This window comes from Fringilla coelebs, assembly GCF_963513975.1.
Source record: "Fringilla coelebs genome assembly, chromosome: 1".
Taxonomy (NCBI): domain Eukaryota; kingdom Metazoa; phylum Chordata; class Aves; order Passeriformes; family Fringillidae; genus Fringilla; species Fringilla coelebs.
Window position 1 is genome coordinate 110,807,654 of NC_140028.1, and position 144,179 is coordinate 110,951,832.

General features: G+C 42.1%; 3 protein-coding genes across 7 annotated transcripts; 1 reads left to right on the top strand and 2 right to left on the bottom strand.

Moving 5' to 3' along the window:
* Positions 1-19,386: 19,386 nt before the first annotated feature.
* Positions 19,387-74,255, top strand: ZNRF2 (zinc and ring finger 2). The gene is given in 6 exon segments (XM_084203310.1): positions 19,387-19,810; positions 19,812-20,301; positions 50,468-50,563; positions 70,237-70,342; positions 71,063-71,140; positions 72,263-74,255. Coding segments are annotated over 5 exon segments (990 nt in total). The 5' UTR covers positions 19,387-19,570; the 3' UTR covers positions 71,121-71,140; positions 72,263-74,255.
* A 9,454-nt stretch (positions 74,256-83,709) lies between these two features.
* Positions 83,710-106,682, bottom strand: NOD1 (nucleotide binding oligomerization domain containing 1). 4 transcript variants are annotated; one of them, XR_014616760.1, is made up of 14 exons: positions 106,613-106,682; positions 104,616-104,954; positions 102,492-102,666; positions 99,473-101,282; positions 97,359-97,442; positions 96,263-96,346; positions 94,625-94,708; positions 92,920-93,003; positions 90,814-90,897; positions 90,097-90,345; positions 88,804-88,885; positions 88,607-88,632; positions 87,962-88,045; positions 86,542-86,557 (listed from the first exon to the last, which is right to left on the bottom strand). XR_014616760.1 is itself a non-coding variant. In XM_084221871.1 (12 exons), exons 2-12 carry the CDS (start codon positions 104,829-104,831, stop codon positions 86,485-86,487), a joined length of 2,862 nt encoding a protein of 953 aa, XP_084077997.1. In that variant the 5' UTR covers positions 104,832-104,954; positions 106,613-106,682; the 3' UTR covers positions 83,710-86,484. The 4 variants fall into 4 exon arrangements, 1 of the variants encoding a protein (XP_084077997.1); XR_014616758.1 differs by lacking the exons at positions 88,607-88,632; positions 88,804-88,885 and adding an exon at positions 83,710-84,774 and having other exon boundaries at positions 86,293-86,557; positions 90,097-90,180; XR_014616759.1 differs by lacking the exon at positions 88,804-88,885 and having other exon boundaries at positions 86,539-86,557; positions 88,607-88,627; positions 90,097-90,180.
* Positions 106,683-112,110: 5,428 nt separating this feature from the next.
* On the bottom strand, positions 112,111-121,868 carry GGCT (gamma-glutamylcyclotransferase). 2 transcript variants are annotated; one of them, XM_084209119.1, is made up of 5 exons: positions 120,938-121,868; positions 117,672-117,817; positions 116,631-116,672; positions 115,475-115,610; positions 112,111-113,580 (listed from the first exon to the last, which is right to left on the bottom strand). In XM_084209119.1, the coding sequence occupies exons 1-5, from the start codon at positions 121,058-121,060 to the stop codon at positions 113,431-113,433; spliced, it is 597 nt and encodes a 198-aa protein (XP_084065245.1). In that variant the 5' UTR covers positions 121,061-121,868; the 3' UTR covers positions 112,111-113,430. The 2 variants fall into 2 exon arrangements, with proteins under 2 accessions (XP_084065245.1, XP_084065246.1); XM_084209120.1 differs by lacking the exon at positions 116,631-116,672.
* Between the last annotated feature and the right edge of the window lie 22,311 nt (positions 121,869-144,179).

Below are 144,179 nucleotides of genomic sequence, written 5' to 3' on the forward strand. Positions count from 1 at the left end.
AAGCCAAGATGCAGTTGAGGCTGGGCTTGGAATTGCTGCAAGGAGAAGGACGAAGAAAGGAGAGATGCCAAGAAGGAAGTAGAGCAGAAAGAGAGAAAGGAAGATGCGAAGGAAGGGGAGAGAAATCACTCCTACTGAGTTTTGCTGAATCAAATACTAAAAGAGGGAAGGGATAATAAACAATCCATTACCCTCTGCAGCAAAAGGTGAGGCTTTGCCTTTGTTCATTCTGTGAAGCTCTCATTCAGACAAACAGGAGCTGTGCTATGCACAGAAGGCAATATGCTTGTCCATACTTATACCATAGCCCATTCTCCTTGTCCAGGGCTGGAGTTTGATTTCTTCCACAGGATGAACAGGGTACCCCCACCTTGGTCAGAGACAGCTCAAGTGAAACAGCCTGTTAACCACCAATTTTAGATTAGCAAGAGTAGCCCACTGCCTAGAACCAGTAGCTTATACCAATACTACAAACTGCACTAAGCTTCTGGAAGGGTTTTGCCATGACTAAAAATAATGATCATTCTAGATTAAACAGATACAGAGTGCTACTATTCATCGCTCAGTCTGTAAAAAAATTCAAACTATTTTAAAAGGCTAATTGCTGTGCAGCAGAAACACATGGCATAGAGATGAACTGCCTGCAAAAAACAGTCATTGAAATCTGCCAGCCAATGCTAACTATACTTTTAGGGGCTAACAAAAAGATGCCAGAGGACAAGATGAGAAACAAGGTGAAAGTAAAAGGTAAACTTATGATTTTGCATTCTGGGGACCAGTAACTATTATCACTACCTGTGATACCAATAACTACTATCACTACCTGTGCGTCAAACAGGGACTGAATGTGATTTTCAGAAACCCCTTTACATTTTTTAAAAAGGAGCTCTATGAACTTTCTCTTTTCTTCTTTTTCCTATGCTGTTTCTGTACTGAATATTCACACTTCTTTTCTTAGAAAGACAGTTGATTTGTCCCAAAGTGTCTGCATTTAAAATGTAAGTGTATTACTCCTGATATTCACTATTCCCATGCTTTTCTTTCTCAAAATTTAAAACAACAACAATGCAATACTAAGAGGAAATTTCCCTAGGAAAACAAGGGATCTTTTCTATTTTAGATCCTTGGTAGCTCCATTTTCAGACCTGATCAGTTTGTCTCCTTTCAGTCTCAGAATTGCTTTTCTAGCCTTCAGCAAGTGCAATGCACAAGTAAAAGTCTGACAAACTTGATTTATGTTAGGAAATAATTTTTCTGTTGTCATAGAAACCACAGCAAGATGATCCAGGCATGAGTAAAAAGTAACAATGAAAAGCGGGTTGCTGGTTTCACCAATGAATTTCCCTTCATTGCTGATGTCCCATCAGTAATTTCCTTGCCCTCTAAGGCAAAAAGGGCAAAAAGATGGTATCCAGAAGATTGGCTGAGAGGAAGAATTTGCCTAGAGGGAGGTTTCATTGTCCTGAGACAGGCATGTCTCAGCCCAGAAGAGGGTGTGCAGCCAGCCCAACTTCTCCTGCAAGGCTGCAGCAGGAGAATTTTCGTTCCAATAGGGAACAAAGCCAGACTAGAAATCCCTCAAGCCTGTTATAAAGACGTCCATGCCATGGTGGAAAGAAGCAGAATAATCTCCTTCTCTTATGCCATGGGTTTGCTTCTATCAGCAGGAAGGAATCATATCCACATTTTAGTGTTTGCACAGCTCTTGGCACCGTGCTATGCATAAACAATTTCTGCTTCAATAAGAGGAAGCATTCACCTGCACTGCAACAAATACAAGGGAGTAAAAGCATCAATGAATGCTGAGGATCATGACATGTTCATGTAGAACCTCTGCACCCAGCCCAGCAATGCCTGCCCACGAGCTCTGTGGCACAGCACAGGCAACTGCACCCTGCCCAATGGAAATGATCACTCATTGCCATTTTCGCACGATGAGAGCGCAGGAATGTACGCTGTGTACTACAACACCTACCCTCCACTCAGGCTCCAGCATCAGGCATGTTAGGGGTGTTTATCCCCAAGATTTACAAGGGCAATGAGCATTGCTAGTACTTGCCACTACAGCTGTCAGACTGATTTGACATTATTTCCCAAGGGAAATCTGTTTCTGCATCTGCTACTGTTGGTTCCGTTTACAACAGGCTTTCAGCTAAAGAGCTGTTGCTGCGGATCCCTGGCCTCACAAAAAGGCAGAAGGACAAAAGTATTACTGCAAAAAAATCAGAAAGCCTGTGACATTTTGTGCAGCCTTTGAGTTCCTTTAAGTAGAAAAGCCAGAGGATTTCAGTCCAGAACGCTCCACTGCTGAAATTATTACTGGGAACAGTCCAAAAAGAGGAGGACATGGATAGATGGTAACTTTCTTTGCCTCTCATACTGAATAGTTGCAGTATGTCAATAATTAGAAAAGAGTTTCATGAACCAATATTGCCTCTTTTTCAGCTGGTACACTGTCCAGACAGCATTGTTTCCCCCTTATTATTTGTCATTTGAAAATATCTGCCAGACAATCTCTTGAGGACCTTTCTGAGATGAAGCGTACTGGCATTAATTTTGCAAGTGTAAGAAACAGAGGCAGATCTATCATTGGTTCTGATTCCTGATAAAGTGGAAGCAGCTTTTAGTACTGGGTGTGCCATAGATTATGAAAAGAGAATTCTGAATTGATATTTTTCAATGTTCTCTGTAAAATGCATTCTTGTAGGCTTTCCATGCAGCATTTTTCTTTTTAATAAAGAAAAAAATACAGACTGCAAGGGGCAGCAAGACAGATGAAATAAATGTGCCTGATCGTATAAGTGGATATTAGTGGACATTTTTGACAGGGCTCACTGAACCTTAGTTATAAGAATCTGAAAGAAGGCCTCATTTGCTCCTGGTCATTTGCTCATTGTAAACGACCACTTGCAATGTGGTCATTTGCTTCTTTTCTCAAGAGACACAAAAGTGCATGGAGGATGGAAAATAAAAAATAATTCAGTTATTGTCATGATTATTGTTGCCAGATTATAAGAAATCTGCCACTTCTCCCGTATGTGCACATGTACACGTCTCTTTTTATGTTCACTGCCTGTCCACAGCTTGTCTCACACATGCATCTCGTTATGTCTCATTATCACATTTCATTCCCATGCTCTTTACAGTGCAAAACAAGGTGTGTACTTGGTTATGAAAATGCTAGAGGGGGTTGAGGGCAGTTTTGCATGGGAGATGCTGTATTACCGTGTCAATCACTGCTCCTTCTCTTTCCTAGGCTTTGCAGATGAATTCTGGATGAGCCTCAGCTGGGGTGCTTCTGGCACTGGGGGAGCTGAGATTCAGAGAGCAGGTTCTCAGCCCAGGTTCCTTGGCATGTGACTCACACACTGCTATCAAACTTGCACTGAGGGGCATGAAGGTCTCCTCCCACCATGCTGAACACCCAGTCTAGAGCTCAGCATCATTGATGGGTTGCTGGGGGAAGATGGTCCTTCCCAGTTGAACTCTTTCACTCTAGGCCCACATATAATCCTTTTTTTTTTTTTTTTTCCCCAGAGGGAGGGCTGCTGCCTATTAATCAGCCTAGCTACCAAAAGGGGAGTAGGGGAGGGAGAGCACAGGTTTTGCTGCAGCATTATGCTATCCACTGGTGCTGGCTGGATAAGCCTTTCCTACCTGTCATCCAGGCTCCTGCTGCAGTTTGTCTCCTGTGCATGTGAGTACTGATGAACCTTCTGCTGCTGCTGATCTGCTTCTCCTTTCTCTTGTGATGTGAGCTGCGTGTTTGACCTGTGTTCAGCAGGGGATGCCATCACACAAGAGGACCCAAAGTCTCAAGGAGGAAGCTTTCTTTTCTTGGAGGCAGCAGGGCATGCAGAGGGACCATAGTGGGAAAGGATGTGGCACCTTCCCTAAGGGAGGGGAGTAGGAATGGTTGGAGGCAGAACTGCAAAACAAAACCCATTCAACCGGAATAGCAAAGGCTGCTGAGCAACGGCGGCTGCTGTGACCTGAGCTGGGGGCATCGTGCTCAGCTGCATCGCCCACACTCCCCAGAAAATAGTGATCCCTGGAAATGAGTGCTGAAGTCACCTGTGTGCTCAGAAGGCACAGCCGGGACTGCTGCATCCTGGGGCGACTGTAGATCCCCCGCATTCATCAGCTGTTGGTAGAGACTCTTACGGAGAGATGGGACAGGAGAATGGTTGTGGAGACATGGAAGAGGAGAATGCCTGCAGTAATAGAGGAGTAGCAGCAGGCAGGTTGGTGGGAGAGAAGGTGTTGCATTTGCTGGGCTACGGATATAAAACGCACAGCTGCCAAATCAAACCGTTCCCCTTGTTTGTTTCCTTTTTCCATTTTTTTTTTTTTTAATATTTTATTTAAGGAATAACCAGTGACAAAGACAGAGAAAGATAACAGTATGCCCTCCTTTATATTCCAGACCGTCTCCCCGCTGTTTGGCACCGTGCCCATCTCCAGCAGGCACTTTCAGATGCAGATTTCTCCCTGAATAGGTGTGGCGGGGCTCTTTGTCCCCATCTCCCCACCTTCATTAGCAGCCCCGCTGCTCTTGGGGGCCTGCCTCAGCTATCAGAGGCACCAGGGCCGGCCAGGGAGCGGAGCAGAAAAGGCTCCCTTCACACTGATTCATTACCATACAAATGGAGGAACACCCCAGCTATGCAGAGGGCGGTATCTTTCTAAAACATGCGTAAGTAGCGCACAAAACAATGATTACACAGCGCTTGTGCTCCAGTTAAAATTCACCCTGGGTAGGCTGGATAAGGCGCATCCCTATAGGATAAAACGGATTCGCTCTGGATCTGCAAATGGCTCATAGATGTCTCTGGAGATAGGGGCGCTGCCTGGGGCAGGGGGGACGTATCTGGGTGGTAACCTACCAGCAGGGCAGCGAGCCGTGACAAGAAGACAGATGAGGAGATGAGCCCCGGTGTGTCTGTTGTCCTGGTTCAGGCTAAATGTTGAAAGATGAGACATCTGTGTGCGTGCGGCTCAGAGGCCGCTCATCCCACATCAGTGGTGTTTGGAGGTTTGTGTCAAAAAGACTCTCAGTTATCAAAATTTGCTTTGGGTAGGAGAGGGAAATGCTGGGTAACTCGTGTGTTCAAGAACTGAAAGCCAAGCCTGGTTTTAAAGTGTTTTTGGTGAAATATAATCTGACCTCGTGCTTAGTGAAAATAGTATATAAGAAACACTGTGAAAAGTCTATTTTATATGAATATATTAATTCTATTCATTAATATGTGAATGGTAACACCGTATAGAAAAAAGGTATTGCCTGGTGAGAACACACTCCTGGATGAGCATGAGATGGGATGTCACAGGTTCAAGACAAGGAATTGTAAGGAAGAAAGAGATTGATTTCCTCAGGCCATTTGGGATATGTTCCCTCTCTGCTGGAAATGACACACCTCTTCCATCAAGACTGCTAATCTCTAAATTTTCTGAAGTTACTTAAACTCACAATTGAAGTTACTGTTACAACTTACAACTGAAGTTACAACTGAAGTTACTTAAATTTACAACTTCAGAAGTTGTAAATATCAGGGTCATGTTTGGGAGGAAATAAAAAGTGAAAACAGATCTGACAGCAAAGAGAGGTCAGGCCACAAATGGGGTGAATTAAAGAGTTGCCCATAGTCCAGAAACCAGAGAGAGCTCCTTGCCTGGGCTGTTTAAATCCAGCATTTCTGGACAGGGGCTCTCAGGAGGAAGAAGATAACACATTGAGGCAAAGCCTGTAACCCTCCAACTGCTCTTAGGGGTCTGCAGAAAACAGATCAGAGTGGGAAGAGCCACGTGTGCCTTTGGGGTCAAACCCCTCACACAGCTAAAGGACCATCACAGCCAGATGTTGGTGAGTTTGTCTTGCCAGGTGAAATGGTGTCAGTCTCTCTGTGAACATCTTGCCAGTACTGAGGTCAAAACCACTCCAGAGGGTGGTTGGATACTGGGACAGACTCCCCAGGGCAGTGGTCATGTCCCCAGGCCTGCCAGAGATCAAGGAGTGTTTGGACAACGCTCTCAGGGACATGGTGGGATTGCTGGGGTGTCCTGTGCAGGGACAGGAGTTGGACTTGGTGATCCTTGTGGGTCCCTTCCAACTCTGCAGATTCTGTGATTCTGTGATCCCTGAGGGTTCACTCAGGGCCCCAGCTGGATGCTATGCCCAAATGTGACAACAAATACACGCCGGCTCATCCAAGTGTTTCCTCTGCGCTGCACTAGGCTGGGTTAGAACCCAAAATCCCTCTGCTGTCAACAGTCACAGCGGCAATACAGGGAGAACCATTTTGCAAGAAAATAATTTAAAATAAGGGTTTTCCAGTCATGGCCTGAGATTCATTGGAAACAAATGACAGAACAGCTTGGGTTAGTATAAAGCTGAGAGAACTGTGGGATACACCCACAGCAGCTCTGACACCAAACACAAATGATACCCAAAGTGCTTGTGCAGTTCCTCCACCTCTGTTTTCCTGCCCTCCTCTTTCACTGGAAGGCACTGGGATGGAGATGGGTGATGGCATGAGAATGCAGCCCTGCAGTGTGGCTGCACAGGCTCTGGCTGGGGCTGCTGCTCACTTGAATTAGAGTGCAGACAGATCCTGAGGGGCTAGAGCTGAACAATGTGGCCTGGGAAAACCTGGTTCATCAATTCCAGCCCTTTTCCTGCCACTATCAAAAGATTTTCTGGACGCATTTTATAATGTCTGCCTACACCAACAGCCACACAGCATGCTGGATTTGTAACCATATAATTACACCTTCCAAAATAATGTATTCTTGCCCTCTAAAGACCTGAACAGGGAGGTAATAAGCACTTTTTTTAGCAAGTACTCTGAAAGGCCTTCAAAAGCACAGTCTGCTGTGGGGAAGAAGAGGAACGAATCACCCTTTCTATAAGCTCTTTGATTTATGGAGGGGAAAAAAACCCTTAAAATCCACCATGTTTCTTTGAAAACCAGCATAAGGCAATACTGTCTACAGAAATCTGCTTTATATCCTTTCAGGTTCTCACTTTTCAGGCATATTTGCTGGTATGTGAAACACATATAAGCCTCTCAGTAACAGCTATGCTTTCAGATCTTTATTAACCAACAGAACTGGGAGACTGGCATATCCCCAGTCTGGAAGAGGAGGATAGGGAAGAGATCTGAGCTCTGTGAAAAACTAAATTTGGAATCTAATTCAGGATTTCTTGCAAATGCTGATCAATTGACCTGCACCTTGGATGTGAGCCATGGCTGCAGTCTCATTAAGAGATTCCAGATTAATCATATGCCTGTCAAAGAGGCATCTTAGTGAGATTTTTCTGCGAAGACTATTGATGTCATTCCAGTTATGTTTAATTCTGGTAAATACAAGGGCAGGTTTTTTAGCATTTGTGTTGCAGAAAGAGGTGAAGAAGTATGTCAGGCTAGTTTAACCACAATTTCAGCACCAGTCTGGTTAAATCTGTTTCTAAATCAATCTAGCTCTGCTGCCTCTGTGACCAAACCACACACAGAAAAGCCTTAAAAACTGAAGTGATAAACCACCAAGGAACAGCAGTTTTTAATGAAAACAACAGGGATGATAATTAAACTTCCACCAGTGGTCTGAATTGGCAGTCAGCTCAGTTAGTGAGCTAATAAAGAGACAGACCAAATTCTTTATTGCCTGCCTGTGGGACAGGTCAGCCTTGACAATGTTTCACCCTACCTCTCTAAAATGGGGTGAAGGACTATTCAGGCAACAGGCAAAGCTGTTTCCATTTGGCATCCTCCTCCTTTCTCATGAGTTTTCACCTACTGTTTATTAAGGAGCTGTTTTATATAGACCTCCCCACTCCATTTGCCTCTGGACTCCCAGCTAATTCTTGTCTTATTAATTCTGTTTTGATGCCCACAAGACTTTTTAATAAGGATTAATTTCTAATCTGAGAAAGCCCTAATACGTACCATACAGCAATATTAGCAAAAACCAGTAGGTTCTGTCCCATTTGATTTCTAGGATTTTGTGGTTAATTGTGCAGTATTGACAGTAAATACATTTGGTTTATGTCAGCTGCTGATCAGAAAAATAAATTATGTATTTTCCCCTAGTACAGGTCTTACCTATAAATCACGAGGTGAATTCAAAAGTGGCTTCTCAGGCTGCTACAATTTCTACATGACAATGTATTTCTCTGACTAATTTCTTCAGACATATCCTGCTGTGTATGAACTTAGAAGGTATTTTTGCAGAAATATTGATTGCATGTTCTGTGCTCCATGGCTCTCCTTAGCAGGTGAGCATTAATGACATGGGTTTTTTGTGACAGGCATAACTTGGATACCATGAGTTCCCTAAAAGTTCTGTGTTTCCAAAGCTCTTCTTATCATAAGGATATACAACAAAATGTATTGACCTTGTGTGCTTATTAACATGCTTTTACTTGCTGTTTGAGCTTCTTGCAATTTGTAATGTGTTTTATCCTGACGAAATGATAAAGAGGTAGGGAGTAGAAAGGGAGGAACAGAATCAGCTAGAGACTAGACTGACTTATAAGTTGCCCAAATAATTAAGCCAGATAGTTGAAAAACAAGGACAAGTTTTCTTCTGACCTATGCTGCTTCTCTTCAAGCATTGTACCCTCTTTCCTTCTGATCCTTTTCCTCTGGGAAAATATACTGTCTTTCCAGTTTTCTTCCACTGGGAAGATATCCTTCATGCAAATAATTTTTGATTTAACAACATATTTTTAATAATTTTTAGCGTCCTTATCCTTTAGCTCATCCTTATTCAGTTTGACTTTTTCTCTTCCCTTTGTAAAATGCCCTTCAGAATAATGGAATTGCATTAACATTTCTCCTTCAGCCTCCACTGCAAACAGGGACCTGAGCTGAAGCCCTGGTTTGAACACTATTAGTAGAGGCACATCAGTTCAGGTGGGTTACAGCTGTTGAAACCTGCTCTGTAATACTGTCAGACAGAGCAAACTATCAGATCATCAAATATGATTTTAAATGAAGTCTGAAGTCTAAAAGGACTCTGGAAAGAACCATTTTCAGATAAATGCAAGGAGAATTACTCCAATTATCATGAAGGAGCTAAAAAATGCTCCTGAGCTCCCTCAGTTCTAGGGGTTTTACTGTATTTTCTAAAGCATTCTTTTTCTCTGCTGTCTCTGTCTAACACACCACACTGCATGAGCGCCACAGTGCATTTACATTTTTCTTTGTTCCTGAGGACTGCCAGCTTGAATTAGAAGCTGTTCATAGCCAAATTCCAAAGAACTGGGATATTAACTTGTGTGTGGCAATGGATTAAAGCAGGGCTGTCCCAGCCCTTCTCCCAGCCTTGCAGGGGAGGGTGTTGATGGGTCACACAGCTGCTCCTGAGCTGCCACTGCTCCTGACTGACATATTTTTTGCTTTCCCCTAACACGTCAAGCTGTCTGTATCCTTCTGTCAGCTCCAGGCAAGGATGGCAGCCTCTGAGATAAGGGCAGCACGATGAGGCCAGGTTGGTACTCGTGTCAGCCACCCCAGCTTGATCTGCTGCTGCATGGGTCTGCACACTGCCAAAACTCTGTCATTCCTGTCTTCTGGGCAGCTACTGCTTGTAAAACCAGCATACTACTTCACAAAAGTTATTTTTTCACCCCAGACTGGGGACTTGTGGAAGTCCTGAGTCACTGGGAGGCCCCGTGGAGGCTCTGTGACCTGGGTTGTGGGTGTAGCCCCACCCAGGTCACCCTGTTTGTAGGAACAGGAGAGTTCCCTTCACTGAAGCCCACTCCTAAGCAGAAGGCAAAGGACCGAGTAGGGGATTTAATGTTAAACTAAATTATTACAATTCAACCTAACTCGCTGCCTCCCCCCAAATATTTGAAATTCAAACAGATCGTGCTCTGCACAAAGCAAGCTCTTAGTTGGGAATGGATCTGTTATTGCCTAGTACCACACTGAAAAAACACGGATTTCCACACACTCTGAATGTTCCAAAGGTTTAGGAACTCATGTCAGCTGATTATGTTTGTACTGGCTGCTCAATCACTGCACCAAATATGCTCTGCAAACTAGACACCTTTAAAATGATAGTGGCACCTTCTTGAATGAATTGCTGCCACCAGATTTCATGGGTTTCCTTTGGGTTTTCTCGGGAGCAAAAAGGGAAAGGATGAATATGAACATGACATGATGACAGTAATGTTGAAGTGATTTAATTCAAGGTTATTAATATACATTTGGAATTTTTCCCCATGTTTTTAAATTTTCACAGGGACATTTACTGCATTCCTTTTTTGGCATTTCTTTCAGTCCTTCATTCTCTTTCCTCTTTCTCTTTCCTCTTTCCATTGTCCCCTTCCTCTCCTTTTCCTTTACCTCTTCCTGTTCCTGTTATTTTTCCTTCTTTTTCTTTTCTACTTTAGTCTATTATACATTTTTGACTTTACTATTCTATTACTATTATTTCAAGAAAATTCTAGACATGGGATACAGTTTTGCATGCTTTTGCTCCTAATAATAATTATGGGTCAATTTTCACACCCTATAAATTTGGATGGATAAATTTGGTGGAATTCTACTGATATTAAGGGAATTTTAACTGACATTGGACTCTAACCTGACATTTTAATGATTGATTTGCATGGTCTCAGCTGCAAGACAATTTGTCTTAAGCCCCCATTAAATCAGAAAATGACTGTTTCTGACTGAATATGCCAATCATTCTGGCTTATCTAGTGAGAGATGCCACATGCTTTCTCCTGCTTTAGCCTTATTTTTTGACAGCTACTTACACTATTTACTGTCTAATTGGGTCTGCCAATCCTCCGTGCACATCCCAATCTGTCCAGCCCAGACACAAAAGTCTGAAAACATTTCTAAAATCTGCATACTGTTGTTGATTACAAGATGCAGCCTAGATGTGTCAACATGCTTACTTCTGTATCATTATTTCCCAGAAAAAATTAAAAATTGCAAAAACTGACAGAAGAAATGATGTCTGAGCACCTGGGCTGATTCTGATGATAAGGGGAGGAAGGGTACTTTGTACAGGACAAAAGCCACATTTTCTTCTGAGGCTTTCACACTAGCCGGGCAGTAAGGGCTAAATCCTGCCAGTTGTTGCTTGCTGTGCTGTGAAGGAGGAGGAGGAAAGAGCTGCTCCCCAGGCAGTGCCAGGAGGTGCAGCTTGCTGGTGAGCCTCAGTGTGTGCCTGTCTGAAGGACCAGGATGCCCTCACTCACAGCAACCCCTGCTAGGGCAGGCCCTGCTTTGCCTCCACGCAGAGAAACAAGAACTCCCCTGTGCGGGGTCCCACTGTGAAATCCTGCTCATCAACACCAGGATTCTCTCCATGAAGGATGCATCTGCCAACCTCACAGCTGTGCCTTGCCAAACAGCACACCAGCATTTGGACTACAGTTTCTCTGTGGGGCTGCCAGAGCTCTGACATCCGCCAGGACCTGATCCAAAGCTCATGGGATTTAATGGGGAAAAAAAAGTCCATTGATCTTGGTGGCTTTGGATCTGTCCTTTTGCTCGTCTCCTTTGATGATTTATACAACACTGACATGCATATTTCACTTCTGAAGCACACAGAGCACATGGTTTTAATCTCACCATTTCCCTGGTGACAGGGAAGGAGCTGTGTTGGCAGCTAAGGCACTGAAAAACATTCATTATTCTGTGCATTATTATTACCTTTTACTTCCCCACGGAAGGTAGAAATCACAATAAAAAAATCACAAACATTTTGTTTTACAATCTTTGTTTGCCCTTAAAGGCACAGTCAGATATTGCAAAGTGCAAATTTTTGTGTATGCGTAAAAATGATGGGAACATTTTGTATTGAAATGGGAGGTAAGAGAACATCAAGAACTAAAAGCCACTGAAAAATTAAAAAAAAAAAAAAAGCCCCTCTTCCCTAGAAACAGCTTACAGAGGGAATCTTTCCAAAGTACCAGGAAATTCTCTTCTCAGGTTGGAAGAACATTGCAATCTTGTGAAGTCTTTGTTTACAGCATCAAGATTTCTGGGCCACTGGCAGCAGTTCTCTATCAGTTCTGCTGATCTGCACCAAGTCCTACGGTAGCAGTGGCTACAAAACAAACCTAAAGTAAGTCACAACTCAAGATTCCTCCTGACCTCAAGAGCAGTTTTCAGGAACAGCCAGAGCAGCAATGTTGTCTGTCAGACCCAGTATCCCATGCATTTCCCCAAGGGATCCCCCCTCAGCACCCAAGTTCATGGAGACAGAGCAGCTCCTGCCCACAGGACAGACCCACAAACAGCCAGGCATTTTCATAAAGCAGGAAGGATGCTTTGCTGTATTTTTAGATTTTTCATTCCTAACCCAACACCTTTTTCCTTTGTTTCCTCACTGGCTAGTGTAATTTTTTCAGCACTAGATGTCAGTGTGGACTTGCAATACCAGACTGCTGTGTAAGTTTTTTTTAACAACAGAGGAAAAATTGCTATCCAGAATGAATCCAAGCCTCTCCAGCCTTATTATATGCTTTCTACAAAACAGGTCTTTTTTTTGCTGTTTAAACTCCACATGGAAAGTGTAGAACTGCTTTCTGTCCTTGACTGGGATTAATATTGCTGTAAGAAGACCGTATCTAAATTGTGATCACATCATGACTGAGTTAAAGAGGAGTTACCATAAGTCCAGAGGAAAAGCTTTGTTTAGAAAATAATAAAGAAAAAGAAATGGTTCTGAATTATCTCGATAATTTGTGACCCTGCTAAGAAAGCATTGCACAGGTGGTCCATGGGGATGGTTAATCCTGCAACTAAGAGTACTCATCTCAACAAGAACCTACTAACAAGACTGAGTCTTTGCTTTCCTACTGCCTCGAAAGATACGGCATCATCTGGAAGTGTTTTGCTACACCAGGCAGCTGCAAGGACTCTTCTAACTTGCACTTGATTTACTATTTGCCTGGCATTTTCTGAATGTTGAACTGAAACCAGCTTGGGGCAGAACAACCAGCCAGGAAGTGTATGTTGGCTTTCTGAAGTGATGAAATGACTGGTTTCTACCACTCTTCGGAAAACATTTTGCTTCTTTAAGAAATTTAAGCCCCTCATTCCCTATGTTGTTATGGGAAGGCTGAGGAAGGTGGATGAACCCTGTCTCCCCTCATTTTGCAAGCAGCAATCTAGAACAAGACACAGCTCCTCTTGCTCCTGGAGAAGTACAAACTGGGGAAAGGCAAAGCAGAGAGAGGAGGAAGTGGGTTCACAATTCTGATTTCTCATCTCTTACGTTCATGGGTTTTGGCTTCTGTCGAGTGGATGAGAGCCAACACGGCAGATGGAGCCTTTTACACCACCCTCCTGCTTGGTTTCCAGCAGGCGTGATGCGCAGAAGCCGGGGCAGAAAACGTTTCTGGCAGAGAGCACAGAGCTCTCTGACATCCTCCTGAGCCGGTACCGCTGTAGCTGTGATCTAGGCCTTCAGAAAAATCCACTCACATGCCTTTGTGTTCTTCACCAAGCATCAACTAATATTGTACTTTATGGTTGTTACTGTCCCTTTGACTCCTGCTGCACAAAGTCACTGTGGCACATGTGACTGCCCAAGCAGCTGTGCTTAACATTCCTATGTGTTTTTGTTTCTCATTATTAGGCTTATCAGTAGCAGACTGCAAGTAGTAGGCTGTAGAATACTAATTAATAATTAATATAAAATATTAGCAAATACTGTGCAAAAAATAAGGAGACATTTTTTCTTCTGGGCTCTGAGAAGTTAAGGTAATATTTGGTAGATAACAGAGAACCTGAGAGAATACAGATTGTACTTGGCAAATCTAATATCACGTGGCTTTACCACCTGCTCTCATTCCTGCATTTTTCGCTGTTATTTTTCTGTAGCACTGTTTTCCATGTACTCACCTCTTTCTACAGATGTCTGGCATTTAAAGAATTAGAATCAATAATGCAAGATGTATCCTGTAAAAGAGCCTTGCCTGGAATCAGCTTCTGAAGACTGATTTACCTGTGTAATTCTCACTGTGTCATGACTTGAAGTGTCTTCCTTATTATTAACTATCATGAACTGCTCTAGATGAAGCTCTCTGTTAAGCCAGCTGCCTCTTTAGGTGCAGAAGGATTTTGTGGTCCCACCCTGCACTGAAAAACAAATTAGTGTAATTCAGGGATATACCTCGAAAGACTACCATTATTTCCCCCTGCCCAAGTAAAGGGAGTTCAAGGTGATCAACCGTCCTCCCCCAACTCCCAAATCCACACTCAGCTGGCACTGCGGGGTACTGACACAAGATCTGAGAACAAGAGAGAGTAAACATGCTTCCCATCAGTTAGTTTGTCCTCCTCCCCCTCTGGGAAGTCACAGAAACAGAAAAATGAGCTGGATGGCACCTTTATATGTCAGCTTTATGCCCCGGCCTGGCATGCCCACAGATGTGTGTGTCATGCCTCGCACAGATAAACACGCATCCACGTCACTTCGTTGATGAAATGGTGCAGATTCTTCCAGTGCAGAAATGGGCATAGCCTAAGCAGCTATTTGTCTTCTCTTGTTTCTTAAGCATGTAAAAATATGAGGATTGGGGGTGGGGCTGTAACTGCATGAAAAATCAGGAAACTACACAGAGAGGTGATTAATGCAAAGCTGATAACGACAAAAACCCCACCAACAAGTAAAACTAATACAGTTTATGGCAGAACCAGTAACAGTACTGGCCTGATCACGTAGCAGAAAGGTAAATTCATATGAATAGCATTTGGTATTGCCTCTGGTCACCTACACAGGTACTCGGTGGCTATGATAGTACAACTGTGAGTGTAGGACAGCATAGTAATGATTAGGGTGAATACCCTTTCTTATGAGGAATCTTGGACTGAAGTATATTTCCTAAAGTACTACTTTACAGCATGTGGTAATGAAGTGCACAGCACAAATTGCCATTTTGTCAAGTATATTATTTCCAAGTATTTCTTCCTGTACAAAATGGTCAATCAATAAGTCCAGCCAAAATGTCAGTTTATTTTCAAGATTAAGTTATCTTCTTTGTGAACATCAGTTTTCTCTACAGGCAACTCTAGAATACAAAATACAGCATATTGTTTGCAGTGTGATAGAAATGTCAGAAAAGCATAAACTTCAAACAAAAGATAGATGGCTTTAAACAGAATTTTTATAAAGCAAAGGTGAACTTCCTTAGCCTTGTGAGCATCGCCACACATTTACAAAACAATTTTAGAAATCAAACCTTGAGTTTGACAAGCAGCTTGGTTTTTTTATTCCATAAAGATTGATCTCAACATGTTGCAGAATTGTTTTTCATGTGTCAGTGCAAGCATGCGCCCAAATCTTCATATGATTAACATCAATATGCGTAAAGTTATTTAATGCAAATAAAAATCTAAATCTGGATAATGGGGTCTCCTGCATCTATTAAAACACCAGACACCAGCTGGAGCATCACTGACACCAAAATCTGTCTAAAGGGATTCCTACAATAGCTTTATGTATTGTTTGTAGTCACACTGAGAGGGATTATATGGGACCCATTTCCCTCAGTGCACAGATGTGAACATAAAACAGCCTCATCTGCTGGATGGCCTGCTCTAGCTGCAGATGTAAGGCATGTACATTTTACATGTCTTATTTCAGGGGGATAAAACAGCTCTGTTTTGCCTTCCCTAAGAGCAACTGAACAAATCAGAAGTCTCAATTTTCAGTTATCTGTGCAGAAGTGGTGTGCAGAGTGATTTCTTTCAAACAGATGAAATACACAGTAATGTAAAAACTGCACTGACCTCTTCCAATCACAATGTGCAGTTCTAGCCTGGTACCTGCTCAGAAAATCAAGTGGGCTAAACCTTTTTAGAAGGTTTTAGAAGCCCACACTAGTTATTATGAAATTATGCTGTATGTTATGAGGGTATGCCATTACTTTTCAAATCTTTCTCCTTCAGAATAGAGTGTCTGGTTCTGAGCAGAATGAAACTCTGGCTGGCTTTATTAGTTCAGGGTCAGATGCTTCTGTCAGTAATGAAACCTTGCTTAAATCCTTGTTTCAGTGTCCTTTTAAAAGCCATCAAAGAAGGGGGCAGGAGGGGAGAGGGGAAATTATCTGTCTGCATAGCTCACTGTCAAGCAACATGCAGGCCCCTGTTCCATTTATCAGCACACATTTTCCAAAATGCGCAATATTATGAATTTTCACCTGATTTTGTATGCCTAGGGCACACCTGTCACCTGGTACGTTCAAGGAAACTGGTCAAGAATCAAGTTCATTATTTTCACGTGCTGATAGACAAAGTGGTGCAACCAGAACTGAACAGGAGGTATGCAGCTTATAACAAAGAACAGCGAGTATATTTGCCTGTCTAAACCAGTTTTTTCCCACTATCCTGGACAAGGAACAAATAGTGCTTATTTAAGTATGACTACGATTCCCTAGATATGTTTCTACAGGAACAAAAGCAGCATTCACCCATATAAGTTAATTTTTATATAACTATCTGCTTTTCCACTGAGTTCTTGAAATCTGTAGAAGTATGGTCAGCAGCAGGATATTCTACTTTCTCTCTGCAATGCTTCCTCTCATCACTAGTGACTTTCTTTTGTAACTTACAAGTTTTTATGCAAGCTACTTCTGGAGTGTAGTAATGAGCAAATGGGTGTAGGTTACAGTGCCAGATACTTGCCTCTACAAGACTAGACAGCTAACAGACATTTGTTAGAAGAAATGTTAGCTTGAAAGCTTAACTGTACTGTTGCTTATATAGCAAGTTTTCATATCTAGAAAAATTTCTATTAATTTTTCAGAGAGACCAGGAAGAATTGAGGGGAGAAAGCTGGCTCAGAGGCGTGGCATGCTTTTTTCCCTGAAGATGTAGGTGTTATTTGAGAGATGTGCCTTGTTTAGACTCACACTTGATAGTGAGAGAGCTGCAAATATGTCCTAGATGCAAAACAAAAACTGAAGCCTACCAAAAAAAAAAAAAAAAAAAAGAAAATCACATTACACAGGGAGCAGTCATGCTCTCTGAGAAGGGAACACAGGCTGTCCTGTTGTTGTGATTTCTTTTCTGTGAAATATCCTATACTGTTAAATGTAACTTTCTGACTGTAAGACTGAGTAACTGGATGTCTTCTTTTGTAGGGCTTTTTTTCCACCACAGGCTTCATAATTTAATCCTAAATTGAATAAAATGTTATTCAGAGTCAAATATGATCTGTATTTAATATCTGTTCAATTCTTAAATCCACTGTAAAAAAAATACAGAAAGTGCTGTGATAGGGTGTAGCAAAGTACTATTTTCAAAGTGCTGTTTATTCTAGCAGCTGAACAGCTCTACTAACACTCAGTAGTGGAAATTTTAAAAACTCCATAAAACTCTGAGCATGCTCCCTGTAACCCTGCTCCAATAGGGCTCAACATGCCACAGGCATTCTGTGAGCAGCAGAAATTATGAGTCATGTTTGCAACATCCTTTGCCCAAGCAGATTCCTGGAATCTAGCAGGATAGAAATTCCTACAGTAGCTTTCCTTTCTGTGGGAACATTAGAATCTCTGTCTTCTACATAACCATTTATTTTCTGTACTGTTAATGTCTTTGAGAGATTTGGCTGAAGCTGGACAAAGATTTAAAAGTAACCAGTGGTGGCAGAGCAGACAGCATATCCACACTGATTTTCTTTCTGCAGGGAATTGAACTAGAAAGTGCTCATGATTGATCTACTTTGGAGTATCTAACACTGCCAGCAGAGACTGCAGCTTATAATTCACAAGTGGGGATGACATAGCTTGGGACGGCAGATTATCGACCCCAGCTGTCTGCCCAACACCCAGCACACAAAAGACTCTTCATGAGACAGCTGTGGAATCACTGCCTCTCGCTGAAATGGGCAAACAGTTTACACCAGCATTCTCTAAATGGGGTTCAGAGTATTCACAGAGCGTCTCAGCTATCCAGAAAAGTGGTGTTGGAAGGATGAGTTAGGGCTAGTACCCTCCTGTGCCACCCCCAGCGATGGAACCTCTTCTCGCAGACCCAGCTGTGAGCTGCAGTGATGCCAGAATGTGATGCCACATGCAGTTGTAAGAGTCATGGCAAAAGGAGGTGGAACAGGAGGCCTTTCCCATCTGAGAAGGGGCATCAAAGATGCCACAAGTGTAAATGTAATGCTTCATAATGCTCCGTATTTTAATTAAGGTTTGGATCAGTTTTATGGTATTAATTATAACATAGCTTGGATACTGTGCCACTGTGACATAGGAAGGAATGTAGATGGAATCCCTACTGAGACATTATGATGGAGATGCATCATGGTGACACAGTCTATTTTAGAGCAGACAAAAATCCATAAAACAAGCAGTTTTCCTCAGATGACCGACTGTAGGAATCATGTTTATATCAATTCAATGTATGTGACACAGTATCAAACAAGGCACAAAACAGTTTTATGTCTCTGAATGTTTTGTTATGATCAAACTGAGCCTGCTATCCACACGGGTATTATTCACTGGGATACAATTTACAGCTTAGTTAATCCTCGTGTAAAAAAACGTGACTTTGAGTGAGAGACTGAGGTATACAGGATTTTCCTGTATCACCTGTGAACCAAAGATATCAGAGATTTTCGTCCTTCTAGTCCTGCTTCCCGATGTATCCATACATCACCTGGTACACGCAGGTTTTCGGATAACAGAGAGTCGCAGCCAACCGTCAGGGTCGGAAGTCGCCGACCCGGGAGAGCTCCCAAGGGGAGCAAGCGGCCCTTTCCCCCGCTGTCCCGCCGAGCCGCGGCCCAGCCGGGCGGCCGGGAGCCGCCCCAGGCGCCGAGGTCGGGCATCCGGGCGTTTGCCGGACCCGCAGCGGCGGAGAACCGAGCGGCGGCGCGGCAGGAGGGCACAGGAGGGCACCGCCGCTCCTCTCCTTCACCTGCCGGGGCTCGGACGGAGCGCGGACACGGGGGCCGCCGCCGGCCGTCCCCAGACACGGCCGCTCGCCTTCCGCCAGCGGCGGTCTGGCTCTGCTCTGCTGCCTGCGGGCGAGGGCACAGCGAGCTCCCCTCGTGTGCGTGTGCGAGCGAGCGTCCCGCCGGCGGCCCCGTCGCGGCCGCTCTCCCTTCTGCCGAGGCGAGCGCGGCCGGAGGCCACGCGGGCCTCACCTGGCGCTGTCCCGCACCTTGCGGGAGGAGCGGCGCGGGAGGCGGGGCGAGCCGGCGGGCCCGGCCCGTTGCGCCGCCGCCGCCGCCGCTGGGGGCCGGTCTCCCGCTGGGCGCGGGGGGGGAGCCGAGGCGGCGGCCCCCGCCCGCCGTAACCGCTCCCCATCCCGCCCGCTGGTGCCGCCCCCAGCATGGCGACACGGTAGAGGAGCGGCTGCGCCGGGGCGACCGCCCCCTCCCGCCTCCTCGGCACGGGCACGGCGCGCCGCGGGTGAGCGAGCGGCCTCGGCGGCGCTGCTGCCGCCGGTGCCCCGCACAGGGCTCAGCGGCGGCGGACGAGGAGGAGGATGGCGGTGGCGGTCGCGGCGGCGGCGGGCACAGCAGCAGCGGCGGCGGGGACGAGCGGCCGCGCGGCGGGAGCCAGCACCGTCCCGAGCAGCTCATGGTGGCGCCCCAGACCCGCCAGCAGCGGCCGCGCCGGGGCCGCCAGCTGAGCCGGATCCCGGCGGGCGGCTCTCCCCTCTCCACACCGACCCACCAAGCGACCCGTCCCTCTCCCCCGACGCTCCCTCACCCCCCTCCCCGGCGCGACCCGCGCCTCGGATCGCCCCCGCCGGGGCCGGACTGCCACCACCCCCGGGCGCCGCGGGGAAGGCGGCGGCGAAGGGCACCGGGCAGCGCCAGGCGGCGGCCGGACCATGGGCGCGAAGCAGAGCAGCCCCACCGCCGCCAATGGCCGCACCCGGGCGTACTCGGGCGGGGATCTGCCTTCCTCGAGCAGCAGCAGCAGCGGCGGCGCTAACGGGACCGGCGGGCGCTCGGCAGGCGGCGGCGGGCGCTACGCGCACCTGGCGGCGGCGCCTCACGCCGCTCCCGGCGGCGCGGCGGCCGCGGCGGCCGGAGGAGCGGCGGCGGCGGGGAGTGCTGCGGGGTCGGCACCCCGGAGCAGGTCCTTAGGGGGGGCCACGACCTCCGGGGCCCGGGCGGCGCAGTCCGCCTTCAACATCCCCCACAGCAGCGGCCCCTACGGCTCGCAGGACTCCGTCAGCAGCACCCCGGAGGAGGGCGGCCGGGAGCGGCCCGCGGGAGGCGGCGGCGGCGGCGGCTCCTCCGGCGGGCCCCGGCTGGTGATCGGCTCGCTGCCCGCGCACCTCTCGCCGCACCTGTTCGGAGGTAAGGGGCACTGCCGGGGCGGGAGGGTTTGGCCGCCTGTCCCGGCGCTGCGGGGCCGGGGTTGCGGGCGGTGGGATGGGGTGTGCAGGGTCTTTCCCCGGCTCCGAGGTGGGACGGATAGTGAATCATCACTCCGCGGAGAACTGCGGCTCCTCCAGGCTGGCGGCCGGGATTGGAGACGGGGCTCTCGGGCCGGCGTCTCCTATTGTCCGTAAGGAGAGCTGTGAACGGGGAGGTTAAAAATGAAACGAGCCCGGCGGCGGGGAGGAAGCGGAGCCTCTCCGGCCGGCGACTTTAGACTCTAATAGCTGTAATCAGTGCCTGTGTAAATACTCTTGCCTACTACTTACATAATTAGAATTTAATTGGATCATGTGTCTCCGCCGTTTATTCTAAAATCGGACCAAACCCCTCTTTAGGCACTGATTAATTGCTTGTTCCTCTTTCTAAGTTCTCGGGTTCTGTGTTCAGAAAGTCGGTACAGAAAAACAGAAGTTAAAGTAAGTTTCTTTGTTAATGCACCCTCTAAGAGGTGAGCAGAGCCGGCTAGCTGTCCGTGCCGCTGGAGTACAGGCTTGCAGCACCGGCACCCTGTAGCCCTGAGGATGGACACATGTGCTCTTGAGGCAAGAGAAACACTCGGCTAGACTCTAAAATAACCAGGAAGCTGCGGCCCTTGGAGAAGCGCAGTAAACGTGGAGCACGCTGTAGTTTTTTTGTCTGTCTTGCGCTACCGAGATTAATTGGGCTGTATAGGACGAGCGTTTTACTGCCTGTATTTTTTACCTTGAAGTTGGAAATCATCTTGTTAGTTGCCAGCTGCGTTCAGAGTTGCTGGCTCCTTTAAGTACTGCTCGTTCTAAAGGCTGTTCATATAGGTCAAACAATGCACATATTTTATTGTTTAATGGAAGTATTCTTCAACTGACATTTTTAATACACATATATATACTTATGAAAATATGTACCTATATAAACTTAATACCCCAAAGCTTTTATTTTAGGAGGGAAACAAGAGGCTAATGTAAAATGTCTATGTTTCTTAATTCTTATTAATCCATTTGTGAATACTATTTGTAGGAGGTTGGCTTTCTCGTTTTCTGCGATTCACCCAGCTTTTAGCCAAAGCAGAGCTATGTGCAGCCTGACCCTCGCAGGGTACACGAGGTTTCTGTCACATGGCCTGCCGCTTCTGGCTTGGTGACCTCAAGTCAGCATAGCTGTTACTTCCTATATCTAAAACTGCCTTGTCCCAGCGGTTGAGCATTAACAGAAAGCTGTCAAACCCTATTATAATAAAATTATATTTTCCTCTAAGAAAGAAAACATAACTATTCTCATAGTACCAAGCTAGTGGACAGGAATGCTCTGTTGCAAGGATGTTCATTACACCACCAAAGTACTTTGAGGGGGAAGAAGGTGTATGTGTTTCTTGTAGTGATGAAAGGATGCTCTATCATGGAGTATTGTACAGCTCGTGCTAAGCACAAGGAAGTCATTAGAATGTGTAGCCAATTGTTGCTCAAAGGTGAAACTTTTTTTTCCCCCTCAGTGCTTAAAAACTGTACTGCAACTTGCCTTGGTGCCAGGAGGGGGTGGATTAAATGTAAACGAAGTGATGAGGATTAATAACCTAGGAAGCTGTATTCAGATGCAGAAAGGTCTCTTCAGAATAACTCTGAATTTGATCTTTCTTTTCTATGGCATGTAATAATTTTTTAATTGCTGTACTACACTGTGTTTTGTCCTTGGAGTGATGCAAAGCTTGTTGCTTTTACCAGTGCAGAAGTGCCAAGAGGGGTACACTGTCTTCATCTACTCACTAATAAATAAGGACTGCCGTATGTTAGGAGTATAACTGGCAAGTTTCAAGATACAGTAAGATTTTTAGTGAAGAAGCAAATGGATTCATGACTGTCTTGTGACCACATAAAGACAGTGTGTCTTAATGGGATGAATAACTGCTTAATCATAATACAGCAACACCTGTGAAGAAGGCCTCACTTGAAGCATTATTCTTTCTTTCAATTTAAATATTTTGTGATGTTGCTGATAAATTACTCCACATCCCACTCAGTGTTGCCATCTTTTTCTAGTTGCATGCTTTGTGTTTTCTTGATTCCTTGTAATAACTGCATGGCTGGAAGAAGTAGCCCAACTGGAGATTACACATTAATATCATCAATGTTCTGAAAAATAACTTGAAGCATTTTTTTTTTGTCCTGATGATAACTAGCTCAAGCATGTCTAGGTGTGGTATCTGGCATTTATCTTGTGTATCTTGAGCATGCTTGAAGTCCCCTCCCTTGTTTTGTAACTTGCAAATTAGCTGAATTATTTTTTTTTATCCTGAAAACTGATGAAATTAATTGTGAGGATTAGCATAGCAATTCTGTGAAAATTAAAATTAAAAAAGAAGAACAATAATGCCTTCTGTAAGTTGAACCGAATCTCCAGCTATTTATGTTTTTGGGTATACTGCTTGGCTTCGTCAGTCAGTGCCACGTTGGTGTTGCATTTGTTAAATTACTGTAATTAATTTGCCATTAGTGAATTACACTCTATTGTCACTTTTACTGAGCTGCTTTGCATGCTGAAGTAATGTATAAATATTAACCCTCTGATGTAACATGCTTAGATCTATACTAAGCTTGTTAATACACCATTTGAATGAGAATATAAAAGTTATGTTATGTTCAGTTACTGCCTATGTTCCTTTAGTAGGAGCTGTAGTACTAACAGCCTTCCCTGACTGTGAAGGTCTCACGTTCCCATCTGACCTCAGGCTAAGGCACTTTTATGAACAACACACAGTGGAGTAAATACTGCTGTGTAGCTCCGTCTCATCTCAGCAGGAGTTCAGTTCACTCAATAATCAGTGCCTTGGTCTCACAAAAATACATATATATATGTATGTGTGTTTAACTTTGTGCTGTGAGCATGCCTGAAGTAGGCTTAGGGCGTTAAGTAGAGTGAGACCCAAATTCCATAAGATCTTAGGGGCACTCCCAGAGAGGCCAAACCTGTGCGTGACATTCAAGAGCTTTCTTGCGACACAGTGCCAAGTTCCAGCTTCCTTTGAGGTGATAACACTTATCGGGAATTTTGACCAGTAGTTTCCCTGCTCTGTTCCTCAGTGAATGGGACTTCCCCTCTCCTCCAGCCCCAAAGTAAATATTCTTACCTTCTGTTACATGTAGAAGAGTTGGCCCTGAGGACCATGGGGCCAGATTCACTTTAGTTTTTCCACTGTGTTTTTAGAGGTTACATACTCGTCAGCACTGCAGCAAAGCTACCACTGTAGTTAGTTACAATGTAGCTTGTTTTTTCAGTGATGCAATTGGTTCAGCTAAAAATGGACTTTTGAGATGGCCTTTGCTTTGGATAACTGCTGATGTGTTACTTCCATCACTTAAAGTGTTGACAGCTCCTTAGAACCCTCTTCGTGTTTATGTTCCTGTTTCTGGGTGGTCATAACTGGGAGAATTCTTGGCAAAAACACCTAGTATAAGTATCCTTCTGGTGTTCAAATTTGGGAATGTTGTTGTGAGACAACAATGCCTTTAAACTGTTTTTTTCTTTTGTTCTGTTTTGTTTTGTCATTAAGAGTCTCTTAGGGAGTGATATGTAAAAATTCAGCTGAAGATAGCAGAAACTCAAACATATTGAGTTTTTAAAATTTTCACATCAGTTCTTCTTTCAAGATAATTGAGCAGAGACTACAAGTATTATATAGAACTTCAGTTTGTGTTGTATATGGCCACATACAATTTTATATGATGTTTTTACGGCTAGATTTTTAAATATATAGTGTTGTCAGATACAGCTGTTAACAGCCTTCATGCCTATGTCAAGATTGGGAGTAATGATTTGGAGATAAGGTTGCATCTGTTCAACTTTATTAGGAGAAGGATGTTTGCTACGTTCTTCTTAAGCCAAATAATGATCAAACTTCTTTTATTAAGTGCTTTACAGTACAGGATTTATCACCAGCTACTGAATGTAAATAACACAATATGGGTAGAACCTTGTAGGTATATTATAGTAGCATCTGTTTGTGATAATAGTTAGTACAAGTAATGAATGAATTCTTCATTCTATAAATGAAAGTTTATGAAAGCCTCAGGTTATAATCTGAATTCCTAGTTGGATTGTGGGAAGCAGAAAACAGTAGAAGAATGATGTGAATTCGCAGAAGAGTTTTTTAGATGTCTCTCAAACTGCCTAGAAGGCCACATCTTGTTTTGTTTCCCATCAGACCTGTTTAGTTATATGATACATTTGGATGTATTTTTGAGGCTCACCTGTCTTTTGGTCACTTCCTTGCCCTTCTCTTCCAGTATGACACAAGTGCTATTGCTTTGAGAAATGATGAAACTCTGAAACACTTCAGACTTAATGCTGCTCCCATTTTGCAAGCTAAAGGGGCACTCTGAGGTCTTTGCCCCCTGAATTGGGAGAAAGGTTGGGAAGTGTGCCTTGTAATGGGACTGTTGGGCTGGTGGGGGCAAGGAATAGCTATGTTCATCTGTATCATTGAGTTGACTTCAAAGTGAGAGAGATCAGTCACTTTTGCAGTCTCTGAAGAGATGGGGGATTTTGTAAATGCATTAGCATCCCCTTCACCAAAACACAGATTGAAAAATCCATTGTGCTGGGAGAGCAGTCCAAGGATAAGTCTATTGATAATGAGCTTTAGAAGGTCTGTTCTGACTGATGAGTTTGAGGAATTCAGTCCCTTTGCAGAGTCTCACTATTCCAGTGTTTAGTTGGGCTGCTCTGTTCCTGTGTACATTCAGTGGACAATATACAGCTCCTGATTTGGCAGCAAAGGTGTAAACCCTCCTGAGTCAGGGACAAGAAAAGATAGCAAAACGTCCAACACCACCAGCCACCTGCTCCAGCTCAGTCAAGAGAGTGCTTGTTGTCTCAAATGTTAAGTGTTTGGACAAAGTGAGCTAAAAGAAGAACTGTTTGAGTCTTCTGATGGCACTCATGAAGTCCCTGGGAGTCATCTTTCATTTCTTTCGTTGGAAGCAGGTCTCTGTGATGATGAGTAGCTTGGGGCAGTGAAGTAAAGGCTGAGATGAGTGATGGGGGATCTTTAAAGGGCACTTTTTTTTTTTAAGTGCCTTTTTTTTCCCCCTTTGCTCCCTTCTTTCTAGTTGGTCAACAAAAGGGTTTAGGAAAAGGTAAATAATAAAAAATGGCAGCACTGCATTTGTGGGAGAAATGTAAATAGTTAACCGTCTGCAGGAAAGGAAACAGCCTAATTGTAATGGCATATATAAATATTTCTTTTGGCTATCAAGGTAGTGATAATGCCTGATTGAACCTTTGCAGTGCCAGTTCAAACAAAGGCCTTTCTCTTATTTAATGTCTTCTGAATACCTATGCAAGCCTGATATTCTGACAGTGTCTCTCCTCATGTTCTGTCATATAATTATGGGCTAGTCTCCAACAACCTCCCAATTAATTTCTTTGTTTTATAAAGAAAGCCTTTTGTCACTGCTAGAAATTCAAAACTATTTTTAAAACATGTTGCCTATGCATCTGTTTGGGTAAGTTCTCCTCCCCTGTTCTTGTCAGCTGCTCATGGAAAACTTCATCATGCAAACGTTCTTGAATTGCTCTCTTTGCCTTGCAGGAAACTTTTAAGTTTTGAATAAAGTTGTGAAAAATTTTCAGTAGGTTTTCCTTGTTATTTGTATGCAACCAATTTTATATTAGTTTCAAGATTTTTCTGCAGTGTGTCTACTGCTCATTAATGGCTTAATTAGTTTCAGGAGAGGTGTATGGTCATTTCAACAGATTGTGTTCATTTACTGTGGTAATGGAGCATGTTGTTCTTGCAGATGTTTAACCTGTGAAAAGAAAATGAGAAATCCTTAAGTGCTCCGAGTTTCTATTCTGAACATCTTTAAAGACATGCATCTTTCCAATCAAAAGAAAACAATTTGTATAAAACCACAACTACCTGAGTAAAACCAGAAATGCATATCTTAAGCGTCTAGGAGGGTGGTTTTTGTTGTCTATTATCTGGATAGATATTTCCTAAACAAGTGCCTATGGTCCCAAGACCACCTTTCCTTTGTAAATGATCATCGTGACTTTCATGAGGATATCTCAGTGTGCATCCAGAGGATTTTGACCTCTGTTGTTTGGGAGGCTTCAAATCCCTGGTGCTTTCAAAAATGGGAAGGTAAGCCATAGAACGAATGAGGCTGGTTCTCCCTTTCACTCAGGACATGCTTCTATTTTCTGCATGGAAATTGAATAGTATTGACCTGGAGAGATCAGGAAGCTTGAAGGAAAATCTCATAGTGCTCGAGGTGTCTGACTGCCTGCCAAACAGAACACACGAGAGTGTTGTGTGGGATTTGGCTTGTTAGCACTATGTTGTCTTCAGGAACTGACCTAGCTGGGTGTTTTCTTGCTAGTCTGCTCTGTCTCAAAATCAGACCACCACAGCCTGTGCACAGTCCCCAAAGGGTGGGTGTGCTGCATACCATCGGGGATATTTTTAGTAGATTCTGTTTGCTGACTGACTTAGTGTGCTATAAATACAGAGTTCTCATCTGGCATGCACTTTGCGTGTCTTCTAGTAACTTATAATAAATTCACCTAAGAATAATGGCAAGGAGAAGCAAGCTGTTACGATTTGTTTGGTTTTCCATACAAAGTGTCATTTATATAAAGCAATTATTTAGTAACATTTTAACTGTAAATGGCTTTTAAAACTAGTGGTATTCAAAAACACTTCCTGGTTGGGTTCTCATAATTAGTCCTTACGTCAGATTGATTTATACTGCGTTTTCATTATGGTTTTAAAAGTTGAAGGTGGAGTTTTTAGGTATGGGAGGTTACTTGAGCATCTGGAATACTGTCAATACTAGTAAATTACAGTCTTTTTTATACCAATGCTAGCATATTCCATAAGGGCTATTCTCTGGTAAAAAAAATGAAGCTTAATTATGACTCTCCTGGAATTTCTTTCCCCTGAAGTAAAGGTGTATATACAATTTCTTGAGTTGAAATATAGTTAGGGCACTTATAGGACTCAATGCAGAAAGGGGAGGATCCCATGTCTTATTAAGATACAGATGCATTTGTCTTTGAGTGTTTAATTTGACACAAAATTGATGGGCTCTTCCTGAGTTGTACTGAGAATAACCTAAATGCAGTTGTTCTGTATTGCTAAAATAAAAACTGTCATAGCATGCACTAACAGATGTGAAGTTTTCCATATGCAGCAAAAGAAAAGTCTGCTCAGAGGCACTTTCTGCAGATTGCCTGAACATATAAGCAGTGTTTTGAGAATCTTAATTTTTTTTATAATGAAATCTGGACCAATCTGGTGATAGTCTTTCAGAAAACTTAAAACTAGATTGTCATGCTGTCAAGAATCTTAGATAGTCCCCTGAGAATTATGTTACTTTGAATCTTGATTTCCTGCAGCTATCAGAAGTTTTACTTATAGAATGAAGAGTATCACTCCTTTATTCTTCAGTGTGAATATGGATAAAAGTTCCAGTTTGGGAAGAAAGTCTTACTTCTCTTAAGAAAATGCTGTGGCCACTACCAAATAGATCAGAGCATCATCAATTAAGCAAATGTCAGAGAGACAATGGTGGACAATCTTCAGATAATGAAGAACAATGACAGTAGTAAAATGTGGTTCTCTGTGGTCATTTAACTGCTTTGCTCTCACTAGGAGGCAGTTCTCTTTCTTCTCAGTGTCTTTGCTACATCAGCAAGGATGACTGAAGTAGCCTAAGATGCCAGAATTGAGAATTTGCTGTCCATTTCCTTGTGTCTGTCCTTTGGGAAGAATGAGTTTGAAACCACACCCGTGTTCTGAATATTGGAAGGCATACTTTGCATGTGTATGAGTAGCTCAGGGCTCCTATAATATCTGAGATTGGGTAATGATGGTTCCTCTTCAGAGCTGATTGTGATGAAGTTTTCTAAAAGGTGGTATGGCTGAGTTCAGGCATGAAGTGCCCAAATACAGGGTTAGCTGGGGAACTTTCCTTCTGATTTTTCAGTGCTGTGATTTTTTTCAAACTCAGTTGTAGATTAGAGCTGGTTTAAGCGTTTGAGTTTTAGGGTTTTTTTCACTCTCTTAGCCATGTGGGTGTAGTTGTTAGAGGCAGTCAGATCAGTTTGGATAGATACTAGTTTTATTTTTATATTGCAAGTATTACTCAATGAATGGCAAGTAGATGGGTTGCCTGAGTACAAAGCAGAGCTAAGGTGACCTGTTTTTTTATCAATCCTCTAGCAATCTATTAACAAATTACAATTCCAAAATAATAAAGCATAATTGTAAAACTATTTATCTATTTTTAAAGTGCTGTGTGAAGAAATAAAATACCTGGTTTGCCCCTGCAGTAGTGCCATAAAGCTGTTGCTGACTGAAGAGAAATGATCTACTAAAACAGCACATGAATGAAAACAGCATGAAATTCACATATGGAAAAGGGCTGCATGGTATCAAACACCCTTTGAATATCTAATTCAGCTGTCCTAGCATTTGCATACTAGATATCTAATATTAAAATACCAGATGACAAGTGTAGAGGCATTGCCTTGCTCTTTGAGGACTGAAATACAGTTAAAATTAATTGAAGAGTAATGCATATTTGCTATAGCTTGGCTGTTGGATTAGTTTATATCCCAGTGTGCCCTATCTGTGAATTTGTGTGTTTTGTAAGTGATAACATTTTCAAAGACACATGATACTGAGCTTCTTCTAACCATGGATGTAAAAAAATGAAGTGTTGAAAATATTATTATTGAAATAAAATACAGTACTGAAATAGCTTCTGGTTTGGAGGAAATACAAATGCCATTGCTAGAATAATAAACCGTGTACCAAAATAAACTGGTTTTCATGCACTTGATAAGACTGAGATCCAGTGACAGCATAGAACTAGGGAGTGGAGGAAATGTTCCTTGGAAATGTGGGACTAGTTTTGCTGCAAACAAAGGGATAAGAAAGCTGATGCAAATAATGTGTTTTACAGTGTGCAAGGGCGGGAATGGATGACGTGTTCAGCCCAGGTTATTCCCTTTTGTCTCTGCTTGTGGCCTCTCCAGTTGTGTCTCTGCTTGGCCTCTCCAGCTGTAAAGCAGACAGTTGTGTTCAACTGATGAAGTCGGAGTAAATTCATTTGATGAAGTTCAAATGATGAGCACATTTGGAGCTGGAGGGCAAAAGTTCCTCCTATTGGGTTGGGCTGGTACATGTGACTTCTCTAGAGTCACAAGTGTGCAGACAACCAACCTTTTGCATATATTTAATGACTGTATGTTTTGATTTAAAGCTTTGTTTAGAAGAAATGTTTAAAAGCTTTGTAAGCTTTTAAACATTTCTTGTAATTTCTTGCCATTAAACCATTTAATGTGTTGGGGAAATCCATTAATTTGTGAAAAGTGAGCTGGAATTAATCTCTCTGAAGAGAGCTTGGACTGACAGCAATGTTGAGATGTTCCTATCCACACAGATTTATGTGGTCATGGAGTGGTTGTCAAAAGCATTCCAATTTTTAAATTCTGGCCATTGTTGATTCTCTTCTGGGATTGGCTAGCCAAGAAGCAAGTTGCAGGTAAAGGCTGCCATGTTACAACAAATATAAGGCAAGGCATACTTAGCATTGATAAAACTATTCAGAGTATAATTTTTGCCAGGAGTTAAAAGAAATAGCAGAAATTAATGTTTATTAATCTAAAAGCAAGGACCACAACAAAGGTCCTTGAAATCTTTTGCTCTGATGCTGAAACAAACAAGTTTAAAGGGCAAATATTTAACAGGTTTTTAAAATAATTATTTAGCCAGTGGTCAAAACTACAGCTTGACAATACCCTTGTATTTTCCAAAGTGCTGTAAAATACTGGTTATAAGATGCACCTCTAGAGACTCCTGTTTGTCATCATTGTTCTGTCATGGATTTGCACTATCTCTGGGCTTTTGCATAGCTGTCCCATGGCAGCCTAAAAGTTTGTTAGCTGTAGCATGCAAGCATTCTTGGAAATACGTTTAAAAATAAATGTTTGTATTCAACATGTTCCTGGCCCAGCACTATTCACAAAGATGCAGAATTAAAACAAGTGAAAAATGTAAGCACCCCAGGAAATGTTAACCCCAAAAGAAATCATCTGGCAAGGATGCCAAACTTGTAAGCAAGAGAGAAGGAAAAGTCTATACGGAATGGTGGTGTTCATTGCATTCTTACTTAGAGGGAGTTGGGATGCAGGGGTATGAGTACTGAGACAGTTGTTTTCTAATCTCTTACACTATGGTCCTGTGACACTAAAGCTCTGTGTCACTTATTGAGAACCTCTCCTTTTGTGTTCCTTTTCCCTGCCCTTTTGCTGTTTTCCGTGTGGATGAGTCATTTTACTTGCAACACCTTTATAAGCAACTGTAGTGCTATTAAAAAGAAAAATAAATATGCAGAAACACTGACTTAGCTGGATCTTAAAAATGCTCACATTTGAAAACATTAGTGTTTAAGTTGAGGAGTTGTTTCTTTGTTTTTCGTAAAAGACATAATTTACGGTATTATATATAATTTGGATTTTAACTTTGATATCCTAGTTTTATCTAGCAATTGTACATCAGTACTATTAATGGAGGAATAACACTGAAGAGAAACCTACTGAAATAGATAATTAGTTCTGTATCAAAGAGAAAAGGCCATTTTGATTAAATTATTTATTTTAGGGTATCTATTCATAGGTATTTTCTTGAATTCAAATTTTCTAGCTTGCATTTCCCCAAACTTGAAAATTGTGTTGTAAATTTTGCTTTTTGTTGGCAGTGTTTTGAAGCACATATGAGTTAAAACTGATTAAACTTGCTCCCTCAAAGAGCTAACCATGTAAATAGGCTGTACATCTAGCACAAGGCACTATAACCTGGAATTTAAATGTCAACATATTAAATTCTAATCCTATTGGTTTTCTGTTTACGCCGTAAGGATTTGTAAATTTACAAAATTACACACTTGTGATTTGATTTCAGACATGTGAAATTTCAGATGGAAATAGGAAAGGAAGAAAAGCCTCAAGATAGGACCTTATTTTTCTTTTATTTTCCCTCCTAGAGTTTCTCTCTGACATACTAATCCTCCTGCTCCTTCAGGCAATGATGATAAATGTACTAGGTACAATGTGTTTAAGCTATTGGTACAGCTAAAACACTTTGAGGACAGCTTTACTCCCGTCAGTGAGTCTTGCTCCTGCAGAACTTCTTGTTTGCTCACAAATCTACCTTGAAGCGCATAATCCCATTTGTCAGGAATTGTCATCTATAACTGACAAGGATTTCTTCCTCTGCTGAAGGGGAAGGAGCTCTTTCTGCAGTCTCAGTGTTCATGCTCTTAAATTGTTACATTTGTAGGCCTCTGCAGAAACTCATAAATTGTAAGTTGTAATGGTGCTTTCCTAACTTTGGAAGTCAGTGAATATTATGGCAATTGAACCCTCTGACTGGGGATTACAAATATCACCACAAGTACTTGTACACAGAGACCTAAGTATAGAAGAAAGATACTTTGCCAGCTGTTTCAGTCAGTTGTTGTAAGCAATACTTAAACATTGCTTTTTCCTTTCTCACAGTGTGTTTTGGAAAATAATTAATAATTTAAAAAATTTCATTATTATATTTAGGTTATGCATGCAATGACTTTTCTCCAATAACTTTGTGCAAAAGGGCTTGTAAATACAGATTTAGTTCTAATGAGTGATATGTGGGCTGAAGTCTCTCTGATGTTCATAGTACATGAGGAGACCTTGGGGTTCCTACCAGCACTGGAATATGGGATCAGCTGGGTTTCACCCATTCCAAGCAGATGATTTTATTCTTTCTTAATTTCTTGATGGAAAACCATCTAATTTCTCTTGTATTTTATTTGGACGACTGATTTTACCGTTGGAAAAATTCCTAATAAGCAAATTACTCTTACTGTTTTGCAACTGATTTCTCATTTTGAATGCAGAAATTTGCAATTGATGCAATTTTTTTTAACAGTTCTTTTCTCATTACAATCATGAAGGGCTCTTTTTTTCCTTTCTAATTGTACTTGACTCTTGCTAGCTATTAGCTACAATTTCAATGATTCATATAGCCTTTGAATGTAACTGAAAGGACATTTATTGCACTTAGTACCTCTCAATTTTTATTGCCTCTTACTTTGAATTAGGCTTGTAGAAAGCTCTAATTTGCTAGGTGTGTCTGACAAATAAGGACCAGGGCGATAATGAAGAAGACAACATTTAACAATAAAGTAACTGTCTTTAAAAACATAGGTTTGTTGTTTCTGTCAGTGGCTGCCTGCCTAGTGAGATTCAGGAGGACAGATTGATAAGAGAATTCATTGAAAACAGGCTTGTGTATAGAGTTATCTGGTGTTACTGTTTGTGTTAGCTAGTAAGCTTGAAGCTACTGCTTCTTGTATAAACAAGAAAGCCAGCAGCAATTATTCTTTAAAACTAAAAGCAGCTGTTTGGGCTGTAAAAAAACGTTTCCATAACACAGATGAAAGTACCATTGTGACTGTTTATACAAATTGGCACTCGTGCTGAATAAATAACAGAGAATTTTAGGGTTTTTCTTACACTTGCATGTACCTCATCATCCTGGTACACAAACTGAAGTTTTTATCTTTCTGCCTTTAAGCCATGAATCTCAGCCCAAGGCTGAGAGTAAAACCTTAAAGGGCATGATCCTGGCCTGGCTGCAGAAGACAGTCCTCATGCATTAATATGTTGGTGTCGTTCTTGTGGTATTTGGCAAACTGCACTTACTAGCAGGATTACCAAAAGACTGGTAATCAGGATAACTCGTCTGGGGTTGACAGCCGCTGTGGGGAGGCCGGCGAGAGGAGCAGGCATTGCCCCCGGCGGGTCCGTCCCCGGGCGGAGCGGAGCTCGTTCAGCACCCGCGCCCTGGACAGCTCAGGGCGCTCGGCCCGCGGCCGCTCCCGCCCGGGCTGCGGGCCGGGGGCTCCTCCTGCACAGCGGCACATGGCATCGCTGGAACCGCGCCTGCCCTCCGCCCCAGGCTCTCGGGCTGGCCACGCTATCCTGTTGAAAAGAGCAAGAGTTCCTGAGAGACCCTCATTTGCCCCAGTGCCCTGTGGTGCAGAAAGCACCTTTGACAGCCTCCAGGGTAGACCGGCTACAGAAGGCTCTTAGTAGTTCTTTCCAAGTTTGGCTCACAGGCCTGCAGTGACTTTTTTTTTTTTTTTAAATCAGACGTTTATCTACTTGTTCACTTTTAGGTTTCTTGTCACAGCTTTCCAAAACATTGCTAAACCAGCAGCTTCCTCCTTCTGAGTTTCGTCTCTGTTGTTTGTTTTTCACGTGGTTTAAGGACTTTCTGGACCTAGTTCTCATTTTCTGCTGAAAGTTTTGTTAGGCTTGTGGTTTCAACTGGACTTCCCTGCTTGGTTCCTCATAGTATGTGGAAGTAGAAAAGAAAAAGCAAAATATGGAGATCGTTTCTGTTCTCACACTGTTTAACGCTCTGTGACAGCCATGTTTTAAAAAGAGAGAATTAAAGTAGTTGAACTTAACCTGGAGAAACTTCTGATATGTTTTCAGTTAGTATTAGGAAGAAGCCTTGAGCAGTAGGAGGCTCACTGAAAGATTAACCTTTAGAAATAATATTAGTTTTTTCTTGACAAGAAGATAAAATCTACAAGGTGGTATTATGAAATATTTACTTTTGAAAAGGGATAGCTTTGTATTCAGTATTGCTGAGGTAACAAGACAAGATCTATCTTGTGTTTGGAAGAAAAGGAACAAAATGTGAATAATTAATTTCACTTAATGGCTTTCAAAGCCCAGATGGAAAACACGGTAATACTTTGATTTCTGTGTGAAAACAAGTTTTGTAAAAACTTTAGTGGCCTTTTTTCTTTCTTTTTTATGACCCTGCTGCAGAGAGCTGTGTGGTTTGAATATTTTTTTTAATATTGTTAAGCGCAGTTTATTTAAGACAGTATGTGCTTTTTTTTCCCCCTACTTGCTGTCATCTTTTTAGCAGTGTCTTGCAGGATTTGCCTTAGGGATAGAAATCTTTAATAAATATGAATTCCTTTTTATGCTGAAGACCTTTTGGGATAATACTGTATCATTAGAGGAGGTTCTATAAGAACATTGGCAGCTTTATTCGGTTTGCTACTAAACAAATAAAAAAAGGAACCCACATGCATTTCTTGTACTCCCTGCTGGAAGAGATAAGGCAAATTTCAGGAAGAAAAGAAAATAAACTGGTTTTGCTATTTCAGTTGTAGGAGTGTATTTTCTAAATGAAAAATGGTAATCCATCACTAAACAAAATTAATACTAGAGGTTTATTAGTGTCTTGGAAAAGATGTATTTCCAAATCACTTGTCTCTAAGTTATGGGTAACTTTGCTTTGTTTAGGTTGGGTTAGGGTTAGGTTGTTTAGGTTGGCCCCCTGCCATATATCTGGGAACTGTGGCAAGTTTTTGGGTGATTTCCAGAGCTGCATTCTACCTTTCAATGTTATTTTTTTTTCCCTCCTCTTAATCCTGCTTCATTTGAGACAGGATATATAACATGATTTTATTTATAAGTCCTGGGGTTTTACTGGTCACATTCTGGAATTAATTTCCCTGGTATTCTGATTTCTTAGGTTTGCTATAAGAACAGTTTTTTTCCCTGAATACTTACAGAAACATACAGAGATTGGACAGTGATTGAAATACTGTTTGTATTTTCTTGGTTGGGGATGGAACCCACCATGTACATTTACATTAAATAAATTTCAAACCTTTTTTAAGAGATTGGCCTGTGCAAGACAAAAGCTAGTAGTTTTATAAGGGTTTTTTTTTTCCTTGATTATTTTTCAGTCTCTTTCTGTAAAACTGTCTGTGAGAGAATAGGAGTTGATAATACAAGTTGTCATAACTGGCACTTTAGAAGATGTTCCTGTATCTTTTGAAAATTGCTTGTGTACAAGCCATTTGCCTATGAAAAATAAGGCAGCTTTGTAGCTGTCCATATTATTACACTTGAGATGAGGATTTTTGTCTAAATTGGTTTTAAAGACTCTTATTTGTGTACTCGTGTTCTTGCCAGAATACTAATAGATTAGAATACTGTATTATTCTTTTAATATCTGGAACTGATTCCAGAAGCTGTTTTATTTTGTGGGAAGCACTTCCCTCAACTTCATGACAAACCAGACCAGGCCAAGAACAATAAGGTACTGCAGGAGTTATAATCCTACCAGTGTTGTAGGTTAGTAACACAGTGAATCGACACACATTTGATTTTGTTTTTCTGAGCCTAGATCACCTGTTTCCCCTTGAAGCTGTCACTGTATGGCTCTAGAGTAACTAGGTGACAGTGTAACAAGATCAGTCTGTCTCAAGATTTTGTGCAACCCATATGAATTTTATTGCAGGTGGACACCTGGTAAATGAATTTTTATTTTTCTTCTGGAAGTTGTTGTGTAGATGTTCAGTGCTGTGAACAGCCTTCCTTAATTAAGATTTTAATTTGCAATGTTGTTTTGAATATCTCTGATATCAATAAATATTGTCCTATTTACACAATACCAAAGTAGGACAATTTTCTTGGTTTTGACTTCTACCCAAAAATGTATTCTCACATATAAAAGAATTCTATTTTCATATATATGACATAACCCTTCCAACTGCATCTATTTTTTCCTCTTAGGCCAGCTTCTGGACAATTCTGATGCAGTTTTAACTAAGCACCAGTTTTACACCAGGAGCAGAATTTCAGTCTCTCCTACTATGTTCTGGGCAAAGTACCTGACAGAGAGTGTATCAGTCTTCTGTTCACAGAACAAGTTCAGCATTCACTCATTTTGCAACGTGGAGCTGGAGAAACTCCCTGAAGGATTAGAGAGATGTTGGTTTTCTGTGGCATACCCTGCAGAGATATCTTCCAGACCAGAAACTGCTGTTGTAGGTTGCAGGATTAACAGAATAAATTGTACAATGTCTGCACAGTTCTGGAAAGAAGAGACATGAGTTTAATGTTTAAATGGCATTTGCACTGCCCAAAGCCAGGAATCGTATTGAGTATTACTTCATTTCAAGGGAAAAATCCAATAAAAATAGGTTTCCCTTAGTGGCACATCTCTTGATTTACTGATCTCTGATTTGATACAACTGCTGTAAAAGACAGGTATGGCAAGACCTCCTCTAGAGAGAGGAGTATGCTTTTGTGGTGACTGGCAGGAATGCCAGCTTCCCTTAGGAGCTTTTATTAAGTGTTCCCAAAAATGGTAGTTAAAGGCAAGTTTTAAAAAAAGTTACTTGATAAACCCACAAAGCCTGGAGATAGAGGCTGTCCTTTACATGCCTATGACTTACTTCTCAGAAGTCTTAAATACAGATAGAATTTGCTATGGAAGAATTGGAACAAGTCTGTCTTTTCACCAGAGCTCGTGACTTACACCTGGCTTAATCTCACTGTTCTGTGTGTGGCTGTACTGTGAAATTTATCACGGCTGCTCTTACACTCACTGTGTGCAGTGGGTTTCCTTGCCTTCTGAGGGCTTCTTCCAAAATGAAAGGAGTGGATTTAAACTTGTGTCCATGTGGGAAACAGCTATTTTGACCTCTTCTAAAATCTAGACTAAGAAAGCCTTTTAGAAAACTGGTAAGAGTTTAAGTCTGAGAGATTTATACTTCAAGACTATCATGGAGATTTTATTTCATAAGACATTAAAAGTACATTTCCTGTCTACTGAAACAGAAGTATTTTTGAGGTACTAATGCTCCTCTTAGATAAAGGAGAAAATTTAATTTGAAAAAGAAAAGTGCCTATAAATTATGTTAAGTGTTAGAATTAACAATTTGATAACTCAGTGCCTGAACACTTAACAGTGTGAAATCTTTCTTACTTGGGCAATGGTTTGGTTAAGTAAAAGTGCCTTTTGAGAACTATTGTTTCCTTCACAGACTATTTTGGAAAGTTACAAATTTCAGCCTAGAATGAAAGGCTTCTAAGGGAAAACAGATACAAATCTGTGTCTCTAATTAGTTTGACCTTGGGTTGGTAGTTGTCCTAAGTAGTCTACCTCAGGGCTTTAGATGTGCAATGGGTGAGAGGCACTAAAACATAATTTGAGAGGCTCTCTGAAGAGAATGAAATTCCAGGTGTTGGGTTATTTGATGTGTATTGTGGAAGGTTTTTTTTCTATAAGTAAGTTGCTTCCTAGTAAAGTATGTGTACAGAACATATTTTGGGCACATCTTTCATTAGCTTGTCTCTTGTAGCATGGTTTGTTTTTTTTTAACTGTTTGTTTGGATTTATGTCATGGAAGATTTTCTTAATCTCCAAGTTGGCTAATACAGCAGAAAAGGAAGGTGAAGGGGTGAACATATAAATAAGTTAGGAGTGCAGGCTCAAACTCAGGCATTTTTTATGTTGTCATCAAGAACTGTTCTAAAGAGCTTTTTAATTCTTTCAAATAATTAATTTTTTTTCAATGAGCATTTCATTATTTATGTTTAAACTACGCAGTCACTGGATTTAGGGACTTGTGGTAGAGCCTTGCTAACTCATTAGGTAAGATGCTGGTTAAGAAGGCAGTGGTACATAGAAAGGCAGAGCAAATTTATATCACTGATTTACTTTTTCTGTGATCCTTGTCTCAATGTCATTGTGGGCAAATAGGCATTTTTATATAAGGTGACAGCTGGAGACTTAGGAGACTTGTTTGACTTTCTGTGTAAGGTAGGGCTAGTTTCTTACTGCCTTTCTCAAGTATAAAATAGAGACATTGCTCCCTTTGTAACCATTACTTGTTCTTGTCTATTTTATGAGTGTAAGCTCTTTGGAGGAGGGACTAATATATATATGTGAACAAACATTTTTACCACTTGGCATGCTGTGATTCTGATCTCATATGGACACTCCTGAAACAAGAATACTCACTGTGATTGCTCCTTAATCACTTGTAAGAAAAAACAAAGCCAACAAAACAAAAAGCACAATCCTCAACAACCTTTCTTTTTAAAGTATAATTCATTAGCATGTTGCAGTTGAGTTTTCAAACTCAAGACAGTGTCTGTTTTTCTTTAATGAGTATTGCCTATGTATATCAAAGGACAGGTGATGATTTTCTTTGAACAGTGAAGAAAAAACCCATACCTCTTAAGTAGGTGTAGGTTCTTTTACCTTCAGTAGCCTTATGGATCAGTAAAGCAATGAAAACATGTAACACCCTAAGTGAAAGGTGTAATTAGAGAAGTAAAAACATTTGAGTTACTATGTCATTTTTTCTAACGGCTGAGAAGTCAAACTATCATTCAATCTATTTTTTTCTAACTGCAAATCCCTGTTAAAAATTTATTTAGATTCTATGCTCTCTGTGTGTGTATGCATGCATATGTGCATCTTATAAGCATTATCTGGTTAATGTAAACAAGATGTTTCTCTTCTACATGCAGATGTTTAAAATGGGTAACTAACCAACTTTCTCAACAGTTTGACTGATAGACCAATGCAGCAGGTGTAAACAGCAGAAAAAAATAGGAAATGCTCAGTAGCATTTCTTACCAGGCATATTTAAAATGCGAGTGATACAGAAAATGTGAGCTGTTTGTTCAAATGGTGTTTTCTTAACTGTGAAGAAGCAAGAATTACATTTTCTGCCTCAGTTACTGTGGTAGCAGTGATGTAACATATCATTTGAAAGTTTGGTTGGTTTGGGCTTTATGGATGTTCTTAAAGATTTTGTAGAATATGTTATGTGCGCTGTGTACTCTCATAGTAGAGGTGAAATACTAAATATAGACAATTCTCTCATTGAGATATTTAAAGCATGCAACTCAATGGCTTTTCTTCACTTTTTATTGGCAATAAATATTTGGGGGGTTATACCTTTTTGACTTCAGTTCTGTCTTTTTCTAAACTAATAATGCATCTTCTTTACTGTTCCTCTTACTAGGCATTTTGGATGCTTCTTCACAATGGTGCATTCTCAAATGCTCTTAAAAGGTTCTGTCTTAGACATGGGAACTTTTGCAAAACTAGTGGTTGCAAGCACACTTTCTCAAAATTTGTATGCTGCTTATGTTAAACACTTAAATTATGTTAATACTGAGGAATTAAATTATCTCATTCCAGTGTACACTTTTAAAATTAGCCTGTTTTGTAACCAACCCTTGAACATCTCTATATTTTGTAATATTCTCTTTACTTACCTTAAATGTCTGTCTTCTCATGATCCAACACCCTAGTCTGGCCAATAGTCCATACATTAAGGTAAATATTCTCCAAGTTGGAAGAATAAATGGGTCAATGTTGAATGAACTTCTCTTTGCTGAATTTTCCATTTAAAAACAAAAGGCTGCTTTATGATAAGCAGGGAATGTCCATGCTTTTAGATAAAAAGTTAATCCTTAAAGAAAATTCCTTTGTTTTGACAATGAATGGTATTTTTAAGCCAGACTTTTCTAATAAGTTCTGTTTTTATTCATAAGGCATACTCTTACTCTGGAAAAAAATCAAGCCAAACGAACAAAAACCACAAAAAACCATCCCCAAAACTCCAAACAACCTTCTCCCAACAAATTCAAATACCTGACCAAGCAGCCCTCCTTACTCAACTCTCGCCAGTTTCAAGTGAATGAAAGTAAATAAACGCATTGGTTAGATATTTCCCTGTTGAATTGATAAATGATGTCATCTATGGAGGACTGCTGTTGTGGAGAGCTAAAGGGGGAAAATACAGAGTATAATGACACAGGAAAATCTGCTGTTGTGCTTAAGAAATAAAAATTATTGTTGTGTGATGAAAAAATAGATGAAAAGCACAAGAAAACAAGTATGCTTTGAAACCTTTGTTCCTGGTTTTCTTGAAACTGTAATAGGTAAAATTTTCCTGTTCTACTGAGTAATAAATGTAATAATAAGTACTTTTGGTATATAATTTAATGCTGCTGTCAAAAAATGAATCATTATTCTGTTTAGATTAATATATAAACTCCTGGGAACATTCCACATAATAATTTAACATTTTACTTACATATATTCTTCCCAGATGTAATTTTTTTATTTTGTACTCTGACTTTTTTGTCATTGATTGGTTTTCCCCTTTTTTTTTTGTTTTTGTCACTGCTACCTCTATTTCTGCAGGAACAAGTAGGTTATTGGTAAGTATTTCGACTAAATCAGACTTTACAAAGTTTTGCCTTAGTGAGGACCTCTTTTTTTTTTACCCTCACTTACTTTGGTAAAAACTTTGTAGACAACAGACTAATTGTCTGTAAATGCTGTGCTTTCTCAGGTTTCCATTATCGCCTTGTTTGTGTAGTAGAATAATAGTTCTCAGATTCTCCGAGAGACTTTGTCTTCTGCATGCTTTCAAGCAGCATCATTATCTGTGCTGTCTTCCAAGATGCTGCCTTCTCCTGGGGCTTGCTCCTTTGTTCCTGTCTGCTGCGTTTCAAGTGCAGTGTTTACTTTGTCTCTCCCATTTCTTTTTTTCATAAGACCTCATATGCATTTTGGCCAGTTTGCTCAGAAGACTTCTCTACGTCCAACAAGATGCTCTGTTTCACGTGTTCAGTTTAGTCATCCTTGTCAACCATTATTCAGCCATTTTCACATCATACCTCTTCCCTTGTAGCTATCATTAAATATATTCTCAGCATGGTATAGCCACCCTCTTCTCTCTTGTTATCGTGCTTCATGTAATTTTGATCAGATTTGTTGTGCTGTACAGTACAAGTTTTGAAGATATTTGCACCTGTGCATTTTGAAAAACTAGGGCTTGATTCTTCTGATCTTGGAGCAGCTCTTCCTATACTCCCTTTTCAATTATGTGATTTCTAATGGAAAATTTTCTTTAACTCTGGTGTGTTTTTGAATGTAGTGACTTTATTGACAGTGTGAAGTAGGGCAGGGGAGTGTAGACAAACTGGTTCCCTGCACTTTAAAATTTGTAGTTGTCTTTCCAAATTACTCGGTTGCCCAAGAAGTGCCTTCTGACAACAGAACACAGTTGTCCTGTCTGTCTTCCTCCACTTGTATTGTGAAATTATGAGTGGAAAGACATACACCTTTTCTCAAACACCTTTTTCGGGTGTTTGAGAAAAATGTTGCTCCAGGCAGTAAGAGAAAATTGAGAGAGAAGCAAAATTCAAGAAGAAAGCAAAAACCAAACGTATAGGTTCAGGAGAGACTGGGAATGAGAGAGAATTCTTCCTCTTTGAACTGAGGTTGGTGAGTTAAGAAGAAAAAAGCAATGGGAATATGAGGTATCTCTGAAGTAAGAGTTTTTAGGCATTTCATTTGCTTCAGACTTCCAAGCTGGCCTGCAGTGGGTTGTTTGTCATCATAACTGAGCTAGATGAACATTGGCAGGACGATCTTGCCTGCTGAGTGTAAATAAAATACATTTGTGCCCTGAACCATTGACTGTACTTTCTGGCTACTTGCTTTTTGAAGAAGGTAGTCAGTTGGGCTCAAAAATGTGTCCGCCTGGCTGAGCTTCATATTCAGACAAGAGCTCAGCTCCACAAGGTTTCACCTGAGTGGCAAGTGGCCCCACTTGTGTAGAGAAGCCTCTGAAATGGTGATAGGGTTACTTTCTTCCCATACTCCTTATGCTACCCTGCTGGTGAGGCTAGAGGAGGACCTTGCTCTTGTCTCTGCTTGCCAAAGATCTGATGATGGAGAGAGAAGAAGAATGCCTTTCCTTTCTTGTCCTTGAGTCAGATTTTAGAAGGGAGTCATCGCACCTACATGAAAAAGAGAAGTGTGTTTCCTTGGGTTCTCTCCCCTTCCCCCTCCCTTGGGAAAATACAATGGAAGTGAAAGATATTCTTCTGGGCAAAGTCTCATTGTTAAGGGGAGTTTTTGGTTGCTAGTAGAAAATGTGCTTCTCAAGCGTTGTAAGCCACAAGCTAAAATCTTCTGGGTTTAGTGTGTGGGTGGAGCCTTTTTTAATATGAAAACCAAAGCTTGCTCCCAACCAAAGTTTATATTCACACTTGTCAGTCTTCACCTACTTCAGATCCATTGAGAAACTTGTGGTGGATCTGTGATGGGAAGGGTATGATGTGTTTCAAATGCAGGTAATGAAGTAGTAAGTTAAAGAGTGAATGAATGGCTTACGAGTCACTTGAAGAACTGTTCTTGTTTATGTGCTTGTCAGTTTGAAAGGGCAGGTACTCCAGGACTTTGGATGACAGAGACTTGAGCAATCTCTCCTTTAGCTTGACTACAGATCCCTATGGATGATGGGGCTGGGGGGATAACACTCACCCCTCAAAACAGGTTGAGCTAAAAAGGTCTTTCCTTTCTTTCTCCCTTCGTTGGGTGCTTCCATCGATCTGAAATGTCACTCTTTAAAGGCTGTTCCTCTAATAACAGCTGTTCTTATTGTTCTGTTTAAAGTTAATATCAAACTGTCCACAGGTCTTTCCTGCCTGTAATTTCATCTTCTGGTTTGCAAGATATATTAAAATAGGGCTTTTTTTCTCTCTTAATGGTTGTGTTCATTCAGTTTCTAAAGCTGTGCAGCTGTCAATTATAATCATCATCACATGATACTTTTACATTGATATTAGACACCTGAATTGTGTAGTTGATAAAGGCTTTGTTCATGAGTCAGAAAATGTCTTATTCAATTTATCTTCTTCATTCTGTACTGCATTATTTTTCAGTGATTGCTACTGAAGATCTAACTTTCCCACTTACCAAGATGAAGGGAGCTGAAGAAGTTTGTAATAAGAATTTGTCTTTCATAACTTTTTGCTTTGGAGATGAAGTATTATCCAAACATATGTTTTCTTATTATTCTGTGGACTCCTAAACTAAAATAGTTCAGATTTGTTTTTATTCCCTACTTTATATATCCCCCTTTCCCACTGAGTTCTGTGGGACATTTAAATCAGAAACAGAAGAGAAAATCCCTAGTTTTCCTCAAGGAATTCACAGATTTGTTTACTTCAGTGTTATGGCACAAAAGTGGGGAAGAAAACCCCGCTAGATTATGAAGCTGAAATCAGTAAGTGCTTATTTGTTCTTACTGTGGCTCACTTTTCTAGAAAAGACAGGGCTTAGAATGTTTGTACTGTTTTCCTTATTTCTGTTTGATTTCATATTCTCTCCCAAAGTGAGGGGAGTATTTCTTTGTTTCTTTTCATCTCCAGAAACCTTTCCAGGTAGTGCTGTGTTCTTCTGGCTTAGACAATTGACAATAGAAGGAAGGATAAAAGGTAGAGAACTAGATGTGATTTTTCACTGAGACATTTCCTTCCTTAACAAAAAACTTAAGTCCATAAAATGGCAAACTTTCTCTGAGTAGCCATTTCTATTGCCAGCTACAGCAGCTAGAAATTTTTCTATACAAGGTTCCCTGGGAATTGGTAATGTTCTTTTTTCTTTTGCTTTCTAACTTAAAGACTTTTAAAAGTGTTAGTTCTTTGTTCTTGAATTTAGTGTGAAATAATTTTCATATTCTCTTTGATGGCTAGAGTAAACTTGCCAGGCAAGATCTTAGCTGTGTTAAAAGCAATATGCTTTAGTGTACAAAGCTTCGTGGTTTTGAGCTTACAGAAATACTCATTCTCTTTTTCCATTTCAGCTGTCTGAGGAGAAGAGAGAATTCTGTTACCATATAACTCCAATAGACTACGTGGCCTTTACTGGACAGCTTCTTTTTTGAAGCTGAACTATTTCCATTTATTTTTCTGCTGTTAAAATTCTGTCTTCTACACAGTTGAACAGAAAAGGAAGAAGTGGAATAAGCAGAGGCATTATGCTTTGACTTCAAAATATTTATGCTATTTTGATGTATATTCTTATAAACCAACTTTAAAAATTTGGTATAGGTGAAAAAGTAGGTGGCTGCTGAAATAGTTGGGGAAAAAAGATCCTACATCTGCTTTAGGAAAGCAAGTCAAATCAAATATCACAGTGGTCTGCTTTGGGTTTGTTTTCAGTCAACTTCTTTTTTGGAGGCTGGGCACTTGAAAAAACTAGATAAAATGCTAAACTTATAAGCACTGTGGAGGGCAAAATTTGCATTCATAATTTTTTAATAAGTTTAAAACATGCCAATAATGGATTAAAAAAGACAGATAAGAGTTAATAAATGTGAGCAGAAATATAGCACTAAAAATGGACCTGGCTAGCAACAGTTCTGCTGAAGATTTAGGGGTTGTTGGGAGACATGAGAGGAATAAGCCAATCACCTGTTGGTTTGTTTAAAATGTACCTACCTATTTATACACCCATAAAAGAGATCTCACTGTGTATAGACAGATCTATATATACTAACACCTAGTGTAATGGAACAATGTAATAGGTAAGTATTAATTTCTGCTTAGAACTTATGAAGTCTTAGCCTGAAATCTCTGCCCAGTTCTTGGCAGTGCACCATGGTAATATTGGAGAGAAGCCAGAGGACAAGAGGAGCAATAAAAGGTTTAGGCATCAGGGCCTGTGAGGAAACATTAGAGTAACCTGTTTGTTTTCAGACTAGGGGAAAAAGATAAAGCGTGCACACTTCCCAGTGTCTGTGTGTGTTTTATACTGAGCAGAGTTACTGACTCTTCTCCATGTCTACTGGACACATAAGAAGTAACCAACTCTTTTTTTGTGTTGTATTGTTTCCTTTTTAGCATCATTATGCAGGCTTTCTTTGTGTGATAGTGATTTTGCATACCACCCTCATACCATCAAATTTACTGGATGCTGTGTTTCCAGATTGTCTGTACTTCTTTTTTGAAGTACCAAATAACATGTGTGAATATGTAAGTAACATTTGTCAGGCTTCTTATTCTCAAGTACACCTTAGAAAAAGTGTGTGGATGCCAGGGTTTCTCTTACGACTTCTTTAACTGCAAAACAAGGTAGATTTATCCATCTTATTTGAAAACACAAGGATACAAAGACTTAAAATAGTAATATGCTGCATACTTTAAAAGAGCAGCTGCTTCCATTCTACTTTTTCTTTGGCAGTGTTCCAGTTGATGTTTTCTGCTGAGAAGTTCCTCTGATCAGCCTCATTCAGTCTTTTGTGTTGGTGCAGGTTTTCTTTGTGCTTACTTCTTTCTACAACTGTTTAATATTGTCTGAAAGGATCATCCAGTCTCCTGTGCAAGTCTAATATGTTTCTTTATGTGCAATTCTGTGACACTCTGCACTGTGTTGTCTGGAAGCTCTTAATAGTTTCTGTTTTTTTTTTTTTTTATTTGAACCACAAAGTAGATATTCCAGAATAAGTGCCAGCATGATTTCGTAAAAATCTAAGCGATCGGGAGTTTGTTTTTTGTTGGATGTTTATGTTTGCTCTGCTGGGCACTGATGTGCAAACATAAGCAGCCTGATGTTTGCAAAGCAAGGCAAACACAGTAAGGCATCACTAAGAGCTTGAAATTGGTGCTGATAGAATGAGTGGCCACCCATCAACCTGTCCCTGTGGGTAGTTCCCAAGTCTGCCAGAGAGGAAAAGTGTGAGTTTGGTAGATGGATGTGAGAGAAGATGGGATTTCTTGGCTAACTGGAGGTTCACTTGCAAAAGATGGCAAAGCTTGAACAAAGTGATACATTCAAGAGAGACTGAGACAGAATTCACCGCTGCTGTAAGTCCTGATACTTAGGCAGGTTTAGTTATTTCAGATTTTCTCTGTCACCTTGGGATTTTCTAATAGCTCCACTGCAACTTTCCGTTCTGTCTCCGTTTCTTGTAATTGTAATTTTTTTCCAGGATTTTGGTTTTGTTTTAAGTAAAGTGTTACTTTCAGTATTGCACTCAGGGTTATGAAACTAGATGGTGGGAGCTTGTAAGAATTTGGCTCCCTGCTCTCCTAAGGATGCAGTTGCAAAAGTCAGCTAGAGGTGTGTGCTTGCTTGGTTCTGGTGCTCAAGTTCTTTAGTGCTCTACTTCAGTATGTAGGGAATGGGGGGAGAGGTGGTCCTTCAGTTGATTTAGGGTGTGTCACAGCCTGAGTTCTCTGCTATGGGAGAAGGAAGGAATTTGCAGTGATGTGCTGACAGTGACAACGCTAATACAAAGGTGATAGTTGTCATCTGGGAGAAAAATAAGTGATGCTGTGAAATCAACGCCTTCCTAAGAGCTGGATTTTTACTTAGAACTGTAAATTATCTGTTGTGCTCCCTTTGTAAAGAGAGTGAGAAAGTAGTTGATTGAGTTTCATAGGTTTTTGGAAGACACTTCATGTGATGCTAGCTCATCTGATAACTTTCCACTTTTTTGTCCGAATGTCTGTGAATTATCTACAAAACCCAGTAAAACAACTCATGCAGAGAGCAAATTATTTCTGACCTGTTGCTAATTGTTAAAGTCATGTGAAATTTTCTTTAAGTTATTGGAATTGTTCCTTGAGAAGATGGTAAAAACAAACATAGGCTATAAATGTTGTTAGCCTGCTGGGCAGGGGTACAATGGAGTCTTTGTTCTTTCCCAGTACTTAATTGTAAACTGGGTCATGAAACTATTGCCTTCTGATTTGAGGAAAGGTAGGAAAATATGAACTTTTTAAAGGACCTTCAACTGGCTTGTGGACAGTGTATATTGTTTGCTTATTTATATTTTTCAAATACAATTAGAATAAAGTAAATGTTTTGTCTATAGTCAAAATAATTGTTCTTTAAGGTTATTAAAAGGAGTTGGAGATGGTAATTTCCTTCACACAAAACTTAGACTATGCATCTCTTGGAGAAGATGGCTAAATCCGGGAGCTGGATTGCAGTGGAACATTGTGAAGGAATGAGAAATCGGATTTTACTTGTGTTTAAAGAATGTTTCAGCAAGTGTTGTGAGCCCAAGGCTCTTTTTCTACTATTATGCTAGTCTCTGGCATACAGCTGACTGTGGTCACTGGAAAACCATATTTTCCACAAACACACCTTTTACTTTGGTCAGCTGAGTTGTTCCTTAAATCTTAGTTAAATGTGATGTCCTCTGTTCTTTGGGCTCTTCAGTTCTGCACGCTGAGTAGAGCTACAGCAGTCAGGTATCCCAGACTTGCTGTGTCAGGAGGATGTTTGTAGTTGTTTACACATTGCCTTCACATCCCCCTGACACAGGACAAGCCACAACAAAATGTATTGTTAAAATACTTACTGTATTGCTTTATACTGCTAATCTGTGCTTTAGAACACAGATAATTTACTTGGTTTAAGGGCAGGTGCATGGTGGTAAAAGCATATTCATCTGAATACTCTAGGGGGATAACCTGAAATATTTTTCACTGCTATCTTGAAGCATGGTTTAAAGTAAAAGCAGTATTATTATTAAATTATCATTATTATTCACTCAAGCTCTCCCCAGCAGTTTATTTGGATCAAAATATTTCCTCCAAGAATTCCTGGGATACGTACCTTCTTAACACTGTTAACTTTAACAATAGTTCTAAGGACCTGTTGGTGTTGTCCCTGCTCCCTGTCACTCCCAATTACATGTGCTCATGACTCTAGGGAATAAGCTATAAGAATTCTGTCCAGAAAGCCCAGAGAACTTGTTAATAACTGTCTCGGTGCTTAACTATCCATGAACATAAAAGTTAACTTGCTGTAATGCAAACACCCCCTTCTGTCAGAGCAGGACTCGGTCTGAAGCATGTAAGGAAGTTAGAGGCTTTTTCACATCAAACTATGTTGTCAATTATGCCTTACAGAAGCTTGTAAATGAGAATAATGCATGGGTCTTAAGTCTAGTCAAAACCTAGCAATCAGCAGCAGTAGGGTGACAAAGATTGAGAGAAAATTTACCCTGGGTCAGTTTTTAAAGAAACTTGTAACAGAACAGTAATGGGTGGTGGGTTTGGGTGTTTGGAGACGGAGTTACTAATTTTGATTTTAGTCATGTTGAGGTGTAGCCTGCTGTCCTGGTTTAGGGCAAATTTGGGAGAAAACCTCTAAAGGGGTTCTTCTAGAAACGAGATTCAAGCAGCCTCTCCCCCAACTAGTTTGGGAAAACATTTCCTTGGAGAAAAGTGAATTAAAAAACTGTTTATTTAACAGGCAAAGTGTTCACCAGCACAAAAAATGAACAATACTAAGCAACAAAACCTTTTGCTGCTCTGAAGAGATTGATAAATTCAGGAAGTCCTCTTTGTGGGCTGTAGCTCAGCTCACTCTGTCTGTTGTCTGTCTCTCTGGCATTGTCCTGGGCCTGGTGGGCCACAGGTGTGAGTGAGCTCCTGGTGCTTTTCTGGGTCCAGAGCAGGTTTGAACAGTTCCAAGAAAAAGAAAAAAAACAGTCCAGGGAACTTCACTGCCTCAGCTAACCAAAAACTAACTAAAAGCAAAGGGGAGCTCTCTGTCGCTGTCTGTTCTGCAGACAACACAGTCCGGGTCAGGAGGCGGGGGAGCAAGTGCAGTTTCTGAAAACAAACTCTACCTTCTTCTCTCCACACCCTTTCACTCCCACAATAAGTCTTAAAGGTGCAAACTTATTTCTGGACTAAACAGACAAATGGGGATACAAGTCAGCATCATAAAGTCACCCCAGGACACCTGTGTGAAGGAGGCTACACAGTGGCTGAAAGGTCACTGATAAAGCTTTCAACAAGTAAATGAATGCTTTCAGCTAGCTTTTTCCAAAAGACGTGTTTGGCTGTGCTATGCTTATTGTTCTGTTGTTTGTAAAAATGTGGGTTGGGGGAGGAGGAATAAAATCAAGAAGAGAAGAGCAGTGTTCAAACTGAAGTGTAAGATTGACACAAAGAAGAAATAGATATGACTAAAATTGAAAATTGGAAGAAGCAGAACTGTACTTTATCTCAGGAAGTGGTTTCTAGCACATGTTCAGTCGCTGCCCTGAGTTCCTTATGGTTGTTACTAGCCGTCCTCTTTGACTTGCTTCCTCTGAGCTGCCCATAAAAATACATAACTTTCTTGATAAGGAAAGTGCAGTACTTGTATCAAGTGCTAATGCTTCAGGTTAGTCGCTAGTTCTACATCTGGATAATAATTAACAGTAACAATGAAAATTCTCAGGCATCAGTTATTTGAAAGTGCAGCATCAAGTTGCTTGTCATCCTTGACTGACTTGCTTTATTATGGACTCCCAAGGTTAGAAGTACAAAAGCAAGAGGCAACAAACTAAAACATGTGGGAGCAGGCCCAGATGGGAATGCTGGTGGAAGGTGCAGTGACCTTTTATACAGGCCTGCATCATTACTCTTCACAGTATCTGAGAAGATGCTGTGCCTTTGTGCTGAGAGTGGGTGTAGATTGGATATTTTTGCTGAATGTTGTCCTATTGGACAATCTGCCTGTAGGTGTACTCCTTAACAACTACTATGCAAGATCCCTGCTGGTGGTTTTTTTGTCTCTCATTTGTGTGTTAATTATTCAGCAGATCAAAATCAATCAGTCTCTTCTTTGGATTGTAAAAGTTGTCGAGCTGATCTTGTCCTTTAACTGGAAGATTGCTGTCTTTGGCAATGACATAAATTAAGGTATTAAGCACTTTTGTCATAGACTGTGATGCAGTTGCATCACAATCCAGACTGTCTTAATTATTCTTTGCCCCATGTTGCCTTAGGCAGCGACCTCAAAAGCTAAACAAGGTCATGTTTGGCTAGGATGAGAGCAGTCAAACAAATTCAGTGCTACAGGAAGTATTAGTGATTCAGTAGGTGAGGCAACACCCCTGAGTTAATATTTTCCCAGGGTCCCAGACTGGTAAAAGATGCTGCAGCTTGTATGACAAGATGTAAAACCAAGATCCTTGGTTAAAGTTTCAGTACAATTCCCAGTAAAAATGAACATGTTAATTCAGGAATCCTGCACAAGTTCAAATTTTAATGGCTCTGTCCTCTACACATTTGTGATTTCTGTTTTAGTAGAGTCATATGATCCTCTTGCTCCTGCCCTAAACTGTTCTTAAGTTGTTGAGAAAGTTTGTGTTCCAGAGGTGCTGTCAATGTTTACAATTTTCAACATAATGATTTCCAGAAACAATTTTGAGGTCCATTTTGAGATCTTTTTAAATCAAGGGAATCTTATTTATGTAAGAAATGTCAGGTCAAAACTGAAAAGCCTCCAGGATTTCTTCTTTCTTTATTTTTATATGTGCAGAATAGCTTTTTGGCTTGAATATATATATTTGCTACATGGTCGAGTACGCTCACACTTACGTATTTTTATTTTCCATAGGATTCAAGTGCCCTGTATGTTCAAAATTTGTATCTTCTGACGAAATGGATTTACATCTTGTGATGTGTTTGACAAAACCAAGGATAACCTACAATGGTAAGAAAGAAGTAAGCTGATAATTATTTATTCATTTTAAACATTGGTGTGATAACAGTCCTTTACTTAATATGATATTCTGGTAACTAGTTTGGTGGACTCATAAATTATGTGGGTTTTTTGCTGTAGTTTGTGTTCTAATTAATTCCTAAGAACTTGGTCTTTATATACTCCATGCCAATATAATTTGCCATGTGTCCTGCAAATATAAAATTATTCTTATTTGAATGTGTTTATTCCATTTTTTGACCACTGGTCAGTGTGTGTTTATTGTCCAGTTGAGATATGTGTAGCTTACACATCCTTTCATCTAATGACATCAAGTAGTGAGGTGGGTTGATGGAGTCTCCTAGGGACTTTATTAAGGACTGTTACTTGACATGCTGTGCATTTGCACAATATTCAAGAAAATAACATTTTCTGGGAGGAACTAAAGAACTTCTCCTTTTTCACTTGATTCCATATATGATACTTCATAAAGACTGGTTATATGTTTTCGTTATTTTAATCAAACTGGCCAATATTAAATGAATCACCTGTAGTAGCACTCGGTTTTTTTCCCTACTACTAAGCTCTCCTTCTAGGCAAGCTTTAATGCAAGGCAAACAGGATTTTTGCCACTGAGATCAAACCTTTCTATCACTGGGCTTAGGCTGACACTGAGTTCTATGGCGAGCACAAAAAAAGGCTTGAGGAAACAAGGAATTAGAAAGTCTTACTGAAATTTTAGTGCCTGCTTTGGCAGAAAATCTTACAGTGCATCTTCAATGAGATTATTGTTCATCAGTCTTCAGATGTCAGAATAGAATGCAGTTAGAAAGAAATTGTAGAGAGGAGAGGGAGCTGGGCTTTTTTTGCAGGTGAACAGCAAGAAGCTGAAAGTTGGTGCTCACAAGTTACATCAGGGAAAGATCTGATTCATTGTTAAGTACAAATGTCACATAATGGGGAGGGGTGGTCAAGGCGCTTGAAGAGGTTGTACAACCTCCATCCTTGAGCAATTTAGTCTAACTTGGTCATGCTTTAAGTGAGGGGCTGGACCAGAAGACCACCAGAGGTCCCTTTCAACATAGGTTATTTACGTAGTGTCATGGGCTCTTTGACCCTCCAGCTACCTTGCTGTTAGGGTATTCTGCACTGGACCATTTTATTGAAACAAGTCTTTAAGAATGGCTGGGCCCATCTCATTTTTTGGATACCATAATGCTATCCAATACTACTGGCCTTTAGCTGCAAAAATAATTTGAAATCATATGCTTAGAGTTGTGAAATCCATTTGAAAGCACAGTACTTAGGAAAATAAATATTTCTTTTTTCTTCCTGGTGTTACCACACATATATTTGAGAAGGTTGACTTCATCTAACAAAGAGGGCTTTTTTTCCTCTTTATTTTTCCTTCTTAAATTCAGGTCTGAGCGTTTTCCAAGATAAGGTGTGTACTGAGGGATGTTGGACATTGGAGAGAAGAGAAGCACACTAGTCACCCCAGTCAGGGCAGGAAAATGCACTTGGGATCAGTTAGGGTGGAGCAGGAGGAGGCAGACTGGCAGAGAACAAGCTCTGGCACTAATCCATCTGATGGGGTGTGCACAAATTTGACTGACTGAAATCCTTTTCCCCTGCTGCTTCCTACATGTACATATGAGTGCACTCAGCTAACTTTTGTTTGAAGATATGGTAATTATATAATGTAACCTCTCAGTATCATTTATGATGTTTGTTTGAATCACAATGGTGCCATATTGAGACTCCTTTTTCCATCTTGCATTGTTTCAGCTTACACACTGCTGGTTGCAGCTCCTTTGGGCCATCTTGTTACCTTTGCACAGTTTTTTAGGTCAGCAGATGAGCAGAAGTAAAACCTGTGAGTAGCAGCTGAAGCCACTCTGGATAATCTGCAGCATGACAGAAGCAGTTGTGGGCAACGCAATAGGAGTTAACAGCAGCTTGTCATCTCTTGGCTTAGGAGTGTGTCTGCTGTACAGTGAGCCTCAGAAACTGATTCTAGGAAATGGTTATGTAAGTGTGAAATAAGGAAACTATCAAATTAGGTAGGCTGGTTTGAGAGAGATACTTAGAAGTATGGTCTCATTCTCATAAACACTTCAGAGAAGTGTGCATGGATCCTTGTGGCTCCAGTTGGTTAGCTCCTGGAGTCACAGACTGAAGCTGAAATTATAGCCTGTAGCTGGCTATTCGAATTACTGCAGCATGAAGAAATTGAGGATATGGCTTCTGAGTTGTGCGGTGCTCAGTTGTTACTTTGTGTTTTTGTTGTAGTCCCTTTAATGAAGCTAATGAAAAAAATTAACTAGCAGATTGGTAACTTAATGCTGCCGTGATTTCAGGCCCAGACCTGCATATGAATGTCTATATGCAGGCATTTTTTTCTCATCTGTTTTGCTATTTGTCATCATGAGATCAGTGATGAATTGGCCTTTTTCCCATAGGCCAAGGGCATCTCAAGTTTTGTTTGAGAGAAAAAAAGATGCTGCTGTCAACTTTTGATGCCTGCTTCCAAAATGGAAGGCATCTCTTTATGCTTTACTTTCTCATTGTTATCTTGGCCTCATGCCATATATACTAGAATAGAGCCAACCAGGCATCATTGCTTGTGTTGGTCACTGATATTTGCCAGTCCTGTTATCACTAGAAGGTAAAATATCTTTTTTCTTTTCTTCCTTTTTTTCTCCTCACCTTCCTTTATCTCTCAGTTTTGTGTTGCAAGGAGTTGAAGGAAGCCTTAGACTTTGCAGGTGCAGAAGTATTTAGAGATTGAGCAGTTGGACTGAACTGTGCTTATGTCTAGTTCTGTTCTAGATGTCTTTCCTCATGGTACTGTAAATGTATTAGTTATTTCTAAGAAACACCAGGGAGAAAATTGTATGTATTTTGTCATTCTGAGAAGACAAACCTTTCTTTTTAAATATGAGTCTGAGGCATACAGTCTCCCACAGAAAAATGTTACAAGACTGCTTAGCTGTGATTTGAAGTTTAAATAAATTAATGAGTCCTCCCAGCCAATCTCTAATTGCTTTCTGAGCTACCTTTGTGCATTGCATTTGGCAGTTGAAAGGGTCAGTGAACTGCAAACTCGGGCAGCTGTCTGATTTACATGTGTTTTCTGAAAGAGTGGTCACAAAATTGTCTCAGTTCTGTGCTGGAAGTTGTGCTGATTTTCATATAAATATATCAGTACATTTTAGTTGCCTTATTCTTTCAAAATCATGTGACTTGTCTGCAACAGAGATCTCATTGCTGACTGAATTAGTAATTCTAAAAGAGCTCTTTCTTTTTTTCTGTGGAACTTTGTTCCAGATTCCTTAAACTACTTGCAGTGTTCACACATGAACCAATATCTAGGCATTTTTATAGAAAAGCTGGTTAAATGAATGGTATTGTGCAGAAAACATCATGGTGTTTGGTGATGTTGTCTTTAAAAACCTTTCCTAGCAGTTAGCAGATGCTGTTTCTTGCTGAGTTGTTGAGGAGCCAGAGTAGGTCCCATGCACTGGTTAGCCACAGGTTGCCAAAAGCCAGTTTTTGAAGAAAGTGGGTTACTAGCTAGTTGACAAGGGTTTTTTTTTAAAAAAAAAAAAAGAAAGACTGCTAAAATATTGTGTAGCCATACCTAATCCTTTGAGCTTCTCCAGAGTGTTAAATGAGGCCCCTTACACTGTCTTGTTCAAATTTGTCATGGTGACAAGCAGGGAGCCCACTTAGGGAGTGCTCTGTGAAAGGTGTTGCTTAAATTGTAGCCCTGTGTTTTGGTCAGGTACAGCATTTATGTAAATTTCCTCAGTGCTTTGGAAGCAACTTACGTTAAACTCCTTGCTGATGATTACAGGTGCCTGGTAAAATTTAGATTTTTTTTAATATAATTATTGTGTTGTTGCAATATTGGTACAGCTTTTTTCACTGGAAGATGTTTTATAAAAAATTGAGGAGATACAAGAGAGACCCGTGACTTTACATGCTTTGCAACAAACATACCCAATACCTTCTGATGAAATCCTGTACTTGATTCTGAAATAATTCCGGTTTTCATTTTTAAATTCTTTTGTTTGTTTCTCAGCACACTTTGTAAGACTCCATTACTTTTATTATTGTTCGAGGGCCCCTCAGAGAGCAGGGATAGCAGCCTGGCACCTGGCCAGATGGGGCAGCCAGTGACCCTGGAGGGCTGGGGAGAGCCAGTCAGCTCACTAGACTGGTTGGCTGGCCTGGCAAGCCGGCCTGTCCTCTTTCAAAAGTTTTGATTGAATTAGCACATTCCTGTGGAATATTTTGGGTTTCATCAAGTCAGCACTTTCTGTTGGAATGGTGTTCTACTGGAAACTTTCTAAGCTGATCTCCTCAAAGATGCTCGCTCAGGGGTGGTTCTGCTTTGACATCAGTGCTGCTCTTGCTTAGACTACTCTGCATTTAATTCACATGTGGCAGTGGGTCTGACTGTTGGCCAACATATTTACTCAGGTTCATTTTAAGGGGAAAAGCTTTCACTAGTGTAGTTCAGAGAGGAGCAATGTCGAGTCATCCAGTACATGAACTGCTGAAGGTTTTTTCCTCACTTAAGTAAGGACTTTGTCATTTTTCTATTTAAATTTCAATAAGTGAATTTTTTAGACCTACCATATTAAAAAACAGCAGGAGATCCAACATCATAGATAGCAGGGATTACAGTTATTATTTTATATTAAGAGTTTACCCAATTTCTTTGAAATGGAGAATTACTATGTGGAAAACTTTTATAGACAGAATATTAAAAATGAAGGTATGTGTACCAGAAGGAAAAACAGGAGTGGAACTCAATGTGCTTTTCCTCTCTGGCAATGTACTTTGTTTTCTGGGGTGTTTGTATCAGCAGGTACAAATAGTGGACTGTTTCCATGCTGTCTAACCAAATTCACAGAATCACAGGATATTCTGAGTTGGAAGGCACACACAAGGATCCTTAAATCCAGCTCCTCAGTGCATGAACCACACAGGGATAGAAGCCACAACCTTGGTGTTATTAGCACAATGCTCTGACCAACTGAGCTGATCTCAAACTGACTTGGGCCACAACAGTGCAATTGATTCAGATGAGCAAGGAGGCAAAGCAGGGTTTTGTTGTGATTTAAACACACTGATTTTCATTCTAAATTGGTTTGAGGTGTTGTGTCAAGTTTTGTCCTGAGAGGAAAGCATTTCTTGCTGGGACTGCCATATGCTGAGGCCTGTATGTGAGCAGAATCTTGAACTGGAATCTGTGTAAGCAATAATCCTTCTAGAGGAGTTGTCAGCATTGAAATGATGGCCATAACATGCATTTTGTTCAAGAGCAGAGACTTAAATACTGGCATGAGTCACCTAAAGGATTTTAAAAAAATATTTTGGAAACATTCTTTGTGAATGGGGCTGACCTAATTTTTAAGTCAATTAAAGTTACAACCTTTGTTGATTGCTGCCCGTTTCCCTGTCTTTGGGGCAAGATACTTAGGCCAGAACTTGAGTTCATATTGCTCAGTAAAAGGAAAGAAAAACAGTGCACCTTAACCTAATGTTTGAAGCACCAAAATGCATGATTCTGGTAGTCCTGCCCACTGCAGTGACTTGATTTGCTTGGTCACTTCTGTGCACCAAGGGAGAGTATTCAGCAGGGCTGATGCTCTCAACTGTTTTGACTGATGCACTCAAAACTTCAGGAATGAAAAGGATTATTAACTTCAAGTTAATTTCTCTGCCAGAATTCCTGAGATCATACCTTGAAAGACCTTGCAAAAGGGCATCTTGCCAGTCTGCCTGGAAAAGCTTAAGCCTTCCTCCTTGTCCTCATCCTTTAATAGGACTAGACTTTTAGCAGAGCAGTACAAAATAATGCTAAGGCAGATCAGTTATTTCATTCCACTTTACCCGAGGTGTAAAATTCTCCATAGAATTTCTCAATTCTGTGATTTTTAAAGTTTAACAAGATTCCTGGCTAAAAGTTTCTAGTCTCTTACTCTGCCCTAGGTGGTTCTGTGCTCTGTCCTCAGGGATGCTGGAGAGGCAGAAGAGCATACTTTAAAAGGTAGCTTAACAGAACATGTAAAAAGACACTTATTCCCTGCTTGCAGTTATAATAGTGGTATTTACTCTTTCTTTTGATCTTGTGTTCTCATGAACATCCTCCAGAGTATAAAGGAGGTTCATTGAGTTTCCCCAATGCTATAAAACTGTTTTCTTCAGTAGTTCTTGAAAATATAAAGAACTGTTTAACTTCGAAATTTTTTTTAATGTGGTGACAGTAGGACATTATTATAGTAAATTAAATTTTCATCTTAGACATTTGCACAGACGTTCTTCTGTGAATTAATATAATACTGGCCCAGAGTTCTCATAACTTGTCTTGCAAATAATTGTTAAATTTGAGGAGAGAAGAGAAATTGTGTATTAAGTAATGTTTGATTAAAATATATTGACTGGTTTGTACTTTCTCCCTTTAAGAATTGTTGGTAATGTTTGGACAAGAGTAGGCTTTTACTGATGTTCACCAGTCTAGGCCAAAGGTAGCTACTTGTCCAAACCAGACAAGTTTGCTAAGAGGAACAGTGGCAAACTTAATTTCTTCGTCCCTTTGTTCAATAAAGTTGTATTTCCTCCCCGCCATCCCAAATCTCTCCTTCAACAGTTTTTGGTACCTCCCAGAAGAGCACCACTGCAAAAGCAGCCTGTTATGTTTCAAGTTTGTTGGGAAAGGAGGTTGTTCATCTTGAAGAGTAATGCTGATAAATGTCACTAAATAAGACCACACTCTAGTTCATCTTGTGCAACCTGTGCCTGCCTCCTAAAGGGAGGAGGTGGGACCTGCTTCAGTGACCCCATTCCAGCCTCAGTCACTGGATGAACTGGGTCAGTCTCTTACATTGTGGAGTTGCAGCACTTTTAGAAGCTGCAGTCTCTTATCTTTCATCCACACCCACAAACTGTCAAACCTTTGCTACGGAGCCAGAAAAGTAAGCTGTGTGTTTGTATTGGTGTGGCTGTGAAGAAAGCTCATCAAATGAGAACACAGTGTAACTGACAGGGAAGTACTTTGAATGTCTGGAGCAGCAATTCCCAGAACTGCAGACTGCCCCATTTATCTCTGTGAGATATACTCATGGAGATGTAGTGGTGGTGGTTGAAGTATCAATATTGCCTATTGTTTTACTTTACATGCAAGAGAAATGTGGGATATAGATTTGTAAAGAAGCGATGACTGCTCACTTTCATGGTTCAGGTTGGAGGTGCTCAACAGATGATGCTGGATATTCTTTCTACTGTAATGAACTAAAATGAACATGCTTGGATCCTGCTGAGAAGCACACACTGCAGAGATCACACCTATTAATATCTTAATATTTTCTCTGATTTGTTGTGCATGTGACTTACTCTTTTAACAAACCTTTGGGGAGAAGTATTTTCTGCATACTTTCCCTTCAGCCAGGCCTAAATCTGCTAGACTGAACTTCCTGTGACAAGGCTGTGGCAAAATAGCTTCAATGTCATCTCATACTTCAGTTCTTGAGAGCAGGACAACATTTTTTCTCAATACACTGGAATTGCCTTTATTTAAATGCATACCTGTGCCATGGGGATATTTTGGATAAATACAGTGAAGCTTTTGGCAGCTACAGAACAAGCTCACTTGTTTCTGGAAGAAACAGAGAAAATGGGATCATTCATGTCCTGAATAGCTCAAGTTATTTCTTTTGCTTATATGCCACTCCTTAACCTCAGACACCGCTGTTACCTCGCTGTCGCGCTGACAGCGCTGCCGAAGTCAAATGGCAATTCTTGTCCTAGAAAACGACAGCCTCACCTGCGAAGCAGCGCCGCAAGGACGATGTGCGGGTGGCACGGGGAGGGGACGGCCAGCCGCGGTGCTCCCTTACATAATGGCAGCGCAGGGCCGCCCGCAGCAGAGCCCGGGGACGGCTCTGCCCGCCGCGCTGCGAGCGCGCACCATGTGATGATGCGGGCAGACAGGAGCTACCTTCCATGCCTGCCGCTTAATCAGTCTTAGCTCCGAGAGGTCATTCAGAGGATGTCATAAATCGCGTCTGCAACTGCTGCAGTCTTGTGACTGCTGCGAACTTAGCTCCAGGGGAAATAATGCTCCTGGTTTTGCTAGTTTTCTGTGGTAATTCTGCAGTCTTTTAAGCTGATACCTCTAAAACCTTAAGATTTTATTCATTTTCTAGCAGTAGTCTGCCCTTTTTAATTTTTTTTCTTAGTTGCCCTGTAGAGACAAAACCTTGAAAATATCCCTTTTCTAATCGTAGAAAATGTATTTAATTTGCTGGATTTTGAAATAATACTACTTGAAATCATTAGGTATTAAAAAATAAATACCAGAGTACATCTCATTGAGATGAGTGATCTGTGTAGGAATTTCATGGTATTTCTTTCCCTAAATTTCTCACTGTTTTGCAGGATCTAGTTCCGATTATTTGCAGATCAAGAGTTTCTCCCTTTTTCTTTTTTTTTTTTTCCCTCTAAAGAAGTATAAAAGATTAAGAGCTACTCCTTCTGGCTCAGAAACTGCCCCAAAGGCAGATCAATTTGAAACTACTGCTTGAAATGTCATTTGCAATTTATTTTTTTTCTTCAGATTAAAATCTTGCTTTAAAACCTGCTGCCCTTTGATTACCTGAATAGTCCTGTGCTTCTGAGCTGCAGACTCAGCCTTTCAATGCACAGAAGAAGTCAGTCCAACTTTTGTAGGGGATTCCAGTGACAAAACAAGGCAAACTCTTCAGAAACAAGCTGGGTGAGAACACTGCTAGTGTGATATAGAGTACTCTCACTTCTAAACTGGGGATTCTTATCACTGCTTACACAGGGGAAAGATTACCAGTTTCTCGTCTAGTTCTAGTATTTTTAACAAAATCCAGTGATTCTGGAACAGGATGTAAAACCCCTACTGACATAGGTACAAAATACTAGACTTGCCTATTCTGTCCTCCCTGGGGGAACCTCTTTGCTCCCCCAAGTTTGCATAACTTTGTCTCACGTGGCTGCAGATACGCTCAGCTTCAGCAATAACGCCAAGTTCTAACACACAAATGAAACATGAGAAACTTCACTGGTGTTTAGTGCTGAATTATATTAACATTCATGAAACCTTGTTAAAACTTCCTCATAAAAACCTCAACTTCCATTTTAACCCTGCACTACCAGCTATCTGTAATTTGAAGCCTTATCAGATTTTCATAATTTTGACCATATTCCACATGCCCTCCTTCCTTGTGTGAAGTTTAATTAAGTACTATTCATGTGTATTGTTAGGTGTTTGATAGCCCCGGTGTAGCTAAGCAAGAATGTACTATTCACTGTTAATTTTTAGCCCATAAATAATGTTTATTTGTTTTGAATGAAGAGGTGGAAGAAGTGTTTGGTTAACACTTAACTTTTTTCTTCTCCCAGTTCCAAGGAAGTCTATTTTAATCTATGGCTTTATTAGTTGAAATGATGTCATAATGGCATTCAGTAGTTTTGATAGCCTCTAAATTGAAAAAACAAGGAGAAAAACAAAACTTGAAATGGCTGTAGAAATATACTGCCAGATTATGGGCATGTAACTTGGAACAAATACTGGAGAAGTGTCTTTGGGGATGTTTGGTTTTTTAAACACATCTTCCATGTTAATCTTTTTGTATTATTGTTTGTGAATGATCATGATTGCTGAGTACTGTTGGAATTGTGCTTAGTTTTTATTTCACTTAGTCACTTTAAAATTTAAAGGAAGGTTTGTTGATTTTTTTTGGGGGGGGGGGGGGTTTCCATCCTCTTGCAATTCAATACCTATGTACTCAGTATCTCACTGGGATAGTAATAACCTGTAGATACCTGTTAGCACCAGAAATACTGTATCTCTATGCTTGCTGCAATAAATTATAATACTGGATAATGGGTTAGTGTAGAGTAGAAAAACTGAGATAACTTTGAAAACTCTGACTCAATATCTGATGTTATCAGAACCTTTGCATTCAGACATGTTTTGCATTTCATCTATATCACAGGGATAATTGCATTTAAAATAGGAATAGCTTGTAAAAAGCTGTCTGCTGCAAACAGAAAAGACAGACAAGTAAAAATTATGCAGTGATTTATATCCTTGTCCCATGTATGCGTGTTAACACCAGACATTGTATTAATCGGGAGAAGGCTGATCTGGAGCCTGCTGGAAAAAGTACCTTCTAGGCCTAGCACCTGGCACTGGGGTTAAAAAGCCAGACTTCATGCACACTAGGTTTTGGCACCAGTGTTTTCATTGTCTGTTGCTTGGTAATGCATCCTATCTTCCCTAAGAATAGTGTCTTAGTCACACACACCTGCTTTTTCTCCCCCCCCTCCTGTTTTACCTTAGGCTCATTGTTTCATCTTTCATGCCATCTCCCTGTGCACTCATTTTGCATCAGATCAAACCAAACTCCTCTGCTTGCAATGAGTCAGTTACTTGGCCAATGTTAAAAGACTGGAAAAAAGATTTGGCAAAACTCATTGTGCTTAGGGCACCTATAGGAAGCCTGGAATAGGAAGCTGAAAAAGGACAAAGTGAACAAAACATGGAATCAAATCCTTCATCCAGCTTCAGAACAAGTCACCATTGAAGTAACCCATATTGCCCAGACTAACAGGATAGATAACTTCATCTGAGCTGCTTCTCTTCATCCCCTCTCTCTGCCTCTGTTGTTCAGGGACATTTACTGCCCTACCCTTTCCTTCTGTGAAGCTTTCTAATGTGCTTGTTTTATCTGCCTTCTGTCATGTGAGGGTTCTCACACATTTCATTCGGCCAGCCTGTCCCCATCACACTCCTAGTTCATTGCAGACCATGAAGAATGAAACATCTTATTTGAAAATCTTTGCAATGCAATTTCTCTGGCTTCTGGCTGTAGTTGCAGTGATGGTGAACGGTTGAAGACTCGTCATTTGGGAAACTCTTCTCTGCAATCTTTTGAGAGGTCTTCTGTTGCACTAGGGATAAAATAATTTTAGTCACTTAAAGAAGCTGACAAAGCAAAAGGGATTTCCTAAACTCAGTGGGGATCTTTTTGAATGGCCACATCAACATCCTGCACTTGTGAGATCTTATCCAACTTAGATCTTTCCTTCAGCTTGATCACACAGTCATCTTCTGTTGTTTCCTCTGCCACATCCGTGCTCTGCCTTACCTGCTAAGTTTTTAAGAACATTGTGGGTGGTAGCATCCAGTCTTGAGTTGCAAGAGTTGCTCATTTTAACGGACAGCATCTGAGTGAAATATTCCTTTTGACTGTAACGTTACGGTGAGGGACCTGTTTTTGCACTGTATTTGGAAGGAATTCTTCACCCTTCCCCTGGCCACAGCTTTTCTTCATGAAATCATTAACTCAGATACCCAAGTGATTTACTACCAGAAGAAGCTTTTATAGATAAAATATTTTGGGGGTTATATGCCTTGGTGGGGTTGGGTTGGTTTTTTTTGGTGTTGTTGTTGTTTTGGTTAGTTGGTTGAGTGGTTGGGTTTTTGTTTTTTGTTTGTTTTTGTTTTGGGGGTTTTTTGTGTGTTTGGGTTTATGTTTGGTTTTGGGTTTTGGTGGTTTTTTACCTTTGGTAAAGAAGTTATTTGCTATGCAAGGCAAGCTGGAATTCAGGTCTGTCATTTTTCTTGAGTGTACTCTGCATGGTAACCCTGCCTGTTGCTTAAGCAGAAACTGTATGGTTCACCCACCTTTCACCCACCTGGATTTCTGGCCTGCAGTCCCAAGTTTTTAATAGACCTAAGTTGATTTTTCATCTGTCATAGCAGTTTTTTAGTACTGCTATAGATTGGTGGATATGCATAAGCAGCACTTAAATATTTTGCTTTTTTTACTCCTGAACAAACAAAAATGATAAAAGATCTGTATGTGTGGATCCCACACTCCTTTCTTGTCTGCTTCTATAAGTTACTTTCATCCCAGCTCTATCTCCAGCTCTCTGTAAGAAAGGATCCTCTCTAAATGCAGCAGACTCTGTCAGCAATACAATCTGGTTGCCTCTGGCCATTTAATCAACCACTCCTCCTTTTGTAGCATACTTGTGGTGCAAGATCTTTTTTGATGGTAAAGTCAGCCTTGAGAAGTGTAAATCATTCTTCCCTGATGGAGCCAAGGAGGATGTATTCCCCAAGTGATCCTTTCTTTACGCTGTTTCCTAAGGTATCTTGTTTTGCTGCTGTTTTGTTTCTTGTGGGTTTGCCCCTTTACATGCTGCTTTTAACTCCTGACATTCAAGATTAGCACTCAATAACCCGAGAGGTCACGTAATACTGATGAAAACCCAAGAAAACAGCCTGAAGGCAGCTTCCTTATTCCGTGTGCTGCAGTGAGCAGCTTTGTTTCAGGCAGCATGTGCTAGGGTTACACCGTTTGTGGTGGGATTTCAGGTGGGGAACAAGTTTGCTATGGCTGCATTCAAGACTTTTTCACCTGATCACCTTCTGAGAAGACAAGATTTAAAGTATTGTCTCCCAGAAGCAACGCTTCTGACAGGAGCGGGTAAGCCTCCGGACAAAATACATCATGCCAAGGAAGACTCTTCAAGAACAAGGTACCCCTTGGGTCATTCAAAAAACAAATATGTCGGTTCACTTGAAGTGGGGCCTTCGTATGAGATGGGTAAAGGCTGGCAAAAAATTCTTTTTACATCATGTTCTGGAGGACAAGACTGTTTATTTGTGGTTCATTTATGAACAGGTGCAGCTCTTTGGCCCATACCTAGACTAAAATTTGGCAATTTAAAGACATAGTGCTTACAAATGTGGTGAATGGAACTTATCTCTAGTAGTCAGTGCAACAGGAGAAAGTAATTTAGCTATCTTGAGATTATTTAATGTCTAAAGGCATCTTAAACTGCAAGGAGGCTGATTAAACAGACATTGGAAAGAAGCAGAAATTTTAGAGTCAGTCAGATAATTGTATTGAGGGCAAATATTGAATTACTCTGGAAAGGCATAGTCACTAGCAATAAATCTCAAGATGGGAGGACAGGACATTTCATGGCCAGTTGGGCTAATAGAATTTATCTGGTATGAATACCTATTTCACCCCAACACTCTCTGTCAGCAGTGTAAATATGGACTGTGAAAGCTGGTACACTGATAACAATAGCACAGGAATGGCTATGGATGTGGATGCTTGGAAGCGAGGAGCTTTATTTCTCTGACTACATGGCCTTTTTTTGCAAAGTGTAGCTGTTCACTGGGAGCCCTGAGGTACGAACTTGACTTTGTCTGCAAGCAACATACTTTAATTGGACATTGTATCAAACCTGTGTTATTTTATACTTGGGATTTAAGTTTTGAGTTTTATTCAGAACCAAAACTTGTACTGGCACCCTCTATCATATGGTCACTGAAGCTAAATCTCTCTACAGTTTTCTTCAGTGTGCAAATCCTTCTGCCTTCTGTATTAATTAGCTACCTGGATACAATTCTATTTAGTTAAACTATGACTACACAACACAGACTTTTTTACTCCTGCTCACTTCAATGTATTTCTATCACTACTGTTTCAGTTCTATCTTTGTCTTACCAGAAGTGTTTTTTCTCTACCATAGACCCGATTGTCATCTCTCTGAACAGGAAGCATCTAGCTATTTCTCAGAATTTACTAAGCTCAGAATGTCCCACAAAAATTTAAATCCAGTTCTTCAAATGTGGGTTAGCTAAGAAACAAGGAAACTTCTGCAGCCATCTCCTTCCATCTCAGCCTGGTGTTGCTACACAAGTATTGCCACTTAGGCCTAATTCTGCAAATATTTTTCTTGTGTGACTTTCCCTTTGTGTTTTGCAAGCTCCCTCCCCTTTACTTTTGTGTTTTAAGAAGAGGGAACGCCAAAGACTGTAGGCAGTGTGTGTGCAGGAAGTCTTTCATTATGGATATCTGTTTGTACATAGCTGTCTCAATCCTGGACCAACACTGAGCAATGTGAGAGGGATGGGGAGAACAAGGATAACACTTGGACTTGGAGTAGGAAATTGTAAAGGGCTGCCGTGTTGCAAGGGCTGAAGAGTGAGATGCCGGTAAACATCACCACGCTCCCCAACCCAGCAATTCATCAAGCACTTTGTCAGTATTTGATAAAGTGTCACATTTGTTGCAGCTTGTTAGCTTGCTTTGGAGAGGTTTAGTTTTTGTATATTGTGGCCTGGAAGGTATTTGTGGCTTGCTTAAGTTCTAGGTATTACCCCATGAGTGGTGCAGTGGTGTTTGGGGTAATTGTTACCACCTGTGCTTGTTTGATTAGCACAAGGGTATTGGGTCTTTTCAGCAGCATAGAAGGGAATTTGGATTTAAGTTATTCACATGCTCAACTTTGTGGTGTTGTGAATCCTGAAAACTGCTTAGCTGAGGTACAAGTTAAAATATTGGATGTTAAATATCTACCCTTTTAAATTTGATCCAGAGGAGGTGGCTTATACTAGAGCAAAATGAAATCTTTCTAGTCAGGAACCCACTGCTTCTTCACTACCCTGCTGAGTGTAGTAAGTTTCCACTTCTGGCTGTGAAAGCACAATCTTCATAGATGAGCTTAGCTAATGGCTTCAGCTGTGCCTTGCTCAATCTGCTGACTGCCCCTCAGTGGTGAACGCTGAGTGGCAAAATAAGCATCTGCAGTGACAACTGAATGATGTTCCTCCTTCTGTTGGGAGCTCTGAGCACTTAAGAATAATCTTTCCTTCAGAGTGTCTTTCTGCCTCAACTTTCGAGCAGTAGTGAATGGCTGACCAGGTCATCCAAGAATGATCCCTACAGAATCAAGAGTATTCCTCTTGTGGCAGCCAGAATACTAAAAACTAATGTCAAAGAAACTGCTGGCTCTCCTAGTGCTTCGGATGGACTGGGAAAGACAGGTTTTGCTTGCAGTCAATACCAGTTTGCAAAGCTCAGTCACTGAGCTACATGAGAAAAGCACTTCCTGTGCACAATAGCTTTCCTTCCATTCTACTGTAGACTTCTCCCAAGGACATTAACCCCATATAAGAAGGCTATCCATATTACTTGTGTCAGATAGTTTAAACTATTTCTCTCTTCCTCCTTCCTCCAGTGCCTGCTCTGCAGCAGAAAATGAAATGAGATGATGGGAGGGCAGGAGGAGTCATAGAAAATCCTGGTCTAGAGAAAACATATTTTAAGGAAAATGAGTGTGAAGAGGAGGAAAGCATAGTAAGAAACAGCCAGAAGGAAATGGAAAGGGAGAAAAACAGATGTGACAGAAGTCCTAAAGATTTAGTAAATGAAGTCAGTAACATTTAATAAGTGTGTAATCACATACACACATGCTTCCTGGCTGCTGAATAGTAAGGCACCTGTAGAAATGTGTAGGTCCTCCTTGGCTCCTTGTGATATCAGCAAAGGTAATAGCAGTAAAAATGTAAATTTTGCAATATGGATGAATTCAAGCTCTACATGTGAACAAATATATTGGTTTCTAGATGTCTAGAGCTCTGCATACTCCATTTAAAAACAAGCAGAGACAGTCTCTACTAATTTACTAAGACAATTTTTAGTCATCAGCTTCAAAAGAGATACATGGTAATACGTACTATTTAATAAAGTTTTATCAATATTTTTTAATGGCTGATGTTTTAACAATTTTGGTGTCAATGCTGTTCGAAAGGTATGTTTCAATTAAGTTTCAGTTGTGTTCCTGAAAGGGTTGACCTTTGTGGTGTCCTTCACTAGATAAGCTAGTTGGGATGGCAGCTTCCATGGACATTTAAGGTTTTAAATTTTAGAAAAAATACACACATTTTGAAAAGTTGTCATATTGAATTGGGCCAAGGTGTTTCTAACTTAGTGTTCTGTTTCCAGTGAATGCTCAGAGTGAAGTACAACACTGCAGCTATAAAGTGATAGCTCCCAAAATATATTGACATCTCCATGATTTGTGACTTCAAGTTTCTTAGCCTAGGGCTATATCTGCCTGTGTTTTAAAAGTCAAAACAAAAAGCATCAGAACAGATTTTAATTATCTTATCCAGAAGGTATGCAGTGCATATGCTTTTGCAGTCCTTAGTTTAAAGACACTTTAATCACAGATATTGCCTATAATCCTAATCATGACTTAGTGGCTTTCATAATTATTAGATGTCTTTTCAAAAGTTCTAAGAAAGTTTTTAATTGGTAAAGTATGTGCAAAATTTCCAGAATGCCTGTTTTTTAATCCTCTACTACCTATCTTGCTATAAATGCAGAAATGCCACAGAATTTATTTTCCAGTAAAGATAAAAGCAGAAGCTTAGGAGGAAAAATTACTGACAACCCAAAGTTAAAGTTAAGTAGTAACCAGGGAGAGAGGAGAAGAGGAAGAAGTATTTGAGCAGACTCAGGAGGGAAATACTAAGCTCTTTTGCTAGATTTCATCTTTGACACCAGTCTTTGGCTACTGAGTACTTGCTCAAGTAGCTGGGAAGGTGGAGGAGTGTTTGCCTCCTATTAGGGGCAGTGCACTTGGATGTGGGGGTGTGGTATTTGTGTATGTACCCACATGTGGGTGAAATGGAAAAATGTGGTTCATTTCCTCTTCCCACTTTCATTTAGGTAAAACACTGATATAAATGTTTTAATCATAACATTGATGAAGTTCCCACTTTCATTTAGGTAAAACACTGATATAAATGTTTTAATCATAACATTGATGAAGTTTTAACCTGCTTTACTCCTTCTTTTGGTTTGTGTGTTTTGTTGGTTTGGGTTTTTTAAGGGAAAAATTTTAAAATAAAATGTATCTGCTGAATCACTCTGCTGCAGGAAAACAAAAAACCTCTTCGGACTGCAGTGGTTCTGTGCAAAATATACAGATTTTTCTGTAAGAGATATGTTTAAAAGTCATTGTTAAATGGCCCTTAAACTGACTTCCATCTGATACAAGCCACTGTTGGTGTAGGAGAGTGCAGAACAAATTCTGACCGGATCCAGGTCTAACTGGATTATTCACTCCTTTTTCTTTGTCTGAGATTGATGATCCAAATCACCTAAAATGGTCAAAAGCCAGTCAGATCCAAGGTGTCATAAGTCTGTGAAGGATTGGTTTTGCTGTCGTCACTCTATGTGTGTAATTTATGATAAGCTTAATTATATGGGTTTGGAGTACGTTAATATGCAAGTTACACATGGGCATTTAGAGCAGTTGTTTTTTTGTACTCATACCTTCAGTGTTTATTCACAGGAGCCTTAGGTGGGATTCATGAGGTTTACACAAGTAGGGAATGCTGATTCCTCATTATTTCAGAGGAAGAGGAGCATTGAGACCTGTTAACACAACCTCTCCTGCAGGGATGGCAGAGCTGCACCGTGTTTCTGAGGTTCCGTCTGTGCCAGCCGTCATTCGCACCGCTCCCCCTGGCATGACTGGGCAAAACCCAGTGTGTGCCTGGTGCCTCGTCCCAGTTGGAAAGCCTGGGGTGAAGCCAGGGAGGGCAGCAAGCTGTTTGCCAGGGACTTGTGCAGCAGGGCCAAGTACTGGCAAAAGGGAGAGTACAGGAATACTGGAGGGAAAATAAAAGGAGTGTCAGACACTTACGCCAGGGCTGGTGGGAGGTACAAATGTTTGAATTGGCATCACGCCCTAATGTTAGCCAAAAGGTGCAGAACCTTGTTAAATCGCTCAGTGGGAGTTCAGACCCAAGCATTGTGCAGTCTGGGGAGTGCAGGATAAGCCAGAGATGTACAATAGAGAACGATGGAAAAGCTGTTCACAGGAATGCTTTCTTTTATAAACTGTGTTTTTATCGGACAGCTTTTCAATTTCTCTTATCAAAGCTTGACTAAATGCTTCCCTCTTGAGAGTGCTTGAGGGAGCGAGACTGGGATTTAATTCACTAGAGGTATCTTAGTCCCATTTTGGTTTGGGTAACAGCTGCTGATCTGATAAAGGGAATCTGTGGAAAAAGTTGCTTTTATTAAGTGTGCTCCGTATGTATGATACATGCTTGAATTATTAATGGTGCTGCTTCCTACAACCTAACTGTGAGAACTGCTCACAGGAGTTCTTGCAAAGTTTTGCAAAGAGGTGGTCTAGGAGGATGAAGTCTGACAGCATCAGACAAAGATTGATATCTCTGTAGCCAGACAGTGTCTGGAGAGTATTTGCCTCCTGGTCAGATATTATAATACCTTTGTATTAAAAGAACCCCAAACAACCAAATACCAAAATCCAACCTCAAGGAAGTATTTATCCTTAGCACCCTCTTCTGGGCAAGTTGACAGGTAAGAGTTCTTAAAATATTTTCTATTGTTTTAAATGACCTTGTCTCCCGAGTATCTCTAATGTTCTGAGAAGCTTACAGTTTCTGATCAAACAGCAGGAGTTTACTGTGCATAAAATACATTTTAAAATTTTCTTCATTGTGGTGGATGTATATTGTTTATATTTTTGTTTTGAATATTTTTCTTTATAATAGTTCACTTCATGCTAGATATTTTTCACATCTTCATGAAGGTGCTACACACATGACATTATATAGGATTTTTAGCATAACCAATGAATGTAGTGGAGACTGAAATAAGCACTGCTTTAGAACCCCAAGCACCTGCAAGACAGCTGACTATCATTTAATGGAAACAATGTAGACCTAATTTCCTTTTACTTTCTTGCTGCCATGGTAGCTTTCTAGTAGTCTGTCATTCTCTGTGTTTGGAATGCCAGTGGCAATGGAGCCACAGCACAGGAGAGAACAGCATAGAGATGCTGGTTTCTCAGTCATAACTGCAAAAGGTACTCTCCATAAGCAATCACTTGAGGTGCCTTTTGAAGAATGAAGAGGAAGCTTTTCCCATGAAACTATGGAAACTTGAACATGTGGACTTACTTTGCCAAGTGTGCTCCTTTCTGATCTGCCAGTTTGGTTGCTATGTGGTCTGTTGTTGGGAATGCCCTGTGGAGTGTGAGGCTGTGTCTAACAGGGACTTCTAATCTGTATCTGGCAAAGAGGGCCTTATGTGATCTTCTGTTTGTGCTAAGACTGAATTCTGCATCCCACATTCTGGCTAAGAGAAGTGTCCAAGAGAGAAGGTTTTTATTAAAAATAATATGTTTCCCCAGAAATGTTTTAGTGAAAGCCAACTCTTTTGCATTACTAGTAATTTACTTTTTTCTCCTTTGTTCTCGGACTTGGTAATGCTGCAAAAAAATCAGTCTCTAGGACTCATTGGAGCTATACAGCAATGACCTTTCCTTCATGGAAATCTCACATTCCTACAGTTTGCAGTTTTATACTTTACACTGAGAAGAAGGTGGATGGGATATAGAATATGCTAGCGTGGTGAGAAGAAGTTGAAGGTGTGAAATGAGTTACCAGCAAGGCTGGTGGAAGAAAGCCAGATGTATACAAGAGAGATGAGTAGGAGAGTAGAAAAATCAAATGACAGGCTAAGTGTTTAGAAGCTACCTAGTTATTTACCTACCAAGCACCTTGTCAGAGGAATGTTACATTCAGGCTTGAACTTAACTTCCAAGTTAAAACTGAGCATGGGTTCTCATCATGAATCTTCAGTCATTTGGTGTGTCACTGATCCTTGCCTATCTGCAGGACAAAAAATACCTTCTTCTATAGCTGTCCTTGATGTTCTGAATAAAGAATGTTTTGCTTGTAGTAGTCTGATTCTTAACCATTTCACTTTGTGCTCTTTCCTCAGAGGATGTGCTGAGTAAAGATGCTGGGGAGTGTGCAATATGCCTGGAAGAGTTGCAGCAAGGAGATACTATAGCACGGCTGCCTTGCCTCTGCATATATCATAAAGGGCAAGTATTCCTTAGGATGGATGTAAAATTTCACGAGGTTGCATTTATGGGGTATCTCTTCTTAAGGGGTGCTTAAAGAAGTGCTTAAACTTAGATGCTTTTTTACATTTAAAAATAACAAAGAAACAGCAGTAGCAGTCTTAAAGATGTTTTTTAAATGACATCTTTCTCCATCTCTACCAAATGTATTTGAAGTTAATTTTCCCTGCTACAAGCTTCTCATTCTTGGAAAATCACCTGGATGGGGAAGGAATGTGTGTCATGGCTGAGGAGCTTAGGTCATGTGGGCTTAAGTTTTGTCAAATGATAATAGAGTTGGGCAGGGAGAGGGGGGGATTGGTTTTTTAACCTGTTTCAAATTGTTTTTTAATAAGTGTCTGTACTTTACAGAAAGTAAAATGTCAGTGAATGTTATAAGCAAGATCATAATGTTAGTAGCTAATTAGTCTGTGTATGAAATCTGTCATTTGTAAAATGTTTCCTTAGAAAATTTTAACACTTAAGAAATTAAGGTTTTCAGCAATGTTTAATACCCAAATATTACTGTGGTTTGGGGTTATTAATTTTTCCAGTGATGTGTGTATATGCATATACTTCTTTGTATAATATAAAATTCTACTAGTCATTGAAATGGAGAAACCAATTTATATTCCTATCCTACTGCTAAATCTTACTCATATTCATGTCAATTGTTCTCATTTTTTGTCATGTATCCAACAGCTGCATAGATGAATGGTTTGAAGTAAATAGATCTTGCCCTGAGCATCCATCAGATTAAGACAAGATTCATATTTTTAGGTAATGTTTATTTATGTTCCAACAATAAATATCTTGATTACCTGAAATAACTGTACTATTTCTTTTTTAATTGTGAATTTACTACTGTGTCTCCGAACTACAATATTAATCGGTAAGAATTGATGTATATTGCAATATAGGCAGAAAGTTTCTACATCCTTGGATGGCATGGTCTTTCCAGTTTTAGTACTGGAAAGTGGTAAGTCAGTGTCAAGAAACATTTAGCATTAACTTTCTTAGAGTATTTTTCCATAGAAATGAAACAAAATTGAAATAATACAGTTATGTAATTTTGGATTTTTCTGTGAGTACTGGCATATATTTCTGACAGAAGGCTTTTGGAATCATATTAAAAGGTTGAAACTAGGTATTTTCAAAACTGCCTTAATGTTAATGCATTCCAGAATGTTTAAAGCATGTAAATAAATAAAAAATGTTGACATGTTTCTATCCCATCTCAAAGCAGTTTGCATTTTTCCAGCTTATGTTTTGTGTTAATGGTTGCAGATCTGCAATCTGTGTTAAAAGTTTAAAGGATAGTTTTATTCTTCAGTTCACTGACTCAGAAACTTTATCTTACATTAAATAATTGCCCCTAAGCATTGCGAAGCACACCAACAATCATAATTCTTAGAGAAACAGAGATATCTGAAATCCTATCTGGTAGCTCAGAGTTTGGTTTTGTTGTTCTGAAGGAAATTAAAAAAAAAAATCTGAAGTATTCATGACTAGCATTTATTTGTGCATTTGTTTCATGTTGCTTCATGTGTCTGTGTTGTAGGGCTAGCAAAGAAAACCTCAAGGAAGATATCATGCTACCAAGATAATTGTTTTAATCTCAGGGCAGTGTTGCCAAAATTAATAGCCAAACACATTTCCTATATTGCCCCCATTCTCTGGTTGTGGCAGAAGGCTGCATGCTGTTCGTGAACACCTGTGTCTCTGTACATGCTCATGGCTGTCCAGCCTCATGTTAAATTCTATTTGCTTTTTCCACAGCAGGGATGGTGATAACTGGGGACTTAGGAAAAAAGGGGAAGGAAAACTCAGTTGTTGTGCTCATGCTGTTTGAATGGTTCCTGTACTGAAATAATGGTATTTTCTCCTCTGCTTTTCCAACAGCTGCTTCCACTGATCAGAAAACATAGGAGATGTGAGGTTCTCTTGCTGAACCCAGCGTGCCTGGCTTGAGACTTAGTTCTTTGTGGCTGAAAAAGGCAAAGATGGACAGTGACACGGAGAAAGCATTGCAGACACCATTACTTGACAGTAGTGCTCAGTATACCAAACACTCATGCAAAGGACACACAGGGATTTTGAAAATGCTGCACATCCTGTAACAATCGACTCCCCAGAGACATTACTGACACTGTTTTGTATCGAAGGCCAAAGTTCCAAATTTCAGCCTAACTTCTGGTTCTGTGAAGAAGCGAGTTATTGGACATGTTTCCTACTGCCTCCAGTGGAAGTGGAGATGTTCGATACGTGCTATCTGAGACCCTTGCAGGGGGATGGCCCCAGATCAGAGTGGGAATGTTTTCACCTTCTCGTTGGCTGAAGAACAGTACATGGCAAACTAAATAAAATCTAACAGTGTGACCTTAATTTACTGAATTCACACCCTGTTTTACGTTCTTCACTTTTTTCAAGAACAGAAAACATAACCCGCTCTGTGTAGGAATACTGTATTTCAAAGTTTTGTAACTAAACCTTTGTCACAATGCAGTCCAAAGAGTAAAACCAAGACAGGTAACTAATTTATATTGATCAAGCTATAGAGATTGTTGAAATCTGCACATTGTATTGCTATTTAAGTAACTAAAACGTCTCTCTTATTGTTCATGAGTCAAAATGACAGAAAGAAATGCAGCAAAGCAAAATCTTACAGCTATGCAACTTTTTTTAAAATAGGAAAAAGAAATGAATTACCAATTTTAAGTGCTGCCAGTTAAGGTAATTTGTTTAACGGGTATTTTTTTTAAAGATGTTTCAGGTGATTATTTTATTGTACTACTCTCATCTCCAGGCTGCCTCCTGAGGTGTAAATGAATAACTGCAAGTGTGGGCACGAGGAGAGGTTTTTTAGGCATGGGTGAGATTACATAGAGGTGGGATTTGTGTTTATTTTTCGAACATGCGCAAGTTCATGTTTCCTTGTTTGAATGTGTTTTTCGGTCGCAGGATCTGTAGTACATTGCATCTAAACCCTTGGTGTCTTCATGTGGAGACCAGCATTTGACAGTGTGGGTTTTTGTTTAGTTTGGGTTTTTTCTTTCTTTCTTTTTTTTTTTTTTAATTCATCTGCATTTGTTTAATTTATTATTATTTTACTGTATTATATTGGTATACCAGAGCTCCACAAAACACAGGATGTCTCTGGGTGGGTACACCGAGTAAAACTGTGGATATGTATTAGTTCCCACAAAGTATCACAGTTAAAATTAATATTTTTTTTTTTTAAAAAGACAATGAACTGGAACAGATATCAGGGTTTAGAAGCATACTTTTTATATCGAGAATTAATCGTAGTCGTTTCTGAATTTCACAACACAGGGAAGATTTTATGAATATTTATTAGCAACAGTATTCTTAGTGAATTTCAATAGTTAAAATAAGTTGCACAACACTTCAGACTTTTTTTCATGTACATAAATAATTCTGGTTGGGTTTTGGGTTTTTTTCCTTTGTTTTGTTTGTTTCTTTTAAGTACACATTTCTCTCTGTTGCTGCTGTGATTTATATCAAAAAGGGCAAAGAACAGGAGCAACTACTGCTATCTGGAGAAGTGCATTTCATGTTCCTAAACTCTCCCATCTTGCTTGAGGAGCAGTTCTTCCCTGGATAACATTTTCTCCTGAATGTTGCTCTGTAAAATGCCTTTGTTACGCTGCAAATCTAAAGGAGTCCAAACTAGATAATTGTCGTAATTGCCAGTGCAGTTTCTATAATTTTGGGCTTGCATCACTGGTTTCAGCTGAACCTGTAAGCTATGGGGCCCTGTTGAGTTCTCTTTTTCAGTGGGAGCAGAATCATTTTGTCACACATTCGATTCTGTAGTCACATCAAATGTACAGTCATTCCCTGTACAGAGTCCTTTTTCAACGAGAATATTTGTGTTGCCTTGTATTATCTTGGGGGAGGGAGGGAGGGGATGAGGAATTTCAGCACCTGTGATACTCAGATAGTGGTGTTGCCTGCAGGCCCATTTTCCCAATGTTTTAAACTCCTGATATCTTCTGAAAGTAAAACTTTTCCATTTGCATTGATTTGCATTGATTGCAATGTTTACTGTTGGCTTCATGCCTGCAGAAACTCACCTGTAGTCATGTAAAGGGGGTAGGTCAGTGTTTTGATGTCCTGTGCTCTGAGGTCATAGATAGTCTTTGGCTTGAGGGTTAAGTACGTAAATACAAGAAACATAGATCTGCGTACAACTTGAGCTCAGTTTTTGGTAGTTCATACTTCTAGTTCACTTACTGTTTCCTCAAAACCCTTCATCTTCTGTATTCAGAATGGAAGTAGCTGATTTAAAGACCCAGCAGTTAGGACTATTGTCCCATGTTTAGAAACAGTATTAGGAAAGCAGGTCACTAGCCATCGCACTGGTGATGCTTTTGCAGGCAAGAGTCCATTGCTGCTTCCATCACCACAGTAGAGCAGCAGTTCCTTGGATTATTTGAGGAACTGATACAAGGTCAGCTTTAGTTTGATGTTCTCGGTATCCATAAATCTCTTCTGAAAGACAATGGGAGGTTTTCTTGTATCCAAACCTGTAACATAGACCAAGCCTGGAATGACCCTGGAAGCATAAGAGCGATGCTTGGGTTTGAAAACACCAGTGGAAACTCACCTAGGTAAGCTTTCTGTCACCGTCAGCTGGTGATGACCATGCTGTAGGCACAACTCTAGTCACAGACAACACCTTCATTTTGAAAATGTCCTCACAGGGATGTCAACTCATTGTGCTTCAGAAGGGAAAAATAAACACCAAACAAGTCCTGTGTCTCAAACAAGGAACACCACACTTGTCCACAAGAAGCAATAACTTCAGTTTTGGTGCGATATGCTTCTTTGCCTGTAAATATCTTGAGATTGCCAATTCTGTGCTGTTTCAGAGTATTTTCTGTCATCTGGCCTATATCTTCCCCAAGTATGTAAGGGTGTGAAATAATTCCCATACTCAGGACTGCCATAAACATGCTGCTTGCCAGCAGGGGAAGAGTAGATTTGACACTGTCTTGAAATGTGCGATTTTTCTGAACTTGTAACATACCCATGTCTCTTCAGTAGCAGCTCGTGTTTTGAAGTTCATAGTGGAGGTGGCTGTGAGTTGGTTTGTATTTAACCATACCCCGTACAATAACAAGGGAGTCAAGACTGCTGTCAGCACAGGGCACCTGGCTCTTACAAGTCATTATATCTATAATAATGCTTCCCTTTGGAAGGAGGTAGCTCATTTTCTTGCAGTGTGTGCATTCAGCAATGAGTTGAGTAGGATGTAAAAGCAAAAATACAAAGCACACCACAAATTATTGGTATTTTATTTTTGGGAGGGATAAAGCCAAAACCAGATGGTCTTATTTGTATTCAGATTAGCTGTCATAATCAAGGGTAAGTGTACTGGGTATTTTGGAATGGAAAACATGTAGGCTATGTACAAAAATGTGGGTGCACACTTGTGACCTTGGTTTTTTCCCTGCTTCCCCCCTCTGATGTAAAGGGGGTTTATGACTGAATCTCAAGATTTATACATTTATCCTACTTCTTAATTTTAGGAGCACTGAGTTTTTAATAAAGCCTTGCTGAAATGCTGGAGAGCTGGTACAACAAGACTCCCAGGAAACAAATCTCAGCAAATATGGGAAAGATAATTTTTATTCAGAGAAGTGGATCTTTGGTGTTTCTGGAGGGATATATTTAATATGTGAGATGTGCTTAAGAACACTTTAGTGTGCTGCCTTTTCTACGTGAGGGCTTTAGAAACTTGTTCCATTTCTTCCGTGTTCCACCAAAAGCAAGGGACTTGGCACTTGAATGTTACTATCTCTCTTTGTAAATGGTGGCAAAACGTTGGTTTTGATGTAGGCGGTGATCTCTCTGAGTTTCTTGTGGCTTTTAGCCCCTTTGCTGTATTGAAGGAGTATTCGTGTGCAAATTTGGTACTAATTCTGCTGTGCAGTTGGGATTTTCCTGCTGAGAGACTACCACACACCTGGGAGTGCAGAAGTGCTACTATGGGATCTTCCAGCTCACCTTTGCTAGTGGAGAGTTATCTCTTTTTTTGATGAGTGCTGTATTTGATGATTCACTTTCCACCCTTCCAAGCTTAAAAGTCATTTTAGTGTCCATTTCTTCTCTGCCTAGCTGAAGATGAGATATATGTTAGGCCATATTCCTATATGAATAGGCTTTCCATAGGCATCAGCAAAAGAGATGTAAGAGGTTATAACTGTGAGAAGGCTTCTTATGGGTTTCCTACAATCCAGCCAAATGTGGTTTTTTTTCATGCAGCTCCTACCAGTTAACTTTTTGTCATTCAAAACACTGTGTGAGAAATTCACAACAGAACTATGTCCAGGATTTGTTTTCTGAATGAAAAATCTGTGATGTTTCTGTTTCTCCACCTGCTTCTAAAATCACGTTTGAGATGGTTTAGCCTGTTGGGGGCTAAAAAAACTAACCCAGTCCATACTCTCAAATTACATTTGGTTATCTTACTCCACAATTACAGTCTGGCTTTCCAAGCTGCTTGTGTTCTGTAAAGTCATGTCTCAATTAGTACATCAGAGCTGATGATGGGATAAGCTGTAAAATGACCTCACTGTGGGGCATTATTAGTTGTTGAAGACTTGCTCAGGTAAACCACCATAGGAGTATCCTGCACCCGAAAAAGGCTGGACTTGGTTCTGTCTTGGATCTAATAAGTTGCCAGTGTACAAGACATAGAAGGCAGCCAGCCCACTCACTGATCTTTCTGGCAGCTTTTAATCTATGCGTGTTTGTTTGAGAGACTTTTGCCCTTGGGTGTGCTTTGGCAAAGATTTTGCAACGATAAATAGGATTTGCTCGATTTTGGCAGAGTTTCAAGTGTAAGTAACCCGAAGTTGCAAGAACATAATCTGTTGCTGAATCCTGTTCCTCTTGTTTTCCTTCAAATCTGTCCCCTTTAATGCTGATATGTTATATTGCATAGTAAACACTTCTCAACACGACTGGTCACAAGCTCTCAAGGTGTGAAATTCTAAGAGGAAGAGACATCAAAGCTTGATTCTATGCTCTTGTATATATTGAGATGAAGCTGGAATATTTGTTACTATACAGTGAAGAATTCTCCCCTAGCTGATATTGCCAAAGCACTATAATTTTCAAGGAAGAAGGGAGGTGGCTTAGCTGTAGAGGGGATGCTTTAGTGAGCGACATAAAAACTAGTTGTAACAAATTTTAAGAGCTGCAGTGTGGCACTGAATGAGTGGTGAGCCAGCGTTAACTTTTATCCCTTGATTACAAGTCTCATTCTGGCTCTTCCCACCCTTCGGCAGATACCTGCTGGTAGGGAGCAGAGTGTGTACTCCCTTTTTTTGTATGCTTCTTCCTACAGAGCTAACCTTGCCCACAGTGAGATAGAGGGAAGTCCATGCTAGCTTCTGAAATGCCACCTGTCCGTGCAGTGGTAATGGACAAGATACCTTCCTTCATTACCCGGAGCAGAAATTGGAATGTAATTTGCAATGTCTAATGTAAATGTAAAATATATTTGTTTGTTTTGTTGTTTTGTTTTGGTTTTTTTTTAATTGAGCAGTATGATTGCAAGTTGACTTAAGTTGTTCTAAGGTACTCTTTTCAGTGGTTTGCCAGTACATAATCACGAATGAAAATATTTTTTTATTGATTTTTAGGTTGTATGTTTAACATTCCATTCATGTAAAATATGTACAAATATATGTAATAAATCTTTTGAAGCACAGTTTTCCTCACACTTCCAGGTGATTTTTTTTTTTTTTTGAAGTATTGGTGAAAGAGGCATTGCTGTGGGACAGAACTTCTGTATATCTGTGCTGCAGTCTGAGCTGGAGCAGAGGATGGAAAAGCAGTGCATGGTTTAGAACCACAGCCAGAAAAGCAGCTTGGCATCTCACCTCTCTGCAGTCCTACAGGTGGGATTGCAACCCTCCAGGCCAGCCTCTGGCCCCTCTGAGTCCCTCTCACTCTTCACCTGTCCCACAAGCAGTGATGTGACAGGCTTCTATCCCTCAGGCCAGGGAAGGTCTCAGCAGACAAGAGCTGATGTAGCTGCTGTTTTGTGGGGGTGGCTGGAGGCTGGAGGTGAGATGTCTCTGGTTAATGCATCCTCTGTAGATCTTCAGCAGACATGATGGCCTTCAAGGTTAGCATAAGTTAGAGCTGCCAGGTCAGGAGATGGGGAAACTCATGGGTGGTTTCCAAAGAAAAAAGAAAGGAATATGGGGCAAAGATGGTAGCAAACAGTCCTTGCTCATCACCTGGAGTCTGGGAACCCCCATCAGAGGATCAAGGTAACTTAATAGCTGCTCTTTCCTTCAGTTTTCTCAAACCCAAATACCACTTTAGCTTCCTCCCAAAACACTGCATGGCTGTCTCTTTAAAACTGATTCCCTGACAGCATACCTGTGGCTGGGCAGTGCATAGATTTCTTTGTCCCGGATGGTTCCCAGCACTCTGGTCTGTCCCTAAACAGCTGGAAGGCAGCCACTATAACAGCCTCCTGCAGAGACATGTTGCTGGAGGAGGGAATTTCTGCCCAGAACCACTGTGGGTGTTAAATTGTTCTCCAGTGGAGCATCCTGACAAGGGCAGAGCACTGAGATGTGGACTGCCTGGAAACTTTCTCCTGGGGCAGTGGCTGCAGCTCTGCAAGTCTGGTCACCTACAGCAGGTAGCTGTGTGTGTGAGAGACCTGGCTGGCTGTGTAACCACTCCAAACCTTCCTGCCTGGCCTGGCAGCAGCTGGGGAGCTGTAGCCCTTGTGCTGAATGTAAAGTGAGATGAGGACAGGAGCAGAGCTGAGCCGTGTGGTTTCGGATAGTGTACGGGTTAAGTCTGCTGCGGGGAAGGTGTGATTTTACACCTCTACTCCTACACCAGTTGGGAGTGGAGCTGTGGGTGCTCTGAGTAAAACCAAGTGCATTTCACCAAGGTTATGTGGAGGATGTGGGAGAAAACGAAAGGAGTTCACTCTCCAGGCAGAAGATGCTTCTTGGGTGCTGCTCCCAGCCAGGGTGACTTGTGCAGGCTGATGGAACGTGATCCACGGATTTATGGCACAGATTGCCCCACGGCTGTGTGCACATCCTTGCTCCACTTTTGCAATAAGCCTTTTGGCGTGGCTGGGGTCCACTGAACCCATTGCTAAAGCACAGTGACTTTTGGACCATCAGAGTTCTCTCTGTGGGATATGATAGTTTTAATGCACAAATTATTCAAGTCTGCACCCAGAAACAGTTGGATGCAACAACTGAGGAATATGTTCCTATAACTCGTTTAGAGTAACTTACTTTCCACCACCCCTCCCCACTTCCTGAGCCGTCCCTCCCAGCTGCCTTCTGGAAAGCCTGAATTCCTTAATTGGAGGTCATTTCTGTGTTTTACTCCTCAGTCCTGAGCTGTGTTATGGAAGCAATCGATAACTAGTTAGAGCCAAGTTTGGCTTTGCATCAGAAAAATCTGCTGGAAATCATTCCAGTTCAGTAGGTACAGGGCTTCAGGTGTGAAATTTAAATTAGTGGCATCTGTTGGTATCACATCCTACCTTCCTACCTATGGCTGGGAGGCTGGGACATGGGACATGCCACCTCTGCTCTGAGTTGCTTGTCCTGTAGAGTGAACTGGGATGCTGTGCTGGTTCCCAGTGTGTTCCTGGTAACTGTCAGCAATAGATGGTAATGTTGTACACATGTGTGTGTGTCTGTGTGTGTGTGTGTCTGTCTGGCCCTGCTACCACACACACTGTTGTTTGATACAGCCAGTGGTCCATGTCCACTTCTGGATGCTGTGTTGATTTTAGCAGAAATACACCCAGCAGCAAAGAGAGCGGGAAGGTGGGAAGAGTCCCCTGCAGCAGCAAGAGCTAAACAGGGAAATTCCTCCCCTGGCTTTTGAGTACCTTGTTCTGTAAAGTCTCATTCTCCTTCTGAGGCTACGACACCTGAGCAATGTCTGTGCCTGGGGGGGTGCAGGCTGGAGCCTGCTGGTGTCTGCAAACATCCCCCGGCACGTTTGTTCACTAGAGGAGGCTCACTGCTCCATCCCACCCTGCAGGGAGAGGGGTGCTGGTGTCCAAAAAGCGAAACAAGCAGAGCACACTGCCTGTGAGGTGCTGTGCAGCTCATTCCTGCTGTCTCCTTGCCAGCCAGCCACTGGGAAACAAGGAGCCTCGGCAAAAGCCAAGTGAGAAGGAGTTTTCCAGCCCTCATGTAATAAAGCATCTGTTCTCTGAGGGGGATGCGGTCAGGGATGCATGGTGGTAGGGAGGAGGGTTTGACATAAATAAATAACTGCATAAAGCCCATCCTCAGCTGACGCAAGATGACTCACTCCTCGTAAAGGCAGGAGCGTAGAGGAGGCAGATCTGAGGCGCAGGGACACGGCCCTAGCTCAGCCCGCTGTTAATGGCAGGTGCTCTGTGCCTCCGCATTTGGCCCCTCGTCTTCGGAGTCATGCTTTGTGTCGAGCTTCTGCCCTACTTTCCTTTCTTCCTGTTTACAGATTGCTTTGTTTGAACATGCGTTTACATTTTAACAAAACCTCCCCCCTCGCTTCCCTCCTAGTTGTTTCTGTAAGCCGGCTTCAAACAGGAGGAAGAGGAAGCTGCCAGGCCTCTCCGCGAGCCCCATCGGGCCCCGTCCCTCAGGGCCACGGGCACCGCGGGGCCGCTCCCACCCCGCCGGGCTCTTCCCTGCCGCTCCCTTCCCCTGCGGACCCGGGTGACTTCTCAAGGGAGCAGCTTTCCTCCTCACAAGTCACCCGGGCCGGGATTAACATCTGCTAAACTCAGGATTAAAGCGTCTGGCAGGTAATGGGAGCATGAAAGTTTGACGGCTTCATTTGCTCCAGTCCGTGAGGTCCAGCTCTCCCGGCTTGGAGGTTTTAGCAGCTAATTAAATTGCTGCCTTGAGTGTGCAAGGGGAATCCCCAGACAGGAGAGGCTGGGCCTAATTTAGTTGTTTGCAAGGGGCTTGCTGCAGCTGGAGCTCTGGCTCCCTGCCCCCCAGGAGCAAGGGGGACACTTGTGCCCTGCTGCCCTGAAGTGTCCCTTCAGCCGTGTCACCAGCAGCCACCTCCTGAGCCAGCTGCCTGCGTGGGGGCTGGCATGGGCAAGCACGGCACCTTCCTCAGACCAGCACTGCACAATCCGCAGCCTCCTGGCGCTGCTGCGAGCCCCCCTGCCAGCAGCCCTGGTGCAGCAGCAGCTGCAGGCCCTGTGTGTGGCAGGAATTTATGTACTGCCACCCTAAAGGGTTGTCTGAGCCCTGCAGGTGATGACCTCGAGTGGGTGAGGTGGCATCAGCACTGCCCAAAACCCACTGTTTTCCAGTGCATCACCCCAAAAACTCCCTGTCTGCAGCAGGCATAGGACATTTCCTGCTTTCCCAGTATAAAGCAATGACTGTAGTTTTTGCCCCTGGCTGAGTAAGGCCAGTTTTTATTCCTTCACCCACCTGCTGTGACCTCTCATGCTTTGGTGCTCCTGAAGCTGAAGCTGCTGTTTTCTCTGAAACATCATCCCTGTTTTCACATCCCCCTGTGTACCTGAGGGCAGCTATTTCTGCAGCTCTCATTTACCTCTGGGAGTGGAGAATGAATACTGGCTGACCTCAGCCCTGTTGAGATTCACAGGGGATTCCATCAGCAATTTCCCAGGATTGAAGAGGGACTCCCCCAGCACCCGTGACACTCCCTGCATCCTCTCACCTTTTCTTCCCACTCTGGCAAGCAAGGAAGGACTCGCCCCAGTAGCTCTGCTGTGTTTTCAGAAGGCTGACCTATCCCACAGAGCAACTGAGAGCCTCCAGCAAGCAAGGAGAAACCTCCTCCTGTGAGTAAATTTGGAGTCCCTGAGTGCAGCTGGCAGCTCCCAGCCTGGCCTCCATTTTCATCTAGCACAATCCTGCTGTTCTCTTGCTACCTACTAAAGCAGCAGTCGAGGCCTTTGTGTACAGCTGCAGCTTTTTTGTGCCAAGATATCTTGTTCCATCCGTTGAAAACCGAGTGGTTTCTGCAGTGACCTCTCCTTCCTCACAGCAAAGCCATCCCTTGCTGCTGTTCACCTGGCTCTGATGCAACCTGACTGCAGCCATTTGTACAGCTCTGCAGAGGGCTCCTGTGTTTGTCTGCTGACACAAGGTAAGGGAGCAGAATGAAGCTCCAGAAAAGCTTCTGTGGGTGTCTGTGGTGGCAAACACAGGCCTGTGTATAAGGCCTCACAGACTGGAGCCTGACTTCGCCTGACACAGCCCTGAGAAAGCCAACATCTCTTCATGAAAACAGAAGCCTGCAACAGCAAAAAACAACGTGTTTCTCTGCAAAAGAATTCTACAGATCAGGACTATTTTCCTGCACCTGTTTCAAGAATCCCAACCGTCTCAGCTTTAAGAATGAAAACAGTATCTCACAAACCACCCTTTCTTCCATGTAGACACCTTGTCCAAGACTGATCAATTACCACGGGGTAACAGCTTGTTACTGACCAACAGGAGATAGACATGGGAGGTTTTATAAAACTTTATACAAAGGGATGTAAAAATATAAAGCTTTTTTCATTCCTGAAAAGAGCGTGTCTCGTCTCTCTGAAACGAGGTCAACAGCAACAGGTGTCTTGCTGTATTTTCGGCATCAGTACCACTCCCTAGGCACGGAACAGTGGGATTGGGATCCTGCCCTGGCTGTGGTGGAAGAGCAAAGACTGAATGGCCTTGCACCACCCTGCAAGTCATAAACTGTGGTCTGGCACCTGGAGACACATGTGCCAACAGTGAGCCACACCAGGCTCAGACAAACACCCTGTCCTGAGGACCTGGCAGTGTTTGACTGGAGCAGGACTGCACTGTGTCACAGCAGGGCTTCCTTGAGGGCTGCAGAGTTATCTGGCACCAGTAAACACACACAGCTTGCACCAGCCCAATACAAGTGGTGACACCTCCAGCCAGCAAGTCTTTGCCCCCAGCAGCAGGAGGTGGAAATGAGAAGAGCTCCTGCAGTCAGTGTGGCAGGAGGACTCCAGGGGTGCAGCATGCCTGCAGCACATCCCTGATGCACCACTGTGCTTTCTCTCGCTGCCCCTAACTGGATTGGCACCTGCTGCTGGAAGGGCCCCTCATAGGCAGTGGCAGCTGTGAGAGGCTTTCTCCAGCTGTGGCAGCTCCTCTCTCTTGCTGCAGCCAGAATTACTTGGGGTGTCACTGTCCCATCTTGATGCAGCCAAGCACCTGCTTGACAGGGCTTCAGCAAAGCCCAAGCACTTGCAGGCAGCTTGTTCTTTAAAAAGCTGTTTATTATCACAGCGGACGAGTGGAAAAACACGACACAGTGTACAGAGAAGGCTTCAGCAAATTACAAACAAGTCTGAAAAAAGTTACAGTTGTCTCTGAGTAAACAAGACTCTCCCTCCAAGCTGCAGAAGTGTTGCTCCAATGCTCCTTACAAACAGGCCGGTAAGACTAGGAAGAGCTTCAGCCCAGAAATACTGTGCAGATAAACAAGGGATGTCCTGCTGCTCCCAGAGCAGCAACCGGTTTGCCCAGTATGGCTCCCAGAGCTGTGATGTGCCCTGTGAAGCTCTGGGTGAGCTGGGAGCAGGATGCTATGAAACCCCTTGGTTTTGTTAAACCCAGAGTGAGCTGTGCTTAGACCTTCAGGCTAGTCCAAACAAGCGTTTGCTGCCCAAAATCACCTCTGGAAGGAGTGGCTGTGACTTGCTCTGTCTCTGGCACTGTAATCTTGTTAAGTGCCAAACTCTGTCCTATATGGAGCTGGGCTTGATCCTGCCACCACTTATCCTGAGGCTGCATTTAGCTGCTGCAGCCCTGTAAATGCTGCTGTCCCTTAAAACACCCCCTGGATGCCCAGCTTGTAACAGCCAGGTATGGAACAAGATTTGCAAGAGGGGCTGAGCTTCTCACTACAAACAATGACAAAGGCTGCTCTAGCCCAAAAAAACGGGCGTATGTGACTGCACTGGAAAGTTTGGGGGAAGCTATTTTAGTCAATTAGTGAAACAAGGACAGGAACTGTCATTTCAAATGTATTTTCTACCTGGTAAATGAGCAAATAATTCTGTGATTAGAGCAAAGTAGGAGCACACTTCCTCAAACACAGGCAAATGACACCTCTGGTGAAGGCTCTTCCTTGCACCAGTATCTTCTCCCTTCCATCAGAGTAGGCTGGCAAAACACACTCTGACAAGGTGCATAAGTCTCAGATTTGTTAAAGTCACTGAGACGTCTTTAAAGGCTTTGCTTTGGCAAATGTTTAGGCAATTGAAATCCAGCTCATCTGTAACTGTGTGCCCTTTTGCTTCAGTAAACAAATGGCTCAGGTGCAGAAATCATTCAAGTTAGCTGAGTTCCCTCTGGCATGGTTGAAAAACCTCATCTGTCTCCCTGTGAAAAATCAGTGTTGATACCACAGGCACAGAGGAAAAGCCTCTAAAAAATAACTAAGTTGGTTTTCTTCCCTTTTTTTTTCTTTATAGCTGCAGGTTTTGTGAGAAGCACGGTGAGTATTTGAAAATGTGTTAGGAAGCTGAAGGGAGTAGACAGAATTGAGGGCTGGGAAAGGTTTTCTACCACATAGGAAATGGAGAAGCTGTGACCTACAAAGCAAACACTTTCTTTGCTTCATAGGGCAGATTTGGGAGATGGGAAGGTGAGGGTTCATTGGTCTGGCATTTTAACTGGAGATTCTTCTTCCAACCTACCAAGGTTTTGTGGGTTAGTCAGCAACCGGAGAATTGTTTCTCGAAGTTTGGGGGGAGGGGGAGGGGAGGACGGGGATGGTAACATGGGAGAAGGAAGGAAAATGGCTCCCACTTTTCCATTTTAGGTTTATAAACTCAAATTCTACCCCCTACACTGTGGGGTAGAGTTTGAGTTTATAAAGCTCCCACAAAAAATAATCAAATACCCCACTCCTTTGCTAACTGATTTCTTTTAAAGCCTCTAAAGTTACACTCCCTAAACAATAATCATCTGGGGGAGGATAATGTTTTATTGCTGGTCCTTGTTATTACTACTGCCCCTTGCCTTGCTCTGTCCACTGATTCAAGCATAGACTAAAAGCTTTCCAGGCCAATCTCAATCCTCCTGTGTGCTTTCCTGTTGCTGGGAGAAGGGATTTCTACTTGACGCAGTTGATTTTCAATTGTCCTTTCTCCCCACTGATGCTGGGCAACGTGACATTGGTGTAGTGCCACCAGCACGGAGCCTAGGCCAGGAGCCAAGGCAATGAACAGCCTGCTAATTAATTGTTCACATTTCTCTCCAGGCCCCCTCCCCAGAACAAACACTGTGGAAACAGGAGGCAGCCGTTTCTATGCAGCCCTCTGGAAATTTGAAGCAGAAGTGGTTTACTGCCCGTGTTATGCTTTTACAGTGATGGCAGTAAGGGCTTCTGGTTGCATGAAAGAAAATGGATTGGCTTTGATATGGGAAAAAAAGATTACTGAAAGTAATCTGAGCCTGATGCATCCATTCCTACCCATCCAAAAAATCCCAACAACAAAAAAAAGCAGTGTCTGTGATGCTGCCTGAGAAAGAGGGACCTAATTTCTAGGCAGGAAGAGGGAATTCATGTTCAAAACACACATACCAAGCAACTACTATAGATACTGCTTCTGGTAAAGCTGTGTATATATTCATTTTCAGTTCTGAGGCAGGTAATACTCAGAGCTGGTGGAGTTTGTGCATCTTGCACCCTTTCTTTTTTATGCATACTTGTGTGTCTTTATTTACGTATATAAATAAGTTAACAGATTATTTACATCACTGTACAGAATAGATCTAAATTCAGTAATCAAAATGCATACACCTGCCAGTGGATTTAGTCTGTTAACACTTTGCATTTCATCTTCAAAGCACCAAACAAACATTAATTATTTACCCAGGCAACTTCCCACTCACCAAAAGGATTAAAAATAACAGGCAGGGTAAGGGATGGAGCTGAGGGAGTGCAGTGTGTTCATAAAAAGGCAGCTTATTGTGTATCTCTCTCCTGCCACGAGCACTGTAGATTGATGCCTTTATAAACTCTGCAGTCCAAGTGTAGGAGTAGCCTTTGTTAACACCAGCTTAGCAAAATGGGAAAGTCCTCATTCAAAAGCAAATGATCCGCTCTTCATTTTCAAAAGCTTTGGCCTCTTCTTTGCTTATCGGGTTCCCATTCAAGCTGGAGGAGTACAACAAAAGGGATGTGAGTGAAAGTAAGGTAGTGACTGTTTCCCATCATCTATGTGCACCATCTTTGGTGCAGAGGTTTGAAATGTCACGTGGGCTGCATGCTTCTCAACTGGGAATGGGTGTTAGGCTGGATGCAGCACTGCTGTCCCACTGCACATCCAAGGAACAAGGCTTCTCCCTCAGAAGTAAAGCCTGAACACACACCTAAGCTCCAGTAACTGAACTTGGCATTGGAAACCCAGCTGTTTGCATTTCAGCAAGCAGCACAGAGTTGACAAAGGTTCTTACTGTGCAGTGGGCTGGTTTAAAGATATTTAAAGTCTCCAGAGCATTTTGTGTCTTCCATGACAACATGGGAAGAAAATTCTGTAAAGTACTCAGGCATTATTAATGTGAAATGACCGATAGCAAAATTTTCAATTCTGGCTATGTAAAGATAATCTACGTTGATACCGACACCCCTGAAAATGAGCAGCCTGGCTAAGTGCTGCTCTCAGAAATGTTGAAATCCATTAAACCATGCAGATTTATGAAATTACTTGGGTAAATGCATGCCTCTGAACATTCAGGCCAGAATCAAAAGACAGATTTCAGTCTGAAGATTCAGAATGATCTGAGGGGTAATTGATGCCTCTTCTGTAGATGAAAGCTGACAGTGGCTTTTGGAAAAAGTACCTCTTCCACATCTCCAGGGAACACACTAGTCAGACAGTGAGTCATTGTCTTTCTAAGCAAGAATTCAGTGTCCTTTCACTAAAACAAATACATATATTTAAAAATAAATTTCATGTTCAATAATAAAGCAGCAGTGCTAAAACCAGCTCAGTTCTATTGACTCCTGAGCTCCTTGAGGTGAGGGAAGGAATGTGGTATTTGGCTTTCTGCCTTAAATGTACACATGTGACTATGTGATGCCCACCTAAGCTACAACAAACAAATCCTACAAAAAGTTAATCTTCTTGTAGCTTAGCACTTTCAGTACGTTTGGAGCACCGCCCAAAAAAATCCAAGCACAAATTCTGTGAACCAGACTAGTAAGGCTGATTAAAGGTAACCATCTCCTGCTTTTTTGGCATTTAGGTCCTGAAAAGCACGGACATGTTCAGAAGTTTAAAAATAAAAACAACAAGCAAAGCTGGGTCTATAAATTCAGGCCCTGATTCTGCAAATCAGTGGTACAGACAGATGTGAACCAAGAAAACCGCCTGACATTCATAACACACAAGGAAGTGTTTCAATGGCAGTGGCTTTTTACCTGTCTGAAATCCACAGCTGGAACTACAAGCCCTGCCTCACATAAACTTGCTCTGAATTTTTTAGGCTGGGAAGTAGTAAGGTCAGTAGGGTTTTAAAGGAAGTTTACAAAGTGACCCTTTGAGAAAGGGACCTTTACCAGATTTCTTGAATAGTCGTGTTCTCCTTGAGAGCTTCGCTGAGGCACTTCACCCCTTTGGCTGTAATTTGATTCTGGATAAGCCTAAAAAAAAAAGCATTTCATGTCAATCTAACATACAAATTAATTTGCAGCACATATACAACCTATGCTCAGCTTTACATTAAGGAGCAGAGCAGGCTGCCACAAGAAAATGACTGTGATTTTATCTGTGAGAATGGTACACAGTATTGGTCAAATGGCCCATATACACTTTCAGAAACAGAATTCAGAGTATTAATATTTTCCTTTTAATCTTGCATGTGGTATCTCCAGTATTCCATTCTGGAGATGCTGAGCAATTTTAATTACACAGCTGACAAATTTCTGTTATGTTCACTAGTGGTATGGGATTGTGGTATTTAGACTGAGACAGACAAACCTCTCAGCTCTGCTTTCTTACTAAGAAGACTGTGAGACATTTTTAAGTGATGTACAGAAAATTCTGAGTACAGACCCTGTGTAGGCCTAGTGTTTTAGCAGTTATGATCTAGAAGCTGCCAAATCCTCCAGTCTTGTATATCAAACCAACAAGATCTTTGAAAAATAAAACACTTATTCTGACTCTGGTATGAGCAGGTTCAAGTCCCAGTAAAGCCAACTTACCAGCTACAAATTATGTCTCATCTGAGCTTAGGGAAGGAAAAAAAACATACATAAGATCCTCAAGCAGTGAAATTGATGAAGCAGTAGGTAACTCTTATTTACCACTGTAGACCATCCCACTAGCTAAAGATGAACAGAGGCCACTCATCTGCATGAGTATAAAAATACTCATCAGCCTAGCTTAATTCAGTACTCACCTTTCAGTCTATCATGGTGAGCCCCATAGCTGTACCATTCCATGTGACTGGTTGCATGAATCCCTCGGGATTCAGGACGAGGCTGAAAATTGGAGTGTATTGAACAATCTCTGAGGGAAGGAGGGAAGGAGGCATTCCCATTAAAGGAGTTTCTGAGCTTGGAATCAAAATGCAAAGGGATCCAGTAGAATCTTTCAGCTACTGGAAAAAAACTCAGCCTCAAGTTCAACTATCTATATAGGTCACCACCTTTTGGAGGTATCCACTGGTGCGATCAACAAAGCAGGATATCAATTTGTCCAGTGGCAGACACCTTTGGACAACACTGAGCCATGACAAAGACATTTATCTTGATTACTATGCCTGCTTTGGCTGGGATAAGTTTTATTATGAATTCGACCCAAACTGCTCAGTGAATTACATCTGCAGCTGTGCACAAAAAAATCATGCACTCCCCCACTGTCTTTTCATTTTCAGGGTGATGGGGACCACAGCTTCTGCTGCTTTCAAAAGAGGCTACGAGTACTTGGCACCCATGACAGCCAGCATGTTTCCTGAGGGGCTGGAACTAGAATTAATACAGGGAGTGTGCTAGAGTGTGGTCAGTCAAGTCTTTGTAAAGTATACAAAGGGACTCCATGTCTGATGTTCTCTTGATCACTTGAGATGAATGGATGGCTATTTTTTTTACAGCTCACATCTGCCCAACCGCATCCTTTGGCAACCTCTGCATCAGAAAAGCCAATGCTGCATTTTCTTAGAAGTGTAAGAAGTCTTACTGTGATTGCTAGAAATAATCCCTGGTTTCCTGGGGATTGATGCCTTGGAGATGAGTGTCTTGCATCAGTGTACTGCTAGCCCAAAAAGAAAGCATCAGGCAAATGTGGCATGTATCTACGTGTCTGTCACCTAGGTTCTTGGTTGAAGAGTTACTTTCATAGCATGATAATAAACAGAAAGAACTGTAATAACCTTATTCTATTCTAGCTGTCTGCTTGGGGTTTTGGGTTTTTGTTTTTTTGAAACTTTTGATTTTGAGGTCAGTACTGTTCCCCTAACGAGAGATGAAATCAATCATTAGTTTGAAAGTTACCAGAAACAGCTTGAACTTTTCCCTGTATGGAAGCGGGTTTCAAATGCTAGACAGCAGCTTTATTAACTTCCCGTTAAAACTGTCTACAAGCAGTCAGCTGCATCCACAGAAGCTGTTACTGTGACCTACATAGACTTGGAAGGTGAAGCTTTAATGTAGTGACTGCCAAAGAGCCTGTGCCACTGTGGAATGTAACTCACCATAAATGCACCAGTTTCTTGTTGACCTTCAGCATCTCTGCAAAACTCATTGCTGCCTCATCATCCAGCTCGTTTTTAGTCAACCTGAGTGGGAGAGAAAATGTCCACTTAGGATGTTGACATTATTTTTCAGCCCCCTGTTTCTGCAGCTTTTCTGTGACTTAGCTTTAGACAGCCAAAGGGGGATGTGCTGTTCCTGCCCTGAGCAATTTGTAAAGGCTGGACACAAAGAGATATTGAAGAGAAGCCCTGGAGGTAAAAGAGACAAGAGTATCAGATCTTTATTTCTCTGAGCAATGTTCTAGTGATACTTTCTCATGATGCTTTAGTGTCTAAAAGGTGAATGAGGTGTGGTGAGAAAAGGTCCAGACAACACTGAAGAGGTGCAAAAACTGAAGAGGACTGAAGAGGACAAAGAACTTGACTTCAGATGATGGAAAGGAGAGAAGACGGGGAAATCAAGATGGAGGGAGCAGAGTGAGGCATGACACTGGTCACTGGAATGCATCCCAAAGGACATGTGCTGCTGATCCATTACTCATGCCCACATTCTTCCGAAGGGATATCTTATAGCTTGCTGATAGGGAAAGCATAGGGGATGAGAGCAGGGAGAGGAGGAGGAGGGAGAGTAGGAAGGGCGATGGGATTGGAGGACATAAACCAGCATTTTGCTCCGGAAAAGGAAGCAGAGGAGAAAGAGGCCACACTGTCAATTACCAGAATATCTTCACGGAATTGTTGTGCTGCATGGCTTCAGCAATACTCTTGCCTCCCTCTGTTGTGATGCCATTGAATGCAAGACTGTGAAGCAAAGATACAAATGTCTAAGAAGCAGCACCGCTTGGCTCTCCCACTGCCAAATACAAGGGAATATCCTGGATGATCTGCTTCCCAGATGTACAGCTCAGCATTTGTGTGTTTTAAAGACTCACATACTTCACAAACCACTGAGCCCTTACAACTTTTACAAGTGAGAGCAGTTCACAGTCTGTGGCCTGAGTGCAGGTCTATCAAACAGTCCACGAGGTTTGCTGTCAGTGAGTTGTACTCTTGGGACTGACAGTAAAGTTGCACTCAGTAATTTTGAGAGTTGAGGCTCTTAACAAGGACAAAGAGTTGTGCTTAGCAGTACACAGGTTTTTACATGTGTTTGTCATCCCTGTACCAACTGGGCACTTTTTCCTTTAAGTCCTTCAGGCATCCAAATACTTCATTCTTCTTCCAAATACAACACCTTCTGTTGTGTATGGAGAAATGAGCTAGTAAATGCTTTCCATTACAAACCACAAACATTTCTTAGTCTGCCCTTCATTCTTTGAAGAGACATTGGCAAAATCATCCAGTCAAAAGTTATGTTCTGGGCTTTAGGAGTTCAAAAAGCATCTCCCCCCTTAAAATAATGCAAGGCCTCAAAAAATGTAGAAAGGGGAACCAAGCAGAGCAATAGCACGAGTATGTATTGGCATGAGTCCCTCCTAGCTTTAGCTTAAACTGGTTATTCTCAGTCCATCATGCCTGGGCGTAAAAACGGCAAATAAAGTAAACTGATGTAGTAGGGATTATCTTCCCTTGGTCTTCACATAAAGCTACCACAGGTGCTTACTATGAATTTTAATCATGGAGCAAGATTAGCCAGTGGGAGATAAGAAATGAAGTCAAGAGCAAGTACACTGCAGAGCAGAGGATTCACCTTGCACAAGTGCCAGCAAACCCAAGCTTGAGACAGCACAGTTAGTTACTCCTCTTTATTTCTGCAAACACATTCATCAGCATATTTGCTCTTGTCTGAGAATCCCTGAGCTCTGATTCAAGTTCAAAATGTTTTCTTTCAAGTCTGATGCATCTGTATGGATTGTGCAATTATGAGAAGATGGCTATTTCAGATGGCTTTTAAGTTTAAATATATCTAGGTCACTGCACCTGTTCAGCTTTTAATTTTTAAGCTCGACTACCCACTTGCAGAAAAGCGGACAAGGCACCAGCTCTGAAATCCCTGGATCTGAAGTGGCAGCAATAAACTCTCCAGAGATCCCCAAACTCCCAGAGTATTTCTGAAGAAACTAGTGCCATGTGCCACCTTGTGGGGAAACTAAGGAGCCTTGCCTGCTGCCCTCACCGTGGAGGCCAGTGGAACTGGGAGACAAATAGAAAGGGTCAACATGAACCTGGTGTGGAGGGACTCCAAAACATCTTTAAATCTTTGAATCCCCAGCCAGCATTTGAAAGCTGAGCAGGGAATGGGCTGGTTTCTGCTGTGCTTCCAACCTCACCTGTGTTATGGCTTCCAGAAGGCTGGTTTGAGATCCATCCCTGAACTCCAGTGAGGACGACATATCATTAGCACTGAATGTGTGTTGGTGTAGGTCCACCGGAGCACAGGATAAGCCCCAATGTAAGAATGTCCCAGCCCCTCATATTATGGCCTACAAAGTACTTTGGTGAGAGCTGCTGCACTTTCTCAATAGAAACTGTTAATACTGAGCTCACTGGGAACCCCATTCTGTGACAGCTGGTGCCTCCGCCTGCTAATGCTTCCAGATCAAAATGGCACCCACTGACCATGAGCCTTCACAAATGCCACAACTCTGTGCAGCATGAGGGGAGGAGGTGCACACAGAGGAAAGAATGCCAGTCATGTGGTATTTTTAATGTGCCTAAAGGCTGCACAGGGCTTTTTGACAGAATCGGGCCTCTTGGCTGCACACAAAGGCTGCAATACCAGATGGCATTCCAAGCCAGCCCTTGGTGGGAAGAGTTATTGCCTCACAGCAGGATGGAGAAGCCAGCACTACAGCGAGCTGCCTGGCTCTGCCAGTGTTTTACCTCACATTTGTTAACTTGGGGTGGTTCCTCAGGGCCTCTGCAAATGCCTTTGCTCCTTCGTCTCCAACTTGGTTACCCCACATCCTAGTGAAGAGAGCAGAACATGAGGTATCAGTTGTGCTGCCCTACTGACTCTTGGCAATGCATTCTCCCTGCTTCTCTCCCCTCTCCTCCTTCCTGGTTACTTCAGAGTCTTTCAGGCTTGTGAGGAACCTGGCAGGTACCCTCCCCAGTGAGGCAGGTATGTTCCACTGCCTGCACGTGGCACCAGTAACCTCTGCTGACTCACCAGCACCCTCAGGCCACAGCACAGAGGCAGCTCTAGGAGACAGCCTGCTGCAGCAGGAATGCTTTAGGGATCACCTTGCTGCACACTGGTAAGAAATAGTATTTCCAATGGCAAAGCAATGCTTGATTACACAAAGGGTTATCTTGTGAGAGAAGGTAACATGGTACAAGCTGGAGAGATCTGATCAGAAACTAGGACTACCTGGTCAAATCCTTTCTATGCAGAGTAAGCACTTTGAAAATTCCCCCGGTATTATGAGGTTTGAAAACACCTCTGCTTGAGTCCATGTTGTTGGGTTTTTTACAGGGATCCTGGCTTGATGACTCAAAGCCACACTCAGCTTATGGGTAATTAGTTGGCAGCTCTTTTAAAATCAATTGAGCTCTGTGGTATCTAAACATATGGACTTCCAGTAAGTTCCCCAGAATTTCCTTGTCCTTCAGAGCCGGTGCAGTTTGCTATTTCAACATTTCTGTCCAAGCTATCCTAAGTCCATTTGGAGTGATCATTTCCTCCACAGGAGAAAACAGGAGTCCTTCAGTGAAATTACAGCAAGTACAGCACAGCAGACCCAGCTATATGGAAGTGTGCAGTTTGCTTACTGTATTTGTGAAATGTTGTAGAACAACAAGATTAAAGGCCAAAAGTCTGATTGTACAAATCCAATTTCCATGTTTCACGTCTACTGTGATTTTCACAATGGCCAAGCAGAGGTTTTAATTCCATGTATTCAAGTGTTAATTTTAAGAGATGTGTTCTCCTGTAGAGTGAAAAGACAAACTGGGATTTGCCAGAAAGGGGGAAAAATAAATAAATCAAACCTAGCACCTTTCCTGAGAAACAGGGCAGGAACTAAAGGTTTGGAGTACATGCAGACCTCTCTCCAATTATAGCACTTTGCACTTAGGGACAGCCTAAGGGAAAAGGACAATGTGAATACCCTTTTATTCTCCCAGCTCACAACTTTATCAGCATGTGATGCAGAAGGTTTGACAGGTGTAACAATGACAGTCAATAAGTAGATGCAGTGCCAATGGTCATAAAACCACACAGACTTGAAAATAACCAAGTATCTCGAGAGGAGTTGCGCTGCCATAAAGAAAGTGGCTAGCTCCATATACTGTCCTCTTGTTTGTTTGCTTCTCCTTTAAGATTCTGTCAGAACAGTGAAAAATTAAAAAACAGATGCCAAAACCTAAACCAAACATTGTGTGAACTGAAGAACAACAAAGCAGCTCTCCTCTTCCATGGAAAATGTGGCTATGCCTCTACACTCGTTTGTTCTAATGCTGTTGTTGAGGAGGGAAGGAATAGAAGGAGGAGAGAAGGTAAGCATGAAAAAAAGGAATCCTAAGGGATTTACAGGTGCCTGGCCAAGATCAAGCCCTAACTTCTACTCTTTAGCATGGAACTTACCCAATTTCAAACATTGTCTTGCTCTTCTGGATGGCCTGGGCCAGGCACTTCCCTCCTTCACTCGTTATTTTGTTTGCTCCTATTCTGCACAAAGTACAGAAACTGATGAGGTGCATCACTTACAACTGTGCAGCTATCAGAACACCAGTTCAGAAAGCCACACAAGTACTTAAGGCTAATTAACTCTGCAGGTTACCTGCAGTTATCAAAGATTAACCCAGAGTGAAAAAATACTGCAGGCACTTGACCTTTGACTAAAAGACATTATTTTATGTTGTCTTTTGCCTATTTTGCATGTCAGCCCTCCAAAATCAGAAGTATTACAGTAGAGTCTTGGGTTTGGTGCTCAGTATGTTAGAAATGAGCTTTAGGAACTGATCCTCAGGGCAAGGACCCCAGCTTTGATTTTAATATAATTCATACTATCAGCAATTGCTACAGAGCTCAGGAATTACATGCAGCATGTTTCATGATGCCACAGGGAACAAAGTATTTCTTGACTGTGTGTTTCCAGAGGAGACTGCAGCTGATAGGCACAGACTGCAATAATTTCAAGTCTTTCTGTTGTAAGCACGGGCTCTAGGCAGTGGCATAGGTCAGTGCAGCAGTCATTCTCTGGCTGGCATTTTACACAAGGCCTCTTCTATTTTTGGCCTATGTGGATATCAAATGGCTGGAGTTCAAGGAAGAGATAATTGCATATAGATTGATTTAAAGAACAGACCAAACCCCCAACCCTCCCCCCAGCCCCCAAGGCACTATATTTACATAAAACTGTCTTGTTTGGCTGACTTTGGGCACATGAATGCGCACTCTATCTCAAAATAACCTCTAGGGTTACTGTGTAGCCTGAATGCAATCATCTTTCAACAGGCTTTTTTGTGAAAGCTACATTAAATAAGCAAAGCATTGTCAAAGCACTGAAAGAACTAAGTGCTCTTGGGTTTCAAAATTCTGCAAAAATTTCAAGTAGGAAGGATATGGCCAGAGTGGGGTTTCAGACCAAGTCAGTGGCAGAACAAGGACTAGAACCCAAAAGTCCCTGGCTGCCTGTTCCTACATTCCCTCCAAAAGCTGAGATTGCTGCAGTTACCCCTGGTTTCTGCTATGGTCACAATTAAACCATTGGTTAATGATCTACCTTTATGTGCAACCAACATGCCTGGCCAGACACTCTTATCTGGGGAAGTTCCAGGAATTAAAGGGAACAACTCACCAAGTGAATTTGGGGAATTCCAGAGTTGAGGTATGACACCAGCACAGCCTGACCCCAGTGGCCCATAAAAGGTCAGGAACTAAAAATTTTGGTACTAAATCCAAGGGAATTTGCCTGCTGGAAGCAGCAGCAAGGTCCATGCACAGCTTAAGCCTCACTCATGTGCTCAGACAGGATTTAGGTAAAGAACAGGTCTCATGCACTCCTTTAACTCACTACTGTATTCCAGAAAAGACTATGGATTCAAGAGTTTCACCTGCTGCCATCCACTGCTAGACTACTGCAACACAAATATACAACTGCAACCTAAATTATATTTTATTTCAAATACAATTTTTGTCTTTTTTTTCCACTCTTCCTCCCCTTTCAAGTTGCTTAATCTTAATTAGGATAGTGTAGAAAGGAAAAACAATCCAACATACTTAACATATTCCAGGCTTGAACACTCTTCAATTAATTTTGCAACATATTTGGCTCCAACATCAGTGATTTGGTTGTTGTATAAGCTTAAAGAAAAATCACATTGGTAAAAATAGGTTATTACTGCTGTTAAATATTTACAACCTGAATGTTTTATGATGCACACATAGCATCTATCTTTTCTGTGAGGCTTTGTACATATTCACAGTTGCTTGTATTTCTATTTTGATATATAATTCATATTGTGATGGGCTAGATATAAAATATAAGGAGACCAGACTGCAAATCATGAATATTTATATAATTATTAAAATAAATGGTCTCCACAAGCAAACAAAGTTTCCCCTTATTCCTGTGCTAGTACAGAAATAATATTGCCAGAAGATAAGTCAAAAGACAAAACACCATAATGTACTTTTGGTCTTTTAAAAGTCATAAAATCCCCTTGCAAATATTACTGAAGAGCAGATACCTGAGCAGTTGTACTTATATTAGGGCACTGGAGGAAAAAAGCTATTCTTGGTATTCATGTTCACCTTTCAAAAAGTCATTTTTATGTAGCTACTTAACCAAGAGCAGGAAGTCAGAGCTAACGTGCCTTCCAGCTTCAACTTCATTAAGAACTAATTAAGCTCTTGAAAGAAATTGGTATCATGAACATGACACTTGAAACTGCATGTTGCTGACAGCAGTCTCTACCAAGCTGTATCTGCTTTGCCTAGTTGAAATAAATCAGTTTACAGTTGAGAAAACAGCAGGCTCTAACTACACATACTCTCTTGCTTGCAGTCTATCCCTTCCACAGCAGAAGGCTTTTGGTATAAAAATTAGCATGCTCACACAGTTCAGTAACCTGACAGCGGTCCACACTGTACCACAGGAGGGTTTGATGCCAGCAGGAGGCTCTGAGGGAGTGTGATGGGAGAGGATGCTGTGGTCCTTGTCCCAGTGAACTGTCACAGAATCATTTCTGACACAAAAAGCTGCTTTCCTTAAACTGTAGTTTCCACCCCAGCTCTGCTGTGTCAGTACTGACAGCATTAGAGTTTTATTTTCTAGTATCACTGCTGAGTGTTTTGCTCCCAGCTGGGTACATACCCCAAGAAAGACACAATTCGGTACTTGGAGAGTTCTTCATACAAGATCCTTACGCCGTGATCTGTGACCTGATTTACACTGAGCCTGGAAAGAAGGGAATGAAAAGTCTGAATCAATACATACTGGAAATGTTCATAACCTGTGAGTTAACAAATGACTGGAGGCCTATGCATTTTCCTCTGATATTTTAACAGGTCCTAATGCCACATATTAAAAGCTGTTAAGGGAAATGTGAGCTCACATTCATGTTGCTCACTCCAAAACTGATAAAAATCAGAAAGCCTTAGATCTCCTAGGTAATGCTCTGGAAGCTGTCCACAGAACTGAGAACAATAAAATGTAGGAAGTCAGACTCCAGATAAACATCTCACCCTCCTTCTGTGTTTACTGCGATTCCAGGAAGAAAGTCTGCTTAACACCCTAGCAAAAGCAAGCTGTCCAAACTACTAGTCTTGCAATCTTCTCTCTGAGCACAGAGTGAAAGCCAGGCATCTTGAAAGTCACAACACATTCAGGCTTCACCAAATAAAGGTTGTGAAAAGCCCTGGCCAGAAAACAGAACTGCACTCCCATGGGTGTACTAGATGTTTCTAATTTTATTGTCCCAGCCAGACACGAAGCAAATCAATGTCAGTCATTCACAGAATAAAAATGCTTCATCTCAGTTGTTGGGGGGGGGGGGGTTGTTGTTTTGGGGGTTTTTATTGGTAACTTCTCAAGCTTTTTCACCTTATGGACAGTTTCAAGTGAAGCACTCCAATTGCCATGAATCACATTTTCTGGGTAAAGCTGTCCCTATGAAAACATTTTGATTACATTAAGTTTGCACACAAATTCAGTAGCCGAAGATTTCCTGCTGAGAGTCCCTTATCACCAGCTTAACAGCCTCCCTAGCCTTTGCTAGTTAGCAACCTGGTCCCTCTGGAATGCACCACCACACAGGAGAGATCAGCCAATTTCTACAGATCAGGTCAGCCTGCTTCTTTGAAAGGGACAGTTAAACTCTTGGAAACAATATTTCCTGACCTGCAGAAATTGCCCATTACAAATAAAAGTTCCAACGTCTGAAGATCCATAAAGGGATCCTAAAAGGGCAGCCTAAAAGACTGTTTTGGTGCTGGGGATGGTGTTAGGATCACACTGTGTATGGCATGATCACATGATAGGCACGAAGAATGAAAGGCTGGCCTTTTCTTCTTTGTTTTGTCTTATATACTTATGCATTTTCCCCAGGAGTTTCCTTATTGCTTTCTCCTGGGAGGTCAGTCAATTTGCAAATAACTGGGGAAAAAACCAGGAGTCACTGGCTTTGATTTATTCCTAGAGGAAAACAAGGCAAGGCACAGCCAAACAGGAGGAATAAATCCAATTGTTAAAAAAAATTCTCATGAGGCTGAAGGAGCTTTAAAAAAGATCCTGATTTTCTTCACCTAAATGTTTGGACAAATAAGATATACCTGCATGGTACAAGCTCAAAGGGCTGGAGATGAAACAATCTGGCCTGTGGTGTTAGAGGTGGAGTTCATTCTCCCTGTTCACACTAAGCCATGTCCTTCCTTCACAGCACCTCAGGAGAAACACCACATCTGAAGGTGTCAACTACATTCTTTCATAGATGTACATGATAGTTTTTGTCCTATGAAAGCCAGACATTTTGACAGGATGCAAAAGCGAGAAATTCAGAGCTTCTGATCAAGAGTTATGGTGAATAGGAGAGCCTCCCTTATCACTTATGACCAAGGGCAGAGATGGCCTCAGGCAATCTTCGGATAATGGAGGATGCCCTTTTGTTTCCTTTTTCCCTTAAGCACCTTCTGTCATAAAAATCCTTTTCTGAGACAAAAAAAATTGAGATGGAGCTAACTAAACTTACAGGTTTAAACAGTTTGTGCTTCTAAGGACTTCTTTCCATCCTTTCCATTTTGGTTTCCAAATTCAAAGCTTATCTCTGCTCCTGTGACTAAATGAACAAAGATCTCAGAAGATCTGAAACATTAATTTCCAACAGCACCAATCCTCATATTTCTCCACTGGGAGATCAACTCATTCAGCCCGCCGGTTTGTGGAATAAACGAAGAATATGCAAGGACCTTCTTACATACAGAGACTCCTACCTGATCACTGCAAGCTTGCTGAAACAAGGTTGCAGCTGCTTTATTCCGTAGTCATTGATGTTGTTGTTGTCCAAATCCAGAGCCAGGTGCTTTTGGAAGTGGTGCAGAAGGAAGGAAATGGCGCTGCAGTCGGCAGCGCAGGCGTTGCAGTAGGCCAGCTTGATGTAGTTGGCGTGCATGCGGCGGGCTGCCATCCTCCCCACCTTCTCACTCTGCGTCTCGTACAGGCACCTCAGCATCCACACAAAGTTGGGCTGCACCTGCACCTGATTGTAGCTTTTCAGCCTGGACCGAGTGTAGCCTTTCAGGCGGGATTTCATGCTCTCCCCAAGGTATGTGATGAGTGTTTTTCTCTTCCTCTTAATGACCGCAGGCGAAACTAAATGTCTGAAGAGCTTCTGCCTGGATCCAGAAAGAAGGCCACAAAGAAACACGTTGGTAAAATTAAAGTGTTCTTTATTTTGGAAAGGATCCTCCCCTGCTAGCTGTTTCTTCAACCAGGGGATACGAAGGCAAGTAGGCTGGGCAGTCTCCATGGAAGAACATTCATTGAAAAACTCAAGTAACTCCTTGGTACCCACCTTTTCCTCCATAACCAAAAACAAAGCTGTGAAAAAAGACTGAAGGGTTAAGTGCAAGAACTCATAAGTGGCCTGACTGTCACAGCCACTGTAACCTTTAACTGTCCTGAGAAAGCCCAATTGCAAATCTTCTTCAGAGATATTTGCTGATGAGACTTCCTCCTGCTCAAAGATAAAGGAAGAGTTCTCCATCCCTTTGTATGCCATTTTACCCAAAGCTAGAAGACTTTCCTTTCTTGATTTGAACATCTCTGCTTGGCTCCTGATATTGCTCTTCAGCAAACTTGTTTTCACAGATCGATTCAGGTGGACTTCAATCATGAGCAAAAATACATCTGTTAATGTAACGGAACTGTCTGGAAGCTCGGGGCTGTCAAACCACTGGCTGGAGTGGAAGTGCTCAAAGCATTTAAAAATAATCCAGCAAAATAATGGCACTGAACACAAACTGCAGAGATTTGGGTTAGCTTCCAGCTGGTTTGATACCAGTGCTCTTTGCTGCTCGTCTTTGAAAAACATAGCTGTGTACTCCTTCAGGTTGTTCCTGGAGAAACCGCGGAGCAACACTTTCTTCCTAATGATGTTTTTTTGGATCTCAGTTCCTGTCCTGGCAGTAAGAATTTTCTTGGACCCCTTAAGAAGCTTTCCTCTGAGAAGGCTTACAAGCAGTGCCAGGGGGTGGATGGGTTCAGTGGGTGAGCATACCTCAGGTACACTGCTGAGATCAAAGTCGGAATAGATCTCATCAAAGCCATCAAAAGTGAAAAGAACTGTATGAGGGAACCGCAAGATGTGATGGAACACTTCTGCGGGGTCCTGGTCTGGGTAGCAATTATATTTGAAGAGCAGGTCTTTCAAACATATGGCTTCATCTTCCTTGAAGCAGCTAAACATCCTACAACGAAAACGGAAGAAAAACTTGGCCCCTATGTCCAGTTCCTTCCTGGCCCAAAGGCTTTGTAGCTTTTGCAGCAAGATGGATTTTCCAATTCCTGCATCACCATAGACATAAACAGTCTCTCCATCTTCATTAATTAACCCAACTGCATCATCAAAAAGGGCTTCTAACTGATGCATGTGGCCAAGACTCTCATTGGTAAAGCTGACCAGCTCCATAATACTGTTGGAGTAGATTTCTTCAAGCAGCACCTCCTCCTTCTGAGCATACAACATAAAAAACTTGGAGTCCCGTCCCAGTTCATGTCTGAGTTTCTGGGAATACCTGCTAACTAAAAAGACAGTGAGCTATTATTAAAGAGACTATTATTTAAAAACCTATGTATACAATGACCCACCTCTTTGGGAACTCAGAGAGGGTAATAAACAAAAGTAATTCTAACGTGGAAAGGGTTCTTTGGCAGATTAATTCTATTTGTGCTGCCATCATCACCCACTTGGGAAATTGAGGTGCTAAAGAAAGGTCACATGTGAGCCACCACTTCCTGAAAGCCAGCTCTGATGCTGCACTGGTTTAAGGGGCTGCTATCCTTCAGCTGAGACTCAAAGCCAAGTCCCTGACCCTTTGATAAAGGCTGCTTAATTCTCTGCAAAGGCTTATTGGAGTTGTTGGTCACTGATTTCACTGTAATTATATTCTAACTGCAGTTCTACCAGGGAGAACTGTAGTTAGGTGGTTATTCTTGCTTAACTTCTTTAGTCATTTTATTTTACTGCAAATAGAAGTCATGCATTTTAGAAACCTAGTACCAGGCACCTCAAAAGATTTTTTTAAGATGACAAAAAACCCACAAGACAATCTCAGTTATTGCACAACGTTGGCCTGTGCTTTTCAACAGAAATTTGCTTCAGACGGGGACAAAGTAATTCTTATATTTATGTAGTATGGAAAAACCTCTCCAGAGGAAATAATTTCTGCAATACTTAAACTCTGATTTTTAGGGTTGCTAAAAATCATAATTTAGGATGACAATAACTGTGGTTGGAAGGGACTTCAGAAGGTCTAGTCCCACCTCCTGCTGCGAATGGGACTATTTCTGACATCAGATGAAGTTACTCAGGGCTTTGCCTAGTTGGATCTTGAAAACCCCCACGGAGACTACACAGCCTCCCTGGGCAACCTGCCTCATTGCTTGACTGTTCTCATCATGAAATACTGGCTAGTCCATGGCCAAAACAACACAGTGTTGCTAATAAACTGTAGTATAGGCCTAGACAGCTGGCACAAGATGGTTCTGTCATTGTGTTACATACCCACAACCAAGAGCCTGCAGAAAGAGCCTGAGTTTAACAAAACAGGATGTAATTTATCAATATCACCCTTGTGTTATATAGTGTGCCTTATAATTTGGCTGATTAATTTTGCCTTTTAATTTTCCCTGGCTGTGCCTGCCTAAACTCTTACTCTCCTGTCACTTGGTTGGAGCTTCCCTACATAGCAGGGCAGTTCTAAGGGAAGGGATAGAGATGCATGACCTTACCTGGATCTGTATTTACCACAGGTTTACTACAAATATTCTCTGAAGGCTCATAACCTATTCCATCCAGCCAAGGCTGAAGTTCATAGTAAGCATCAGTGACTTTCTGCAGGATATAGATGAAATATTCCGAAACTTCTTCTCCTTTGCTTTGAACCAAGTCTAGAATTTTGCGAACCTGAAGAAACACCAGAGGAAAGATCATTGATACACAGCATTTTATCACAGTAATACTTGTCAACTGCTTTAGGATCCTTTCTGGACTGGAGCAGGGGGCCAGAATCAAAACTAGTGCTTCAAAAAGGTGAAATCAAAATCCAGCTCTGAATTGGAGCCACCACAAAACCCAACTGCCATTTGTGTTTGAATGGCGTGAGAGAGTTAGTTCTGCAAGTTAAGGTCTGAACTTGTAGCTCAATCACACTAACCAGAAACAAAATGGATAAATACCACTCCTCAACAGGGAACCCAAAGGATTTCCTTGGCTTGGCTGGATAATGTATTTTAAATCTTGTACTGTTTAAAATGAAAATAGAGGTGGTTTCTCAGTGTCCTAAATTCAAACATTTACAAGATTCTGTTTTGTAAATACTCTAGTCACATTTGGATTTACCTCAGGATCCAGCCAGGTTCAGAGCAGGGTAGGCTGAATCCCTCCCTGGACCTTAACACTGAGCCAAAACAGTACAACTTTTCCTTCCAACACAGCAACTCAATTCTCCAGGCTCTCTCTGTACAATGGCCCCTCTGCCTGCAGTTATTACCAAAACTAATGGCTACCAGTCAGTGGCTGGAGCAGTTCAGCACAAAGTGTCACCTCCATGGGCAAGGCAGAGGGTGATCTCTGTGCACCAGCACAAGGCAGTCCTAGTACAAAACCCTCTGCAAGACAGAGCAGTCATCTGCAGGCACATTTTGAATGTCAGGATCCCCTTGCTAGAAATGAATGAAGAATGCAGTTCTAAGCCAGACAAAGGGTTTCCAGAGACTGGGGTCTCTTGTAAGCTTAAATCAGGATGATGTATATGCAGCATAGCAAACATGGAGCATTTTCTGACAATTTGTATGCTCTAAAAAGCAGTTTTATGCCTTCCAGAGAAGCTCCCACAGAGTCCACTTCACTTACACCACTGTGGCCTGCTCTCTGTCTCTGCTTAGACTCCTGATGCATGGCCTCCCCCTCAGCTTTGCATACAACCATGCATATTATGCTGAACAATAAGAAATTGAGATAATCATACAGTGTGCATTTATTCAGCTTTGACCCTACACACAGTGTGAGCACTGTGTTACCATTTCAACATGCCAGCAAGAATGATTATTTTATGAAAATCTGCACTGTTGGTGAAGTCCAAGGTCTTTGAATTTTTTATGGTTTGCCTGCCCCTAACTGTGACAGGGCTCTGAAGCTGCCTGATTGGTTGGTCTGGGAAACAACCTCCTCAGCTGTTTCAAGATACGATGCAAAGACCAACAGTGACAGGGCTCTGAAGCTGCCTGATTGGTTGGTCTGGGAAACAACCTCCTCAGCTGTTTCAAGATACGATGCAAAGACCAACTGTGTAAACCGTAATTTTCTCCTAATGAAAGGAAATAATTCTTGCAAATGATGTCCAAAGATGAATTAAAACCCCAAATATGCCAGGATACATCAAATTTCCACAGAAACATTTACAACGTACATAGGTCTTTGAAGAATAAGGAAGGTGTTCATACAGACAACAAACAATCATTAACTTCTAAAACAACATTTCATTTCTGTCTCTCCTAAAGCAGGATGATCTATCCCACAGCATCCTAAGCAGATTTTCCTTGCTATACTCTAACAACCATGTGGCCACATCTTTATCAGAGGACAAAGCCGCAGCTGGGAGGGACAGAACAGCAATTATCACCCTGCTAAATTCTTACAGCTGCCAACGGGCATAACCAGCAGTGCCAGCCGAGCTGGAAAGGGATGTGCTGGAGACACTCATCCAGGAAGAACGGGTGGGAAAACTCCAAAACAACAAAGATTAGAAAACGCACTAGATGTAAAATTGTCAGATGAACCCTTAAAATCTGGTGATAAACTGAGTAACCAAAGTAACCAAAAGCTTCACTGGCTAGAAAAAAAGAAAATTATACCTTATCTGCTTGAGTAGGAAACTGGACAACGATCTCTGCATCCTCAGTGGAGAAGTAGTCGTTCTTAATCAAGTTATCAATCAAGCACTGCGTGTTTCGGATCCTACCGACCAGAAGCTCTCGGTGAACCTTCAGCAAAGCAATGAAGGACTGAGGGCTTGCTCCTGGAGGATTTTTCACAGGAGTGTCCACATTAGCACAAAGTTGGCCTTCCATAGTTGAGATACCAAGAAGCTGCTCCACCAAGCCTCATGTTTGAAAAACTGTCAATTTGTAGTGACAGGTCAGCTGGGATTTAACTTCAGGCAAACAAGAAATCTGTCCTTCGCATCACCGAGCCTGCAAAAAGTAATTGTACAGAACGTCTGTTTAAACCTTATTCTATGCACATACATCCTTCAGTTATATCATGGCCAACTTCTTAATGACGTTTCTTCCTTAGGTACTTCCATTTATTTGTTCCAGTTTTGAAAAATAAAATACCTACAACCAGCAGTCTCTCTCCTATCACCAGTATTTTACTCTAGCTTGCCTCAAACACCACCACTGGCATCTGCTTTATTAATTGCCTGTTCCTAATGCATAATTTAATATTTTTATTAGTTTTTCATGTTTGAGTAGACAAAGCAGGGCATCTGTCCAAACATAATCTAGACAAGGAAATAAACAGAATAAAATTATACTTCATAGCAATTAATTTTGTAGGAGGAATTAATTCTTAGTAGCAATTCACTCTGCTTTTTCATTGTTAACAACAAGGGACTGTAAGAAGTGCTGAAAATATAATACCTGTTCCTGAAAGCAAGGCCTTGTGAGCTCTGAGGCAGTTTTAGCTAAACTAGGAAAAAGAGTTTAGCTTCTAAGGATACAAGGTTCACCAACACCAGGTGGGATGTTATTTTGAAACCACACTCTTTAGCATGAATGCTCTCTCCTTGTCTGCAAATATATACACAGTGTATGCCCTTGTTCTCCAAACCACCTCTTGGGAGCTCTTTTTAGATGCCCATTTATTCCTATTTTTCTCTACAGGGCATAAAGCAAGAGGAATCAGGATCAGACTGCTCTCTATTGTATTACTAAAGCAGGGCTTCTTGTAATTTTTGGTAATATGCCCACCATATAGTAGTGAAGTTATATTGTAGTTACAATTCAACAGTAAGTTCATTTAGGTACTATTTAGGTACAAACTTGCAAATACAATTTCCCATGCAGGAAGCTAATTTTTTGCCAAGATCACCACTGAATCACCTCCACACAGACAGTGAGAATCTGCATGATCAACACAAATGACTGACAACGCCCAGTAACAGTTAAAACATACTGTGGGTTCAAGCAGGTCAAGGGATATCTGGAAGAATGTTCTTAGATTCTGACTACAGTCATGCTAACAAAACCAAAAGACAAAACCCTTCAACAATTCTGTAAATGTGCCAACTCTGCTCCTACAAAATTCTCACAATTTCCCAAGACATTTGCAGGGATAGCAAACTTTCTCAAATGCTTCCCAGCGCTCCCACTGTCAAGCTATAATTGAGTCCTGCCAGCTCACAGATTATTCTAAGTGACCTGCTACTGGAACAATCTCACTTCTAAGGGTTTTCTATATCAGAAGCTGCTGTCTGCATCAGTGAAGCTTCTCCTGCTTGATGGTGGAGAAAGACACAAGTTTATGCTACTGCATTTTAGTGATACTAACTATCTACACTCAAACCAACAGGGCAAACCAGCTTAGCTCCTCAGATTTCCCAACAGGTCCCAGCTTATGGTTGCTGACCTGCATGGATGCAGATAACTGCATTAAGAGTTGGGCTCTCCAAGCACTGAGACCTGGCAAATCCCCAGCACTGTTCTGGGTCACAGCCAACTCCCAAAAAGGCAAAACTGTTTCAAACAAACTGAATGTTACCAAGTGATCTGAATTTCTTACCACACCAGTAAGTGACTGCATCTACTCAGACAAATCAAGCTTTCATTACCCCATTCAGATGACCCACCCGAGGAAGTGGCTGATTTCTGAGTCACTCAGCTTTCCAGAAGCCACACTGGCACATCCCTTTGTTCAAGAAAGCTCATTCCATGACTGAAGACCAAGCATGTTGAAAACATAATTTAGCCTTAAATATCTGTAGGCTTTAGTTAAAGAGATAGCATCATCTTAAAACATGCAATTAAAATATTAACCCTATTCTTTCAAGATACTGTATCCACCCAACATTCCTTGCTTGCTTTGGCTATTCCAGGACCACATTATTCTAATGCATTTTCTTTCTTCCTACTGTGTAAGAAGAACTGAGACAAATATTCAGAAGACCATAAGAACGAACCAACATGCTGTGTACAAAGCAAATAGAAGTATTTTCTTCACTATTTCAGTTCCATCTACAAAGAGCATAAGAAAAGAAAGAAGAAATACAGCAGCAGGACAGAACATGAAAAACGTGGAATGACCAGAAGGTCTCAAAGATGTCTGTCCTGCATCTGACTACATCCAGTTGAGTACAAACCATGGCTGCTACTGGAAGGGGTGTGCATACAAATGCTGCAGGACAGAGCAGGTTCCCATTCACACTGAGTGATCTGCAGGAGAATGGAGAAACAAGAAACCAAGCAAAAAGGAATATAAAGTGAGGATAAACATCAGGGAGAAAAGGAGAAAGAACAAAAAATGCCAAGCAGGGAAGTCAGGCCTGGCAATATGAATTCTGTGCATGATGACGTACTCAGTGATATTTTCAATGAAAATACTAAACTTAATGCAAAACCCCACACCATCCAGTACTGGAGTACTTAGTATTTTTCACCAGTCCTTTTTAGTAAGAAAAAAATGGAAATTCCCATCATTCACAGCCTAAGAAAATCCACACCAGATGAAGAGCTGAACATTTTAAATGGTGCTGGAACAGAAAGACTTCCTACTACATGTATTCATAGCAAAGTGTATCAGCTGTATGAAGAAACTCGACATATATGATTCTGTTTCACTAGGGCTTTCTTTGTGTTGTTGGGGTTTTTTTTTGCTGTTGGGGTTTTTTTGGTCGTGTTTTTAAAAACATGAGGCCAGTGTGTGACAACATGAGGTCTCCAGCTTATCTGCAAGCCCATTACCTCTCTTTCTGCAAAGAGTCCCAGCTGCCATAGTGCTTCAATATGAGTTTTTCAGTGAGGGAAGGTTGCTAAGTCTCTTGTGGAAGGATCTGTCAGTTTCACAATGCTAGGCTACACATCTGGTATGTTTAAAGGTAAATGCTTATGCAGCGTACAAACAGGCATTGAAATAGGCATTATAAATAGGCTTATAAGTAGGCATTCCTTACTAGAATGCAGACAGTGCTCTTTGCCTTATCTTGGGCCCTCCAGATGCTGGATTCAATTCCAGTGCAATTCGTGTGACTGATGTTGCATCAGTCACAGGGGATGCTGTTAGAAAAGACTGAGACACACATTAATGTGAGACACCTCAGTGTACTGCCTTCCATTTCTGAAAGGGAAAAAGTGAGTAAAATCATTTTTCTGAGAGACACCTTAAGGCTCTTACAAGTTACGGTCAAAACAGATCACCTGTTCTAACAGCAACAGCTTGCAAACACATCTATTTGGAGAAATGAGCAAGAAAAAGGGAAAGACTTGCAAGCTTGACAGAGTAGCTGAAACAGCAGGACACCTAAGGAGGAATGGAGACAGATAAGACAGATGATACCTGAATGAAGCAGGAGTCTAGTATGGGGAGACAACAGGAGAAAGACCCATGGGGAAAAGCTTCCTATCTGGGAACAGAATGGACTTCTGGTTCCTAAGAGGAAAAACTAAAAAACCCCAATTACTTACTGAAGAGGCTGACGATGTTGGAGAGGAAGTGCAGTTAGCCATTTTGAGGGCAGCAAAGTCCATCAGGTGAAGAAGGCAGGAAACACATTAGAAGGAATTAAAAAGAACCTGAGAGCAGAATACTTACCCACCAGCTGTAAAAGCCAAACAGAAAGGGAATACAGGGTCTTGGCCAAATGAAATGCTGATGGGGATTGAAGCGATACGAGAAGCAACAGCAAGTGTGGCAATCAATGCCATCATAAACCTGTGCAACTGAGAATAAAAAGAGGAAGCAAGATGGGGATCAGGCCAGGAATAAGGAGGGAAATGAAACAGGGAAATGAAATTTGTCATAGTAAGAGGTACAGTAAAAGCATCGTACTTCCAGCAAGGTTTTGTACAATCCATGTCAATAAGCTGCAGCGAAGGCACTGGCACTTCTATCTCGTGTTTCCTCTGAGTTCCCTCTACTCTCAGCATTGTGCAAGAATATATATACATTTCTACTTTCCCTGGCCCTGCCCTCCTCACATCCTCTTTTTACTAAAATCTCCTAGCTCTTTTAACAAAACTGTGATGCCTGTTCCACTTCCAGTGCTGCAAGACCACTGGCAGCAAAGAATGTGCTGGTTTATTGCAAAGTCTTGCAAAGTTTATTGCAATGTCTTGTCAAAGGTAAATGCTGCAGATAAAGGGGCTGAAAAACATTTCAACTTCTGGGTCAGCTAGGGAATCGAGTCCTTATTGAGCTGGCTGCTCCAAAGGAGACTGTGTAGAATGACACAGTAAAGACAATACAAGGAGCAAATTAATGAACAACTATCCTTAAAGCAACTAATTTGAGACCAATCTAAAATATTTCTGAAGAGCTAAAAACTCAGTCAATTCTACTTCTTCTGCAGTCTCGCTATTCTGACAAGAACTGTTCCTCTAAATTGCTGTGAACTAAAGTCCTCTGCTCTTACCTAGTTACCTGCAGCCAGCAGCTGGAATATGTTTAGGATTTACACAGCACCTAGTAGCCAGCTGTGGCAGGACAACAGTGAAGCACACAAACCTGAGTGCCAGCCCAGGGCTAGGGGAGTCCCCACGAGCACAGCCTTCCGTCTGTAGCATTCAAAAGACGATCACTCTTCCAGAGGGGGCTGTATGAAAACAATGCTCCACTTCACATGAAATGGAGCCCTGTGCCCTTTGCATCTCCAAGTCAGATTTGTTTCCTGAGAAAAGCTATTTTACGGTGCCAGTTACTTACTACAGAGTCACTATAGCAAGAGGAGAACTGGAAATTTTGGTATGCTTGGTAATCTGGACTCTGTCAGGCCAGCATAAATTCAACTTTTTGCTACCATTGGGAGAGACAGAAAATAAGATTTTCCACATCATATGTCATGCATGCAACAGCAGTCAGTCTTTGACTATAATAAGTGAATAAAACACCTATTTCCACACAGCAGCTCTCACATATAAAAGAAGTTCAGCTATTTTACTTAGTTCAAGAACAGTAAAAAACATGCAGAGATCAGAGGCAAATGGGCACAAATGCTACACAAAATGTCTGCATGTTTGATGAGAAGCAATGCAATGTATTCCCAAAGGTACTAAAAAATAGCCTTTTATTATTATAGCAAAAATGGTGCATTGGTAGAGCTTGTATAGAGTCCCCATGCAGATCTTAAATTATTCTGTTTGTGTGAATTAAAGCATACTCATCATGCCCCACTTCACAATGTCTAACTATCATCAGTGGTGCTACACATGTCAATAAATGCCCAGGGAGCCATATGTCAACATCATGTTCCTGTAAATCCATTACAACTCGTGCTCTTGCATCGCTCTGGGGTCTCAGAGATCAGCATCTTCCAGTGGTTTTCCCTCCTTCCCCTCTCTCCCTCTCTTTTGACTGTATCAGAAGCTTTTGTAAGCATCCCTAGTTATCTGAAGAGCAACAGATATAAAAGAACACAGAAGAAATTATTTCTGCCTCTATCTGGTAAAATGACAAGCTTTTCTTTAAAAGGCACAGGCTTTAACAGAAATAGTCACATCCCTCACAGGTTTTGTTCCGACATATCTTAACAGATTCCTCTGTATAGAAATATAACTTTATATATAGTGTTTGGATGCATTAAGAAGCCCCTGGCAGGAAGACTTTATGTAGCTTCCTTGTGACTCCTTCCCGGTGGGAAAAGATCAACAAATAATAAGGAGCCACGACTAGAAAGCAAAGAAACTTTCTCCAACCAGAGAAATCTTGGGGAATTTTTTTTGTAACGAGACAGAGGAGGAGGGGGCAATTTACTGTGGTCTATAAACATGGAACTTTTCTATTATCATTTACTATTTTCACATTCAACCAGCAGTGAATCCTACACGGCAAGCTGCAGCCGATGAAATCACGGAACTGATGGAATCACGGCCAGGCCACGGGGCACCATCCTGCCCTGCGAACCGCTCCCGTCTCCTTCTCACCCAGCCTCTTTGGCGCGAGGTGGGCAAAGCACCGGGGCCTAAGCGAGTGCCGCCCGAGTCCGTGAGATCCCTGCATTGGGATCTGCGCTGCGGCTCTCGGGGAAGCAAATGGCTCACTGCACCCCGCTCACGGGGCAGCGAGGCGGCCGCCAGGGAGGGAGGGGAGCGGTGCATCCCTCCCACCTCCTCCGTCCCTGGGACCTCGCCACCCTGCCCCATAGCACTCCGGAGCACCACATCCTCGCCAGCATCTGGAGCACCATTTGCGCCGGGCAGCGCTGCTGCGTTTCGTACGAAGGCGCTCTCCCCACGCCGCGGAGCTGCCGCCCGTCCCCGCTCCCCACGCCCCGTCAGACAGCGCCGGCCGCCGGGCGGGACGGACCCTCCTGAGGAAACACCAAAGAACCCCGAAGTTTCCAGCTCAGGAGCGGCGCAGCCCTTCCCCTCCACCTTGCAAGCCTTTCACGCGGTACCACAGAAACTTCGCTTTACGGAAAGCAGACTCTGGGACCCGCCAGCCCTCCCCCCGGCAGCCCGCCTGTGCCCCGGCCCTTCCCCGGCACTCACCGCGGCGGCGGAGGGACGGAGGCCAGGGGAGGAGCCCACGGGCGCTTCCCTCACCCCCTCCCGCCCCGCACACGGACTCTCCTCCCCAGCGGGAAGCGGCTCCTCCCCGCGCAGGAATGGCCCGAGGCTCCCCCGTCGCCAGCATCGCATTGCCCTCCGCACCCACCCCTCCTGCCCTGAGAGGTGTCCGGGTCCCCCGGCAGCGACCATTTCCCTGGGTCGAGCTCCCCCCGCGCAAGGATACTGCCAGAGGAGTGCTTCATGCATAGTTTTGCGCTCCCTACTGACTGTACATCCATTAAAAAACACAAATAGCCAACGGAGGCTTCAGCTGCATTCCCACATCACCAGTTTTTATTTACATCAGCAACGCACTCTGCACAGGGAGGTTGTGGAGTCTTCCTCTCCGGAGACATTCCAAATACACCTGGACGCGTTCCTGTGTCGTCTGCTCGAGGTGACCCTGCATTGACAGGGCGTTGGACTGGATGACCTCCAGAGGTCCCTTCCAAACTTAACAATTTGTGGTTCTGTGATATTTTTGAGGGATGCACACTGAACAGGCATGGCAGAGGTTTGGTAATCACAATTTTATTTACTCAAACTAGACAGTGCTAATATGGAAGGTACCATGTTTTACAGCAGTCACCGTGCCCAACTCTAGAAACAGGCATATTACATCAGGACAGCAGCTACACATACCTGGCAGAAGTTTATAGAAAAGATTTTATACAGAGAAGACATGGGCAGTCTGTTATTTTATCATTTGTTTATCTAAGCAGTCACACAGTGACATCAATTATATTTTACACCTCTCGGTACGTCAAGAGAAAAAAATACACTGTAGAGGAGATAAGCCAAATCTCAGTGATTTGACATCTTCCAGATTGTTAATTTTTCCTCATCCCCCAGAGACAAACTGCAGGGGTTGCAAAGTACCATGAATACTCTCTATGTTACAAAAGCTTCCAGTTTTGCATTGGATTATCAAACTGTGGGTAGAAAAAACCCAAAAATCAAACAAAAAACAAACAAAAACCACCAAACCCCCCCCCCCAAAACCCACCAAAACCCCAAAACGCCAAGTCTGTTCATTTATGGTTTAACAGACAAAAAAACCCCACAGAATAAATGTGCTAGGACTCAAAGGAGACTTTCTGATTTCACTGGACCAAGCCCTAGGCAGACAAACAAGCCAGTCAAAAAGGTAATTAAAAAAAAAACCCTTGGAAATATCGAACTAAAATGAATTCTTTTAAAATGCCTTGGTTATAGCTAACCAGTTCACCAATGACTTTCACTAGACATTGAAAAGAAGGAAGCTATGACAGTTTGAATGAGATGCTTTGCTGAATATTGTCTTCAGGCTCAGGCTGCCTTTTGGACTTACACTTTAAAACATGGAAGGAGTTAAAAAAATGCTACTTTTTTATTAACTATAAAACACAAACAGGAACTCCATAGCATCAGACACGTTAGGCTTTAAACCATTAAGAGAAGTAGCAGAGAAAAAGGTTTAGCCTTAGACGTTTGAGTTTACTTTGCATCTAACAAATGTAGTCGTGTATAAATATAACTTTTACAAACACGTGACCTGATCCTGCAGCCCTTATTCCTCAGAAGGCAACAGGTGCCAAAACTCATGAAGATAGCCTTTTTCTTTTAAAAAGGTCAGTAAACTGGACATGAAGCACAAATTTACATGCAGCACTGCATGACAGTTACAGAAAGATAATTTCTAAATCTGCAATGTACTTGCAACATGTACTTCAGCATGTAGTCAAGCTATACGTACAAAAAGAAGTTACCAATGTCAATGTGTCTTCAGACTGCAAGTTATGTCTAATGGTTTACTGCAGATGCACAGCAAACTCATCTTTTCTTGATAAATAAAGAAACTGCTGATCAGCACAGTGAGGAGAGGTATCTTAATCAAGGTGAATGGACAAGCAAATGCAGAGGCATTCTATGCAGAATTTATTTTCTCTGCTTTAACAGCAGCTTCAATCTCTTCCATGATTGGCACTGGTCCTGCATAGTTATTAGTTTCAATAGCTTCTAATTTCTCCTGATAATCAGTTGGCAAGCCATTCTGTTTTGCACCCATGCAGATAACCTATAATTAAAACAGAAAAAAAAAAAAAGCCTTCAGTAATAGAAAGGACAGACTCCTCCAAACAATCACTTGAGCAGGAGGAACCATTTAAGCTACCCAGAGAATTTATCTCAAATAGTGCTATCTGTACCTAAGGTTAGCCAAAGGCTTCTGGGAGACCAGAACAGCATGAACAAAATTACTCTGAAAAGGCTTTTAACTACCCCTGAGATCCTGATGTGTTACTGAAGTGCACAAGCCTCTCTAATTAAGCTGTTATTCAGTTATTCAGTTCTTTCTTCCAGACAGGATGATAATGTTAATAATACATGCTGCTTCTCACTCAGGTGTGACAGTAAAGTTGGCTGAAAATTTAAAAAGTGGTTATTTTTGAAACTAAGCTGTCCAAAGGACAACAATGAGTACCTAGACAGGGTACAGGAATAGCAGAAACAGACACTTAATGCAGTAAAAAAGCACAGATTCCTTGGTGTGTTACTGCAGCTTTCCTTCCATACATAAAATAAACTGAAGTATTGGTGCAGAAGAAAAGGTGTGACAGTGAGAGGAGAAGAGGAAGTTGTAGGAACACAGCTTGAAGGAGACACCAGCAAGGTTGCATATAGAAATGAACAGTCTAAATATGTTTTCATGCATTTAACTGCATGCATTTCAAGGATGAGGCATCTAGAAAGAATGAATTTTGTCACAAAAAGTACATAAAAGTAGATGGATGTAGTCCAATCACTGTGTGCTAATGCAGCCATCTTTAAAGTTTTTAGCTCTCCTGCCTGGTTAACTTAAACAACAACAAAAAAAGCTGGTGGGCACAGGAGAAGAACAGAACTAACATCCGCTCCTGACAGGACCAGGAGGGAATGATAAAGTTGCCAATAGTGGAGGTCTGCACTCTCAGCATACCAATGAGAGCTGACACACAGCAACAGACTATGTATTAACTCCCTGAAAAGCCCTAAAGATCTGCCTTGCCACGAGGTGGGTTGGCAGGGAAGAGATTTGTGGAAAAGCAGAGCTTGCTTTCTAAGCAAGCCCTCTCTTCAGGAGTCCCACAGCAGCTGGCCTTAGCTGTGCTCCTGGAAGTCAACTCACAGAAGTGAGTTCCTCAGTCTGGAGAAGGCAGCACACTTGGGATTTAACAGGCTCACTCCTGGTTTCTGCACTTTGGGTAGGAAAAGCCAGCTGCAGTGATGTCTGTGTAGCAGCACTCAAGCTGCAGCACTCAGACACAGCCACACCACCCCAGCCTGGGCCTGCCCAGATCTCACAGGCTAAGCAGGTCAGGCCTGCTGCATGACTGGATCGGATGTCTCTGCAGAGTCAGTGTTGCAGAACAGTGTTGAAACACTTGTGCTTCACCAGCCATCACGGGGGAACCCTGCAGAGCCCTGCAATGCTGCTGGAACCCTGCGATGTACTGGTGATGTGTCTGGTAAAAGGTGACAGCTCATCCTGTTGTGATAGCAAATACTTCCCAAGACAGTAAGGATAATCCACATCCTGGAAACTACAAGCCAGGTGCTACATTTTCCCCACAGAAACTTCCCTCTGTCCTTTCAGTGGAGTACATTAATTTTTCAAACAGAGATTTGCCGCATATATGTGAGCAACATCCTCCAGAAAACCTTGTGCCAATCACAGCTAATTCCCAAGTTAAATAGGGGATTCCTGTAAGGTACAACTACACGAAAAACCCCAAGCTGATTTAACAGGCCTGTAAGAGCTAGCAATCTCCTGTGAGCATTCATTGCAGCAGTACATTGCACAAGGACTGTTATACCTTTACAGTAGTTATGCCTTCCATGCACTGTAATCAAAGTACTTATTAAATAGCACAGATGTACTGCATTATAAACTTCTGTACACTCTTCCAAAATTGAAGTGCTGCAACACATACCTTTTTATACTGTGGAGAAGGGGGACCAGAAACATAGTCCTTCATCTGGTAGCTTCGACAGGTCAGTACCTTTCCTGCTTGCGTGTGGACATGGACTTCTATTGGGACATAAATGCCATCCTCAACTCCCTCTTGCCTGTAAAAGACAAATATTCCTTTCATGTCACTTATCCAATCCATCTTTCAAACCAACCATGCAATTAAACATATGGATTTATTACAACAGAATTCAAGGCAGAACACAGGTCTGTGCTTTAATATACTTGAAGAAAAACAAATGAAGCAAAACATACTTAAGTGCTTTTTGTGCAAACTTGTTTCATATACGAAAATATGTTTTTACAGAAGCAGCATTCACTTTTATCATTTCAGCTCTGTAAGAAATGATGAATTGTGATTAACCTGCAAAGTCAGGAAGAGAATATTCCTAAACTAATTACTGTGGAAGACAGGTAGTCAGAAAGAGAAACACAAGCAAGATTATTAGAATTAATGAGCCAGACACATGTTCCTTAGCTGCTACTCAGATAAAGAAGCAATTGCAAAGTTTTATCTTGTCCGTTGTGTTACCTTTTAATAAGGGGAAACTTGCACAACTTGTGCAATGCACTTTCCAATGAATAATCCAAGACACCTTTTAACTTGCACAAGACATACAGAGCAGTAATGAGCTAGGTTGGGGCAAAAAAACTATTTGTTTTTTTTTTATTAGCAAAATTATGCTTCAAAAAACAAAGACTCAAAACCAAGGCTACTTATTGTCCTCAACCACTGGCATTTAGCCAACAATAAAAATCTGAGGAAAGAAGTAAATGAGAAGCTTAAGCAATAGAAGAGAGTGTATAGCACAATTAACTTTAGATGTACTTTAGCTACAAGTCATAACATGGTTTTAGCCCTGCTTGTCCAATATAAATTTGACAATTCATCTTTTCCTCAAAGACTTGCTACCATTTCAAGTTTTTTAATGTACTGAATGTGGGCCATGCTAGGTGAGTAACTAGGTTAAGTGCAAGTACAGACTGGAAGCTAACTGCAGATTCAAGGCCAGCAGACTAAAAATAGGTCATGTGGTTGTGTGAGAGCAAGAAAACTGTTTAGTAACATCCATTGCTAGACTCTATGAGGCAAAGTAATTATTTAGTCTGTAACTTACAGATTTGTGAAGTACAGAGGACAAAAAACCTCATAGAAGTGCCTGAGACAGCAAAGAAAATGAATTTGAAGCCAAAGAGTTCTGCCATCTAAGCAAAAGGTTCCCTCCCATATTTGTCTGTCTATATATTACATTGTTCTGTTAGTGTTTCAACTAGTTACATGCAGACTCAATTACACATTCTCTCCTGTGCCTCTGGATAACAAAGCACAGACTACTTTACCCAGATTAGGAGGGAAAAAAAAAAAAAGGTGGGCATTTTCTTTTTGGATACATGGTAATTTCAGGAAATAACTTGGTGGACAACCTACAGATATATCAGCTTGCACACAGCCAAAGGATCCCAAGACCTTCAGCAGGAGCACCTGCAAGCTCATTTCAGTAGGTTAGGAGAGATTCTTAGAAGAGCACTGTTGACTGTGATTATAAAAGCCAAGAACACAACCCACTTCCAGTTCACCTCCATGGCATCAATGAGGCAAGTGGGTAAAGGTAATCTATGGTGCTGGTGTCCATGCTGCAGATTTGGGTGGTGTTAGAGCACTCAAGTCTCCAGTACCTTAGCAAGCATTGAAATTTATCCCCTGCCAAACAAATACCAGGGATCTGCAATCCTACACTATGTCAAGTGTAAACAGTGTGTAAACACTTACGGAAGTCAAAGTACAAAATACTGTCCCCAAGGAGGGGAAACAAAAAAGCAGATGCTGTCAGATAGGATCATCATATTTAGGAAGTTTATGCTTCAGGAAAGCATGGTCACTCAGGAGTTTTAAGTAAAGGTCAGCAGAAGTGGGTCAGGATGCTTAAGTGCTACTGTAAGCAAGAGCAGAGGAACTCAGGAGATAATAAAGCAGGGACATGTGAAGCTACCCCCAAGCACAAGCATGCCAACTGGATGCTCATGCCCTCTTGCTTGAGGCTAACACTCCCAGCCAGGACAAGAGTGCTCAAGAGTGGCCATTACCATAAGGTGCTAATAGAACTAATTTTCAATCACTCTCTAAAGTAGTAGAAGAGAGCAAAAGTTAAGTCACCTACTTATCCAGTGAACTTAGATTGCAAGTGTTCATTTTCCACACTATTCCCCACACTTCGTCTCCAGGGCTCTGAGCAATTGTAGCTGTACCTCCATGCCAGACAGAACTTGTCCTGCCTTGATGATGGCCAAACTCGAGCTTAAAATCCTGCAAATGAAAGCAATGCAGAGAATCAATTTTCCCTGGAAATTAGGGCCGTTGGCTATTCTTGATATGAAAGGTGCAGCCAAAGGACAGCAGTACATGTACAGTTGGAGACACAGAAGGAAGAACAGACAGGTGCCACCTACCTGATGCCAAATCCTTTGCAGGTTTTTGTGACAAGACTTAAATGCTACTATGCAGGATCCAGGAAAATAGTAAAGGTAAAGAAGTCTACAAGATGGTAAGCTTTGGGTCCTGTCCCTCATACACTAATAAGACTACCCGATTATAAATGCCATCCCTTGTATTTTACAATGTTTTGTGCTATCTCGTCACTCATCTTGAACATTCTTGGGTGTTTTTAAGTCAAGGCATATGTCTCCTTCAGTGAGCATATCCAGGTTTTGCAAGTAGAAGCATTCTTTTAGGAAACAAATATCACTTTTTCTTACAAGCAATATCAAATATTAGTATATATGAAAAAGAGAATAATGGGTTATTGAATAGTATCAATGTAATTTCTCACCTGACTCAATACACTCAGTATCCTCTCCTACTTATTAACCAATTTGTGGATCCTTCCCTAGCAGTACAGAAGGGAAACACTCCCTCCCTTCACCAATCCAAACCAAGCTTTAAGGAAGACTACCTGCTTAACAACAACAAAAACAAACCCCAAACCTATGCAGGCCCACAGCTTTGTGTATTTCTTACAACCACCCTCTTGAACCTATGATTTTGATTTGAAACATACACATGTACACATTCATATTACCTCTGAGACACATCACTCTCTTGTAATATGTCCTAATAGATATAGGAAAAAGGTTGCAAAAAAAAAAAAAAAAAAGCTCTTGGAGGCATACACACAGAACACCTATCAGTTTGTGTGTGTGTGTGCATAAGTGGCAGCAGCCTGGCAAAACCACACTGCTTACTCCATCAACAGAGTCATCTTCCTGCCCCATAAAATGTCCCCTATTTAAGCAGTTTCACTAGAAAAAGGTTTACTTAGATGCACCAAGTTACTTGCACAAAAGTCCACTTGAGTCACAGACTGAAGTTACAGATGAGGACAAGTAACTGCAGGGCAGCCCCAAGGAAATCCTGGATTGAATCAACTACTCTCACTGAAGTCTCATTAAAAAAAAAAAAAGGGGGGGGGGGGAACCCTACAAAATTTTACTTTATTCCTCCAGTTATATTTTCTTAGATCTGACCTGCACTGAATAGATGCAAGGAGCTGCATAAAATCATCAGGCACTACCCAAAACCAGCAACAGAGATCACACAGAAACACCACAGTTCACTCTGGTTCTGGGAGCAGGAAACTCTAAGTTACACCATGTGTGCAGCTGCATCAGGTACTGCTGGGAAGATAGGAAAAAACACAGCAGATACAGTTTTGGGTCAAGAAATTGGTCTTTGGTCCTTCTAACTACCAGTGTAATACCCTTTCTGTGCTTGTTACACATCCTATTTCTTAACACTTTTTGGCTGAAGATTAACAAAGCTTTGAAAAGTAAAATTAGAGGGAAGTTTAGCTAAAGTTTAACTGAAGTTTTTACTTTAGTTTAGGTTCCAAAGCACTCTGTTTACAGGCTGTTTCTCCTTTTTTTTAAGCCCACAAAGCAAGTAATAGGAAATCAGCTCCAACCTTCCTACAGTCCCTCACTCTCCAGCATCAGTGATTTTCCAGCTGGAAGCAAGGGAGTGAAGCCATGTGGTGTCAGCAGGGAACACAGCAATCGGTCAAAGGCCAGCTAGAGAAGGCAGCCATCCTGCAGTGGGGCAAGAGGTGCTTACTGACTAACCTGGAAATCAAGTTGAAGAAGCCTGCTTTTATTCAAAGATAAGCACACACTACTAGTGCCTTTCTCCCCGCCTTCAAGGTCTGATCCTGCAAAGTACTGGGCTCTTAGCATATTCAGTGGAGGGGCAGCTGTAAGTTCCTCACGCTTTACAGGAGCAGGCCTCTGCTGCCAGGTTGATAGTCCCAAGAGACACCAAGTATCTGATTATGGGGAGTTTATTAATGACAAGTTTTCTGAACTTCTTCATACACTCTAATACAGATAATTTCCTGCCAGTTACCCCAAGAGAACCTTCAAGACATCTTTAAGTGGTGTCAATTGATGCTCTGCTCCTCCAAGCATCCTTCTAGATGCACAGATCTGTACATCAACAGCTTTAATGACCACGAGCTGGTGTTTCCAAGCCTATACTAAAGCCAAGCTGATACAAATGGTATTTAATAACCCTGACAGGGAGAGAATTTCCCTGTAGGGTGCATGAAGGTGTCAGCTGCAGATGTGCAGAGCTGGGTGAAAGCTCCCATCTACCCATCACACAGTGCAGGCAGAGCTCCTCACCTCTACCAGGGACATCTCCCACTAGACTGGTTTGCTCAAAACCCCATCCAACCTGGCATTGAACATTACCTGAGACAGGGCATCCACAACTTCTCTGGGCAACCTGCTCCAATGCCTCACTACCCTCACAATAAAGAATTGCTTCCTGCTGCTTTACATTTCCAAGTAAAGCTGCTTTTACACACGGGCCATGGGTCATGGCTGGCAGCCGGGAAAGTTAAGTCCTGTCAGATAACCCCGCAGCAGTGGGACTACCACAAACACTCCTTTGCTGTGGGCAGCCCCGGCAGCAGGCCCAGGGCCAAGAAGCACAGGATAGCCAGGGTTGGAAGGGACCTCCCGAGATCATCTGTCCAACCCCTCCTGCTAAGGCAGGGTCACCTCAAGCAGGTGACACAGGAACGCGCCAGGAGGGTTTGGAATGTCCCCAGAGAGGGAGACTCCAGAACCTCCCTGGGCAGCCTTCCTCGACGTACAGAAGTTACTCCTCACGCTGAGGTGAAACTTCCATTTTAGTTTGCGTCCATCGCTCCTTGTCCTGTCACGGTTCAGAACCTGGCACCATCATCTTGACGAGGACCCTCCGCCCGATCCGTGCTGGGGCCGCCCCCGTGGGAGGGACGGACGGGCTGCAGCGCCGGACGGCGGACAGCCGCGGGGGCGTGCGGCTCCTCGGGGACCCTGGGGCTCCCTGCAGGAATGTCGGGCTCCCTCAGCCCCCCGCGTCCCCGCCAGCCGCCCCCTCACGCACCTGCAGGCGCGCCAGGGCGCAGAGCGCGGCCGAGGGGTTGCGCAGCAGCAGCCGCTCCCGCAGCAGGTTACTGCCGTACGCGTAGTACAGGAACCAGCAGCCGCTCTCGCCGCCCGGCTCCATCAGCCCGGCCCGCTACGGCACGGCCCCGCCGCTGCTTTAACGCCGCCCTCCCGCCTCGCCTTCCCCTCTGCTTCCGCCGCCGCCCGGGAGCCGGCGCGGAGCGGGGCCGTGACGCAGAGCGGCGGCAGCAGCGCCCGGGGAAGGCCTCAGGCGGGCTCCCGGCGGGGCCGTGACGCGGACAGGAGCGCTCCGCCCCCCCGTCCGTCCGTCCATCCGTCCATCCACCCATCCATCCGTCCATCCAGCCAGCCAGCCCGCCAGCCAGCCCGCCAGCCGGGAGCCGGGAGCGGCGCTGGGCCGGAGTCCCCGCGGCTCTCAGGGCAGCGGGGCTGAGGGGCACAAGCCCTGAGCTGGGGGGCTCAGTCTCCCTGCTCATCTGGCTTAGCTCGTAACATTGAAGTCCCGGTTTGAGCAGCATGGAAAAGAACCCACGTTTTAGGAGAAAGCTTTCACTTCCACTTTTTTTTCTTTTTTTTTCTTTTTTTTTTTTTTCTTTTTTTTTCTTTTTTTTTCTTTTTTTTTTTTTGTGTAGAATATCAAAGGTACCAATAATTTAAGAAGTGTTATGAAAAGCTGGTTGGCTCTCTTTTAGAAGAATGTCATTTTGATACAAAAGAGTATGGCTAAATTGCTACGTGCTTCATTATAAGCCCTACATAAGATTTCTCTGTTTAGAAGGAAACATCATGCTCAGCTTGCAAGGAGCAGCTCAGAGAAAGCCCCATCAGGTGGCACAGGATGCACTAATGCCTGGAAAACCTGCCTGTTCCAGCATCTCAGCTGCTTCCTGAGGGGCATCCTCTGTGGGGGGAATAGGCGGTCAGCGAGCAGGGCCTGCAGCCCCTGGAACGTAAAAGAGCGTCCTGGCCACCTCTGAGATAAACAGTGATGATTTGTAAATACATTCCATGAGAAGTGAAGTCGAGCAGCTTTTCCCAGCTGGGAGCACTCAGAGCAGAGTAAGATGGGAATATACAAAGGTAAAAGGTGAGAAGATGCTGATGTGTGGGCAGGCAGAGCTGCACACCCATGCACAGAGGCACCTCCTCTCCTTCCCTGACAAAAGCAATGCTGGAATGGGACAGGAGGAGCCCTTACTGCTGGCTGCTGAAGCAGTATATACATATGTATAATACAGCAATGGAAAGGTGTATTTAGCAATAGTGTAACCATTAATGGTGAGTTACCACTCATTAATGCAGGTAAAGTAGCCCTCAGAGCAAATTGGCTTCCTGAGCAGAGGCAGCTGCTGTGGGATTTAGCACAGGATCCCTGGCACCAGTGCCTGGCCTTTCTGGGCACATCCCCATCCTGCAATATAGAAGGAAAGTAGCTCCTTCCTTCAATGATGTGTTCAGTACTCCATTTGAGTCCCTGCTTTAGTTTTCCCAACACAGGCATTGGGAAAGACAAATTCATCATGAAGCACACAAAGTGATAAAAGTGATTCTGATCCTTCCTCACCAGTAGCTTTCTTTTTTAAGGGATTATTTTCCTTATGTAGGAACCAAGTATTGTAAAGGGAGAGGGATTACACAGGTCATAGGAATATATAGCAAAACTCCCTCACTCCCACTCCTTACAACAACTGGTAGCCGAGCTTCTCTTTTGAAAACCTGCTTCTGGTATATGCTTTTAGTTCCTTTTCCCTAAGGACATGCAAACTGTATGAGAAGTGTCTCTCATCTTCCATCAGCTTCTGGACTGTTGCCTAATTTCAACCAGAAAGCAAGGGGTTTCAAAGATATCTAAGTTTCTACTGATCTCAAGGAAAGAGTCAAGAGGATGGCTGTGAGACAGCAGGGATCCCACGAGAGAAGCTTCCAGAGGGCCCTGTAAAGCCCAAGGGCCTAAGCCTGCTGGTGAACAGGTTTTCCAGCCTGGGTGCTTGCTACACTACACATTTGGGCTTTATATGAGCTGTCCCTTGTGAGCTGAGGTGGACATTTCTTTCTAAACAGAAGAAACTTAGGAGTTGCAGTGAAGCATATAACAATTGTTACTCTTTAATCTCAAAATGACTTTCTAAAAAAACCCAAACAAGCCTTTCGTAACACTTTTTAATTGAAACTTTTGACATTCTGCTCAAAAAAAGCCATTCTTTTTATCAACACTCAGAGTTTCAACACCAATTGTGATGATGTTTCATTCAAAAAGCATGTAGATTTTGAACATGGTGAAGCTTTTCTCCTAAAGCTTTTGTTCTTTTCCATGCTGTTCAAATCAAGACTTAAATGTTATGAGCTAAGTCAGATGATTGACAAATGAGGAGATGGAGCCCTTGATATCATGGCTGGGTTTGTACACCGGAAAACCTCTGTTAGCAAAGGCAGCTAGAAAAATTACCCTGAAATTTATGGAAAGATAATCAGTGTGAAACACTGCCACTTGCAATTCCAAGTATTCAATCCTTCAAAAAGGCCTTTTCAAATTAAAATCTTTTGAAGTTTCCATTTTCTGCAGTCCGTACTGAAAACCAAGCCTATTCTCTTACCAAGAAACATGAGCCAATATTTCCTCAAGTGTGGTTTTGGTATGCATGGTGTCTAGACGCAACATGATGCTAACTCAGGTGCTATTTGAACTACCTAGGTAAACCTTAGATCTATGGTGATTATTTTTCTGAAATGGATTCAATCAGTTTGCACTTCTGAAATCCATTTCTTCCCAGCTGGCCAGTCTGATGGCAAGGCAGCATGAGAGGGAAGTGAATTTGCTCTGGAGTGAAAGCTTTGCGAGTCTTTCTGCTGATGTATGTCCAAATTGTGACCAAATGGCTCTATGTGCACAGGGAAATACTTGGGCACTATGTGCAGACCTTGCTTGGAAACCAAGTTTACAAGAGCAAAAACAGGGAGGAGGACCTTTCCTGTAGGAGTTTGAGTACAAACCTGACAGGCTTTGGTGGTGCTACCAGATTTCACACTTCTGCTGCTTCGTGACCTTTTCAGGTGAAAATTAACTCTCCCAGAGAGGAGTGTGTTAAATTAAATCCTGGGGGCCTTTTTTTGAGTTAAGTCAGTTCTAGGTGCTCTCCAGAGCAGCTGACATGAGACCTGTGTTAACCTGCTTGGAGCCCCAAACAATTTGGAAGCATTGTTTCCCCTTGCATGTTGCTACAAAACCTGCGCAGAGTAAGCAGTCAGGAGTACGCCTCCCGTTCGGGACCTTCCCAAACGTGGGCGAAAGCTCTGGATAGCCACAGCTATTTGTGCATTGTCTGTGGAGGAGATCAACAGGGTTATTCCTGCAAAGAAAGCAGGAATTTGTTTCCATCAGTTTTTTTTGCCTAGATGCAATATATTCCTGAGCATATCCTGTGTTATAGGGGGGAGTAAAAGGAAATTAGGAAAAAAATAAGGAATTATGGAAAAAAATGAGATGCAGTGGGGTAAGTTAAGCCTCCTGAAATGTCTGCCAGTCACTCAACGTGCCTCCCCATCACTCCCTTTACACCCCATGGTTGTCACAGCATGAGCTATAATTGATATTGAAGAAAGAAAAGAGAACCTGGAGGAATAATAAGGACAACTGATGCAAATGAGCTGCGTGTGCAGTCCTCCCCACAGCTTTTCACTCCTCTCTGAGGAGCCCTAGTAGGATGTGCTCTGCAATTAGTATTTCATCAAAATGATAGCTTTTTGCTGCGAGATGGTTACAGCTGGTGGTAGCTTCTGAATACAGTGTGCAAGGTCTGGGGGTCTACAGAGATTTCTTGTTCATGCAAATGAATGCAAATGATTTTACAAGGTGTCATGATGTCGCTGTGCTTGTTTCTTCCCTACAATATGGGGACCATGCTGTCCTGCAGAAACTCAGCCTCTTTCCCTTCCCTGCTTGACAAAATAGCCACTAACCCAAGGCACTTGTGGCTTGGCCCCACTGACAACCAGGAGGAATATCCATCATTCGTTTTGTAATTCTGTTCTCACATGTTTCCACAAATAGTGCAGTCATTTAGGAGAGGAACCATTAAAATTTCTGGCTGGGTCTGTGCATGTATCTGCCTGCCTTTTTTTTTTTTTTTTTTTACTTCTGCTCAATGCCAGTGTGAGTTTTGGGCCCAACCTGGGGCAACCCTGAGCTCTCCCTGGCTGCTGCACACTCAGTTCTGAAATGTCACCGTGTGGTCAGTGCCATCTGAGGTCTACAGGTACTTGCATGTATGACTTCAGCAACTGGTTAATAAATCTTTCCAAATACATCTTGTTTCAAAGGAAAAATGCTGTGTTGTACTGCAGACTGTACCCGGCATGCAGTGTTTTTATCTTGTGTATGAATGTACAGTGAGAACAACTTAAAAGTGGGAACAACAAGAAAAGCCCTGTGTGTCAGAAAAAGAGGTTGACCCTGATCATCTTTGTGGAAGTACATTCGAAATCAGTCTTTTTTTCCTAGGACCTAGTGTTTAACTTCCCTTATTGTAAAGCTCTACTGAATGGTAGCAGTTCTCTACTGAAACGACATAAATAGCTACAGGAGATTTTCTCAATCTCCTGATAATGAAATCTCTTAGTTTGCTGTGTCAAGAGGATTTGTCAGTGTGATGTTTCTATGTCCTGTTGTCTCAGGATGCATTATCTTCTCCCACCACAGAAGTGATTGCTCCTTCCAGAGGAGCAGTTCACATTGCCATCTGCTTCTGGCAGGGACTTGTTTCTCACCAAATACCAAACAGGTTTTCTCTCAAGTCTGTCAAGTACTTGAGCCTTTTTTCCCATGAAAGTTATGACTATCAAATTCAGACCAGCAGATGAAAAGGCTGTGTCCTGCTGTCTTTTGGCAGCTTTGCTATTTAGTGTTATTTTTACAATGTGCTTATGGTTGTGGTTTTTTTAAAATTATCTTTAATACTTAGTATTATTTATAGGTTAATGTTCATTTACTTTATTCCCATCCTTTTACCTTCTGTAGGTTGAGGGCACTCTTGTTTATTTCTCCTTTTATCTCTTCCAACACAGAAAAATTATCAAATGAAGCCAGTTCCAGACGGTGTTTTCCAGTCCTGTATTAACCCTGTGTCTTCACAGTTGAACCCTGCAGTGTATTTTACACAAAGTTGATACTTCTGCTTTTGTACTGCCATGTCTGTAACCATTTCTGTGCTGCAAACCTTCAGCTTGCAGAAGACATCACATGGCTCCAGCCACGATGCAGGAATGTGTCTCATAGCCACACCCTTTCCCAGAAGCAACATCACTGGGCTTCTTGAACTCTGAGGGCAACTATGACACTTTGGGATGGAGAAAGGCAGTAGTATTTCCCCGTTTGTAAGAGCAGTGCTAGAACAGTTGCAGGAGCATGTGACATGGATGTCAAAACAGGCCCTGGTTGTACTGTTCCTTCTAGTTCTGCACAGACCTCACAAAACACTGCACAGATCCCTACCGAGTGATTCTGGGCAGAAATGTAACAATTACTCATAAATGCAATTCAGTCCTTCCGCTGGGCTGGTGGCCTGTGTGGATGCTTTTGTTGTGGAATAAAGGCAGCACTGTTTTTTCATTTGTTTTAGACTCATTTTAGCATGACATAAGCTAAACCAGAAAAATCCCTGTGTGTCAGAAAAAGAGGTTGACCCTGAGCATTGCATTGGTGGGACAACAGCAGTTTGAGCTCACCCTGTGGCTTGCCATTGCTCTGCTCCTCTGTGTAAGCAGATCTTTGAACCGGTGACAAGACCTGGTCCAGCTCAGTTGCACAGAACTTGACTGGGGTTAGGGGGTTGGCAGTATTTTTGTCCCTTCCTCACTTCTTGGAGAAAGTCCAGAGAAGGACTACTAAGATGAATAGAGGTACAGAGCACCTCTTGTATGAGAAAATGCTAAAAGAATTGGGATTGTTCAGCCTGGAGATGAGAATAGTCTGGGGTGACCTTATTGTGGTCTTCCAGTACCTGAAGAGGGTTGACGAGAAAGATGGAGAGAAACTTTACACCAGGGGCGTGTAGTGACAGGACGAGGGGGATCTGGGTTAGAGTTAGGTTGGTTTGAGTTAGGTTTAGATTAGAAATTTGTAAGAAATTCTTTGCCAGGGTGGTGAGGCACTAGAACAGGTTGCTTAGAGAAGTTGTGGATGCCCCATCCCTGGGATTGTTCAAGGCCAGGTTGGGTGGGGCTTGGAGCAACCTGGTGTAGAGAAAGGTGTCCCTGCTTATGGCAGGGGATTGGAACTAGAGGATCTTTTAGGTCTTGTCCAACCCAAACCATTCTATGATTCGATGATGATGATGATGATGATGATGATGATGATGATACAGGGCAAAACCAAGAGGGGAAGAGAGCAGCAAGCTCTGTATCTCTGGAGATGTTGGGGCAAGAATATCAATGCTCCTCTGCCATCTGTGGGTACATCTCAAGGAGAAACAAGAAAGAGTAAATCCTTTATCTCGCAAAGCTGTTTTTCTTTTTGTCTTGCACTTCTACATTGTTGCCTTTTAATGACTGTGTTCTTAGGGCTTGTTCCCACTGATGGAGCACTTTGCCTACTGCATCTCTCCTGTAATTTTGGTCTTTCTTCCACAACCTCTGCCCTTGCATCAGGGGTGCAACCCCTGGAGTAGAACAGGAGAAAAAACTTGCTGATGGGAAGGGTGCTGGCACTTTGTTGTTTGCTTCACCAGAAGAACCTGCTGGGATACAACCAAGATACATCCTGTACCATTTCTGTTACCTTGAGTGTCTTTCATGTTAAAAAAGCCATCCACAGGCTGTACCTGCAGGTCCCACTTTTCATTAAAATGGATAGCAGTGTTCACATAAAGTCACCTTTTCTCTGGTTGCTGCCTGTGCTGGAGCAGTGCCAGACAGGTGGTTATCCCTCTCTGAGTGCAGTTATGGTGCTTGGGAAAGGGACCCTGGCACAAAACAAAGCCGGCCCTGGCAACTTCCGTGCTGTGGCAGTTGCTGTATAATTGCCTCATCTTTGCTGTCATAATTTCTTTGCAGAACAACAGCTATGGAGAGATGGATTTTGTTTCATGCAGTCCCAGGCCTTGTAGTGTGTTTTCCTGAGGAAGTACGGCTCATGCTGTCACACTGTGTGCCCACACCAGTGTGTGCATCCTTCACTGCCCATCCTGGTGACTGCTGAACACATTGGGCAGCTCCTACCAAGCCTGCAAACCAGTACCATGTGTTCCTGTGAATTCTAGGAAAGGTGCAGCTGGGGAAAAAATAAGTCTCAAGCAGGGAGAGGCAGCAGTTTGAGTAAGCTGCTCTTAGACAGCAAAGACACTGTCCAGGAGAAAGAGAGGGGTGCAGCTACATAAAAACGGCCAATAGGAGTTTGTTTGTCAGAAGTAAAGAGACAGACAAGCCATCAGAATCTGATTTCTAATGAAGCACTCACCTTTCAGTCATACAAAAATCACTCAGCCACAAGATCTGAACTCAATGTAAACAGGTTGTCTTAGGTTCAGTGCTTTGTATGGACTTGTTTTTCTGTTCATCTCTCAAAACGAGCTCTTCTGCACCAAAAATTCAGCTTGCCAGACAAGTTAACGATGTCAGGAGCAGCCTTGGCAGAAGTTCTGCCTCAGAGCACATCTATTATTCAAAGGGTTTGCAGAGTGCAGGGATATACAGAAGTCATGTCCTGCTGAGGCACAGAATGTCTCAATGACAGACAGAAGGAGAATAACAATATTTTCTTCCAAGGCACATGTGGCCCTGAGCATCTCTAGGGATGTGCATTTGGTAGCTGATTGGAAACAGACTTATTTTATTACTGCCTGCATAGAAAGCCCTGATTTTTTTTTTTTTTTTTAAAGCGAGAAAATAAAGAGAAAAACATGTTTTCAGCAAGCTAGGACGGGTCCTCATTCCTTCCTTTCCACTCACAGGAGCATTGAGTGGGCCGGGAGGCTTGTGCAGTGGGTGTGTTGTAAAAACAGTTGTGAATTGGCACTACTTGAATGACAAGGGGCGTTGAAAAATAATGAGTTACAGGATTAATTGCAGCCAGCAGTTGTCACTGATCTAGTTAATCACGACTGCTTTATTCCAAGTGCTCCTCTGTCATTTTCACTCTACCAAGCATTCAAAAAAATAGCAATTAAAAAATCCGTCCGGCTAGTGCGAGGGCGATGTGACCACCAGGTGCCACTCTCGCTCCACGGGGAATACGAGGAGACTGTAAGGCTGGGCACGGTTGGCAGGAAAAGCCAAATCGGGCAGCCATCACTCCTTGTGTCGTCTCTGGATTTTCCTACCGGCTGTACGTAGCTGGGACAGCAGCTTCTCCCCATTCTCCAGTAAGGAGGATGCTGGAAAACCGTGAGTACCACTAAACCTGGTCTACATTTGTTTGCCAGCAGCACTTTGGCACAGGGATGCAGGGATGTAGATGGAAAGCTGAAAAGCTGCTGCTCGATAAGGTTGCAGCGTCGTTGACCATCTCATTTTGTCTTACATGGGAGAAGTTGGTGCTTCCTCCAGCCCACATCCTGATGAACACCCTCTTATTTAGCACTGAATAAAGATTTTGCAGTTGCTTGGAGTGCAAAAGCTGCCCCTTCAGTTTTAGCCATGGATTTCAAGCCTAAGGTTTCCACTATGTAGACTTCCTGGCTTTGCTCATCTTGTGGGCACAATTTTCTGTGTCCTAGGGAACAGGCTCCTGGCATTTCATGGTCCTCATGTTTACTCCTGAATGAAATCTATCCCTCCTGGAGCCACAGCCACTGCCGGTCTCTTGGGCCTAAAGTACACTGGTTTTCATGGAGAGAAGCAGATTTTCCTGCCTGCTTTCCACTTTGAGAGTTGTCCCAAAGGCTAACTGGTGTTACCAGTGCCTTCAGGAAGCAGCCTGTGATGGTGTACCGTAAGCAACAAAATTTTTGAAGACAAAGGGTGTGAGAAAGCACAATTCGCACTTTCACTCTTGTTTTTTCTGTTTTGGTGATCAGGGCTGATGTTTGAGTGCAGCAGTGTTTGAGAAGCAAAGGGCTTCTAGAGCTCTTAGGGTCAGATGGGTGCCAAGTGTACTTCTGATGTAACCCCAGCTCACTTCAATAAGTTCTGTTTTGCCTTCTGCTTGTCTTGCTTCTATCTTTCTGCAGGTCTCCATTCTGTCCTGCCCTTAAATGACTCATTAGACTTGTTTTCAGAGGTAGCCTGTAATATCCCAATTCACTTCCCTAATCAGATCTCTTTCCATTTGAGTTCCCCATGGGCTAAACAAGCCTGACATTGCCCTTCTTGTCTACTGGTTTATCCTTTATGTGTTTACCTTTTCTCTTCCTAGTTCATGAATAAAGATGTTAAATACAAGGTCATTGGGGGATGCTGATTTCCAAACCCAGGAGCTAGTGATATTTCAACATCAATTCCATTATGTGATTATGTTTCCCTTACTGAGTTTTCTCAGGGAAATCATTTGTCACAGAACAGCAGGCTCCAGCTTCCTGTAACCCTCTTAAATCAATCTCATCATATCACAGGAACCTTATTTTAATATATTCCAGTGTAATTGTTTAATTGTTTACTTGAAGGAGCCTTCCTGGTGTATTTAGTAGCAATCAGGTTTTTAAAATAGATTACTATTTTTAGACAAAAGAGCTAAAAATGCCACCCCCCATCAGCAAAGAAACATCCAAACAAATGCAGGCTTTCTCGGAAAATGATGAATTGAAAATCTGTTGAAAACTGTCAGTCTCGTGTTGATGCCAGCCAGCTTTTTAGGATCCTTCAGGTAGTGAGTGAGGTACCTCATTTACGGTTAATGGGAGTTTACAATATTTTGCAGAGTGAAAAGTGGAGAATGCAATGCCCTCATTTGAATTTAGGGTGGTTATCCCCATGGAGACTTTTGCAAGCATATTTTCATGTTCTTGTTCTGATGTGCTCCCCAGAGAAAAATGGATCAATTGATCTGCAGAAACATTAAAAAAGATTTTAATCTGCTGTCTTATGTTAGGTCCTGCAGAACCTATGCTTCCGTTAGGACAGGGTGATGCGTTTGTTGAGCTCAAAGTGGTATTTTCTAGGGAAAAAAAGAATCATAGTCTCAAAAAATCCAAGTCATTGGCTTGAGATCCTGCAACATATCTGATGTGAAGGATTTATGTCAGGGTGGGGAAAAAAGCAAGTATGCTGTGGCCTTTTCAACAAAGTGAACTGCAGTTTGTGCAAGGAGAAGTTCCTGCTATTTCTAAAATAGTGGGTTTTTGTTGGACTCAGAGGCCACTGTTATCTGCACCCCTGTGCCAGTGATAAGGACTGTATCCTGGCTGTGGCAGTTTTTGGCTAGCTGGAACATTTCACTCTAGGGTGAAGACTTTCTTTTTAGTATCTAGCATCAAAACCCTTCTACAGGCCAGCCCTCTGGCATGTTTCAGTGTAGAGAACACTCATCTATAGATTTGTCTGCACCTGCAGACAGACCTACCTGTTCCGTAGAACGAGTTCTTCCCGCAGTGATAAACAGGCCAGGGAGTTTAAAATGCAAAGCTACTGCTCGAATAATCACAATGGCTGATCAAAATTTGCACTTTGTTTTCCCCTCTCACCTCTGTTCCCAAGAGAAGTGTGCTTGTGCAAGCAAGAACGCAAATACCTCTGACTGTTTTCTGCATGCCTAGTCCAGCTTGCCTCTGTGGAAAGGCTCTTTGCCCATTCTGAATCAGGAATCATTTATGGAATTAGCCCTGGATCTCCTGCTCCATCAGAGGCTTCTGATCTCATCTTCCACCCCTGCTCCCTGCTTTAACAAGCTGAGTGAGCCCAGTATGTGCCATCAGAGTGTTGGCTTTTCACATGAGGTCCCTCAGTGTGGTGAAAGAAGGAAAGGCAGTAATGGAAAGAACAGCTCATGCCTCAGGGCTGGGGGAAATGCAGTGTGCCAGCACTGGAAAGACACAGCCTAGGCATTCTTTCTAGTTCTTGTGTCACATGAAGGTAATACAGGGTTGTCAAAACTATCTTTTTTGTCCAAGCAAAAACCTAGCTGTGATCACATCATGGGGGAAAAACCCCAGTGACTGTAACTCCTGAAAGGACAAACAAGCACTGCCTGCAAAATATAACAAAATAAAACAAACAAACAAAAAACCCAAAACCAACCAAGCAAAAATAAAAACAACCAAGCAAAACAAAAAACCAAAAACCCAAAAAAACCCCCAAACCCAACCAAACAAACAAAAAAAAAACCCCAAACCCAAAAACCCTCAAAAAACCTGGTGCATTTTAATGACCAGCTGGGCATCCAGTGATGCCTTGGTCTATTGGGTTGAATGCCTCTCCTAAAGCAAAGCGTTCCCTCATCTATTCTGGATTAACTGCAGCCATTGTTCTTTTCTCCTTTTCTCTCTTGAGGGCTATACCTATTCCTAGAGCTAATTCAAATTAGCTGTCCCAGTTAATTAAAGCATCTTAATTAATGGAAAAATACAGAGTCTTTATCAGGCACTCCTTGGCTGGAACACAGCCTAAGATACCATAGCTAAGCAGAAGAGAGACATTTTCTTTTATGCTTTAAATAGCTTGCCAATATGAAATATGGGTTGTAACCAAACTCCTGTGAGGATGAAGTTCTCCCACAACTATAACCCAAATGTGGATTGTTACTCCATTTCCACTCAAATTCCCACTGAAGGCAGGGTGGTGTTGCCCGAGGAAGAGCTGGTTTTGTGTGGGATGACTTGCAGAGGAAAAGCAAGCAAAGATGTAAGCAGGGGAGAGTGTGAAAACACTCTTACTCATTTCCAGTGGAAACAGGGGGTGACCACTGGAAGTGGCTGGTATTCTTCCCTTCTGCCCTCCCAACCCTGTGGTCATCAGCTGGGCCAAAGATGGCAAGGAGGACAGGGACAAGCCATAGTCCTCCTTGCTCAGACACCCTGCTCCAGGCACAGAGTGTGACAGCCAGTGGAGCCATCCAAACAGCCCCACATGGCCCCGCAGGTGCATGGGCCAGGCAGCCAAAGGCACAAGCTGACCTTCCACCAGGACACGCACAGTTGCCTCCTCATGGAGACAATATTCTTCTCTTACTGTTTCCAGATTCACCAACTGAACAGGAGAAATTTTTTGGTCACTAACTTCCTTCTCTTCAGGTTTTCTGGGAGTTTCTCCATTCCTGAGGAGTGCTTGTGGCTTCTCTGCTGCCCAGGGTCATCTGGCTCCCAGCAGAAATGGATCTGAGCAGCAAAGGATGCAAGTGTTGGAACCCCCAGGATTTCTCTCTGAACAGCAGCAGCAAAAAAAGAGAAGCATTTTATAAGCATTCACCAGTGTAACAAATAACAATGGTATCATTTTTAGAGTACACATTAAAACAAGCAAGGTAATTACTATGCAGTTTAATTAGCTCAGAATTTAATCACCCTCACAATTGAGAAAAAAGAACCAGAGTCTGTCTGTTTCTAAATTAGGCAGTACAAAATTTCTCAGTGCCTGGAACATCAAGTAGGTAAATTTATGCACCTTTTATCTCTCAAGCATGTGACACAATCATCTCTTTTATTCCCCATTCCATCAGTGATTCCAGTGATCCACTGGATCATTTAAAACAATCTGCAACAAACAAGAGTGATTGTGAAGCCCCTTAAGTTGCAGTTTGTGCAATACTTTTTTCAGCACTTAATTTTTTTCTGCCACCACAGATAAAAATGTACTTGGCTGATCAGAACAGGAGAATCCCATTTTTATTCCTGCAATATTTGCAGGAAAATGCCCCATCCATTCTGGTTTAGAGAGGGAGAGGGATGAGAAGCATTCCCCTTGTGAACACTTTGCTTTTCAAAGGCCATGCAAGATGAATAGTTTTTGGTCTGTTACATCAACAAAGCAGATAATTTCTTCCATCCTTCTTCAAGCTGTTGTGAGCTTTATGCTTGGCTCAGACCAGATCCCTCTCTTCCAGTTTGCCTTCATCTTTCTTTACTGTATTGGCTTTTGCTGAGACTGGGAAACTGTCTGACAGTCAGCTGGTGCCCCACTCAGGTGCATTCGGAAAAGAGAGGGAGGATTTTTCCAAATAGCTAAAGACATTGTGTTTTGCTGTATGGGATACAAGGAAGGCAGGAGCACAACTGCAGTAGCGTGTTAGGTCCAGCTACGCTTATGGATAGCTGGGCAAGAGGAGTGCATTGAATGAACCCCAAGGACATGAGAATAGAGGTAAGTTGGAATGCAGATCTGCAGAGTGTAACAGAGGTAACTGGAGCTGCTCTGAATCAAAAAATCCAGCTGATGAGGGTCCCTAATGGAAGGATCAGAAAGTTTTAAGTAGAAGCAAAGTGGACTTAAGCAAAATGTTAAGAAGAATGAGTATAATGAAGCATGAAATCAAGTCAAAGATGATTCAATCCAAGAGAGCTGTGTGCAGTACTCAGCTTGTCAGTGTCTGCTTCTTGGTATTGGCTATCATTTAAGGTGTCTGTAGCTGTTCTCTTAATGTGTCAATATGTCCAGCCACTACAATAAAGATTTGTGTGCCATGCATGGAATCAAGCACACCACTGTACTAGGAGCCCTACTCCAAAAACACAGGTGAGGATACCCAATGCACACAGGAATATATATATATATACATATGTCTGTGAAGAATAGACATATATATATATTTAAATGTGTGCGTGTATGTGTGCTTATATGTATGAGATATATATGAACTATTCTCTTATATTTCCAAGAGGTGTTGAGAGTTGCCTTGTCTCAAGACCAAGTCAAACAGGCACAGCCACCCAGAACTAGTTAGTCTGTGTGAAGGAAGGAAGAACCAGCAATCTCCTTTTCCCAAGCTCTTCCCAGGAAGAGGTAATCTTATTTTCTCTCAATGAATTGTTAGAAGCTTCTTTTACCATGCTGGATTATTTAAAACTTGCTCAATTTTGCAGTGAGTTCCCTGGGATTAATATTTTGAGTGCTCCCACAGTGAGCATTAACAAAATTTGGGAGAAGTGATTGCTGCCTTGTTGGATATTGATTTTTGTCAATAAGGAAGCATTTTAACTGTGTTACAGAGTGTCCTTCTCTAAGATGCCTAAAATAGGACTGAGGAGCCATTATGATATAAACTAATCTGCTGGACATCAAATTCAGAGATGATCCTGAAATTGTTTAGACATCGATTGGTTGTTATCTTTTCCTGTGGAGCACATTGCTCAATTCTGTTACCATTGAACTGCTGTCAGAAGGAAATTTCTGTGACCAGCAGCAGTACAGAAAATTTAAAATTTAGCTGCTTTTCTTTTTTTTTTTTTTTCCTATGGAAGACTCTGGTCTTTTCGCTATTTTCACAGCAGGGGTGTGTAATCAGAGAAATTGCAGCTTTTATATATTTTTACTGAACGTGGAACAAGGTTATTATGGTTAGTAAGCCAGTTGGGCATGAGAGAATGGATGTTTCAAATGTGTCACAGTGCTACTCTCAAAACTGTAAAAAAGACCTCAAATTAATGGATATCAGGAAGTTACCTAGTCCCATAGAAATGGTCCATGCAAAAATAGGGAAAAACTGGGACCTTTCTTCCCCTTCTGGGTTCATTCCTATTTGTTTACTACTTCTGAGAGCCTAGGATGAGAAGAGCAATCCACAGCATGTGCAGTGGAAAATATCTTTCTTGGGAGGTGGACTAAGTGTGGTATTAATCACAAGCTGCCAAACCTTAAGTAGTTGTGTCTGTGCTAATGCAATGTTGTATTGCATAACAGCCCCTGCTCTGATCTAAATCTTCTTTTTCTCCCTAGAAGGGGTAGGTTTTATATTTTAAAGTGCCACTGGCATGAAATGAACCGAAGCTTCCAAGAGCTGTGGGAAAATGTTCTGGGATCCTTTTTGTATGTGAATATGGTCTCATGAGTTTCTCATGATTTTCTCAAGAGTATTTGTGCATCTGACAGCAGGTTTCACCAGGTGAATTAGAACCCACCAGTGGTTCAATGCAAGATGTGGCAGATCTTTCACTTGTTGAGAATAAATAAAGAAATTTGTTTTTTTCAAACTGACCCAAACATCTCAGTCTAAATAACATTCTAAAACCAGCAAGGAAACTACCTGGAAAAAAAGCAAAATCTTTGTGTTTCTTAGCTTGGCTCACCATCCTACCCGTGTTTGTTCTTCCCCCCTTGAATACATTAACCTTTTTTCTCCCCCCATTTCCATCCCCAGCCTGGCAGATCACCATGCAGGCAGTGTTGTGGATAGCTTGGCTGTATTCTAAGCAAGCTGGAGCTACCATTTTAAAACTGTTCTGATTAATGAAGACTATGAAATAACTGGTCCCCCAGGTCTTCACAGCTCTGTCCTGGCTGCATGTAATCTTGTACTGAAGGTTAGATATAAAGCTAATGCATTCATAAAGAGACCCTGGGAAGAAATGCTTGTATTTTTTAGGAGACAAAATCTTGTTCACTTTTTAAAAATAGGTGTTTTTTTCCTCTTTGCTCAGACCACATTATATTGCTTTTCAGGGTGGGATTAGCTGACAAAACCAGTCTAACCCAAGAGCTGTGACCACAAACCCTGGGAAGGAAATGAGGTTTTGCCTTGCTACCTGTATCCAGAGACAAGATACTGTGGTGGAATCTTTGCTGTCCTTACTCAGTCAGTGGTTAAGAGTAGAAGTCCAGACCTAGCAGACAAAATAGGTATCTCCCACACATTTATCTCCTGATGAAGAGCACAGCCATCAGGTAGTCCCTGTGCCTCTCTAGATTGTGCATGGAGACAGAGAAGTGCCTCCAAACAGGCAACTCCATGATATCCTCCTCAGAAACTACAGCCACAGAAAACAGAGAGGAAAATAGAGAGTTGTAAGTCTTAGCTTCTGTTTGTCTCCAGGAGGGAAGAGCCAAACTTTGTATCACAGAGAGCCACTTTGCTCCATTCAGGATGGGCAACTTTCCTCCTTTCCCCCAAATGGGTATCAAGGTATTTTTTGGGAACTGGCAAAGGAAAATCACCCTTTGAAGCTAAGCAGATGGCAGATGTTTTATCCTTTTTTTGCCAAAAATAATGTCTGCTAAAAGCTCTCTTCCACGGCATGAGAGACCCAGACTCAGTTATTGTCTCTTTCAGTGAGGATTGACGTAGACACTTTCCATTTCCCACAACAATGTTGGGACCAACAGGCAATTAATTATTGTGAGGGGAGGGCTGGAGAAGCACTTTTAGTCTTTCCTGTTGAACTCAGCCCATTCTTGCATTTTCACCATTGTGTCTGTGGGCTGATTTAATGTCATTTTTGCTGTAAAGGATATTTTTGATTTGAATTAAAATTTTGATGAAAAAATGCCAATCCTATTGAGAAATTTTCACTTCCTAGCAGCAGATTGATTTTTAAAAATACTTTTAGGTGAAGAGGATTTTAAAAATCTCTGCTGAAAGCAGCAGTCAGTAATGAAATTTTCATTTTATGAAGAGACCTTGATGTCATTTTTATTACAAGTGAAAAGAAAAATACATGAGGCTCTTCTTTTGTGCCTCATTTCCAGCCTTAGGGAGAGAATGTATCTGGAAGCAACTTTAACCATCAGTAAAGAAAAAGAGTTATATGAATTTGTTGTATAAGCTAATTAGTTCACCCTGTCACCTTCTGTGTATGAAAAAAATCTGCAGAGAATGGGAGAATTTTGTCTGTGAAGTTTAGCTTTGTAAAATTTATGACTACAGAATTCAATAAAATCAGTAGAGTTGAATCAATAGAGAATTCGACTTCAAAAGAATGAATACCCCATGGTCTCAACAGACCAGTTTATCAGTGGGCTGTCAGTTCCTAGAAATCAACTGCATTTGCTCTGGAAAACAGGGGTAACTGTAAACAACTCTAACAGAAGTTTTAGAAAATATTACTTTCTTTCATGTCTGGGTTTTCTGTTTCATATACCCATATCTAAGTGAGGCAAAATTGCTAGTGACTTGGAAAGCGTGTTGGGATGTCTCTAGGTAAAAGGGATGAGACAGGTGTTGGGAAGTGGAGTGAAAACAGCTGAAAGAACTGAGAGCAACAAATTTGCCTTGCATTTTCTGTCATTTTCATCTTATAGAAATATGAGGTGCTTAATGAGAGCTACTTCTCATAATACCACGTTTCCATGCCCTTGGCAGCAGTACAGAGGTCAGATCTTCACAGAACAATAATTTGGTGATCTGTCTGATGTGCTGAGCACAAACATGCTTTTCTTTGCTCTGGGCATGCTGTCTGACTTCTATTCCCACTTGCTTCTTCAGTAAACATGCGTATTGTGTCAGAAATGGAGAGCTCCCACTGCCCTCATTTCTGCAAGCTGCCTCTGAGTCTGGCTCAATGTATTTCACTGGGAGTCTGGCAATTCAGGAGAGCACTTCTCATTTGAGCAGTTCCTTAGTTTCCAGTCTGTCACCTATGGTGAATGGTGGCATAAGTGTGGATGATCACTGCGGGCACACATGACAGCAGTAGGTGTCATGTTTCTTAATATTTCACCCTTCCCAGGTGACAGCAGCAAGCCTCTTCTCTGAAGGAGACCAGAATGGAAACATTGTGGGTTTGCTTGAATGTTTGAACTTTCTTTCACTTTATTTTTTGGTTTGTTGCTAGGATGAGGTGGCACTAACAGTCTAGTTCTCTTGCTAGATTTTTCTTATAACTGTGTTCAGGAACAGATGCAATTTCCTTGTAAGATCAGGTTGTTCTAAAGTCTGTGAAGAGTCATGCAAATGTATATAATTTAATGCAAATGTGAGTCTTTTGTTTCTCAGAATGTATAGGTTGAGACTTTAACTCTTGTTGATTGTTAAATTCTGACCCTGAGAGCCCCTAATTCACATGGTTTTCTTATGTGTTTTATTGTCCAAATTGTGTAAATTTAAGTCTTCTAGAAATATGAAGGAGTGGTCAGAGGGACCTGCAGGAGGTGGCATGTGGGTCACAGACCAGGCCCAGGGTGAGTGCTGACAGTCATACTCCTAAAAAGATGTGAAGTTTGAAATTCACATTTGGGTCAGAAAGCTCTGCCCAGGTACGGCTGTAAAAGTGATCCAGGTAATCAAGCTGATCATGAGACAGTTTAGTACTGATGAAATCCAGCTTGTGCAGGGAGCCAGCAAAAACCCTCTGTAGCCCATCACACCTCAATTAAGCTCTTTTTGCTGCTGTATACACCCCATGAAAAGACATTTCATGCACAGCAAAGGACTCCTACACACACTGAGATTTTCTGTGATGCTGTTGGAGTCCGGTGTTCTCTGACCAGGCTCCTCCAGATAATCTATGAGGGAGGTTTAAAGTTCATTATCAATTATTAGTGTGCAGACTTTTCTAGACTTACTTGGGCTTTCACAAACAGACTTAAGAATTTAAAGCAGTGACATTACAGCAATTCATGTTTTCATTTTTCATCTCTACACTAAAACTAATGACCCTATCATAAGCAGTAGGCAAACATAAATATACCCCAAAAAAGCCCCAACAGATATAAAAATGGATAAGCAAGTCTCAGATAATTTAAAAAAATAATTTTTTGGACATGTTTCTCTGTGCAAGTCTAGAGCTTGCTGAGAGAGCCAGGCTGCTTAAACCAGATTCTTTCTGTCATTCAAGCTCCATTTGAACCTTTAAGGAACAGCCAGGCACTTTGTGGGTTAGCCTGCTGCACAAGCATTCTCTCAAAAAGCCATCAAATACATTCAGAGGCAGAGAGGTCTGTGAGGTGCTATTAGACCAGATATAACATCTGGCTCAAGGAGTCTCTAAGGCCTGAGATGGCAGCAATCGAGAGGGTATTTCAGAGGAATTATCCACTTGTGGTAGCCCTGTCTCAACAGCCTTCTCATCAACATCTGCTCCTACTGATGCTTAAAAAGAAGGCACATCCACCTTCTGTCTGATCTCGAACATCTGTTGGTTCTTTTAGTCTTGGAAAGTGGGGTTAAATTACTGTATGAAGAAAGAGAAGCAAACTGAAAAATACAATATTAAAGTATGCAGAGGCACACTCCCAAAGCACAGACAACCTTGCTCAGCAGATAGAAGTCAAAATGAAAATGCCTGTCCGGCAGCCTCTCCCATGTCAAACCTTGCATATACAGGTTTATGTAAAAAGCTGTATACATGGCGTGCAAAATGAAGCTAATCTGTTCTTGGCAAATGAGATAGATTGGAAACCATAGAGAAGTGATTTGTTTTCCTGTGGGCGATAATTGTTTGCACTGATGTGAAGCGACCCAGGGAGGTCAGCTTTTATGCCCGTGGATCTTAATCGAAGTCAGCTGGACTAAGAGCAAGTGTGGATTCATGGAGCCTCGTTTCAGGCTTAGGGTGATTAATGCATTTTGTCACAGTTCTATCCTGTACGCTGGCCAGATGAGGGCTCCACTGTTCTTGGCACTGTGCCTCTGCCACTTCAGAGATAATCCCTTCCTCAGAGACCTCTCTGGACAGACCATGACTGGGGGAAGATCAGAGAAGGGCGCCCTGTCTGTTGGCAGAGATTATTCAGCGTATGCATATTCTTTTTTAAGGAGAGGATTTTTTTGGTGCTGAATTTATTTAAAGGAATCTGCTACCACTGGTAGGTAGGAACACTTTGGAGTGACTTGTGTGAGTCATTCGAGGAAGAAAACCAGAACAGCAAAACCAGCGGGAAGAGCTGAAGGAGCCTGAGTGAGGAGCAAAGCAAGACAGGTAAGATGGTGCAGGATGACTGCCATGCTGAGGGGCCAAACAGTGCATTTGGCTTTGGAGGAGGAATGGTGGGACAGGATGCCATTAGGAAACTTCACTGGGGGAGGCAAAGAAACCAACACCTGGGCAAACTGACACCAACTTCCAAAGTATCCATATGAAATTATCACCCTTCTTATTTTGTCTTTATAGGACTGATAGGGCCAAGAAAGTAACAGTGTTTGACAGAGATAGAACTCTCATGAGGGGCTGGCTGATGCAGCAGCTGCCTTTGAAGTGTCAGGCTTTACTGTGCCTGCACAAGAAATCCTGGCAGGCAGGGCTGACTGCTCAGGACCACCATAACAGACTGGAGTTGCAGGCAGGACCTCTGTCATAGATGTTAGATTGTTTCTGGCACTCACTTTCACCCAGGGCTGAGTCAAGGCACAAACCTGCCTGAGGCGCTCCCTGGAAGGTTCACAAAGCCGTCAGTCAATGCTAAAATGGTGTGTGGGATGTGCCCTTCTGCAGGTCATGAACACTCAGGGCACCAGAATTGAGAGAAAAGGAATGAAAAAAAGGAAAATTCACAGACATACCAAAAACTGGATACAGTTTTCACGTCAGGTGCATTATTTACTATTACTACCATGAACTCGAGAGATGATGTTGTGCTTCTGGCTGCAAAAGTGAATGAAGATAATGAAACACACTCAAGGCTGTAGGAACATCCCAATCAATGTGCACTTCATGCCCTCCACCAAACCCAGCCTTGCACTGCATTTAGCAAGAGGTTCTCTTCCCCCATACTGGATAAGAAAAAGCTTTTCAATCTGTTGGAATCACACCAGGCATTTAATTAAGTGTCTGTATTTGTTCAGTTAGTGAGAAAACCAGCTGCTTAGTGCAGGCTATTTTCGAGCAGGAACTACACAAGGGTGAGTCTGCAAATTAGGAATGGTTGTTAGAATCGCTTTTATAGGGATCATTCTACTCTTCTGTGTGCTGCTTGTTTTCTCCCACAGGCTTCTTGTTCTGTGCCACTGACTTTAATGGCTACAGTTGCATTTCTGAGCCTGTGAAGGGTCCCAAAAAACTGCAGTTTAATTTTGGTGAATGGAAAGTAAAAAAAGAACTTGTTATATTAGCTCAGAATTAGGGAAACAAAGCAGCAAGTGAATAACAGTACTGGCAGGTGAACTTGGAAAGAGGTGTATTAGAACTTTTTTCATCCACAGATCTACTCAAAGAGATAACCTGGCCTGTATGGAGCTGCAATGGAAAGAATTTAATATAGGAATTTTGGAATTATTCAGCTGATTTGATCCATTCCTGGAAGAGCACAAAAACGTGACAGTAATGTTGCTACAAGGACTACTTCAACTTTTGTGGAAACACAGGGAGTGAATCTCTTCTCCTGAACCAGCAATTTGTCAGCAATTACTTCTGGGCCATGGAAAGTGAAACATTCATTTAGAGTTGTCAACTGCACAGAAATCTGTGTTGAGCAGTTTTTCACACAGCAGTTTTTAAAGGATTAAATCCTAAGGAGTAGTTTCTGTAAATTTATCCCCATTCACTGGAGGTGGTGCATGTCATCGAGTCCAATAGTGAATTTCTTGCCAGAGAATGGTGTTTCTTTGTCAGATCCTGTGTCTGGTTTTATAACAATGGGATATATAAGTCGGGACATACATAACATATAAATTCTCAGGCATGGCTAAAAAGAAACGGGAGGAGTTTGCTGAAAAGCTCCATGAGCTTGGTTTGCAGCTGAGGGGCAGGGAGGAAAGGGATGGGAGCAGCCACTGTTACTCCTGGAAAGCACCACTCCTTTCAGCAGCACAGCGGGGCTGGCACACACCCTCTCCTGCCGCGGCAGCTCGTTTGGCTTGCTAAAACTCGGGCATAGCAAAATAGACAAAGGGGCTGTCTTTTTCTGCTGCCCCAGCAATCTGCTGCCCTAATTACGTGCCTTCATCTTGTGCTGGCTCATAACCATGTGATGAAGGCTGTTCCTGAGGTTTTTGATTGATTGAAGCAGCTCATGATTCTTAGGGCAGCAGAGGCAGGGGTATAAAGCTATAAGCCCTCAGGAAGAGAAATAAATAAATTAGAAAATATTTTGCTTCAGCCTCAGAATGAAATATTTATTTGTTTCAAGGCCTCCCAAGATGATGTGGACCAGGAAAGTGTTCCTACAGTACAGAGTCATGTATGAGGCAGAAGATTCAGAAACTAAATCTGAGATGCATCATTAGCTTTAGTACTCCGGTAAAGGAATAAAAGCATAAACCAACAAATAGCTGTCTCAGGTATTTCAAATAAGCCATCAGTGAAATGCTGAAAGAGACAAGGCAATGTCTGTATTGAGCCATTACTCAAAACAATGAGAATATCTCATTAGCAATGTATGAGCACTACACAAACTGAATTTCTCATGCCATAGCTACGAATTTACTTTATGGGGGTGTGGTGGTGGAGTTTGTCAGTAATGACAGAAAACTGTAGGACAGCAGATGCTTTAAGACTATTAAAAATCAGTTTTGCAATGGTGTAAAACAAAAAAACTGCATTCATGATCTCTGAGAAGAATAACATCTAACATTCTTCTAAATGCAGAGTCCACATGTGGTTTGTGACTTCCTTGCTTGAAAGTCTGGAGAGCTATCTTCCTAAATTTGACAATTCACACGGTATGCTGCTTAATCATAGGATCACTCAGGTTGGAAACACCTTTAATATCATTGAGTCCTACTGTTAACCCAGCACTGCCACATCCACCACTAAACCATGTCCCTAAGCATCGCATCTACAGGTTTTTTAAATACCTCCAGGGATGGTGACTCAACCCTGTGCAGCCTGTTCCAATACTTGACAGCTGTTTCAATGAAGGAATTTTTCCTGTTATGCTATCTAAACCTGCCCTGGCACAACTTGAGATCATTTCCTCTTGTCCTATCACTTGTTCCTTGGGAGAAGGAGGGCTACACCCTCCTTTCAGGTAGTTCCAGAGAGTGATAAGGTCTCACCCTCTTTTTCTCCAGGCTAAACAACCCCAGCTCCCTCTGCTGCTCACAGGACTTGTGCTTCAGAACCTTCACCAACTTTGTTGCAATGCTTTGGATGCACAATATGTAGAATGTTTGTCTGAACCAATTAGAAGAAGTGCTTTTTGTCTTGGAATAACATGTTAGTCACAAAAAAGGCCTAATTTTAATGTCCTGGCTCATGCTGGCCCAGAGGGCTCCAAATTCTTTTGACAGCTCTGCCTGCATTGCCATTTGTCACAGTTGATCCTGAGGTGGAGAGGTGAACATAAAGTAAGAAGTCTTTGGGAGCAGAAACTGTGAATGAAGGCTCTTTGTCAACACTGAGGAAAAGTCCCAGGAGGAAAGTATCCAGGAAGATCGATGGAAGTGATGAGCTGAGTGGAAGGACATCACACCAACCTGCTGACAAAGCAAATGGTGGAAAAGGCTGTGCAAAAGGCAACACAAATGGTGCAAAAAGTTTAGGATGAAGAGG

Bases quoted from the DNA above. Each gene is read 5' to 3' on its own strand.
- NOD1 (XM_084221871.1), bottom strand. From the start codon at position 104,831: ATGGAAGGCCAACTTTGTGCTAATGTGGACACTCCTGTGAAAAATCCT. The intron at 94,709-96,262 runs GTATGTTGGATT...TACTTTGTGCAG, and splicing joins TCAAGCCTGGAATATGTTAA to AATAGGAGCAAACAAAATAA. The intron at 90,898-92,919 runs GTAAAACACTGG...TTTGCTTCACAG, and splicing joins CCCAAGTTAACAAATGTGAG to TCTTGCATTCAATGGCATCA.
- GGCT (XM_084209119.1), bottom strand. From the start codon at position 121,060: ATGGAGCCGGGCGGCGAGAGCGGCTGCTGGTTCCTGTACTACGCGTAC. The intron at 117,818-120,937 runs GTGCGTGAGGGG...TTTCATTTGCAG, and splicing joins GCGCCCTGGCGCGCCTGCAG to GATTTTAAGCTCGAGTTTGG. The intron at 113,581-115,474 runs GTATGTGTTGCA...TTTTAATTATAG, and splicing joins CTTCTCCACAGTATAAAAAG to GTTATCTGCATGGGTGCAAA.